The 137,964-nt window shown below is 37.6% G+C and overlaps 5 protein-coding genes and 3 pseudogenes across 5 annotated transcripts; 5 read left to right on the top strand and 3 right to left on the bottom strand.

The window, feature by feature from the left end:
* Positions 1 to 1,423: 1,423 nt before the first annotated feature.
* LOC120572439 lies at positions 1,424 to 7,947 on the bottom strand (annotated as a pseudogene).
* An 11,605-nt stretch (positions 7,948 to 19,552) lies between these two features.
* LOC120572555 lies at positions 19,553 to 21,251 on the top strand. Its single transcript, XM_039821882.1, has 4 exons — positions 19,553 to 19,729; positions 19,810 to 19,971; positions 20,065 to 20,157; positions 20,922 to 21,251. The coding sequence occupies exons 1-4, from the start codon at positions 19,553 to 19,555 to the stop codon at positions 21,249 to 21,251; spliced, it is 762 nt and encodes a 253-aa protein (XP_039677816.1).
* A 28,375-nt stretch (positions 21,252 to 49,626) lies between these two features.
* LOC120572334 (Fc receptor-like protein 5) lies at positions 49,627 to 59,022 on the top strand. Its single transcript, XM_039821610.1, has 6 exons — positions 49,627 to 49,684; positions 49,942 to 50,199; positions 50,620 to 50,865; positions 55,906 to 56,082; positions 56,887 to 56,922; positions 58,973 to 59,022. Exons 1-6 carry the CDS (start codon positions 49,627 to 49,629, stop codon positions 59,020 to 59,022), a joined length of 825 nt encoding a protein of 274 aa, XP_039677544.1.
* Positions 59,023 to 65,138: 6,116 nt separating this feature from the next.
* On the top strand, positions 65,139 to 66,367 carry LOC120572554 (low affinity immunoglobulin gamma Fc region receptor II-a-like). The gene is given in 5 exon segments (XM_039821880.1): positions 65,139 to 65,213; positions 65,215 to 65,392; positions 65,699 to 65,764; positions 65,767 to 65,946; positions 66,348 to 66,367. Coding segments are annotated over 5 exon segments (519 nt in total).
* A 9,041-nt stretch (positions 66,368 to 75,408) lies between these two features.
* On the bottom strand, positions 75,409 to 83,517 carry LOC120572553 (butyrophilin subfamily 1 member A1-like). The gene is made up of 4 exons (XM_039821879.1): positions 83,343 to 83,517; positions 79,994 to 80,116; positions 76,250 to 76,522; positions 75,409 to 75,515 (listed from the first exon to the last, which is right to left on the bottom strand). The coding sequence occupies exons 1-4, from the start codon at positions 83,515 to 83,517 to the stop codon at positions 75,409 to 75,411; spliced, it is 678 nt and encodes a 225-aa protein (XP_039677813.1).
* Positions 83,518 to 95,571: 12,054 nt separating this feature from the next.
* Positions 95,572 to 104,065, top strand: LOC120572552 (annotated as a pseudogene).
* A 14,615-nt stretch (positions 104,066 to 118,680) lies between these two features.
* On the bottom strand, positions 118,681 to 121,104 carry LOC120572550 (putative selection and upkeep of intraepithelial T-cells protein 1 homolog; the record flags this gene model as incomplete). Its single annotated transcript, XM_039821878.1, has 3 exons — positions 118,681 to 118,802; positions 118,880 to 119,132; positions 120,892 to 121,104. Coding segments are annotated over 3 exons (588 nt in total), but the record flags the coding sequence as incomplete, so codon positions are not given.
* Positions 121,105 to 124,747: 3,643 nt separating this feature from the next.
* LOC120572549 lies at positions 124,748 to 127,133 on the top strand (annotated as a pseudogene).
* Positions 127,134 to 137,964: the final 10,831 nt, after the last annotated feature.

The raw sequence follows: 137,964 nt of genomic DNA, 5'->3' as shown, positions 1-137,964 counted from the left end.
GATTCCCTTGATCTTTAATCAGCTAACGATCGTAGCACCTGCTGGTAATATGTCACCTGTGCATACCTGCAGCTATTCGAGAGACACTGAAGGCGAGCTATCAAATAAAAGGAGCTGCCGCCCATTAAGCAGTATCAGTCAAATGGCTTATGTCAGTGACCACCACAAGGCCTTTGTGAACGTATTGATATAGCATTTATGGATGGCTTTTAAAATCGTGGGGATATCAGCAATTTATCATTAGTTTTACTCTGCGTTTAGTTGGGAAATGTGGAGGATGTTTAACATGGAAGCGAATGGAGGAAGATTTTAACTGTTGTCATTTGGAGCTGCAGGCCATGTCATATTATTGCATAAATGAGGACTGGTGAGAGAATAATAGCTCCTGAATACCTACATTTTGATGGAATAAATTGTGTATGAGAATGAGTAAAAATTGTGAATTGTAAGAGCAATTTATAGAGAAGGGACCGATAATTTTTAAGGCTCCAGCACTTCAGTTGATGATATCACCCGCAAGTCGTTTCACAATACACACCCATTATAAAAGCAAAAAAATCCTAGAATGATCACTAAGCTTAAACAGCTTTTTCATAAAACTGTAAACATATCAAAACATACATAGTAGACCCTGAATACCTGAAATTTTCTTAAATGGTTTAAAGTTTGAATCACATCTATGCATTGTTGAAAGAGAATGTAGGTAAAAGCGAAGAGGATTTGAAGGATTTGAAACTATGCTCTCCATTGACTTTAATGTTAAAATAGAAATGTTTTAAAAGCAATATTTAAAAGTATAAATAGTAGGAAAAAAGTTTAGAAGTCCATCATCTGCCAGAAAGAATAGAAGATTTTTGATAGCTGAATGGTTTTAATAGCTGAGCATTAATACATGACGTTAGGACGGACGACTTGACTGTCTGGGAATAATAAAGGAGCAAATAACAATGGTTGGGATGTTGCTGAATCAGCATTTACACTAGGGGTCGAACAGACAGTCAGTATTACAAGTTTCTCAAGTGGCTTGCACAACCCAGATCAGTTTAGTGAGTGACTCAGAATAGCAGATCATAGAGGATCGAGTTTGCCAGGCCTGAATCTCATCTAAGGTCTGTTAGACAGGTGAAACACTCATAGATTTAGCTCAACATTTTCTCCACCATTACTTTCATTTCCTTCATCGAGGTCCGATTTCCATGAATATAACTTTCCAGCAACTATAGTCCCATGACAGATGGACTTCAAGAGTGAGAGAAAAGACCTGTTACTATGTATAATTTAAAAACATGTTACATCACCATAAAGCATAAAAGTAAAGCTTTTCCAGATCATTAGAATGCCTCTTCTAAGATTTTGTATATATACACGATATGTTTGGCCACATATGTAAGTTGGAATAAGACTGAGCATTTTCACTTAAAACTTACTTTCCAGGCAACGAGCCGTCATTGAGTTTGTAATACTTTCGTCCGAAAAGCCCTCATACCATGCACCATAAAGCCCAGTGAGCCTTGTGCAAATGGATCATTAATGGAATAACATTGAAGTCCATCAAACTTTACATTGTCAAACTGGGGAATCCACCGTTAGGTCAGCCTTGATCTGGGTCCAGCAGGGTTGCGCCCTGGATAGGGGAAGGAGGAGGTGAACACCCATCACTTCATTAGAAGCTGTTGTTTTCTGGAACAACCAGTATTTTCTCTTCATATTTCTTTGGCTCTTTCTATGAAATGACTGTATGTAGCTGGCATGTTATTTGATCAGCAGCTGCTGAGATCAAGCATTCCAAACAGACAGAACACACCCAAAATGGTTTGAATACTTCCATCTCCTGGGCCCATTTTTTTCAAAAAGTAATCAGTTTGGGATTATGGATTGGATCAAATCTTGGAAATAGGTTTTCAAAAAGCAAAAAGAGGAAATTCGAACTAAAAGATTGAATCCTTAATCCAATCTGCATTTGATCTGGATCAAAATACTGCCCTTTAGGTTTTTTCAAAAAACTAGACTCAGTTTTGGAATTTATTTGGAACTTATTTGATCCAAAAACAGGATTATCCTGATCCATCAGAAGGTGGATTCAATTAGCTGATTTTTGAACCAAAATAAAATCAAGCGTTTTTTAGTAAATTATACAAAATCCCAATGTTTACTGATGATATATAAATTTCTTCATATTTGAAGCATATATGAAGCATATGCTATAGATAATTGGCCTAAAGGTTAGAGAAGCGAGCTTGTGACGGGGAGGGTTGTCAGTTCAATCCCAGACCGATAAAAATCTAGGAAAGGAAAATGAAAGAGTAGCGCTTGTCCCTCCTCAGTACCACCACTTTAGAATGCCCTTAGGCAAGGTCCCTTAACTGCTCCAGATGGGGCGGCTGCTCAGAGGCCAACAGATCAGACTGTGGTTGTAGGCAGCTTCCAGGTATGAATGTAACTGTGAATGTGATCGGTGTTCCTGCAGAAAGAGGAGGCTGCCTCTCAGTGGAAAAAAAAAAAAAAAAAAAAAAGTTTTTCTGTTTCTTAAAATTAAAACAAACAATGGCTATTTGTGACTGGTATTTTGCCTACATATTTGTTCTTTGCTAAACCAGTAGAGCTACACTGTTGGTTCATTTAAGGCTCTAGTAAGCAGGTTTTGAAAGTGATACAGAAATTTGATCTATTTTGGATCACAGTGATCTGATGTTTCCTTTTTAAAAAAGAAACTGGCATAAAGAGTTAAGATAGATCAGGTGATCCTGGATGACAAAAACCTGAGATTTCTAAATCCTTTCTAAAATGTAATCTGGATCAGATTAGGCTGGATTTAAAATCCCATGTTTTGCCATCTAGGATCACCTGGAAAAAAGAAATAAGGAATGTAAAAAGTTTCTATTTATTACAGTGTTTTCTGTTTCTTCAAATTTTATAACTTATACAATGGCTATTTGTGGCCACTCTGGTATTTCGTTTTACATGTTGTTCTTTATTCTTTGCTGAGCCAGTAAGGCCACACTGTTGGTTTCCATTTAAGGATTTGGTAATCCTAAGGCCTGGTGTTTGGATCAAGTGATCCAATCCAATATTCCTTTAAAAAACTGGCATAAAAAGTAAGATGGATCAGGTGATCCTGATAGCAAAAAACATGGGATTTCCAATTAAAATTACTTTTTTTAACTGGGCCCTGTGCATTAAGTTTCATTTGCAAACACAAACCCAAGGGAACATTAGTGCAGCATTTGGAAGGTGGAGGGAGCTTCAGACTGAAAAATGTTGAACTTTTGATTCAGAGATCTAGTTAATGTTACCAAATTTTTAGACTGTTTTGTTTTGGCTAATGCGCAATTTTGCAAAGTCGAAAGCTTGCCAAACTTCTTCTTAATACTGCACTACATACAAATGAGCTTTTCGTGACTAGAAGTCCCCAGGCAGCACTCACCCCTACCCCTCGTTACCACCACTGTGCAAGGACCCTTTAACACCCTCATTGCCTATGTAAGGCATGCCAGTACACCCGACTGTGGTTGTCTGTGCTTGGACTGGACTGTTCCAAATGCGTAAATAGGGCGTTCCTAAAAAGTTATTGTTAGCAAAACGTATTGTGGATTTAATCAAGGGCTAAGATGTGAGGCAGGCCAACTTAGGCATCAGGCTCACCAGAGTCCCAGTTTGCAACTTGGTGGTGATACAGGCACCTTCCCCTGCATAACATTTGATAACTGTAAATATTTCACCAATGCTGGTGGTAAGCTTGAGAACTTTAAGTGTAATCTCATTACAATTTTAATTTGAAAACGGAGGGCTGTTCAGAAAGACACGAGTTAGCACAGCTGCCACCGATCTCTAACGTTCATGAGCTTCTACTTATAAGCACCTTTGATGTGGAATCAATTATTACATAAGTGCAAGCAGTGAAAAATGGTATACATAAAACCAGGTATAAAAGATTCATTGTTGCCTCATTCTTACCACAGCTCATGGACTTCCCGGTGTGTGCATCCAGGATGGCCACCACGTCCGCAGCAGCAGCCCTCAAGCCAGACGCCTGGCGTGAGGAACCGGCCATATATGACTTACATTGTTCCTCACCCTTATGATAGCGAGACTTGGGTTCTCCTGGCGATGGACAACTTCATCGTACAAGTCAAGGTCACCCTTCGGTTTCCTAAATTGACAGAAAATGGGGCATTTTAAAATCTTTGATTAGGGTGTGACAGGATGTTGTTTTTACCATAGAAAGTTTAGACAGGGCAGAGACACCAGTTTACATACCACAATTACCCAGAGTGCAAAGATACACTTACAATTACAACAGTTGTGATTGTAGACGTGCCTCACATGCTCGGAAACTACAGGATGCAATTGAAATAAAATTTAAAACATTAAAGTTGATGTTGTGACAGTATCAATTTTGAAGTATTTACTGGAATTGTTGGGTCTTTTTAAATTTGTGTGGGTCAAGACCTACTCTATCTATAAGTGTCTTGAGATAACTCTTGTTATGATTTGATACTATAAATAAAATTAAATTGAAGTTGTAGTTAGTGATGATGATGTACTGATTAAAAAGGTGTTTCTAATGCATGTATGTTAGATGGACAAGAATGAGAAACACCATTATATATTGCAATCCAGTGCCACTCCACCACTAATTACAGTCTTGAAATGACTAAATGCTGTTACATCATACAGAAGGGGTTTATGTGCTCTTAAAAAAGGAAGTGAAATGCTTCCTTGCCTTTTGTTGTTGAGAATTAGATAAGAAGATCGGCACCACTATCATGTCTGTCTGTAAGAAATATAAGGCTACAGCCAGCACTTGGTTAGCTTAGCATAAAGATGTGGAACAAAGGAAAACCGCTAGCTTGGCTCTGTCCAAAGCTCACAAAGTACCTTACCGAAACTCTAAAGCTCACTAATAAACACATACAGTATAGTTATTTGTTAAATGTGTACAACAACTGTGGTATAAAAAATATATGGTTTTCCTTGGGGTTATGTGCTGGAGCTTTACCATCCTAAATTTTTGTTGTTACCATATCTATGGCATACAAAACTAATTGTTTTTATACTTTTGAACAGATTAAACAAACACTGTGTAACATATTAATCCAGTGAGCTTTAAACACAGTACTAGTAGGCAGATTGTTTTTTGTTTTTTTCTAACTTTGGACAAAGCCAGGCTAGCTGTTTCCAGTCTTTATGCTAAGCTAAGCAGCTTCTGACTGTAGCATAATATTTTACCATACAGATATGATAGTGATATCAACCATGGAATGCCATCTAACTCTTGGCAAGAAAGTTTATTTATTTATTTCAGGTTTATTTAACAGGGACAATGCACACTAATAATACATATAACAAATGTACAGTGTGCCAGAATTAGCCAAAAGGCTATTTTACATCTGCTGTCCCTGGACAGATCTCAAATGTCACACCTAAAAAGATTATAATAGTACATATAAGTTTAGTCCTATACAAGTAAAATTGACTATAAAATGTAAAAAGAAATGATCAAGCATATAAACAAAAACAGTTGGTCGATATCAACACCAACACCAACAAACATACACACACAAGCCACACTGTCAGTCCAACAACCTCATAGGCATAACACAAGTGACACAAACAGGCAGGACAGGAAAGACAAGATAGCAGCAAGACTTTGTAACTCCATGAAATGTTTGACAGTCCTGATTACCTGTTAGCCACTCCTTTAAGTCAAATTTAAAAGAAACATAAGTTTTTGAGTGAAAAGTGAATACCGGTACACGCTTTCCAAAATGTCCCAATTCCCCAAACTATTACTTTAAAGCCAAAAGTTCATGTGACAAAATGCATTTTAGGAGATTTTTACAAGACTGCTTAAAAAAGTAGAAACGTTCATCACAGAATAACACCCATAACATAGATTAGAGCCTAACAGTAAAAACAAAAACAAAGTTAAAATATGAGCAGCAGTGGCATTGCGCAACAATGAAACGTGATTTCAGCCTGTCGCGGTCTCGCGAGTATGACAGTAGCCTATACATAATGGATCAACCTGTTTATGACACGCTTTGCACAATCTCCATTTGCACTCAACTTACCTTCAGAGCTATTGTCATCCACCAATATGATCTCCCTTCAGCAGGTGTTTAGGGGTGCGGTCACTGATGCTGGCGCTATAGCCTTTGATAATAGACAGGGCCTCATTCAAGTAGATCAACACTACTCCAATATTTGGTAAGTCTTCTGGGTAACTCTTTTCAGACACCTATTCAGAAACAGAAGGATTTCTAAAACCACCATCTTTCCATGAAGTAAGCTGTGTAAATGCTTTATCTAAAGACAAACCATGTGAACAGAGAGGTGAAGGATAATCAGCAAACAATGAACTGGATGGGAGGGACCATTTCTTTAACTTTATCTGTATATGAATTGAAATGACAGCTCTTGGCATCATAAGAAATTGTTGTAGCCTTACCTTGGATCCCCCCTGGTATCTGGAAGAGCTCGATCTAGAGGAAGGCGATCGCTGAGAAAAACGCTTGTATCCATACCTTGACATACAAAGCCTGTGCCTCTCTTTGGTCATCCTCCGAGATTCTCCCCCAACTCACAAACAGGGCAGATTTAGGGAAACAGTTTCTTAGACTTTTTCTCTTGAGGAGTCTCCTTTGGTCCGGGATTTTGCTTCCAGGTTTCCTCTTTCTGCTCTGGCTGTGTTTTGACAGTTGGCTGTTCGACCTCTGCAGCTTTCCTCCATCTGAGTCTGTCCTCTTCGAGCATTTTCTGCATTGTGTCCTGCTTTTCTCAAAAGCTCTGACGACATTGTCTTGACAAAAGGATGACAGGGAGAGAGTCAAATGAGCAGCATGATTACTGATGACTACATGTTTCTCTTATTTTAAATAAAGCATTTTGGTAACACTTTACTTGAAGGTATCTACAAAAGTGACATAACACTGTCATGAACACATGAACCCTAACTCTAACCCTAACTATAACTTGTCATGAAAAAACCGAATGACTTACTAAATGAAGTGTTATGTCATAAACGCTTATAGACTTGTTTATAATGTTTATGACAAGTTCAATAATTTTTTTCAAGACTATTTTTTGGTGGCTTTTTCCTTTTATTACATAGTGACAGTGGATAAACATGAAAGGGGACAGAGTTGTGGGATGACACGCAGCAAAGGGAAGCAGGTCGGATAATGAACCCGCCCCACTGGTCTGGAACTGGGGAGCTAGAAACCATTCATCTAATGTTTGACTCCACATCTGCAAGTATTCTTTGGTGACACGTGATATTTTAATGCAATATCATTTTGTCAGATGATTGAAAGCATAAAATACTTTTGAGTAACTACTTGTGTAGGAACAGACATTTAATCCTTCTGCTTACCTTTCTAACACTGGAATGAATGAGGTTAATGTCAAGGAAGTTAAATTTCATTTTTTTATTTCAAACAAAAATAAATATAAATATATAGCTATAGAACTATAAAATAAAATATAAAATACAAAAAGCGTAGTAACACACCAACAAGAACAATATCTATACAGTGTTACAAATAATATTTAAAATACTATTACAATTAATATTTTCAAAAAACTGTCCTAGAAAGGAGCAGGATGAAGCCGAAGCTTGTGATATTTCCCACCCTCATTCAACTTCAACTCATTCCTTTATACATCATATATATTTTACAACAGGATAACCAAACGTACCAAACCCTTTTATTTATTTACGTGAACTCCACTTTCCGTAATCCACCACACCCCGTAACAAATCATACAGAACCCGACTTCTTTCCATTTCCCCATCTCCATTGCCTCAACTCACAAAAATTGTTGATGCTTGTCTCCAGATGTTTGTCAGGCTCTTGTCCACCCTTTAGAAACATGCCCACATAGACGCGGGAGCCCGATCCCCCCCAGTATGATGATTGACCGCTTGAACCACACTGCTCTCATAGTGATAGCGACAGACTGAACCCCCAGCAAGGGAATGGAAAACCTTGAAAGACGCCAGGCTGACTACTGACTACAAAGGTGCAGGCGGAGCAATGAGGTGAGACCCGTTTCTTCCTGGATTACTTGCCCATATGAAGCTGAGAAGTCAAACAACATTTAGCACCTCAACTGTGTCGTAACTGCAGCTGAAGGAAAATGTATTACAATAAGTTCTTACAACACATTGACGATAAAGAAAAAACTCCTTTAGGGGAAACTGTGAGAAGGTAGAGAGGGCAGTTAAGCTTCTTTTTTCCCTTCTTTTTATATATAGCTTGCTGGATTCCTTTTCTTTCATGTGTTGGGTGCAGTCAGGAGCAATACAGGCAGTGGTGGAATGTAATCAGTACATTTACTCAAGTACTGTACTTTAAGCACAAATTTGAGGTAACTTGTACTTTACTTGAGTCTCTTTCTTTTCATCCCACTTTCTACTTCTACTCCGGCTGCATCCCAGAGGGAGGTTCAGGTGCACCAATCAGGGCCAGGGGTGGGTCAATCACTTCATGCACACACATTCATTCTTCTTGTGTGGGGAGGGTGTGTTTAGGAGAAGTTTTGGGCTTTAGCAGAAAGGGGGAGGGACTGAGAAGTTGTCGATGTTCAAACTCCTTGGCCTAGTCCTGATCTTCACAATCCTACCTACAACACCTTTAAGTAAAGGATCTGGATACGTCTTCCACCACTGAATATAGGCTATATTTATATATATGCAACAAGTCAATGTAATATTTGTGACATTAACAACACAGTATATAGTAAATGAATGCTCAAATGTTAAAGGTCTTAAAACATAAATAAGCCGTCTCTGTGAGGCTAGGCACAGCTGGCTTTGAGCTAAATTCTAACGTCAGCATGCTAACATGCTAATATTTAAGAGGTCATTTTTACCATGGTAACCCTTGTGCATCCCTTAAGAAGTTGCTTAGATGTCCTTTGGAGGACAAAAATGTCCGCATAACAAAACTGCCATACAATTATGTACAGTATTAATCAGAGATGGCAAAAGTACTCACTCCCCGTACTTAAGTAGAAGTACAGATACTTGTGTTAAAAAATACTCTGGTAAAAGTAGAAGTACTGATTTAACTTCTTTACTTAAGTAAAAGTAACAAATTACAGGCTTTGAAATGTACTTAAAGTATAAAAGTAAAAGTAGCCTTGCGAATGACAACCACTTTTATGCAAAGCTACCTGGACCACACACACGTTACTAGAGTAAGATGAGAAACTTCAGTGGACATAAAAACCAGGCTCTTTATATGCCATTGTCTACATTTTAAATGGATGTCTGCCAATCATCACATATATGATTATTGTGACAGAGACTGGGACTCCAGCTTAATAATGATTCTGACTGAGTAGCAAGATATGAATTCATTTGTGATTCTGTGAGAATTCACAGATCCAGTTTCTCTTTTTAATCGTCCCCTTAACATTTAAAGGAATCTACATGTATGTGTGCTCAAATATAGAAAGAAAATAAAGGATACAATATGAATTACTAAACATAGATTAATTAAGAAGTTCCCCATACTTTTAGAGTTACACAGCACATTGGCCAGGAGTCATACTTGATGCCTAGCCTATCTCAAACATCTCTCTCAGATAAGGCCAGGGATGATTGGGAATGTCTTGCTGCTTGTCTGCCTAATCTCTGGGATCTCTGTTTTCTTCATTTTCAATCATGTCGCCGTCCATACTATAGTGCTAACGCTACCACCATCAAGCTGCAATTATTTGCCGCAAATGAATGCAGAATGCGGCCAAATCTGTCGAAGTCGCCTTGTAGTGGTGCGTACATACAACGTAGCCTACAGTATATTCCCATCCAATTAGATTGAATTCGGTATTGATCAACGGAAAAATAACGGTAACTCCAGTGAAATTATACCGTGGTAAAGTTGGTTTTATATTGGACGTTGGATATTCGACATTCGAAAAATCTATTATGCAGCTTACGCTTTCAACCTATTCATGTCAAACCACTTGTGATGAACTCAGCTAACCACCCTACACATTGCACAAAAACTTTTTTCAAAAAACTCATCCTTTTAATTTTTTAAATATTTTTTTATGTAAAAGAATGCTTTAAATCTATTATGCAGCCTGTCCTTTTGACCTATTCACGTCAAACCACTTGTGATGAACTCAGCTAACCACCCTACACATTGCACAAAGCTTATTTTTTCAAAAACCCATCCTTTAATTTTTAAATATTTGTTTATGTAAAAGAATGCTTTAAATCTATTATGCGCCTGTCCTTTTGACCTATTCAGGTCAAACCACTTGTGATGAACTCCAGCTAACCAACCCTACACATTGCACAAAGCTTATATTTTAAAAAAACATCCTTTAATTTTCTTTATATTTTTTATGTAAAAAATGCTTTAAGTCTATTATGCGCCTGTCCTTTTGACCTATTCAGGTCAAACCACTTGTGATGAACTCAGCTAACCACCCTACACATTGCACAAAGCTTCTTTTTTAAAAACCCATCCTTTAATTTTTAAATATTTTTTAATGTAAATAAATGCCATAAATCTATTATGTGGCTCGACCTTTGACCTATTCACGTCAAACACACTTGTGATGAACTCAAATAACCCCTACACATTGCACAAAGCTATATTTTTAAAAACCCCATCCTTTAATTCTTTAAATATTTTTAATGTAAATAAATGCCATAAATCTATTATGTGGCCTGACCTTTGACCTATTCACGTCAAACAACTTGTGATGAACTCAACTAACCCCCTACACATTGCACAAAGCTTTTTTCAAAAATCATCCCTTTTAATTTTTAAATATTTTTTATGTAAAAAATGCCAGAAATCTATTATCGCCTGACCTTTTGACCTATTCAGGTCAAACCACTTGTGATGAAACTCAACTAACCACCCTACACATTGCACAAAGCTTATTTTTTCAAAACCCATCCTTTAATTTTGTTTTGTTTTGTCTTTGTGCAATGTGTAGGATGGTTAGCTGAGTTCATCACAAGTGGGTTTGACGAGGAATAGCGCAAAGGGAGGCCAGCCATAATAGATTTATGACATTTTTAATATTAAAAAATATTTAAAAATATTAAAGGATGGGTTTTTTTTTAAATAAGCTTTGTGCAATGTGTAGGTGGTTAGCTGAGTTCATCTACAATTGGTTTGACCTGAATAGGTCAAAAGGTCAGGCCGCATAATAGATTCAAAGCATTTATTTACATAAAAAATATTTAAAAAAATAAATTTGGGGTTTTTTGAAAACGAAGCTTTGTGCAATGTAGGAGGTGGTTAGCTGAGTTCATCACAAGTGGTTTGACATGAATAGGTTGGAAAGGGCAAGCTGCATAATAAATTTTTCGAATGTGTCAATATCCAACGTCCAATATAAAACCAACTTTACCACGGTTGAAATTATTTGAAACTTTGCTAGTGAGGACTAGATTAGGACCGTATTTTAAAGCTGATGCTGGTTTCAAACTTTTCCCGTAGTGTCTGTAAAACACGGACAACCCCTCTTCTCTTTTGATGCTTGGGAATGACGCTATGCAGCAACAACGTGAAGACCTAGCTAACAGGTGAAGAACACAAACAACTAAATCACTAGCTAACCTACTTTAACTGTGCAGGAACTATAGACCAATACAACAACAGGGTAAAATGAACTGACAACATAAGTTATACCGACTTACAGTTCCCAAGGACGACACACACCATCTCAACTGATTATCCTCCGACAGCAGTCTCTTTTTTTCTCACTTTTTTTTCTGTGGCGTGTCCGCTATTCTTCGACATTACAACCTCTTTGTATACAAAACTAAAGTAACGAGCCAATTTTTAAAAGTAGTGAGTAGAAAGTACCGATATTCGTGTTAAAATGTAAATGGAGTAAAGTAAAAAGTCGCCACAAAAAAATAGTAAAGTAAAGTAGAAATATCCGAAAAATTCTATTTCGATACAGTAACAGTATTTGTACTTCGTTACTTCCCATCTCTGGTATTAATATTATTATCCCACTTTTAACTGAGTGATCCTAACTACCAAATATTCATTCTTTTTTTTATTATTTTATTTTAACCCTTTGCCAATTTGTTTACATAATGCCAATGTTGTGGTTTTATGATTTTTTTTTGTGATTACTAAATGCTAGGGTATTTTGTTTTTACAGTCTGGGATATGTCCATTTTAGCAGTGTAACGGTAGTTACTGTTAGCGTTAACTATTAACTCGTTGTTATTAAATATATGTACTTTTGGGCCGTAGGTAGAGTAAGAGCACGGAGACAGCTTCGACTGTATAACTTGGTCCACTGTAATGAGACTCCTTCAATCGTAGGACAACTCAAGACTCATAACAAAACGTGCTTCATCATCTCAACATCATATATCTCCGCCAACATAACTGTTACTAAATTACAGGCAGGGTATAACATGTTAGAAAGCTTTTCCTTGTTAACTCAAGGAACAGAATACACTATGAAGCTACAATTAATGGAAATAATGTGGCTTATTTCATAACTACAACTGTTAACTCCCAAATAGTCACAAAATAAATCTACTATTACAGCAAGGAACATGGCAGTCCTCCATAATAGAGCAGCGATACCCTGAGTGGAAACCAGGAACATATGTATTTGCCCAATAGAGGAAACATGAGAAAATGGGGGCGCACCTCTAGTTCACCAACTTAGTGGGAATGTGCCCCCCCGTGGGCTGATGTCTTCCGGGCGGGTCTGGTTTGGGTCCGCCTGAGGCCCTTTGCGCGCGGTCCTCCCCGTCTCTCTCCGCCTTTCCTGTTTATCCACTGTCTCTCACCTTGGAAATAAAGGAAAAAAGCCCCCCAAAAAATATTTTTTAAACATGAGAAAATACCTCAATCTTGTGAAAAAATAGCACAAATTACAATTCTGAAGGCTCTAGATTGAAAGCCTGATATAATAGAATGCATGATTTGTTTTACTGTAATGGCGGCGTGTGATATCAAATTGTGCTTTTAATGAATTTTATGGGACATTTTTGTTATAAAGAGGCTGAGGACTGAGGTTGAACCTCCAAAATAAAAATAAACAAATGCACACATGAAAAGCCAAATAAAATGTACCTAGTGATCCCTATAGAGGAGAAGTGAGGGGATCATCAGGAATCATCCTCTGGGAACCACAAATATTTAAACCAAATGTCATGCCAATCCATCCAATGGTTGTTGAAACATTTCACCAAAAAAAAAAAATGAAGCACCTGTTGACCTTTTGTATGTCATGTTACAAAAAGGACACAAAACAAACTCAACAGTCCGGCAGGTTCAATTTTCATTAAGTATTAATCAGTAAAAATGTAAATAAGATCCAGTTTGAGATTATCCTTCATTAATACATTATTAGAACAGTGCCTGTAGAAAGCTGTTTGGAATGGGATGATTGCTTGGCCTCTTGTATTGCTGCTTGTAGCTTTCTCCAGAACCATTGTATCCCGAAATCATTTACAGAAGGACCCCAAAGCACCTAATATGCAACTCTACTCTGTACACTGACCATTAGAAGCCATTCATCTAATGTTTGACTCCACATCTGCAAGTATTTTTTTGGTGACATATTGTTTTAATGCAATATAATTTTGTCCATGATTAAAAGCATAACATTCATTTGAGTAACTACCTAGTGGGTGTAACGAAGTAACCTTCTGCTTCCCTTTCTTACAGTCAATAATTAACCCCCACAAAGAAAACACAAAAACCCCCCCCCTTTCCTTTCCCCCCCCCCCCTCTTTTTAAACCCGCGGACATATTAATCCCTTTTTTTTTTTTTTTTAAAAAATTTAACACACAAAAATAAAAAAAACCTTTTTTTTTTTTTTTCCCTTTTTTTTTTTAAAAATTTTTAAAATATTTTTACACATCCAAAAAAAAAAATATTCTTCCCTACTCCTCCTTAAAAAAAAACCCTCCCCCACCACGGAGATGTGATGTTTGTCTTCCATTCCAGAAAACCCCCTTTTACTTCTCTGTTGGCCCCCCTTTTGGCCCTTTTCCTCTTAAAAAAGATCTGATGAATAAGTTATAGTAACTGTTTTCTATAATTTACCTCCACTTACCATAATGAGTTATGAAATTTCGACTTCATTTCATGAGTTATTACTATTTCAACTCAAGTTTGTAAGCCATTTCAATGACATGTAAATTTCAATGTGTCAACTTAATTTAACAATGTGAGTTGTTAAATGGAAACCGGATCTCGCAGAAAGTGACCATGATCCCTGGTGTGGCGGCAATATCAATGCGCGGTGCAAATAGTCCCAGAAATGGTGTCTTGATCTAATGTGATTAACAACTATGATATCATTATTTAACACTTAATGATACACTCCACCCGATTGCAATTCTCAAAACGAGGAAACCAACCAACTGAGCAGAATGACAATGGTCAAAAGAGAAGCAGCGGATGACTACGTTTTTTTTTAGCCACATCTGACAGTTGGTAGCTACCGGTAAGCGGGCCTTCGATTTAGGAGAAGGCGAAACAAGGTGAGTGGTTGCATGCATTAATCCAATGTATTTTGTTAATTAGTTATAAAGAAATTAATGGCTGTTACGTTTTTAAACACAAGATAGTTTAGCGCAGCTTGTTAATGCAAGTGGTGGAGTTGAACCAAACTTCACATTAGCTATCTAGCTAAGTGTTTAATATCGTTATCTAGCTAGTCCTACTTTTTACTTTCATGAAGAAGAAACACTTGAGCAGTTATATAGCTAGTATTTTCTAACATTCACGCAAAACAGAAGCACATTCATTGCGCCTGGCAAAAACTTTGCATGGCAGCGGTGGAGTTTTACAAGTAACGTTAACGTTAGTTTGCATTGTGTGTGGAGTGACCGTAATTAGCCGTGGCCCGTGCTTTTGTATGTTGGGGGGCGCGGCGTCGTCGTCGTCGTCGTGTCAGCAATTAGCCTTGGCCGCGCAGAATTGTTACTTCGCTGCTTCAACACAATCCTTAGGGTATGCTTAACATTATAAGGTGAAGTTTGTCGACTTTGTTCTTTAAAGTAATGTTATTCACGTACACTTGTAACGTTATTTCTATTCAGCTCCAATTTAACCTGCCACGTTAACGTTAGCCTCCTGGCGCCATCTTCGCTGTTTCTTTCGTTGGCCTAAACTGTGGGATTTGCAGTGAAATTATGAGCCGATATGCTCCGACGGTAGTGTATTACTATAATGCCTCGGTCTGTGAGCAGAGACGCTGCTGTTAAACAATGGAGCAAGTAACGTTAAAGATAACAACATTAATCGAGTTGACTCAGACATTATTCTAAGAGTGCAATTAAACTAAACTTGAACAAACTTTCACTTCATGTTAAATTAATTTATGCACTATACACTCTTAGTTATTCCTTTAATTTATCCCATTTATGCAGTATGTGTTAATAGCTCTGACTAGTATTTAATGTTGCTTTTTTTTCACTGATTCTTGTATGCTCTTCCTCAAATGTAATTAATTAAATGTATAAAAGCACCTGCCAAATGAGTAAATGTAATGTATTTTCTGTGTTTCAGGTGCAGATGGTCCATTCATTTCAGCTAGGCTGCAACTGTGGATGAAGTGGAGTTGTAAGTTTTGCAATTTTGCCACTTATAATGAAAAAACAATAGTAAGCCATTACAAAGACAGTCATGGACGTGGAAGACGGGGCTTGAGCTGCATTTATCCAAACTGTCTGACAGTCCTCCAATCGCATGTGGATTTTGCAAAACATATAAAGGACCACAAAAAAGGATTAAATCCACTTGCTAAAATACGCTGTGAACTTTGTACGTTTTCAGCACCAACCAACATCAGTCAATATTTTCTTCATCTGAAGAGACATTTGAGAAAGCGAGAGACTGTGAAGTGCCCATTTGTGGCATGCTCTTTTAAGTCTAGGGTTTTCTCAACTTTTACTGCCCATAAAAGTCGGTCTCATCATGCTGCTACATTTGTCGATTTCAGACCTGACCTTGTTGTGAAATGTCATGGTCAGGCCTTTGTAAATGATGAAGATGATAATTTAGTGTCACCAGATTTATTCTTTCCAGAACCTGAATTTCAGCCTGTACATAAGCCCATTCAGCGGCGGCTTGCATCCCTTTTACTTAGGCTGCAAGCAGTCCTTCATGTGTCAAAGTCAGCAATTCAAGAAATTGTGGATGACTTATTTGATATTGGTGAATGTTCCGGACAAATAACTAGGCAGACGATTGAAAATATTTTGGCGGTGCATAATTGCACATCTGAGGAATTGGTATCGTCATTGACTGAAGCATTACAGAGTTCAAACCCACTCACTTTGCTTTCAAGAGAGGGACCTCTAGGCACAGAATATAAAAGGCAATCATATTATAGACAAAACTTTTCTGTTATTGAACCTGTCGAATATGTTTTAAGTACACATAAAAGGTCTCATACTGTTGTTTATGTCCCTATTCTAAAATTACTTTGTGAACTTCTCAAAAGAGATGAAGTACTACATGTATTGAGAGTAAACAAACCAGTTCAACAGTCTGGCCACTACAGGTCATGTCTGGATGGTGACTACTTTAAAAGAAATCCAATACTCTCAGGTCAAGATGTTAGTTTATGCATAACCTTGTACATCGACGATTTCGAAATTTGTAATCCATTGGGCACCTCCAGAAAAAAACATAAAGTCTGTGGTGTGTATTGGACTCTTGCAAATTTGCCAAAAATATACAAGTCATCACTGTCATCAATCTACCTAGCCTTACTGTGCAAGACTGAACATATCAAGATTTATGGGTATAGTAGAGTTTTGGAGCCACTGATAAAAGATATTGAATATCTAGAAACAGTTGGTGTGTATGTTGAGAAACTTGCTTGTAATGTTAAAGGGACCATCTTGTATGTTGCTGCAGATAATTTGGCTGCACACTCCTTAGGTGGATTCCAAGAGTCCTTTAATGTGGACAAGTTTTGTAGGTTTTGTCTGGTTAATCGTGAAGAAATACAGGCTTGTGATGTCAGAAGTGGTAACTTTGTTTTACGATCACCAGAGTTGTATGATAGAGCTGTAAATGTGTTGAAGCAGAGTGAAGTTGTGTCTGTTGATGGTGTGAAACGAGACTGTCCTCTTAACAGATTGAAAGGTTTTCATGCATGCCAAGGCTTTCCACCTGATTTTTTACATGATGTGCTGGAAGGCATTATACCCATAGAGCTAAGTCTGTGCCTTGCAGATTTTATTTCTAAGAAGTATTTCACATTGGACGAGCTTAATAAGGAAATAGAAGGCTTTCCTTTTAAGTTCTCTGACAAGACAAACCGCCCTCAGAAAGTTTCATCAACTTTCCAACGGAACAAGACTCTAGGTGGTAATGGACATGAAAATTGGAGTCTTGTGCGTTTCCTTCCCCTCATCATCGGTCACCGTATTCCAGAAGGTGATCAAACATGGGAATTAGTTTTAGAGCTCAAAGACTTGGTGGAGTTATTGGCGACCCCATATTTCACTCCAGATTCACTTTGTTATTTACAATCTAAAATATCAGACCACAGACAATTGTTGCTGACAGTTTTCCCAAATAACAAGTTGCGTCCCAAACATCACTTTATTGAGCATTACCCATATTTCATTCAGAAGTTTGGACCTCCAGTTGAGTGTTGGACAATCAGGTTTGAGGCCAAACATTCTTTCTTTAAAAAGGTTGTGCGTGATGCCAACAATTTCAAAAACATTCTGCTTACCCTGGCTTCAAGACATCAACTTATGTTGGCACATTATCTTGAAATGCCAAGCCTTTTCAAGCCTGAGACTGAGACTGCAAAGGTGTCTGATGTGTGCCTGGATGTCTTAGACACTGCTGTCAGACAAGCTATCTGGAATAGATTTGGTGATGTTGGCACAGTTGGACTGACTCCTAACATCTTTCTGAATGGAACAAAGTATTCAAAGGGAATGATTCTGTCTGCAGGGAGCACAAGTGGACTACCAGACTTTGGAAGGATTTTGGAAATATGCATTGTGTTGGCTAATCACGTTTGCTTCATTATTGAACCTTTTACAACTCACTATATGGAGCATCTGCGGAGTTACCATCTTGTGAGGAAAAATCCTACTGGATGTCAGTTGGTGAAACCAGATGATCTCAATGACTACATTCCACTGGTGTCATACTTCATTCAGGGCTGCCTTTTGGTCACCCAAAGACATTCTTGCTGAAATAAATCTGCTGTAAGTAATTGTACATTTTTACGAAGGCTGTGCAATTTTGAAAAACGTCTAATTGTGATCATTTTGACTGATGTTGCAATTAAGATGAATTGGGTTAGAGGGAATGATCATTTTTATATTTTTCATTGAAAAACAGAAATTAATCTTGGTGATATGATTTTTGCAAGGAACTGTAACACTGCAGAATATGATTTTTAGGTCAGGGCATGTTTGAAACATGCCAATCTCTTCAATGTAGAATGGCATTTTCACACATTGTCCTTAACTATTGCACCTTCTGTGATTACAAAATTGTACTGGGATTGTGCTTTTTGTGGAACAATGGCTACTACATGGTGTGTGGATTTGGAGTTGGAACCACAGTGATTGTGATCTAAATGGATTTGCAGAAATAAATTGCAGTCAAAATTTCACGAAAATAAAAGCTACTTTTAACTACAACTGTTAGTGCCTCATGGCAACCATTTTAATTCAGATGACCCATTTCCCTGAGAATGAAATAAGTAATGTAAAATGTATCTGATTGGGGACTGATATGAATAGTTTAGAGTAAACAATACACTTACAACTACATATTTTTCTCTCTCTTCAGGTATAACTGGTCTACAATGCTGCTGCGTATCATCGTATCAGAAAATGACATCAGACGTCTTTCAATTGAAGACGTCCCATCTAGTGTTGAGGAGCTGTACCAGGTGTTGCGAACAAAGCTTGGCCTGAGAGGTGGATTTATTTTGCAATTTGAGGATCCTGATTTCAATAATCAGTTGTGCAACCTAACAGACATCAAAGAACTTCCTCTGGGGAGGGCAACATTAAAAGTGTTGTTTACAGCTGATGACATCTCAGATTCTACACTGGACACATGCAGCCTCCCTTGTCCTAGTAGTGGGGATTCTGTTGACTGGCCTGACCCCTTCCCGATTCCACAGTTCTCACATGATGTTGAACTCCAGCTGAAAGAAGCTAATTGTAGGTATGCTAAGGATGGATCTGTGATGGTGATTTCCAAAGGTTTAAAGACTGATATCCTTGACACACTGGCAGACTGTATGTCAAAGATAAGTGCTTATCCTGAAAGACATCACTATGAGAATGTAGCCAAAGCACTTGTGGAGAAGCATCCCAGTCTGAAGGAGCCAGGGTCTGGAAAGGGATGGTACTCATGGTTTCACAGCCTGAAGTTCAAGCTTGGAAACTATCACGTCAAAGTTAAGTGCAGCAGGATGCCCTGAGGTGGTAATAAACAAAAGAAAAGCAGGGGTTCGAAAGGAAAATGTGTGAAGAAGTCAAAGAAGGGTGAGGTCCACTACTGTCCAGATCCACCTGAAGGACACAGTGCTGAAAACATGGAGGAGAAGCGCAAGATGATGGAGGCTGAAATGCTGAAGAGAGACCTGGATCATCAGCTGATAGAAGACCTGATGGTTGCTACATTTTCTCAGCGCAGAAAAGAGATAATTGGAGATCAGCCACTCATCACAGAAGTCATTTCCAGATGGCCAGCTCTGCTCCATGAGAGACAGGTAATCAGTCTGAGATTTTATGTCAGATACTGTACAGTTTTCTAGTTAGTTAGACTAATAGTTTTTATCTGTGTCCTCAGATTAGGGCAGAGTTCAAGAGAATTGTCACCACAGACCTTGTGGAAACTTTTCTCGATGGACTTGATGGCCTGGTCCCAAGACTGCTGGAGTTGTACAAAGCAGCAACCAAGTCTGGAAAGAAGCAATCACTCAAGGACATTTTGGACTGCCTTCAGAAAGATGTAAGTGGAGGAGCAGATGACCATAAAATTAGGCATAATTTATTATCTTTGATATAACATTTTCATCTTACTGCATGTTTCTTTTTGTTGTAGGACACAAATGAGAGGAGGAGGACTGCTGCTTTGCTTGGACTGCCGCACTACATATCGGGCGAAGATCCATCAGCTGTCATCAGGATGTGTAATGTATGAGACCATTATTATTTTCTCTAATGCAAAACTGGATGTCTATATAAGTGAATCCTCTATTGTGCTACTGTTCTATCCCCAGGGTAGGTTTACAAGAAAATAATACTTTATAGAAAACCAATGATTGGAATGGGTTGAGTTAGATTTTAGTAGATGTGGTGGAGGGGGGAGAATAAGTGTCAGTAATGGCATTTTAATAAAAACGTTTTTCTTGAAAATCTACCATGTGGACTTGATAAAGTCCTGTATTTGAAGAAACAACCACCATCTACATTTGTCTTTCACTTTTGGCTAGGGTGTTTTTCTTTTTTTTTAAAGGTGAATTTCTATATTTCAATCTCCCTCCCCTTGAAGTTCTGAAAACAAATTTGGTGTTAATGATCGGGACTGTTGACTTCCCTGCTCTGTATTTGAGGATTATGATTGAGTTTTGAAATGGCCATGTATAGAGTAGCATCCTGCTTTACCGGAGCCTGCAATTTCAGGACCGTTTTTTAGAACCCTCGTTTTAGCTTGCCAAATTGTCAGTCACTAGGTAACTATGTTATATAACCCCCAATTTTTCTTTCCTTTTCCATAAAATCTGTGCAAGACCCCCTATTTCACTAGGTAGCACTGTCACAAAAAACTAGGGTCCTAGAAATGTGGACCCAGGACTTTGTGGCTCCTGAAAATGCGCCTCGGGGCTGCAGCTATTTAGTAATCGGTAAAGTCTATGTATGTGTAGATGAAACATTCACACACTATCTCTGCTTTTCCAGGCTCATGGAGAGACTCTGGATGAAGCCATGAAGGGGATGCAACTTGGCCTGCTGATAGGCTATGAAGATGCAGAGCGGGATGCCTTTCCAAAGGAGGTCTTCAACATCGCAGTTGTAGTTGAGGAGAAAATTGTACTTCACAACATTAAAGATGTGGCATGGAGCTATGCCATGCTTATGGGTGTCATCTACTGTGTCAATCTCGAGTACCCAGAAGCCATGAAGTATTCTTTTGAGTTTCTTCAGAGAGTGGTGATGAAGATAAAACCAGACCAAGCATCTGCCAGAGTACATGGGCTAAGAAACAGAATCCTGAGGTACAAATTGTAACACCTTCTTTTTTTCCTGAAGTTTCTCATATAGAAAGCGTTTGTTAAAATGCATTGTATTTTATACACTTAAATATTTAGCACTCTTCTGTTAAAAAAAAGTTCATTTTGGACAAGTTAAAAAAAGTAAAAAAAACACTTAACTTTATTTTATTGGACTCAACTGTTCAGCGTTGTGATGTTAAAAGGGGAGAACTTAAGGCACCATAAACCGGCCTCAGGATTTTGTATCCTATTCAATCGAATGGGACTTTAGGAGGAGTTTTGTGCATTGGTTTTTATTCTCGTTATTACTACTTCACAGTGTTGCAGAATTCCAGAATACTTCTGTGCCTGAGTCTTTTTTGTTTTGTACACTAAGTTAACATTAAGCACAGACTCCCAGCATTTAAGGGACTGATATTGGCCCAGTTCATTTTGTTGGACTGATGATGTGATTGTCTCACCTGTTTTCTGCTCAGGCAGACAATTTTTATTCAACATAGACTGCATGTTTACAGCAGTCTCAGGATTTAAAGCACTGTTATAGACCAACTTCATTTTGGACTGATTAGAGCTGATGGTCTCAAATGTGCTGTCCCCAGGCAGATGTTTTTTCTTTATTACGTGCTTTTGAATCTTAAAGTGTCGAACAATCCAGGATTTGTAGAATCTAATTTTGATTGAATGCTTGTGGTAAAAGTTTGTTTGGTCGATTCTCTCTGCTTAGGCAACTGTGTGATGTTAACTTGTTTAATGAGCTTTGATGCACACAGGTCCTTAATGGGATACTCACAGATGTGGAAAAAATGTTGGTACCCTTATGTTAAGAGTAGTGTTTCCTTGAGGATTTTTTTTGTAGCAGTGGGGGCAGGTCTGGGCGGCTGACAGGGCTTGGAGTGGAGCCGCACTTACCGATGGCGTGGTGAGGGTCCCTGCATGTTGGCTGAAAGCATTTTTGTAAGTGTACAGACAGTTTATTGGTGCCGTGGCAGTGGAGGTTTTGCCGTGGAGGGCCACCAGGGTCAGCATAGAGGAAGGTGGAGGTGGCTGCAAGAGGAAAAGTGATAAAAAAATGGCTGAGATTGATTATCCTTACTCTTTGGTTACCATTCGTATTATCAGTCTCTTTGATTTGTCATCAATTTTCCTCTTCTCCCTATGATCAAATTATTTCCAAATTCAGAAGCAATGTCTGATTTTCATCAGTTAAATTTTATTTATTATTACTTTGTCAATTCCAAGTGATTTCAGAGATTGTTGTGGGTTTTTCTCTTAACGGAAGGGTACCAGCAATTTTGTCTATGTCTATGTAATTTTGAATCTGGGCCCTATTTTACCACATAAGACAAGTACAGATAATAATTTCACGAAGTATCTCTTCTAAGATAAATATTTTATTTACATTGACTTTCAGGCTTGTCTCATCATTCATGTACAAGTGTATTTGAAGAAGGCTTTAATGGAGATTTAAATAAATGTTTTTGAATAGCTTTTCATCATTCAGTGTGATCTTTTAGTGAGTTTGCTATTAGTTGAGATACGGTACAAACCTTAGTCTGCTTAATTTGAAAGTATAAGTTCAGTTGCTGCCTTAAAAAAATGAGTACACCTAACTTGAAAAGACATTTGGTATTTATACAGTTAGTTGAAATGGTGTAGAATTGTATGTTTGTTTAACAAGAGGAAGCAAGTCTCCTTGAATATACAATGTAAAATAGATGGTTTTTTTAACTCACACCATCAAGTTCAAAAAATAAATTATCATAAATTAAACATCTTCTCTAACTACCTACCGTGGAGTTCAAATAGTATAGAATTGTATTTTGGCTTGACAAGAGGAAGCAAGTTTCCTTGAGTGGACAATGTAATATTGATAGTTGTTTTAACTCACAGTATCAAGTTCAAATAATAAATGATCATTAATTAAACATATTCTATAACTTAACTTCGTGAGTTAAAACAACACTATTCTTAATGTTGGCTTTACTCGCATTTTTAAGGCAGCAATTGAACTTACATTTTTAAGTAGAACCACCCTGATAATTTTTACAGTGTAGAGGAAACAAGAGCTTTAGAGAGAAGTGCACTGGATGTCAGTCTATAGAGACTGGCTCAGGTTACAGCAGGTGCTGTCCAGCGAGGGAGGAGTCTGCCACAAGACCTTTGTGTCTCTGAGCTTTCAGCACACCAACATAAAAACTTGAACAAATGCCTAAAAGTTTAGAAAAAACAAGAAGTTGCCTTTCAGGCCAGTTCCTGCTGGTACCAGAGAGCTAAAAGTACTTTTGAATTAGGACAATGGGTTTCCTATTGATGGATTGTATAGGAGTTAAATTTAACAGTTACTTTCAATCGGAAGTCAATTATATTTGATCTACTTCTTGCTTTTATTTGAGGGAATTTCCCCAGTGGGGCTAAATGAAATCTTTATGTCATATAGGTGATAAACAAACAGTTGTTTTTGATTTCAAAGACAAATTATGTCATTTTTTAGGAATAACTAATTTGGATTTCAAAGACAAAAAAGTTAGTATCAGAATTTTGACAAATGCTTACAGATGCTATTTGTAATCTGACATATTTGGGTTAAAAAGAATTAGGATTTTTGTACACAAAACATATGTTTATGAAATATGTTTTATTGTCATCAAACCAACCCGACCAATATATAGGCCTACAAGTCCAACTGAAATGATTAGTTGCTAAATCAATTAAGTGATTGACAGAAAAACTGCTTTGATCGTTTCTAGTTTCAAAAATGTTTTTTGTACTTTAAGTACATATTTTTAATGGAATATTGGTGGTAACAGAAAATGTTTACTATAACTATCTGTATGAACCTTGTTTAATTGACTAACCCCATTTAAGCAATATTTTTGAATCAATGATGACATAGATCAAACTTTGAAAAGCAGTGTGTTTAAATGCTCCTTCTTACAGAGGCTCAAAACAGCCAAGAAGGGGACTACAACACACACACACTGACACACACACACCGAAACAATGGTAAAGATTGTTTCCAACGATTTGTCAAGTGCTAGCAACCTCTGACAATAGAAGACATGGACATGGAAGACGCTATTTGCAAAAAATATATGTAATCATTAAAGTAATTTGTGTATTGTGATTAGGTTGTAATCAAAAGGGTGGAATGTAATGGGAAAATTACATTTAAGCACAATTCCTTATATTTTTATGTTTTATTTCTACTTTAATTCTCTCACAAATGCTGAAAGAGTCTATCTCATTCCCACATGCAGATTTTGATTCTAAACTTTGTGAGACATGCAGTCTGGAACATTATGTGAGCACTGTTAGCCTGAACCGATAAAGGTACAAGGTCACCCTAAAACTATCTCATGTTTTCCTCTGCCAGTTTAGCTGTAACTGGGGGGTGAAAGTCGTACAGGGAGGAGGAGGTGAGATGACTCCAAGATGTCTCTTGTATTCCTCTGATTGTCTTCATGTGTATCAGATTGCCTGTCAAAATTGTAGCGTCATAATAATCCAAGTGCGTATGTGCTGTCACTCTGAAGATGCATATAAGCCTGGTGTTCTTGTTCACTCATTTGAGAAACTGACTCCACACTGGGCTGAGGCCTTTTGTGAAATCATGTTGCTCCTATATTTGCAAATATATCTTTTTTAATAAAATACAAAAACCCAACTTGGTTTTAGTCTCAGTCTGTCTTATTTGTTTTCAATTTACTAAACTCTCAAACTCTACCCCCTGCTGCAAAGGAAACTTCCACGACAGGACACACACACACGATTAATGGAGATTCACTCAACAGAAAGGAAATCAATATATTAAATTATGATGAAAAGAACAAACTGGAATAAACGTAACACAATATAAACTGCCAGAACCACCAGTGGTTACAGGCAGGCAGTGCAAAACAAAAGAACAGGAATGCGAAAGATTAATCTAATTATAATTAGAACACAATGAGAACTTCACCAAAGAAATTCAAATGTTTAGGTAGAACACTAAACTCACTAATGAAGAGTAAACCAAACAAAATGTAAATGCAACTTTTAACTAAACTGAAAACAATATAACAAAAGGGAAAAGAAAAAATGTAATCAACCATAATATAATAAAGCCTTTCTGCTACATTCAAACATTTTAAAACACTGGCCCACATAAAACCGGTGGCTCACACATTTGACCTTATGACCGTGACGTAGTTGCCCAGTGGCCGTGAAGGCAGGACGGGCGTGCAGCAATCCTTTGACGTTGCTGGTACAATATTCAGAACATACACTTTAAGGCAAAACAGAAGTTCAGGCAAAACAGCAGAAGTGGTTAAACGCTATTCAGCTGAAGACTATCTCCAGCTGAACCAGCCCGGTTCCGATCAAGCAGTGTTTGTGTCAACCCAAAGGAGGCAGCTCAAAGTGTGCAAACAGCACAGCAACTATCAGTGAGTAACGGCGGGGTGGAGGACTGGCCCGCAAACCGAAGATCTGTAGCGCAGCAGAACGACACACGGAGTGAGCGACCCGGAAGTATGATGCACTTCTGTCACCAACGAGCAAGAGGACAGTCAGGAGGACTACTACCTGTATTTAAAGGGGGCCCTGCGGCAATGATTGGCCAAAAGAGTTAACCAAATACTGCTACACTAACAAGATTTTGTAATCCGTTTCCTCCCTGTGTGACAGATGTGGTATCTCAGAGGGATCACTTTCACACCTATTCTGGCACTGTCCAGTTTGAAGTAACTTCTGGAGTGAAATATTTAACTGTCTTTCCAAACAATCTGGCTATTTTTGGTTGCCCTGACAGTACAGAGGCCCTTCCTCACCATCAAAAGCAAATTATTAGAGCAGGCATGCTTGCAGTGAAAAAAACATTTTTTTTAATTGGGAGTCTCCACTGCCCCCATGTTTTAGAAGATGGCTAGGATGGAACAGATTTGTTTTATCAGGGGGAATTCACAGGGTCGCCCATTTTTGGATTGGCTTGATGAGACCTAGATGGCCGATTGGTGTGTTTGCTGCTGTGCTAAACCCTTGGTCTGAGCAGGTTTGAACTTGTAACTCCGTTGTCATGGCGACTCTCCAACTGTGTTTTTGTTCTGTTGTATTGTTTTTCTTCTGTTTTTCTTTTCTCTCGGTCTGTTTTTGTTCTTTTTTTTCGGTTGCTGTTTTGTCTGATTGGTTGTGTGACTGTGAAAATTTTAAAATAAAGTATAAAAAAAAGAATGCAAGGAAAACATAGGTACATAAAATCAGACCGCCATAAAAGCCCTTTAAGTCAGTTTGCATAGCCAAGTCTTCAACTACTTTCTAAAAGAATCAACAGAGTTTGAACAACGTCCAGAGAGCAGCAGTGCATTCCACAGCCTGGTTTCCGCTGCCTGAAAACCAATCCCCTCTGGTTTTAAAATGAGTGCGGTGGACAACTATCAACATCTGACCTGATAACCTCATACTCCGGGAAGATGTGTGACGCTGTACATTGCAACCCTGTAAATACACTGATCGAGCAAGTCTGTGGGTTGTTAATTACTAATGTATTTCAGATAAACAGTGCTGTATGTTAATTTGCATTTCAGTTTAAAAGATCGACTTAATGTACTGTTAAATAATTACATCTACAGTAGCTCATATTTATAAATCCATTTGTTATGAGTTTAAAACCTTTGATATTGTGGAGTTGCGCACTTACCTAGATGAGTGTTTGTTTCTCATGTTCTCAATTACTAAATATGCTCCAATTTATTTCAGGATAACAAATCATTTTACAATTTACATCAGAAATTCTTATTTATTCACACAGTAATAGTAAAGAGACAAATCATAAAGTTGAAATCATCACTAAGTAACTTTAAGCTTTACTTGATTATAATCGTATAACAAAATCTGACATAACGGATGCTTGATATCTTATAGAGACAACAATCATTTAATTCAGTCAGTAATCTTAAATTAAAGAATTAAAAGATAAGGATTGGAATCTCCTATCGCTTTCATCTAAAAAATTCTAAATCATTGACATTAACATCAATTGTTAGTGACTCAGAATGCTATTGTTGAGTGTTTGAAAAAATATAAATGTGATAGCAGATTCATATGCTTTTGTTTGAACTTTAATTATTTAATTATACTACTGACTGAATTAAATTATAGTTGTCTCTTTCTAACTGTAGTTGGAGTTTCCTTTCAAACCTCAACTTTGTTTCTTCATCTCCTCCACTTACACACATTTATTCCTTGTGGTTCTCCCTTTTTAACCTTATTTGCGCACCAGTTTATCGGTGTCCAGTAAAAGTTGTTCATGTTCCTCTTTTCCTCTTGTGGCGCACTTTAGATTTGAACACCAAAAATGTATCTTTCAGTTGAAAATATGCCTGTGCTTTGTCCCGTTTTGATTCTTTATCCAGTTCCTTAACCTTCATATCAGTTTCATTTAAGTCTTTATCCACGCCGCTTTTTGATGATTAAGTTTTTCTCTCAGTCCCTGTAACGCTTGAAATACTAGTTCATCCTGTTCCTTAATCTGTTTCCTTAGCGCATTAACTTCCACTTGTAAGTCTTTCAGTTCATCTTTCTGCTGTAGCTGTTCATCAAGTTTTGCCGTTTTTCTTTGGTCATAAGCTGCTCTCTATGTCCGGTTGCTTCCGATTTCATCCACTGGGTACCTATTGATCTCTGTAAATATTGAGGCAAAAAGTATGTCAAACTTACACTCAGTTATATTATTTAGGGAAAACATATCAAACTGAACAGATACAGAGGCAAATGTGTATCCTGCAGTAGCTTTACATTTTAGAATACATTCTTGACTTACTGGTTTTGTTTTGTTGCCATTTCCATACAATTACAACAACTGCCAGAGTACATATAAGGACAGCAGCCAAGGTAATGCTGATACGAATCGCAGAACTTGATGAAGCCTCGGAGCATTCATCTGAGATGATAAATCCTAGAACACAATGGCAAATATTTAAAACCTCTAAAAGTAAAAAACGACAAATTGAAATAAAGAAAGAAGAAAATCATACCAATTTCTGTCTCTCTGGTCTGGCTGGTGTTCTTCTGCTGGACTCTACAGGTGAAGCTGTTGCTGTGTCTCTTCTCCACAGTCAATCTGCTGCTGACAGTATAGAGATCATCAGGACCTCTGACTGTCTCTGTAGGTCCAGCAGAGAGGAGGGGTTTCCTCACCGTCCAGCCACAACACCTCAGGCTCTGGACACCATCCTTTAGACTCACATTGTAGAACTGCTGCGTGCTGCTTATGTTAATCCCTGCTATGACAGGTGAGGAGACAGAACCTAGTGACAAAATAAACATGTTTTAAAGAGCCTGACTTCAACATCAGTAACAAAAATTATGACATGTCAATCAGCAGGGGCACTTTAAAGGTGTAGTTCCACTGCAAAAATCAGTTGACAAGATAAAGTAAAAACTCTGATTGCATTACTCACCAACGCATGCTGTCACATTGTTAATTTACCAGTGAACACATTTGCCATTTGAGTTTTTAAAGTAAATCTGATAACTGGAATGCATACTCACCAACAAGAAGTTGCACAGTGGATTCTTTGCTCTGTTTTGGAATGAAGCATCTGTACGTTCCACTATCGGAGAGTCTTACTTTGGACAATGTTAGTGAAAGGTCTCCGCACTTCAGTTTGTCAGTGGACAGCGATGTTCTTCCTTTATAGGATGGGTTTTGGTTAACAAGATGGTTTTGACCTTCATGCCACACGTAAGGAATCTGGGTTGCAGGTCAAGCCTCCCCACTCCAGGATCATTGAAACAGCATCTGCCGGGTTCCAGGTGACATGGCAAGATGATGTCATCACCAACTAATGCCACCATCAGGAAGGTGGACCACCAACCTGAGACTGACCTGAAAGGAAATGGATACATTTTTAAATCCAGATTTCCTCCTTTCTTGGAGCAAAACTTTCTGGTTATTATGTAAGAAAGATATATTTGAATGTATTCTATAAATATATACATTAATAAATACAAAAACAAATATACAGTATTTAGTCTAGTTTATTTAGATAAATTGTAATGCTGCATGTTATTGATATTTCAGACATGCATGACTTTCATTTACGTTAGTATGTATGTTACCTCCACAGGAGTGTGTTAGGAGGATGACGACAATGTGCTGGAAAGCCAAAGCTTTATGAAATGGGTTAATCATCCTGGAGTTCTGAAAATGCATTTTAAGAGTGGAGGAAAAACAGAGGTGATGTTTATATGTTCAAAATTATCATAATGAACCAATCAATACAAATTTCACAACCAAGTGTTATGACCTGGCCTGCCTTAACCTGCCGTTAGGGCCCTGGGGGCTGAGAGGTTTTGTATTGTGTACACATGTACACTTTTAAAAGTGGACACAGTATTGCCCCTAGGCAATCTTTCTTCATGTTGCTGTTAGCAAAATGTTATGAGAAACAAACGTACTGTAATCCATGAATAAATGCAAACTACATGAACGTAAAAGCCAGTGAACTTCAAGACAAATAGCCAAATTCATAAAGGCAAGAGAGTATTGGGCAGTAATGTTGCTAGTGCAGAAACGTAATTTATCAACTATGTAAAATACAAATTGCTTTCATCTAAAACAGGCAATGATGAATTTCTTACAATGAAAAGTTAATGTAAGTGCACATACCTGTTACAGTCTCTGTGTCAGTTTACTTCTGATAAATGGAACAGTATGGCCAAAGTCCTGTAATAAAATCATGTGTACTTCTATCCCAATGATAATAAAACAGGTTGTTCCCTTTGTATGTGTTGGATACCAGCTGTTAGACTGCCTGAACAATATTAAAAGAAAATGTTAAAGTAAGCGTGTATGTTGTGTTAAGGTCGTATTTTCTTGATGCCAATTATTTTTGCAGCAATCCTACAGGTGCGTCATGTAGTGGGCCAGCACCTTCCTTGGCAGTTTTGCCACCATTGGGGTGTGAATGGGTAATGGAGAGGCAAATTGTAAAGCTCTTTGTCCTTTAACGTAGAAAGGCGCTTTATAAATGCAGTATATTTACCATCCAATGAGTGGTTCTTGAACACTTCTAATGGGCACACCGCCCGACAATGGTGCAAGCAGCAACACTTGGAACCAAGCACTTTATAACTGCATTATGTTTGTGACAATTTTACACAATAAAGTTGTGTGTGTATGGCCGGGTGAGGTGGGCCCGTTCCAAACAGACAGCGCTTTCATATGGGTACTGCACTAGTTCATACAATTTTTTTTTTTTTTTATGATTCATATCAATTTAGGAACTAACCTACTTAAATCTAAAGTAACTCCCCTAAAGTTTCAGCTGAGGGAGTCAAATTTACATTTTATTTTTTATACTTGAACCCCAATGAAATAAAACTCCATCCACACAACAGTTTTATTAATTGCCTAGTTTATTTAATAGTAACTGACATTAACATTGATACATACTTTTGGAGGAAAAAAACAATGACAGGTGATAAGTCTGCTTGTTCACTTTAAACAAATTATTCAGAATATAAATTACTTCATATGCATGTGTATCTATACTCAGCAATAAAAGAGGTCCTCTCATTTTCAATTGCTTTTATTTTCAGCCAACTTAACATGCGTAAAACTTTGTATGAACATAAAATAATTCAACTACTAAGAAATAAACTGAACAATGTTACACAGACATGGGACGACCAATAGAAGAAATGTGTCCCTGAAAAAGGATGGTCAAAATCAAAGTCAGTATCTGGTGTGGCCACCAGCTGCATTAAATACTGCAGTGCATCTCCTCCTCGTGGACTGCACTACGTTTGCCAGTTCTTGCTGTGAGATGTTATCCCACTCTTCCACCAAGGCATCTGCAAGTTCCTGGACATTTCTCGGGGTGCATGGTTCTCGCCCTTACCCTCTGATCCAACAGGTCCCAGACATGCTCAATGGGATTGAGATCTAGGCTCTTCACTGGCTATGGCAGAACACTAACTTTTCTGTCTTGCAGGAAATCGCGCACAGAACGAGCGGTATGGCTGGTGGCATAATCATGCTGGAGGGTCATGTCAGGATGAGCCTGCAGGAGGGGTACCCACAAGAGGGAGGAGGATTTCTTCCCGGTAACTTTGATTTTGACCATCCTTTGTTCAGGGACACATTTTCCCATTTCTGTTAGTCACATGTTGGAGAAACACTGTTCAGTTTATTTCATAGTAATTGAATTGTTTTTGTTTGCTGAGTTTATGTAAGAAGAGTACATCATGTTGTTAGATTGTTAGTCCTTTTATTTTTCAATTTGGAAATTAATTCTGTACATGAGGCAATCATCACAAAAGCAAAAACAAGGTGATCGCAAGGTGTTTTTTATAGAAGGCAAACAATGAATAATCAGCTACAAAACAAATTCTACCTCACATGAAAACAAAACGCACACAGTTGTTGAATGCAGTGTACACTAACATATAGATGCCGGAACTGATGTATGGTACGGCGGATGGATGAGTCATTAAGCCTGTCATCTTGACACTGGAAAACACAATTTAGTTTTGTTAAGTTATTTACAGTCTAGTAAAGAAGCGAAGCTTGGGACCAAGAGGTTGCTGGTTGAATCACCAGACAGGCAGGATAAAGTCTGGGTGGGGAAACAATCATACTACAAAACAACTATTAGTGTGTTGAACAATGTTGTAACCTTATGTTATTCACCAAACATTAGCTTGTTATTTCTATGTTTACAAACTTTGCTAAAATCATCAAGGTTTCAATAGCAAGTGCTTTAGTCTTGGAATATGGATATAAAAATGTCAGGCGCATGCTTCATTATTTCAGAAAGACCAATGAAAAGAAAAATGAATTGAGTTACAGAAGCTACTGGAACAGGGGCTATAGGTTTACTAGGAGAATTACTGTAGTTTCATTAGTTGTCCCAAGACTCGATATTCACAGTGCCACTTAAAATTATCACTAGAGTACAAAAATGGCTTTCATTTCATTTAATAAAAAACACTCAAAAAAGCCTATCCTGTGGACAAACGTAAGTCCCCTTTTGTGGGGTTCTGATTTTAAAATATGTCTGCTGAAAATCATTATTAACCATATCATGAAACTAAGGTTGGCCTTGGGGGAGACAGGTTGTTCTATTCCTGTCTTCCACTTGTTTTTTTGTCATTCTACTAGTCAGCTCTTCTGGGATTTGCAGTACTCTTTCTATTTGCAGTTTCTCCAAGTCATCCCTCCACTTCCCCAGTAGCCTTTGACTACTTAGTAGCCTTCCTTTTTCCTTGTACTTCTTTATTGGGATATTAATGTTTAATAGCTCTTCCTCCATTGGTTTGTCAGCTGATAGAAACTGCCCTACAGACTTGTACTCTTTTCTAATTTCCTCCGACAGCTGACTGATTTGATTTTGTAGGGTCTCCAGTTGCTCCTTCAGTTCTGCTGATTTAGTAATTACAAATAACACGTCATCATGTTGGTTTTTTATGTTTAATAGCTCCTCCGCCATTTGTTTGTCAGCTGATAGTAACTGCCCTAAAGACTTGATTTGAAGTCGCATGTCATCTTGTTGTTTTTCATTTTCTGAAATAGAGAAATATCAGATTGAAAAAAACAACTTTTCATTAGACCTCATATTACCACATATGATGAGATAATTAATGAATACAAACGTTGCTATTTACTGTTATTTGCCCAGATAATATAGTAAATATTACCACCAGCAATAACCACAACAATAACCACACCACCAACCGCAATACAAAGAAGTGTGAAGGAAGTATTGCCTGAATCACCTGAAACAAAACATAACAGGAAAACAGAGCATTTAAAGCCAGGGCCAGCTCTAAAGTACATACCCCTGAAAAATAAAAGGACTAACAATCTAACAACATGATATATTTCAACATATATTTCTAAGTAAAATATATGAATATTTGAAGACCCAAATATCAGTTGCCTTAGACATAAATATGGCATCAAATGAATGGTAGTATTCATGTATTTTAACACCAACAGGCTGTCTAAATACTGATACAAATGTTTACATTAAAATAAACAGACACTTTATACAAACCGTAAAAAGAAGCAGAACTGTTACCTCCTTCTGCATGCTGTCTGTTAGTGTCCTGATCTTCATCTGTGTTTGAGGATCTTGTCATTGATCCTGAGGCACATATATTCAGACACATTCAACATTCTGCAATTTGTTTACAGGAAAATATTTAACACTTATAAAATTAAACAATCATCTACTACAATCCCAGGTGTTAACAACAAAATGTCATCAGCTTGATGTGTAAATCTGCACTCACATATCCAGTAGCAGTATGACGTTTTACAGTTCAGCAAAAGCTGCATGTTAAAAGTTTTAGCTGACCACAGATCAGCAGTCATGTGTGTCAATCTATTTCAACCAGTCCTCCAAACCACAGTAGCTTTTTTAGATAGGCATATATTAGTGTTGTTGAAAGTTACTATAGGTGTGACTACATTATTTTTATCATGTGTGAAAGTATGGAAATTGTGTAAGTGTGTGTTTGTGTAGCTGGCTGTGTGTATGTGGCCTTCTGCATGACTATTCTGCAAATATGAGCTACTGTGCGAGAGCTGCGGTTTTTGTGCGTACTATTATGCTACACTCTGCAGGGGTTTAAGTAATTAGCTAAGTTTCCATCCACTTGTCGCATCAAATTATCTGAAGTTCGGTAAAAAACTCATGCATAAAGCTGGTGAAAGTGTTTCCATCAAACAGGTCTAAAGCTAATAAAAACCTGTAATGTAATGACATCACATGCTGTTTTGCGATTAAATTGGTATATCAAATTGATTTGAGACATTTTAAGGTGTTTCCATTCATGTTTACACTGAATCGCAACAAGATTCAAGCGAACTTTGGCGAACAAAGTTTTGCTAGACAAAAGTAGTTGTTAATATTAGAAGCCAAGCTATAAGCTCCAATGGGCCTTTGGCTGAGGATCTGATCCAGCTCATCTAAAAGGTGGAACTTGCCTTATATTTTCCCTCGAGCACCACTGCGAGACAACTCTTTTGAGCCGTGTATCGCTGTTTGAGCGCCTTCCATTTACTCCGGCAGGACGCTCCACGGCTTGTCGCGAAGGGGCATTCTAAAACGCTTAACGTGAAAAACGCAACGGAACGCGTGGTTTAATGTATTTAAATAACGATCAATCATCACCAGATGTATCATGGTCATATCTTGTCATTAACACTTAAGCCTGTCAAAAAACTAAATCGAATCCAACGATTAAGTTATCTCACGTTAATGTGTCAGATATTACCGTTTTAAGTGATTATGATGAGCAATATAGGAGAGGATTTTTGGTGATTATTCATCGTTGTTTAGGTACATTAAACCACGTTAAGCTTTTTCACATTAGGACTTATAAAGCCAATGAGAACCGTCCAGAGTCAACTCCCAGCCCGCTCCGCCGCCCTGCTGTGAAGCAGAAACGCTTTGTGTCAGATAATGTCCATAACAATCGGACTTTGGGTTCGAGTTTTTGACAGTTTTCAGTGGTTATGAGGAGTAAAATGAGAGAGAAATTTGGTAATCATTGATCATTGTTTAGGGTACATTAAACCACGTTAAGCTTTTCCTCGCCATAATAATATTAATAACGGCCACTGAAGAAGAAAATATTAACGTGAGATAACTTCTATAATCGTTTTGATTTAGATTTTAGTTTTTTGGCCGGCTTAAGTGTTCATGACAAGATATGACGATGATACATCTGGTGTTTAGAAACATTAAACCACATTAAGCTTTTTCACATTAAGCGTTTAATGTCCCTGTCGTAACTTGTTAGTCATTTCCTCTGCGAGCTCCTGATAAATGATGGCGTTTCTTAGATTTTTGCAGTTTTTGAAGTTTAAAATACATTACCTGTTTAAAATACATTACCTCCACAACAGAATGTTAGCAGAGCAAATGATAGAAATCCATGTTAAGTAGGATTTCTTTGATTTCCTGTGCATCTTTCGCCACATCCTGGTCTTCTGAAAGCAGAAGGAATGTAATTGTATAATCAAATTAATTAGCATTAGCATTCTGAAAGTGTAATTTTGCAAAACAATCAATCATTGAGAATTAAGTAATACGTGTTGTCATCAAAGATCAAGTATGACAACACTTTGATATAACATACATTTTGAGTATTGATTATAATAGACGTTTTTAATTCTGCAATGAAAATGTGAAATTTTGCTCATGTTTGTCAACATAAAATTGCACATTTAAAATGATTACAGCTACAGCAAGTGATGCATTATAATTAATGTGTCAGAGGTCCAATTCATTTGCATCTCAACAATGTGCAATTATCAGAATCAAAACTGGCAATAGGATGACCAGAAAATACAAATTGTTAATGTGATGTGTGTATTTTATTTCTTCTTTTGAGCTGCAGTAGCACAGGAATTTCCCCAGTGTGGGATTTATAAAGTCTATATTATCTTAAATATACATTCTATGCATATTTCAAACGCAATGTTGAGTGCTGTTAGTCTTACAAATGTACTGTAGAAAAATTGCTTTCTGATGATTCTTCTGAAGGTAGAGCTGCTTTTGTCCCACAATTTGGCTATAATCTTTTCAAGAGAAGTTACAGAAGTTTAGTACAATAGTCGATATATTTTTGATAAAATGTACTACATAATTTTCAGATGCAGACATACCTGCTTAACCTGCAAGGATCATCCCACCTCAGAGTAAATGTAAACTGTAGAGTCAAAGCCTGTTAATAAAATAATTTGCAGAGGACTTTCACCCAGGATTCTGTAATAAAAGGTGTGTTCATTTGTTTTCCTAGTTAGACACGTACAGTACAGGCCAAAAGTTTGGACACACCTTTGTACTTAACAAAAAGTGTAAAATAACTGAAAACATGTCGTTATATTTTAGACGCTTTGCTTTTTTGATAACTCTGCAAACCCTTGGTGTTCTCTCAATGAGCTTCATGAGGTAGTCACCTGAAATGGTTTTACCTTCACAGGTGTGCTTTGTCAGGGTTAATTAGTGGAATTTCTTTCCTTATTAATAAAAAGCAAAGGGTGGCTACTTTGAAGAATCTAAAATATAAGACATGTTTTCAGTTATTTCACACTTTGTTGTTAAGTACATAATTCCATATGTGTTCATTCATAGTTTTGATGCCTTCAGTGAGAATCTACAATGTAAATAGTCATGGAAATAAAAAGGAAACTCATTGAATGAGAAGGTGTGTCCAAGCTTTTGGCCTGTACTGTATGTCTTGAAAATGAATTGAATCTTAAATGAATGAGTTAAATCTTAAGATGGAAATTAATTGAAATGTAAGATGATTATCAGTATTCAAATCGAATATTGATCTATTTTCTACATGTATTAATCCTTTTATAACTTTAAAAAGTTGTATTTTGTAATCAGTTCACCTTGAACTTTGTACCCTGTACCAGCTGCATGACAGCTATCATAAACTTTATGAGTGGAACATTTTCACTGTAACATAGGGTAATCTTTGCCATAATTTGTTTTAAAAGCTGGATGAAACATGTATGCACAGTTTGGTTAAATATTAATTCTATTCTTTGTTCAGCTGTCTCGTTTTTATCTGTATTTCTATTTCTACTGGAAAAGTGTTTAAATGTACATTGAGAGAACTTTCAAACCAAAGTCGAGCAGGGCCAGACTGGGATAATAATTCAGGCTGGAAAACAACCGCAGTCCAGCCAATACCCAGTATTCAAACACACCATTTTAAAATAGGCTAAAATGACCCATTTAAACTGCATGAGAAAAACTGGATGTGATTAGCATAAAATTGGCATGTCTGTAAAGGGGAGACTAAATAGAACCCATTTTCATCCAGATATCTTGATGTCAGAGGTAATCTGACCACTTTAAAAAAAAGGCCTTACCAGTTCTTCACTCGTCAAAATGTAGCCTAATTTTGAAGCATTATTTAGCCCCCTTCCCGACAAGCTAGCATGGCATGGCTGGTACCAATGACTTCTTAGTCAAGTTTCATGTGATACCAATATTTTCATTTTAAAGCCTGCTACAGCCTTTTATAGACAGTAATGATGGCGAAACTGCTGCCTGTCACTGGGTCAATCTGCTAACTAGCCTGCTACCTGGAATTGACCCAGCGCGGGGCACATACACACACACAGTGCCACTTTATATGGACAAAGTAAATGCATATTATTATGTTATACATATTTGTTAAATTATGCCAAAACCAATGAATCTAGGCAAAGTGAAAGAACAAGCAACATTATAAAGAATTTATTAAAAATCTATACTTACATACATATAAAATGTACATTTTATACCATGTTCTTAAGACACTAGATTAGAACATTACATTTTAAATACATACATATTTCCTAAAACAAAAGAATTAGACCAATTAAGGAAGTTTGAAAATGCTAATTATTCTTTATTATCAAATTTACGCTATTTTTCCTATTCATTTTGGGCTGAACTGTTGTAACTGTTGACATGATCTGGGCAATGACCTACTGAGACATGTTGCAGAGCAGAAAAATAAAACATAGTCAAAGCTCAATAAAATGTCAAAATCAAAAGCACAGCCATTACTGATAATCAAAATACCCTTGAAACACTATACTTCATTCTGAGCATCAAACACCAAAGTATAAAGCACTACTCAAAAGGTATACAATGTATTCATTCTCAGTTTGTCTGTAAAATACACTAAGTAACTAGAAAAGTAATAAATTCAAAGAATGGCATATTTTCTCGATCAGTTTCTTACTATCATACTATAAGGGTTTGGGTTTGAAAAATGTTCTGCCAAAGTAGGCAAACAGTTTTGGTTGCATCAAAGCATTTTGACGGGGGGTTTTTTTTTTTTTTCTCTGTTTGAAGTGGGGGGGCTTAGTTTGAAAAAGGTAATCTCAGGTACTTATGAGCACCAATCAGGATGAAGCAATATTTGAATCAAAACCTGAAAACCGGTTGGTGGATTATGTTACAAGATTTTAAATCTCAACTTTCATTTTTGCTTTCTTAGTCATAACTATTCAATGTTTTGGAGACTTACTTGAGATTTCTAATCCTACCTTGCTGTCACTGAATAACAAACAAATGTGAGCTGTCTGCTGCTTTCAGATCATGGCAGTTGAGTAAATTGATGGTTTAAGTTAATGGTAGAGAATTTAAAAAATAAGAAACCAGGACTGCTGAAGTGTTTCCCTCTCTTTCCTTTTCTCCTCCAGTTTTTCATTTAGCTGCTTCCTTTCATTTTTCAATTTCATTTTCCTCCCTTTTAATATAATCAAACGTCCTGCTTCTGTACTCTCCAAAACTTTATCTGTATCCAATTGCAGTTTCTCCAGTTTTTCCTTTCTCTTTTCCAGTTTCCACTGAACAATGAGTGCAGCGTTGCTTTTCTCTTAAATCTTCCTCTTGCTCCGGGGACTGAAGCTTCTCCTTGATGTTCTTCATCTCTGTTTGGTTGTCTTCCATTTGCAGTTTGAATTGCTCACTGGTTCTTTAGTATCTTTAGGGTAATATCGAACCCCAGGTTCATCAACTTAACATCTGCAAGGCTGGTTTCTATGTTGTGTAATCGTTCCTCCAGATTAGCAATGTCTTCTTCCAAAAATTTGATTTTCTTTGCTTAAGAGCAAGTTGAAACATCAAATAAGAGAAAAGAAATCGGTATATGATTAAAAAATGATTTGCTAGAATGGCCCAAATGAAAACTAAGTAAAATTTACATTTCAGTACAACAGTTGTATGATACTCATGACTGTGCTGCTTTGAATTTCTCTTTAACAAAAATAATTTATTTCATAATTCTAATAGTTTCAACTTTCCCATTTAAAAAATACTGTAAAGCTACTGTCAATGAATGTTAACACTTCTTGCAAATGTTTTGCAATACAAGCTTACCAGGAAAGTAAAGGAATTGTGTTTGATGACATGTCTGCCAATGAAATATTGAACTTGTACTGTGGTCAGTGGTCACTAAAGTCTATAGGTATTGAGAAGGAGGCAAATAATAAAGTTAATTCTTAACTTACTGGTTCCTTGATGTTTCCATATCCACGTAGCAGAGATAGTTACTGCAATGATGGTGACACGGTAAGTCACAGGAACAGATTTGGACAGGGACATCATAATATCTGATATGATCAAACAGAACAGAAAAATCGTATTTATTTTTGGATCCCAGTAAGCTTAAAACTATATAGCTCCAAATATCTATCACCCTATACATAGCTTTTGCCTCAATTATTGACACCAAAATAAACTTTTGACCATAACTAACTTAAAATTATGCAAAAAGGGATGAATATGATACATTTAATTTGTGACTCACTGAATATTACATATCCGTATGAACGAGCCAAAAAAGTAAAACAAATTGCAGAAAAGATTTGCAGGACAAAATCATCTGAAATGATAAACAGAACAGAAAAGAAATATAGGTACAGCCTATATGAATGTGAATGAAGCTTTTGAAGTAGAAATAAAGTCCTTGAACAAAAAAATCCCCAAATAAATGCAAAAGATTATATGCAATAATCATTTAAAAAAGATTCCCACATACCTGTAACATGCAACAGAGTGCAGTATTCAACACAGTCCAGTCACAACTCCAGCCAGCTTAGTCATTCATTCTTTCTCTCTTTCCCGCTATTTCAGTCACCTGACCTTAACCCTATCCCCAACCCCTACCTGTTCTCTCTTTACCCTATAAGCCCTGCAGTACATTCAGTGTGTGTGTTCACCGCCATAGCTTTCTAGCCTTTTGCTACGTCTACCAGCCTTAGCCTGCATGATCACCTGCCTGACCTTTGGACTTCCCTTCTGCATAACCCCTTTGGGATATGTTTACAAGTTTGGATCCATCTGCCTTGTTTTTGACCTAACCTGCTTGTCTGAGTCGTTCATTTGGCTTCAAACCAGGGAATTTTTTTACACAAAGTCTTTGAATAAAATAACTTTAACTGTAACTGGGGGTTATCAGATGAGTTCTCGCAACTGTGTGTTGTGTGTGGGCGTCGGGGTCATGGTTCCCCAGCTAAGACCTGTTGTGATCAGTCTTTTGAGTCTGCAGCACCACAACACTCAGTATTGAGAAATGCAATTTACCAATAGTCATAGAACAAACAACCAACTGTTAAGCCTTTCATATGTGGTAAATTAAATAATAATATAATTTACCGAATTATGGAAAAAGGGGTAGGATTAAATAAGTGTATACGTCTTCCTACTTCTTTCTCATGTCTATGTTGGCTAATGTTACATATTGTTTATTGAATGTTTTGCCTATTTAACTTATGAATACATTTCTTTGATGTTTGTTATATATATATATATATATATATATATATATATATATATATATATATATAAAAATGTCTTCATTCATTCATTTTGACGCATTTTGCAGCATGTCTGTGACATACTGTCAGGTAGCACAATCCATGCTATAAGCTCCCTTATTTTTGTTGTAATGTAGTCTTGGTTCATGCTAAAATGTACCTCAAAGACAAAAGTGGTATTGTGATGCTACCAGTTGTCAAGGTTGTGTGTTCGCGTGACAAAGCAACAGTCTCTCACTCCCTACTGCGTAATGTATGACGCATGGTCAAGGACCCTGGCGTCAAGTTTCAACGAAATAGGGGTAACCTTTGACGGTTATTTTTTGACGAAGCGGTCCGTCAGATAGACATTCATGTTATTCCCTCACCGTCGGATATCGACGAAAGAAAAAAAAAATCCCCTGCCCCTTAACTCCGAAATCTGTGAGTTATTATTGGTATTTTTAGCGAATAACCGCTGTTTTAATCAACATTATTCACGAGATATTATCATGGTTTATATGTATTGCTTTTAATGTTATTATTTCGGTCTGTTTTCGCCAGGGAAGCTGGGTTGCTTTTTTGTTGATTTATATTTTAACTATAACTATATGCTACATCTATCAACATTTATTTAGATCTTATCATGGTATTCATTTCTTTATTTTAATAATATTATTTCGGTCTTATTACGGTGAAATATTACAGTATGCTGTAATACAGAACATTACGATATGATCCGAGCAGGACGCATTCAAAGCCGATATCCCCCAATGCAATCGGCCATTCATTTCAAAGAATCGGGGCAGCGATCAGCTGGTCTTTAACGCCAGGATCGCTTCAATATACATATATACAGTCAGTGGTTGTGTCACCAGCAACAACACGTTGCTCAGTTTTGTTCCAGTAAGTTATGTACCATAATAACGTTTTAAACGAATCCGCGGAAAACTCGGGAAGTGACGTAGTAACGTCCCGGTCAGCGGATAACGAAGATAAAAAATATATCATATTTGTAATATTGATGTTTTTTCTAACGTTGTATTTGAGGAGTTAAACAATAAAGATAGTTATAATATTAAAATACAGTTTCATGTATTTGTCTCATATATTATTGTGTCTTAATCGGCCGGCGGGAGCGGTCTCCAATCTGAAATGGAATCAGCCATTTCACGGCGGACAGCAGAAACAGGAGCCGATCGAGTCCCCCCACCCAACCCCGGAAGAACTACAAGTGCTCAAGCTTTCTAACAGCTTCTGTGGCGTTTCTTATGGGAGTTGTAGTTTTAAAGTATATTGGCATATTTCTCATAAGTAGAAGTTGGCAGTGTATAATTTTGGATACACCCTGGGGTTTTTTGGGATGGAGAACACACTGGTGTCATCAGATTTAAAAAATTGCTAATCAGTAGGTGAAAATAGCTTATTACCATATTTTACAGTGCTTACAGTAGGTACAATTTGGTGACCATATCTACATGACAGCTGAGGTCCAGAGCTTTCTATAACAGCTGGTCTTATGTGTGTAGCACCTTCTGTTGCTAAATGACAGGCCTTCATACATGTACTGGGTTCAAGGTTCAGAGGTCAATATTTCAAAGCAGGAGTAATGTATCCTCTTCATACTGACATATGTTACTCTCCAGGTTGAGACCTTTCCAACGATGTGTTTGCTATAGTCCTATGACAACGTTTTCATTTTTAGCAGGAGATACTTTATTGTCCCCAGAGGGATATTTGCCTTGAGTTCAAATGCTTCACAAATAACACTTGACATATTGTTTTATCATACAGCTGACATACTTACAATAAAAAACAACATGAACAAAGTGATATAGGCTAGACTGAAGGACATCACACAGCAACAATCTATTGCTCATCTTTCACAAAAGCAGCGACAAGAGCAACACAACCATGCTTCATATCATGAAGCTATTGCACACCCTAAATCTCAAGCAACATTATTTAAAGTTTTAATTGAGGTAGGTCCAAATTAGGCCTATAGTTTAGAAATGTTAAGTTTACCCATATCTTCTGCCAGAGGATAAGAGCTCATACTTGGCATGGAGAATAAAGATAAATCAGACCATATTCTGTGTGCTTGCCTGGAGAGACTGGTTTCTATTCCTATACACAACCTTCATTACAGTCATAATAAAATGCTCTGTAATGCAGCCTTGTATAACATAAACCATCAGATTCACCGTGGGTGTCTGCTCTAAATGATAACACACACTTTTACAACGGGCCTTCCAGCCAAAGATGCATGTTGTCCATATGAACACCAAGGTGCCTATAGGAGCAGAGCCAATAGATTGGTTCATCATTTATGACCTCTGATATCCTCTGACCCAGCTCTATCTCGAGTGTTACCTCAACTTCAGTTTTTCTTAGACATGAGTACGGGGGGCACCAAAGAAGAAAGGTTGGGAACCACTGGTCTGACCCATGTCATGACCCTTTTCTCAGCTTGTGAAATGGTTGAATGAGATGTGTGAGTTTTGTCTTTGTGCAGTAGGGCTGAGGTAGAAGTGTGCATGCCAAAATGCCAAAACACATGTTGTATATGTACACATACCCAAACAAATCTATATACATCTCACTCTGTGAACAAAAACCTCGGTAACAATCTGCTTGTCCCTTCTTAATTTTGAAAAGGTAGTCTCAGTAAAGGCTACAAAGGTTAGGGAGGCTACAAGCTGTAACCACGCTGATTGATATGAGGATCATCTTCTGAATATAATAATTAATATGTTAGGCCTACCATAAATTGATATTTCAAAAAGTAATTCATTTAAAACAACTAATAATGCAGTGTGATTTTAAATCAAACTAAGTCCCACACATAAATATACTCATGTTTTTCCCCTTTAGTCTTTGCTATTAATATTCATCAACTACAAAATTAGAAAATTGCGTTTTTAAATAACTATGCATGGAAAATAAAATAAAAAATGCTTCTCTTTGTATATAGGGCTAGTTTATTGTTTTTCACAACAGTACAATTCAAAACAAATGCAAATTAGTCAAACAAGCCATTAGGCTGTATTTCTAAACACTCAACTGTAGGTTTTATATAGTATATATAAGGCAAATCAAAGTGCTAAATATAAAACACAATTTTTTCTTATTAGTATTTTATTGTGTAAATTCTCACGTACAACCATTGACATATATATTACAACGTGGAACATTATTTCACAGACGACGTCACTTCCGCGGATTCGTTTAAACGTGACAAATACATGAAACTGTATTTTATTATTATAACTATCTTTATTGTTTAACTCCTCAAATACAACGTTAGAAAAAACATCAATATTACGAATATTATATATTTTTATCTTCGTATCCGCTGAGCGGGACGTACTTCACGTCACTTCAGGATTTTTCCGCGGATTCGTTTAAACCTTATTATGGTACATAACTTACTGGAACAAAACTGAGCAACGTGTTGTTGCTTAGGACACAATCACTGACTGTATATATGTATATTGAAGCGATCCTGGCGTTAAAGACCAGCTGATCGGCGCCGCATTCTGTGAAATGAATGGCCGCATTGCATTGTGGGATATCGGCTTTGAATGCGTCCTGCTCGGATCATATCGTAATGTTCTGTATTACAGCATACTGTAATATTTCACCGGTAATAAGACCGAAATAATATTATTAAAATAAAGAAATGAATACCATGATAACATCTAAATAAATGTTGATAGATGTAGCATTATAGTTTAAAAAATATAAATCAACAAAAAAGCAACCCAGCTTCCCTGGCCGAAATAGACCAAAATAATAACATTAAAAGAAATACATATAAACCATGATAATATTTTGTGAATAATGTTGATTAAAACAGCGGTTATTCGGCTAAAATACCAATAATAACTGTCACAGATTTCGAGTTAAAGGGCAGGGTGGTTTTTTCTTTCGTCGATATCCGACGGTGAGGGAATAACATGAATTTGTCTATCTGACGGACAGCTTCGCGAAAAATAACGTCAAGGATACCCCTATTTCGTTGAAACTTGACGCCAGGGTCCTTGACCATGCGTCCCAACATTTGACAAGTAGGGAGTGAGACTGTGTTGGACAAAGTGTTGCTGTTAGGAGACAAATATTATCAGTGCTGTGGTAAAAGAGTTGATCCTGCAATGTGTGTGTATCAAGTGTTTTGATTGCACTGGTGGATTTAGGATTGATTAACTAATAGATAGAATAACACATTGGACCTTGTGCTATCCTATGGGATCGATGTCACTGATATTGTACTCTCTGATTATCTACTCTCTTCGAGCTCTCTCAACCCATTATCACACCTGTTATGTTGCGGTGCTACTCTCCTCAGTTCAGCACAAACTTTGACTTGTGCTTTACTGATTTATTCTCACATTTACACTTGGATCAACCATTATATGACCTGGATGCAGATCAACATCTTAGCCTCCTTAACTCTGCTTGGCTTAAGGTAGCTAATGTGACTGCTCCGCTCAAGCCTTACAAATCAAAACCAAAATCTGTTCTTTGGCAAAACTCTGACACTTTCGCCACCAAAGACAAATTTGTAGAAAGGCCGAACGTAAAATGGAAACGGGATAGGTTAACTGTCTCCCTTCAAATGTTCAAAGACTCTCTTACCCGTATCAGAATGCTGCTAAGTTAGCTAAAGCTGCATACTTTTCGAATTTAATTCAATCTAATCACTCTAATCCAAAGGTCCTGTTTTCAGTCATTCAGTCTGTTGTAAATCCACCTGTTAAACTGTCTGTTGCCTCAGATGATCTATGTGAAGACTTCCAGAGATTATTTTCTGACAAAATCACTAAATTAAGACTTAGTGTCAGTTCTAGTCTAACTCCTACTAATTTTTTTTCCCCAAAAATGTCCATTGCTGCTGGCGTTTGGGGGGTTTTCCCACCAACCCGAGATACTGATTATTAGACACTGAAGGATGTGAGCATTAAGCTAAAACCTTCATTTTGCCCTAATGATATCATCCAGCCGAGATTTCTCAAATTAATCATGGACTCCGTGGGCCCAGGTTTGGTATCTCTCATGAACAAGTGCCTTAACACAGGCTCTGTTCCAGCCGATTTTACAGTGGCTACGGTCACTCCCCTAATCAAGAAGCCTTCACTGGATCCTCTTGTTTTAAATAATTACCGGCCCATTTCAGTCTTAACTTTCGTTTCTAAACTGTTGGAAAAAATTGTGTTGGACCAACTTCAACGCTTCTTGTCTAACAACTGTATTTATGAGGTTTTTCAATCTGGGTTTAGGACTGCACACAGCACTGAGTCTGCTCTCCTACGAGTGCTAAATGACGTTTACATTTCTACTGATTCTGGAGATACTGTTGTTCTAGTTCTCCTAGATATTTCGGCAGCTTTTGACACCATTGACCACCCTACTCTGTTAGCTAGACTTGAGACCTGGGTCGGCCTCAAAGCCTCAGTTCTGAATTGGTTCCAGTCTTACCTTACAGATAGAAGGTTCTCAGTAAAGATGGGCAACTTCTCCAGCTCTATGGCACCTTTGTCCTGTGGTCTTCCACAGGGCTCCATTCTGCTCCCTCTCTATTTTCTCTTTATATGCCGCCCTTTGGCGCTATTTTAATGAAATATGATGTATCATTTCCTTTTTATGCGGATGACACTCAAATTTACATGCCAATCAGTAGAAATAACCCAGCTGGTTGGCTCAAAATTTTCTCTATTTAAATGACGATAAGCCCGAGGTCATTGTTTTTAGCCCGAGTGAAAGGTCCCAGTGTACAAGCCTAGACTTGGGGAGTCTTTCTGCTTTTAATTCTGCAGGAGTGCGGAACCTGGGTGTTCTTGTGGACCAGTCGTTAAAATTTGACAAACATATTTCATCGGTAATCAGCTCCAGTTTCTTCCAACTTCGCGTATTGTCTAAAATCAAAGGCTTTCTCACCGCGGAACTCTGGAAATGGCGGTTCATGCGTTCATCACGTGCCGGCTAGATTACTGCAATTCACTCTACTGTGGTATATCTAGCTCTCAAATTGCCCGTCTTCAGCTAGTTCAAAATGCTGCAGCCAGACTTATTTTTAACTGTCGGCAAATATGATCATATCACCCCTATCCTCAAATCTCTACACTGGTTGCCCATTCGACAGAGAATAGATTTCCAAAATCCTGCTCTTTGTCTTCAAATCTCTACATAACTTAGCTCCCGTTTACCTATCCGAACTCATTCATCCGTATACCCCAACCAGAAGCTTAACATCACATGACCAGGTTCTGCTGGTGGCCCCTCGTGCCAGACTAAAGCGGAGAAGGGGAAGCGCACTTTCGGGTGGGCGGGGCCTCGTCTGTGGAACAGCCTGCCTCTAGAGATTAGAACGGCCCCCAACCTCGCTATCTTTAAGTCATTGGTAAAAACCTACTAATTTTCATTAGCATATTGATTTCCTATTTGAGTTGTCCTTTTGTATATTTGAATCAGTGATTTAAGGTTGTTCTTAGCCTTGTTGTTTTTACTATGTGTTTTATGCTCTGTCTTGCTGGTTTTATTTTTTTTTTGCTAGCTCTGTAAAGCACTTTGGTCTGTCTAGTGGCTGTTTAAATGTGCTATATAAATGAACTTGAATAACGGTTGTTAATTTTGATAAAAACTGTGCGAACAGTTTTATAACAAGTGAACTTAAATATAGGAAATGTGGGTTACCACTGGTAAAGACAATTGTAAGCAACTGCATTCACTGCACCAAGATATAATAGGTTGAGTAACAGTTTTCTTCCTCTTGGGGCAATTGAGAGGAAGGAAATGTTTCCGTGTAACAGGCAGCTGATTTACTGCAGAGGGCAGAATCGGACTAATTCATCATGCAACTGAATGTTTGTGTGTGTTTCAGTGATTGATTGCAAGTACATACCATACAATACTGCAGCAAATATATGCCGCTTGTGAAAGCAATGTTGCCTTGTAGGTCGACACATCATTTCATAAACATTCAATCATTAACTGTTACTGTTACCCTCCGATCTGCCGTAAGTCTCCGTACAATGGGAGATCAGGCTTTCTGCTCAGCTGCTCCCAGGCTGTGGAATGCTCTCCCTGACCACCTGAGGACACCACAGACTGTGGATGCTTTTCAACCTGGCCCTTAAAACCCAACCTTTTAGGAGAGCTTTTGAGTGAACTTGTGCCATTTTCCTTTTATTTACTTTTTTCATGCTCTCCATGTGTTTTTTATATTTTTAGCACTATCATGTAGCACTTTTGGATTTGCGTAAATATAAAGTGCATTACAAATTAAATGTATTATTATTATTTGGTGTTACATCTTCAGCAGAGCAGACCTTCAGTGATCATTATCTTAAAGTTCACTATCTCTGAAAGTCTATAAATGTGATATTCTGACATGGTTAACTTTTCAAGATATTAGTCTGTCTTTTATTGGTTTATTAAGCTCTTAATAGGCTTAGCCCTAGTTATTTATCAGATTTGCAGTCTGTTTTAGTTGGTTTTATAATTGATTTAATTAGTTGGTTTTATTCTACTTTATGTATTTATCTGTATTTTATGAATTGTTTTTAACATTCTACAGTATTTATATATTTAATCTTTTGCTTTTAAAGCTTCCTGCCTCTGGTGTTTCCTCACTTTGATGGTGTTAGTCAGTTCAGCTCAGTTCATGTTTTTAATCAATTAATTTTTGTTCATTTAGCGGTGGGTGAATGGGGCCAGGGGTGTGTGTGTGAAAAGTTTATAGAATATATCGATTGAGTCTGAGTTAATCAACTTTATTTGTAGAGGTCCTTCTCTGCCCATACAGCAGCTTAGTCAGTAAAATCCTTCGTTGTCTTTTAGATCAATTAGAGAACTCTGTGGAAGATATTGTATGTGCTGTGGTAACTTCTCTAGAAACTTTACAGGAAGGGGAAGGTCTTAGTTTTAGTTGTATGTCGTCCAGACAGTCAGCAGCAAGACAACATGGAGGTCACAGCTCTCTGCTTCAGACTGTGTGAGTAATATAGTTAATACAATACAATAGTTAAAAGTTATATCATGTTATATCTATTACCATATATATTTTCATATTTATGTTAAGTAGCCTAACATGTAAAATAACATAAAATCAAATACAAGTAAGACAAATAGATACATTTAAAATCTGTGTTATATCTATTACCATATATATTCTCATATTTATGTTAAGTAGCCTAACATGTAAAATAACATAAAATCAAATACAAGTAAGACAAATAGATACATTTAAAATCTGAAATATGGTTTTCATGTGTTTTGATATAAGTATAGTCACAGCTTTTAAACTGGCTTACTCACTATAACTTGTAATGTATGTAAATTTCTTTTGTTGTTTCACATTTTTCCTCATGTTCCGTCATGTCTTGTCTTTTCATTGCCTGTCTTGTTGTTTTATTATGTATTTATCTAATGTAAGGTGACCTTGGATGTTTTGAAAGGTGCCTCCACATAAAATGTATTACAGTATTATAACTGCCTTTTATTTATTATTAAAAATTACTAGATATAAAAGCTGTGAAGCAATTCATTTTCTTTATTGGCGAGTAAAAACTGTTGAAGACTATGATCGATATAACATAATAAAGTATTACCATTTTATTAATGAAATTCAATGTTCGACGTAAGAAGAAAATTAAGAAATTTAGAACGGTCCAGAGTCCTATGTAAAAATATTAACTGCTTCAAGTGAAGAATAATAATGTAAAGAGATGGACAACTAAGCAGATACATGTTTATTATTGAACAAGAAAATAGGTTGATATTAGAGAGGTTTGATTTTTAGTTATATCAGAACTTGATATATAGCTATAGATATATTAGTTAAATCAATAAAAATACTAAGTCAATAACTTAACCTGGTGTGATGTTTCAAAACTACCTTAAAGTATAGCTGAACATGACATTTATTTTCATGAGTAATCAAATCACAAGAGTACAGATGTTAGTCATAACAGCACTTAAATAAAAGATGTAATACAACAGTGTTCCTCCAATTATCATGTGTATTTAGATTTTTAAGAAACCTACAATCTCTATCTGGTATGAAGCTCTAATATTTGTATTTCTAGTGATGGATGTGTTGCTGCTACTTGCTGTACAAGTTCATAACTGCAATGCTAAGAAAGATGGTAAGTAGCATTTAGTATGTATGAACTAAATAATTTTTACAATTGTTTAATTTTAATAAGTAATTGCCAACTTCTTTGCTTGTAAATTGCATAATATGATTGCTTCATTTTTTTAAGCAGAAAAATTTGATTAAAAATACCTTTGTTGCCTGCTGTCCATTAGAAGGCATAGTGTATCAACTCATTTTAATCATGAATTCTTATTTAAGTAACAGGTTTGGTAAAGTACCTCTGTTGTAACTTTCTCTCTGTCACAGAAACAGCATTTCCTCATATTACTCCCATCAAACTCCAGTTCTTTGAATATGAATCCATCTCTGTAGATTGTGTGTTGGATTACTCATCTGAATGGAGAGTGATGAGGAAGCTAAAAGAAGTTCAAACTAATACTACCCAATGGGAAACATCAACAGGAATCATTACCATTAAACCTGCCTTTACATCAGACAGTGGAGAATACTGGTGTGAAAATAAAGACGGAGAAAGAAGCAACAGCGTCAACATAACCATCACTGGTATTTATCCACTGCTAAAGAGAGATTTTAAATGCCAAAACACGCCTTTTTATTTTCAGAAAGGTCGGCATCTCAACAATACAAAATATTGGACAAATGAAAGTAAATTCTGTCTGACATAACAGCTGTGGTTGAAGAAAAAGCTAAGTGATGTCTAATGCATACACCTTGATATATTGGCTTCTGAATGTGTTTTCCACATATGACCTTTGAAAAATTGGCATGAACGTTTTCCAGAAACCCATATTTCAAAAGTTCAAGGGGCCAATTCTCCTAAGTTGGTGTTAAACACATACTTACAAACAGCAGAGTTTTTGTTTCCTTCAATGCAGTCACTTTTGGGCAAACTTGTAGTCCAATGATGAAAATTGTAACATAACAGCATAATGCTGCATGAAGAATTATGTTTCTTTTGTTTAGCTGGTGATGTGATCCTGCAGAGTCCTATGGTTCCTGTGATTGAGGGAGAAAGTGTGAGTCTGTCCTGCAGAAACAAGATGGCTGTCTCCAACCTCCCAGCTGATTTCTATAAAGATGGCCTCCTCCGTTCAACTGGATATAAAGGAGACTTACACATCAACACTCTTTCCAAGTCTGATGAAGGACTCTACAAGTGCAGCATCTCTGGAGTTGGAGAATCACCAGAGAGCAGGCTGACTGTCAGAGGTGAGATATTTCAAATTAAACAAAACTTTACAGTTGTTGAAAGACCAAGCTTGTATTCAAAAGTTAGAGTAAATTATAAGTAAATTATCTATATAGCAGAAAATCACACCAGAAGTTCTATTTCATGACACTATTCAAATAGAGGATGTCTGGACTGTACAGCCAACTCATTAATTTACAGAGAACCAAAATTTCCCCCTGAGCAACAGGGCAAGGAAAAAACTCCCACTTAATGGTAGAAACCTTGAACTGAACTTGAAGTGTCCTTGGGCAAGACACTAAACCCCAAAATTTTCCCCTGACACTGCCATTGGTCTGTTAATGTGTATGAATGTTTATCTGATGAGCAACTAGCACCTTGTATGGCAGCCTCGCCACAGTCTTTGAATGTGTCTGAATGTTGCCTTTACCATTTGAAAGTGTTTTGAGTAGTCGTTAAGACTAGAAAAGCGCCAATAGAAATACAGTCAATTTACATTTTACATTTAAGCACTTTAGTGAACCCTTAGCATTTTTCTGGCACCATAATCAGGTCAACATCTCATCAATATCTAGTACTTGGGTTCATGAGTAAATACCTGCAGAGCTAATGACACTCCACTCAGTCTCTACTGTTTTAGTGCTATGTAGCAAATGTCAGCATGCTTAATCACCAAACTAAGATAGTTAGCATGTGTACCATAGCATTTAGCTCAGAGCACCTGCCTTAGTACTGCCCCAATGCTGCTAGTATGGTTATGGCATCCTCAAAGTCTTTTTCCCCTTTAATGGAGAGGAGAGAATATTAGTTGATTTCAATAAAAGTATTCATCTCCTAAGGGAGCATGAATGTGGTCAGAAAATTTCCTAGTAACCAGGGATAAGAGGCTGATTCACGTATGCACACTTCAGGGTTGGTGAGTTATGGAATTTGAAATATGCAAATTCCAGGCCTGGAAAATTTTTGGAAAAACAAAGACCCAGAAAGTTTTGGAAAAATCATGGCATTTTTGTTAACACAGCATAATAATATGTGATTAATAAAAAAAAAAATTTAATAAAAAAAATTATTTCACGTCGTCTTAACGTCCTTACGCGTTATATTCAGGCGGCATAACGTTCAGTTGACTTCCGGTTCACTGTTCGCGTTGCGATGCTGCCTGAAGAGAAGTCGTTGTTGAAGTCCGTGTTGACAGAAATTAAATTGAAATGCCAAGAAAGTGTCGAAACATACAAGACGTGGCTCGAGGAGGTCCAGGACCCGAGGAAAGCAAGATGTGGACTATGTTCTAAGATAATTGACATCTCTAATATGGGAGAATCAGCGCTAGCTAGCGTACTAAAGGCACCAAGCACCAGGCAGTTGTGGCGACGTGAAGGCTTGAGAATGACCATCACTAGCTTCTTTTCTCCTCCCTACGCCGACCAACGTTAGGCCGATTGCAGGCTCTTCCATCGTGAGTCAGACTGAAAGCACAAGACAAGGGACTATCTCCAATGTTACTAGACATGATTCATTAAGGGCCGAGGTATTGTGGGTGGTAAAAGTCGCAAACTCCCACTATTCTTTTAAATCGTCGCGAGGATGTCAAGCGCGCACTTTTCGGCCATGTTTCCTGACAGTCAGCAGCCAAATTTGCGTGTGGGGAACGTAAGGGTGCTTACTTATGTAATTTTGGATTGGCTCCTTATTTTAAACAGCTCGCTTTGAAGACAGTCGCTACACAGATGTCTTATGTACTTTTATTTGATGAGAGCCTGAATCATTACCTACAGACTAAACAGTTAGACGTCCATGTCAGGCTATGGGACGGGCCCGAGGTGAAGACCAAATACATTGGTTCAGAGTTCCTGGGCCATTCACCTGCCAAAGATGTTGTTGAGAAACTCAACAACTTGCTTTCACAGCTTCGGAATCACCAACCTCATCCAAATCTCGATGGATGGACCAAACGTGAATTGGAAAGTGTTTGAAATCCTTCAAAAGCAGGTGCAGATTGACATGGGAAAGTCACTTATCAACATTGGGTCGTGCGGTTTGCATATACTACACAATGCATTTAGAGGCGGATGTAAAGCGACTGGGTGGGACATTGAACATGGACTTTCTTGTCTCTACTGGCTGTTTCATGACTCCCCAGCCCGACATGAGGACTTTGTGACAGCGACTGGATGCAGCGCGAGCATGCTAAAGTTTTGCAAGCACCGTTGGGTCGAGAATGTTAACGTAGGAGAAGAGGATTGCAGCTCTGGCCGCATGTGAAATGATACATGGAGATGGTAGGGAGAGGCGAACTCCCCAACCCAAAGGTGAAATCGTTTGAGGAGGTGAAGAACCGGTGTGCTGATCCTCTCTTCACTGTAAAGATTGGCATATTCATCAGCATTGCGCGAGAAATTGAGCCCTTTCTCACCATGTATCAGACGGACCAACCTATGCTGCCATTCCTTGCTGAGGACATGAATACACTAATCAAAGGTAAGCTTAAACATTAAATCCAATTGCCATATGTTACTTGTTTTCTAAGTTGCATTTATTGAAAGTGTTGGGAAAGTTACTTCCAAAATGTAATTGATTATTAGTACTCTCACTCCACGGACTTTTTTCCCTCTGTGCTGAAATGTTTCGCGGTGTTGGTGAATTCTTTTTTAAAAAAACAACTTCCGTGCAGGACTTCACTGTGAACGAACTGTTTAGAGGCAATGTGACCCGGCACGGTAAACTGCTACTGTAGCAGAGCTGCAAGTAAACGCTGAATTGAGCTGTGTGTTTTCAGTGTTAAACACTGCTGCAGGTGTTCATGCACGACTGTTGTTTGGGATTTCCAGAGGTGGAAGACTTACTCAGATCATGTATTGCAGTAAAAATAGAAAAAACGTGTTGTAGAGTTATAAATTACTTTTCAGTTACAAGTCCTGCATTCAACATCTTCCTTAAGAAATAGTACAAAAGTATTATCAAAATATAGGCTACTTAAAGTACCAAAATTAAAATGCTCATTATGCAGTGTAATATATCTTATCTTATTGGATCATATTATGATCCAATAAATTGTATTAAATATGACTGATAATTTAAATAAAATAAAATAAAAGTAGCTTACTTGTACATAATTATTTTCTAGGCTTTAAAATGTATACAGATGGGACATTTTCCCCTCATACTTCTGTCGGGTAGTCGAAGTTGGCATTGCATTTAATTTGAAATGGTATTAAAAAGGTCTGAAAAAGCCTTGAATTTAAGTTGGAGGATCCCGAGGTACCCTGTTACAGCAAACAGGAATACATTACTGTAATTGTATTTTTTGTAACACGTTAATACCATCACTGTTTATTGAAGTTAAAAACAGGCAACACATTTTAAAATAATTTGTCTAAATAATGATGCACATTATATTGTTTGCTAAAGCATGTACCTTATACAGAACATTATCCATGTCGTTTTAATTATTTTAAAAAAAGATGCACACAATAGAATCAGCGTATGATTCAATTGAAATATACATGTAGTCTTGGTTGAATTGTGCATGGTGGTTGTTTGTATTGTCTTTGTTAATTGTTGAGTAATGCCACTGAACCTTACATACTTCTTATTTTTATTGTTCGCAGGACTCATGGGCCTTTGGCGGTGGACACGCACCTGAAGGAATCATCCACACTCAAGCTCCTGAATGTGCCTTACCAGGACCGTAACCTGCACAAAGATGCTTCCCAAATTGACCTTGGGTTCACTGCAGACTCTACACTAAAGCAACTTCGGTCCACTAAAAAGGTTTCAGAGAAGCAGTCCCTAGAGATAAGATTGGAGAGTAAGACACTTCTGATGACTCTCCTTGAGAAGCTGCTGGCAAAGGCTCCTGTGAAACACAGCTTAGTAAGATGCCTACAATGCTTTGACCCAAGACACATGGCCAAATCTAAGGAGCAGTGTGTTAGGCAAATGATGATAGTACTCACGCACCATTGTGGAGGCTAAACATTTAAACACTGTAGGTGATGAGAGAGTTTGGCTAACTTGCAGACTAAATTCAGGGATTTTGACCCCCAAAGCAGAGCGTGTGGACACACTGCTGTATGAGACATTTGGGACCAACCCCTCTTTTTCCAGACTGTGGAATGTAGTGAAGGTTGTACTTGTCCTGTCTCATGGACACAGGCAAGGTGTAGAGAGGATTCTCAATAAATAAAGAGTTGATTGTGGAGAATCAGAAGGAATTGTCTCTGGTAGCTCAAAGGCTCATTGTTGACCATGTCAGGTCTGTTGGAGGTGTATCAAATGTAGCCATCACCAAAGAGCTGCTCTGCAAATTGATGAAAAGCTTGCAGAAATGAAAAGGTGAAGTGAGTGTGTGTAAAAGGGAAGGGTGTGTCCTCCATATGCATGGTAAACTTAAAGTGGGGTTTAAAAAAAGATTAAATTGTTAGTTGTGCCTTCACTATTCAATTTCCACTACTGCGCCAATTAGTTGTTAATTTGCAGTTGCTGTGTTTTTCGGACACTATGATATACATGTATTTTACCCTGTGTCCTTCAAAGATCTTGCTTTGTCTGTGTAAATAAATGTTTTTTGTATTGAACCACCGTAATATCATCGTCATCCATTGTATTGTTAAAACTCGTGGGAGGGTAAACTTAAACATATTTATTCTTATAATATGCTGACATTTTCAGGAATACAGTCATGGAAATGTGCCAAAAAGTCATGGAAAAGTATTGGTTAAAATGTGTATGAACCCTGACACTTATAAAAGGGAACATTGCTTACAGAATGTGTGTATGCATGGTTTTATAAATCTGATTCATTTTTTTGGGGTACGCTATTTTTATTTTTTTTGGGTATATTTTTAGGTAATGATCTTACGCACAGTTTTATAAATGAGACCACTGCTTATTAAATTGGAACAGTTCTCCCATCTGATGTTGACATTTTGTTCTGAGGTGGGCACTACATGGTGTGTCCAATCCTCTGAGGAACTCCTAGAGTTACAAAATGATGATGTAAAATGTATTACATTTTTACTGTGCTTTTATATATCCACACCATCTTGTCAATGTTACAGATACACATATTACTAAATCATCTAAAGAGATTCAAGAGAGTCCAGCGATTCCAGACACTTCTTCAACCAACGGCTTCCCTGATCTCTCAATCCTTTTATCAGTTGTCTTCACCATTTTGTGTGTGGCTGTGCTGCTCTTGGTGATCGGACTATATCACTGTCAGAAACACAGAGGTGAAAATATTTTTTTATGTATATGGAAATAATAACATTGCCCAATTTTCATGAACATACAGGCCTAGTCCATCGCAGCCCTTGAGCCTATAGGGGGCGAAGTCACTCTCCCTCAAAGGACCTCATGGGACCTGAATTCAGGAAAAAATATACATGGTAGACAAATAATCTTTTGATCCCATTTGAATTGAGCCATGGTTTACAAAAATGATTTGCGTTAATTTAAAAAAATAATTCAACAGAACATAGTCTCAGTTCATTGTAGGTTTGTCATATGACCACTTTTTTTTCCACAGTTTTGTGTGAAACTGATCAGTGAACTAAATCTCTGGCGCAATTTAAATCACCTTTCTTGATGCTTAGCTTGCTCCCTAGCTTAGTGCTTTTCCACAACACATGTAACGTTATCTTACCTGATGTGTTTTATCCAGTAAAGTTTTATCAGCAGATAAGCAAAGAACGATTCTCTGCTGGTGTGGGTAACGTTACATCCCGGTACGATACACACAGACATTGTGTCTCTAGAGACGTCCCCCATGCAATTTAAAATTTTGTAGTCTTCCGAATAATTGTTTTTCACAGTCTTCAACAGTTTGACAATAAATCAAGTCTTCTTTAAAACTGACAAACATATGTGTAATTCATTGCTCAATTCAAAGCGATCAACAATTTGTTTTTCCCTTTTACTACCGTTCATATTTTTTCCGATTTAAAGTCCCATGGTAATGTGGGGGGTTTGTTTCCCTATTGTTCTAACCACTTTTTCCACAATTGTTTGACTCAATTATGTTTCTGTATTGTAGTGGCGCTGCTTTTCTTCAGAAATGCCAGGAACAGACCCAAGTGAGTCTACAAAACATGCATTATTATACTATTATACTACTATTCTAATATACTGACTTGGCACAATAAATATACAAGTATATTTGTTTTGTTTTTAATTTTAGTCTCTGTGGAGGCGAGTGTTGCTGATCGGAAAACGTGACATATGCTGTTGTTACAAAAGACCGGAAGAAAAGAGGTAAAATACATTATTTGTTAAATTAGTGTAAAAAATAGGTCTGTAATCATCTACAACTTACTAAATATAATACAATCAGAGCTATAAATGATGATGGTGCTGTAAAAATAGTACAGAAAACAAAACAGGCCCGAGAACTGAGCCCTGTGGCACCCGACATGTCAGGCGTGTGAAAAGTGACTAGGGGCAGGGGTGGCAAAGTTCTGTTGTTTAAAATGGGCAAACCAAGCCACCTAGGTTTATTAACCTCAAACTGATTTAAAAAGGAAATGTTTATTTTGAAAACTAGGATAAATATAAAGCATTATAACAGACTCAGGTGAGTCTACAAAACATGCATTGTTATTCTATTATACTATTATATTAATATACTGATTTGGCAGACACTTGCAGAAAAATTTACAAGTATACCTTTGTTTTGTTTTTATTTTAGTCTCTGTGGAGGCGAGTGTTGCTGATCGAGAAAACGTGACATATGCTGTTGTTACAAAAGACCGGAAGAAAAGAGGTAAAATACATTATTTGTTAAATTAGTGTAAAAAAAATAGGTCTGTAATCATCTACAACTTACTAAATATAATACAATCAGAGCTATAAATGATGATGGTGCTGTAAAAATAGTACAGAAAACAAAACAGTTTCGAGAACTGAGCCCTGTGGCACCGACATGTCAGACGTGTGAAAAGTGACTAGGGGCAGGGGTGGCAAAGTTCTGTTGTTTAAAATGGGCAAACCAAGCCACCTAGGTTTATTAACCTCAAACTGATTTAAAAAGGAAATGTTTATTTTGAAAACTAGGATAAATATAAAGCATTATAACAGACTCAGGTGAGTCTACAAAACATGCATTGTTATTCTATTATACTATTATATTAATATACTGATTTGGCAGGCACTTGCAGAAAAATTTACAAGTATACCTTTGTTTTGTTTTTATTTTAGTCTCTGTGGAGGCGAGTGTTGCTGATCGAGAAAACGTGACATATGCTTTTGTTACAAAAGACCGAAAGAAAAGAGGTAAAATATTTATTATGCAGTAATATTATATTATATCTTATGTTTACTTCCTTTTGGGCACAAGAATGTTGCAAGATGGTGAAGCAACAGCCTACGCATTTTAAAAGTAATTATGGTCAGCATTTTGAGAATCACATAACACAATGTCTTTATTTAGGTGAAAAAGTAAATACATTATTTGTTAAATTAGTGTAAAAAAATAAGTCTGTAATCATCTATAACTTACTAAATATAATACAATCAGAGCTATAAATGATGATGGTGCTGTAGAAATAGTACAGAAAACAAAACCGCCCGAGAACTGAGCCCTGTGGCAACCGACATGTCAGACGTATGAAAAGTGACTAGGGGCATGGGTGGCAAAGTTCTGTTTTTTAAAATGGGCCGACCAAGCCACCTAGGTTTATTACCTCAAACTGATTTAAAATAGTAAAGACAGTCGGAACACATTTAAAACAAATCCATATTTATTAAAACAATGCAGCAACAAGTGAAATGACAAGGCTAAAAGGGGTTTTGGTGCTTTTTGGCTGGCCTCCTCTGCTTAGGAGCGTTGCTCTTCTCTGGCAAAGCTTGCAGTAGAAAAAACTCAGGGCCAGTCAACCGTCCTTTTTAACTTACACTTTGCATAAGTTAGCATGTAACTACACAGCACAAACACCGGTGGTCATAGAGACTTACTCGGAAGGGAGAGGTTTTAACCTCCCAATTTTTGCCACTAGCGGTCGGTGAGGTCTGTTCTTTTGGCTTTGCTTTACAGTGCCTTGTGTTGGTACTGATGCTGTTGCCTCTACTGCTTCTACTTTTGCTGCTTGTGTCTCTCTGCTGCGGGCTGCTTGTGTTCTCTCTGTTCAGTCACGCCCTGGATGATGGGCCGCTGGCGTGAGGGAGGACGGTTCTGCTAGGAACTGGGGAAGGTTGTACGGCCTGCATTACTCCAGGATGTATGCTCAACTGAGCCTCACTATCCCAGTTCCATATGGATTCCGTCACCCCCAAGGTGTTCCATGGGAGGTAGACTCATGCCACCGTCTCTGCAACTCTCTCTGTTGCCGTCCTCTCCTGTTTTCCTGCTTCTCTTGCTCTGATTGCCACCTAAATGGTCTGTTCACTTAGCCACAGGTGGCTCACAACAGTGCTAATTTGGCATCAGGAGTGAGACAAGGTCAAGTTTACCGTCAAACTACAATTACATAAAAACACAAAAAATATAAAGTCGAAATAAAAGCATGCAAAAGCCCAAATCATCACAATAAAACAAACCATGCAAAAAGGATAGCTACAAAACAAGACTTGCAAACAAGTAAATACATAAGGCCGCTGCAAAATACAGTTAAAGACATACAAAAACAAAATAATTCTCACTTTACCTGCTCACATATGCATGAGATAAAATGGAATGACAATAAAACGTATTTATCTCATAGAGCTAATCTTTAGATTTTGTTCTCAACTTTGTATCCAAAGCAGAAAAAGAAGTAGCCAGTTACTCGCGCACGACAAACCTTGTCAGCAGGTTCCAATCCTAATTCAACAGACGACAACGTTGTCTATTCTACAATCCAGTAAAGGTGAGTGTAATTGTGGATGCTAACTACCCAGCACCAAATGGTAGGAAGACAAAATTAAGCGATTATCTGGTGAAGTACATTTAGTTGCTAAAGTTGGTAGAGACCAAACCAAAGCTACAAGGAGAATTAATATATTGGACTGTTGAATGTTTTATTGCATTTATCTATTTTATTGTTTTTAGTATTTCAATTTTATCATTTATACTTATTATGTGCATTAATATCCAATTTTTTGTACTGGCTTATTACTGAATTGTATCTGCTTGAAAGTTACTATACACATAATCCTTTTCTGTCTCACAGGTGACTGAGAACAAAAACACCTTCCTAGGGAGAGGCTTAAAACTGGTACTTTACTTTTGCTATTTTACATGTGTAAGGAGAAAAAGTATGTTACAATTTCCAGGACTGGTGTAGTACATTAGTGGAACTATAATAATATCTATAATAATATCCAGTATCCAAAATTCACTTTGCAAACCAATTGATGTTTGACAATCAAGCACAGAGAAGTCAGCCAAAGAAGAGGAAACACAAAGACCACATTTTTAGCATCTACAATGTTTTTGAGTGTCAAATGGAGTGACTGCTCAATGGAAGATTATAACCATGAACAAACCATGAGACATCTTTCAATAGACTCACTGACTGACTGAATGCAACAAAGTCAGAATGAGTGTATTGACAAAATGTGGTACTCATTTAGCTCTGGTGATTTTGTGTCAGCCATGGACATTCCTTGGTTAATTAAGAGAATATGTTCTATTATTATTACTTTTAGAACAGGATTAGAGACAGTGACAGTGTGATGTTAGGGTTATGAGATGAAAATATGGAATGTAGAAAACATAGTTAAGCACAGTACAGTTTATGTTGTATATTGAAACTCAGTAAAGAAAGCATAGCTTAATAACAGCTAAAGCAACATTGCAACTGGAATTCATTATTCTTTATTCAATAATACAGCTGGGGGGTACAAGATTAATTGGGTAGGTGAATGGGTCCCCAAAGAAGCTAGAAAAGCTTATAGGTGGGGGCCCATGATTCAATAAAAAGTAGTGGTACAAACTATAGAATACACAATTACCACAAACAATGATGGCTAGTTGTACGCCAAGGCGCCAGTACATACATTACATACACATACAATCATACATATACATCCCAGTAGTCCATGAAAAAAAAAAAAAGTTTTATATTAGATGTAGGTTAATAAGAAATATTTTTTTAGTTGTCTTTTAAAGTATTGGAATTATTATTTATTTATGTCTGGCTATTGGCAGTTTTAAGTATCTGGACTGACATTTGTATCTTTATTATCAACCTTCATCTAAGGGCTTCTGCTAATGTGCAGCATCAGGGTCTATTTTTAGAGTGAGGGGTTTATCAGTGTGTGACAGTTAAACCACATTGTTCCATATGTCATGTTCACACATCTGAAGATGCCGTTTTTCAGAACAGAGCTACTGTGGTCAACAATCAACATGATGCTGTTATATTAGTTTGACCTGGAGCGGACACACTGTGTGACAGATCTATTTATGCATGCGCGCCACATTCATGTCATATTAAAGGTGCATCAATTAACCTTTTCTGACTTTTAAATAGTGTTCATGTCAACATCAAAGTCATATACAAATAGAAACTCATTAAAATTAGCTAAAGTCCTTTGTCTCAGGCCATTAAACTGAAATGTAATGAGTTAAACAATTAGGTGATTGCTATCAACCCTTACCATCCCTCTCACATGATTTGAATGTGGTGTTACGCAATCCTCTTAAGTTTGGAAAGTCTGGAAATATCAGTATCAATAGATCTGTCATTTCTTGTGACCACTGTATATATCACGAGATGAAGTTTCTCAGGGGTGAATACAGGTCGATATTTTTAGGTTGTTTAAACCACACCATTTCTTTAATTCTATTTATCTGAGTGTTGAACCATGACAAGCCCTGTGCAGAATAACCACACTGTCTCTACAGCTCAGTAAAAAAGGCAGTGGGTTTGTTTTAGAAACAGCAGCCACCCGCTTCGAATGTTATCATTGGATTGAATGGGTGTTATCAGTGGTTATCCAGCAGCTCATTCAGAGAAATTAGGTCACGTACCTTGGTTTTTGATGCTACCAACTGTTGAATCTTTGATCTCTTAAATATAGCTAAGCTGTACAGACCTGCTAAACTTCTTGCAGAAAAGACAGACAATTAAACTGTAAATGGTAACTTTAATAATGAGATTAATACCCTGCTATGTGTGATGTTATTTCCACTAATGTAGAATAAAGAAAGAGCTCTGGAGTGAAAGAGTTTCAAGTTTATTCTGTTTCTGGACATTCAGCATGACAAATAGTTCTTTTTTTTCATCTGTCCGGTCTAAATATTCACACCCAGAAATAAGACAAAATGTTAATGCATACAATATGTTTAATAAATTAAAAGCAGGCAAACAGTTTCATATTTTATGTTTTGCACATTCAGGAAGTGCCATGTGCTCAGTGCTCGTAGTTTTATGTATCCAGTTTATTTAGTGTTAGAGCACTGCAGAATGTTTTGTTTTTGAAGCTTAAAAAGCTATGAATTTAATATCCTACATGGCTTTAATAGAAAAATGTATTTGACGTCGTGATGCATCAAGATATCGAATTGAATCGCTAACGTGATAATCGTAACAAATCGGCAGATCAGTGAAGATTCACTCCTCTAACACACACACTCCTTTGGCCACAATATTTAAGTTTTTTTTTAAATCACAATATTACAGTACATTCAAGAAGGCAACATCAAGTTGTCATTAAAAAATACACAAATATTCACAAACTAATTGCTTTAATCAAAAAGCCTGACAATTTTAATAATTTGCATTCATAACGTTGACACCTAACATGTGCCAATGTTTTACTCATGTTTGTCTCATTACTGGTGAAAAAAAAAAGATATATATATATATATACTGTATCTTTATCAGCACCAGAATCTAAATCTAAATGGCTAAATAGACTGTGTCGTCACTTGTCATGAAGTTTTTGATCTCCTTGTTGTGGTACTGGCCACTTTCTGCCATCTTCACCACTGACTGCAGCTTGTTCTCAATATCTTTAATGTTTTTCTTAGTCCTCCTTTTGATGGTCAAGTTGATCTCTCTGGTTTTGCAGTTCCTCTCTTTGTTCCATCAGTGTTTTAACCAGCTGTTTCCAAGCTTTCTCCTTTCGCTTTCAGCCTCATGTTACATCTTTGTGAGTATAACAATTTTGTTGAATTTTCTTTGCAGGTATGCGGTGTTGCATGATGTAAAGAATGTGTGAAATTGAGCACAGACAGGATTGAAAATCTTAAAATGGTTTATACACTTTGCACTGCATAGGGAACATTCTACCAGTAAACATTATCTGCAATGCAGATCAAGGCTGTAAATGCCATGTTGGTGGATAAAAGTGGTGTTAGATGCCCTCTCCTGGTTTTAAAAAGGAACCTGCTGTTGAAAAGCTGACAATACAGTCCCCCTACTTTATTTGAATGTTTTATTCATAATTTGCCAGACAAATGTTTACTTATCCATGCTTTTTAATACATGTTGAATTAATAAATTACAAACACATCAAACTCAACTTGATCAAAATCACAAAACAATAAAAAAGGTATGAGAGGGTGGATTGGTGTTGGGTAAATCTTATTCCATTCTTTTTTAATGATCTCTGATTGTAAAGGTACATTTTTTCATGTACAAAATGTATTCTATTTTTAATCGCCATGAATTTAGTTTTTGTTGGATTTGGCTGTTTCCATGTCCCTGTCAGCGGCTTCATGGCCATCACAAGCAATAAAGAAAATCATATCAGCCAATTTTATCTTCACAAGTAAATTAATACCCACAATATTTTCTATTCTTGGAGGTTATTTTAAGTGAAAATAGATACTTAAGGGGTTTTTAACCTCATCCCAAAATGGTCACACATTTTATCCTTCTTTCCTAATGACATCACTATGACCTCATCAGGGGTATCTTCTCAGACTTGACAGTGCTCCTCCAGAGCCAGAAGAGACAGTATATGTGTGTTTTCATATGTGGAGTTGGTCTAAGCATGAGTAAACTAATCTTAAAATGCTCATAATATGCTTGTTGGCATTATCCCTTAACTTTATTGTGTTATATATCTTTTTTGTGCATGTAATAAGCTTCCAAAGTGAAAAAGCCCAAAGTCCACCCCAAAGGGACTTACCATCTCCAACATAAAACACTGTTAAACCAAAACCCCCAAACAGCTCTATTGTAGTCCAGCCTTTACTTCAGAGATGAACATGCATAACACATTATAATGCCGGTCTAGCTGCTAGCATGGCACACCCTCATACTCTGCTTCTGACTGGCTAGTACTCATTACCTAGCTACAGGCATGTGCAACTCCCAACAAAGATGGAATAAAAGTGTGATGCCTCACACTGTAGCTACAACAGAGAGCTCAACACACAGGGTGAAAACAGGCGCTGCAGCAATGTGCAGTACAACAAAATATATAGTGTTTTTGAAAATTAAATGTATTCTGATAACCTCTAAATACAAGTATGAACCTGAAAATGAGCATAATATGAGCACTTTAATAAGTTACTGTAAACTGGTGTGCCCCTTTAAAATTATTTGTTATACTGAATACCAATATATAATTCCCATGCATTTACCAGATTTGGTGGTTTACATTTTTAAACACTAGCTCTGACAGTTGACCAGCTGAATTAAAAATATGTTTAACCCCCAGAGTTACTGAGACCTTACAGATGGTTATAATGCTATAAAAGGATGTAGCCTCTAATCTGCACAGGAAAAGGAAGTACTACAACTTTACCTTAGTTCATATTTAGCTAGGTGTTAGTCTGATGATCTGACAGTCAGCAGCGAGGGAACATGGAGGTCACAGCATTCTGCATCAGACTGTGTGAGTACTGAGACTGGCTCCAGTTTTACTCTTAAATCAATTCAAACTAATAACTGTATTTCTGGGCTCTATGGTTGTGTAGTCTATCTGAATAATACATATTACTGTTAGGATTATTGTCCTATTTTTAAGACTCTTCTTTTTTAATTAATTTTAATTAACTGTCAACACATGTTTCTGTCATGTTTTGACAGTAGCTCAGAATTATTGTACCTCAAGAGATGTATTTCTAATACACTGCTCTCTTCTTTTGTCCAAACAGTGGTGAATGAACTGTTGCTGCTCACTGCTCAAGCTCAGAGCAGTTACTATATTCAGAAAGCTGGTGAGTTGAGGTTTGGTATAAAAATAAACATACATTTGTATAATCTTTGAACATGTTATTTGCATAATTTTTGTCTTTCTGGCACTTCAAATGTGAGATATATTGTATTTTACAGCTTTACATTACTGCACTGTGAGTATATATTATATTTGGGAAGATATCTCTTACTTTATTCTTTCCTTTTTTTCTCTGTCAAAGATGCAGATTTCCCTTCGTATTGATCCAAACAGACTACAGTTCTTTGAATATGAATCCATCTCATTTTATTGTGAGGGGTTTCCGCGGTACAACGGAATGGAGAGTGATGAAAAAGATTCTCTCGAATACTACTCGATGGGCTACATCGAAAGGGTTCTTGAACATTAAAGTAGCCTTTGAATCACACAGTGGAGAATACTGGTGTGAAAATGGAGAGGGAGAGAGAAGCAACAGCGTTAACATCACGGTTACTGGTATGTTTAGCAGACACTAACTTGAGCAATATTTATATTGTTCAAAAAATGGCAAAATGTGGCTAAAAGCTCCAAAAAATATAGAAAGTGGAGCATTAGTTAAGAATGTATTTCTCAAAGTTCATTTTAGATACGTTGATGCACTTTGTAGCCCAGTGCAAATAGGAACTTTAAGCATACTTACAGAAAGATACGGGGTCACCTGGCTGCCAAGCAGAAATGTCTCATTAAGTGGACCCTCATCAGTGTACACTTACCTTACTGCACTTACTGCATGATTGATAACAGTGATTTTGTGTTGTTCAGCTGGTGATGTGATCCTGAAGAGTCCTGCTATCCCTGTGATGGAACAACAGACTATCACTCTGCGCTGTAGAAAAAGGTGACATCCGACAGCCTCGCAGCCGATTTCTACAAAGATGGCCACTTCAGTGAGACTGGATACACAAGCCAGATGACCATTCACAATGTTTCCAAGTCCAATGAAGGACTTTACAAGTGCAAAATCAGCGGATTTCGAAGAGCATCACCAGAGAGTAGGCTGGCCGTCACAGGTGAGACATAACAGTAAATATATTATAAATATAAACTATAAATATCATCAGTAAGAAAAAGATCCAACTTATACTACATTAATTTTAATATTCTTGGTATGTATGATATATAACAAATAAGAATTGCAGAGCTTAAAAGTTGCAAGTTAATTCGCGAGGTTGCAATTCCCATTACAGCGCATAATACCCAACGAGATATCAATAATGTTTCGTAGTAATCCATCTGATAGTCAATTTATTTCGGTGTTGACCAAAGACTAACATTGTCATCCCAAAGTTAGATTGCAGTCACCAGTACCTGTCGCTTAGAGAGAAAAAAATGTTTTAGACACACAAAAAATCAGTACTACTACTTTCATATCTTGACAAATTTTGACCTAGTATTGTTTTTCTCTTTGTAGGCACAATTCTGATGAACTGAAACATTATACATGTACTCACAGACTGCTATCTTTTGTCATGGTGTTACAGCACGTGTTACTCCCACACCCGTAGAGACAACACCTCAAGGTGGACAAGAGTCTTCTCCACATCCTCTATACCCTGGCTCCATTCAGCTCTCAATCCTTTTACCGGTTATCTCCTCTTTTTGTGTGTGGCAGTGTTGCTGTCGGTGGTGGGACTACTTTGCTGTCGGGAACATAGAGGTACAGAATTTTTTTTTCTGTGGAACAAAATAGAAAGTATTCTTTGTGTCATATAGAATGGCTTACTAAAGAAGAAAACAGAAGACAGCCTAAAAGTACAGAAAACATAGTGTACTAGTAGCCTAAATGTAACCATACCCTCCCTTACCCAAAGGTTTTAGTTCTGTGCCACTATATTTAACTTGCCATAAACAGTCTTTCATTAATGCAGATACTGATAATTTAAAAAAAAAAATGTTGTAACTGCACATTATCAAGAATTGTCCAATATTGACATTAGAGAGTCGCTAATAGGTTCGGTTAAATGTTACACAAATCTACAGCTGTAACCGTGAAAACGGTATGTGTAGGTGACAAATGCGTATCCCTGCCAATTTACAATGAATTGGAGAAAATCTCCAGTCAGCTGATTTTTTTACAATTTCCAACAATGACAATGCACAAAAAAAATTGTATTCACAAAGCTTCCTTGGAGGTCATTGAACGTGTAATGATGAAAAAGCAGATGTACAACTTTACTATTAGTTCTCAGATTTTGTCTATTTCTCCATTTTCCCTTTTCCATGTAGTTCGCGTGTTTTTCCTCTGAGATGCCAACAACAGGATCAGACTCAGGTAAGGATCAAACATTAGAGGAACACAAAGCATTTATATAGCATATTACTGTGATAGAAATATATTTAGGAAATAAGTAATAGGTTAGTATAGTAATAAGCCTATTATCTTGACTACCTTTCTTCTTATACTAATGTAATCTCAGTCAGTATTGTAGTATCTCCAACTGAGGCTATCACTCGAGAAAACGGGTTAATTAAATCACTTAATCTGTAAAGAATATTATTTTTAAGTTTAAATGTATACATATGTTTTAACAACTACTACTAACTACTTATGTGTAAATATAAATTTATAATTGTAATTTTTAATTTGTTCCATTTTGTGAACATGCCAATGTAGCTGAACCACACTGGCAAATATATGCTAATATCCGAGAACACAGGGGCCGAAGGTACTTCTTTGACTTGATCTTATTTTGATTTCATAATACTTGATTTGTGTGATTTGTTAATTCATGTTGCGCATAAAGCTGCTTACAGATCAGCGGTTAAACCTTGGAAGTAGGTCCCAGTGCATATCGCAGAGACTTTATCCATGCCAAAAGTGCGCTTCCTCCAAGATGTCTCCATGGCACAGCCAGTACAGAGCAGTTTTACGAGCTGATCTTTTTGGGCAGCTAAAGTCGTTCTTAGCTTTAAGTTAACCACCGCTGCAGTTATGTCTGCAACTGTGGTTGGTTAGGGTTTGTGACATAATTGGCTTTTTTGTTACAAAAAACAAATAAAGTACAGATATCACATGTGAAATGTTTTCACATGGGTCTTTTATTAGAATAGTACGATTTCTTAGAAAGTGTTATGCAATAGTGGAAGTTTGGGATATTCAGAGAAAACTCACTTCCTTACTGGGGAAAAGAAAAGATTACCCTTGTTATGACTGGGGACTGAAGTTCTTTCATAAGCAAGATTGTATATAATATTGGGACTAACAGAAATATCAAAATGGCTATCATCAGCAAAACATCTTTAAAAATAAAAAAATAAATCTATAGATATTTATCACCTGTCTCAACCAGTAAACATTATCTACCTACCTACTTAATAATTTCTAGTTCATAGTGTTTTAATATTAATATTTAATTACGTTGGGAGAGGAACATTTAAGCCATTTAAGATTTATCAAACCCTTAATTCCAGCCATTACATAAAGCAAACATGCTTGCGTACAATGATACAAAGTACATTCAACATAAACAAAATACTAACAAGGACAAAAAATAACATACACAGAAGTTAGGATAATGTGTTGTGTCATAGCAACATTTTATCTTGTTGTCTTTGTATATTCTGGGTCTCTTCAGGTCGCGAGAGCCGAAACACTGAATATTGACTGAAGGATGGAGGAGAGACTCTGTTAAAGCTCGGTTGTGTGTGCAGGATGGCCTAACATTGTAAGAAAAAATCAAATCCTCAATTATTTACAGGCTGTGGAAACAGTATTAACAACATGTGCTATCTAGTGCAACACCAAATCCAAAAGCTTTCAGCCAATAGCTCAATCTTGTTGAGTCATTCTTCATCAATCAGTGGATAAATGCAGCATGGACCAATCTATTTTGCTTTGATACACTAAAATACATGAAATAAAAATAAATGCTTTATTTAAATTCTCACAATGGAAAACCCAACATGCATGTCCACTGCTATGACAATATATTTTAAGACATTTTGAGTTGCAATAACACTCTGAAGATGCTAAAATAAAATCAGTAACTCCAGAGCATTGACATGGGGAGGCTTTGTAACACTGGTAAAAATAGAAATGAGTATATAAGTATATAACAGGAGTACAACATTATTACTCATTCACTCAGAAAATATATTTCTGACACATGATGACACATTGTGTTCAGTGAAGAAATTCTCACCAAAGACTTAAAAACATAATCACAATTATACAACACATTGTAAAAAAAATAATTATATTACCGCAAAATATTTCATTAAAAATTATCTGTGTGTTTGTTTCTGGGCATGGTGTCTGAAGTGGATTCCACAAATTAACCCCTACAGTTATAAACCCCGATACTTCACTCAGTTTCGCCAGATTGTCCGTTCACCTATGTCCTATTGTCTTGCTTTGCTGTCAAATTACCTTACTGATATCTAGTTTCTTGGCCGCCGGTTTGCCACTCTGATGAGAGGAGACTCAGCTCACTTGCTTTGTGCAGTGTTTTTGGACCAGTATTTGCCAAAGTCCCTCAACCTGTCCACCCCCTTCTACAGGACCAAATCCTTGCACATGCTTTCTTAACTGATAAATAAACCTCTTGTCCTAATTCCTAACAACTGCCTATGTGTCTGCTTCTGGATCTAAGTATCACTGACCTTAACAGAATTATAATTGGCTATATTGCACTGAAGAAACACTAACTTGCTGAGGGGGTTACAGTAATATGCCAAAATATTAACTTACAAATATTATCTACATGTATTGTACTTTTAAATCGCGGTAATGTTAGCTCACATGCACAAAACTAAGCTGTAGGTGCCATTGCATGTTTTTCTTGGTTATAGTTTAATATGACATAATCATTAATATCACTCTAAATTTGAATACATTTTAACTCAGCCTTCATTAGATGGACTAGAAAAGGTTTCACAGTTCTGTTACCACTTGGTGTGGTTATTATCAGACTGTCAAAAGCAGAAAACGTTCATACAGTAACCACAGATGAACGGCTTGACTATTTTCAAAAGGCCTGCTTTGTATCTTGTTCTATGTTTAATTTTAGATACTACTGATGCTGGTGATAATTTAAGCTTCTTAGACACAAACCACAAAAGAAAGAAAGCTTGTAGAAGCGCTGTTCTCATAAACCATTCATACTTATAGCTACAAAATGTAAGCACCACATAGGGGGAAGGTCGGGGTGGATGTTTGGGTGATAAAAAACAGGGCTTTAAGGCATGGAAAGTGGCGTTCATGTCCGGAAGATGTTAAGGGGAAAAACAAAAAGCTTCACCCAGTAACAAGAAACAGTGTTCCTGGTCGGAGTACTACTTAAGAGGACCATTTTTAAACCAAAGCACAATCTTTTTTCTAATCTTAATTAGTCGTTTGGTGCCTAAACATAACTCTTTTTGCTGCATGACAGTCACCTTTTATCGACTAAACTTAACTGCAACGGTTCACATTGCTCCATACCACGTTTAAAATTGTATATTAATTCTCAGCTAAATTTAATTGTAAAGACCGCTAGATTTAACTGTCATGTGACCGGTGGTCACTTTAATTTCATATAATATCATAGAAATTGTTGTGCAAAAGTCTTCGTATGGTATCATGAGTTAGGGTTGAGTTTTGTTTTACAAGATGTCTCCCACATATACATTAAGCCAAGAAAAACAACTCAAAGAGAGAGGACTGTTCTAGCCATTTTATTCCTAATGTGGGTTTTTTATTTGAGATTTTGCTGTTGTGTGTTGCCTTCTTCCAATTTCCTGCCTACCAGCCGGCCTCTTGACTTTCTCTGTTCTAAGATTTTTCTTTATTTAATCACAAAGATCATCCTGCTGCTCATCCATTCATTCATTCTGGAACCTGGGTTCAAACTAGCCTGGGAAAACCCTGACAGACTTCCGGCAAATTTGAGATTTTCAAGTCAGTCCAAGAGCCCATTCAAGCCCCATTTCAATTTTTCCAATTCAAGGCACCAATCACAACAAGCAAGCAGCTTTTTTTTTACATTCAACATTATGGCTACCGGCGCAGCAACCCATTGATAATGGTCTCAGACCATGCTACGTCACCCGGGTCGCTGGTCTGATTGGTTGTTAAATTGCCCAGAGACATTTGAGCGGCATCCGTTGGTGGCGCCCTTTGAAATTAGCTGTGATGAATCTTCCCCAGACCCACTCTCAGTTACAACTGAGAAGGGTCTGGTGTCAACTCCAGGCTAGGTTGGTAGTATAGTATAGTATCCTGGATACTATGCATCCTGATAAAGAGATCATAGAGAGATAGATTGATAGATTTGCCTCATTTCTCTAGCTCCAAACTTAGTATCACCTTCCCCAACCACACTTTTCAGCCTGACTCAAAGCATCTGATCTCCAGTTTTGTAACTGCTTTTACGACATTGGTAGAAGCCGGTCATCTCAAGGAGGCCTGGGCCACAGAATCCGGGTGCTCCGCTGTCAGATGACCTGTTGAAGGAAGGTTTGTCCACTATACAGGGCTGTTCCAATAGCTCTAGATACAGATTTATTTAAAGTCTTACACAGACTACATTACTCCAAAACCAAACTTAACAAGATTTTTGAATCAGTTTTCCCTGTGGCGAATGTGGTATCTCCAGTGGCGGTTCTACATTGAATTACACCCTGGGCGAGCCCCCTTGAGCGCCCGTGCCAAAAACCGTTATTCATAGGAGGGTTACATAAACATGCTTACACGCCTTACGCAAATGTGTCATTACACATTTTATTGATCTAGCTTTTAGGGAGGAACCATTGCGCTGCTTGGTTACTGCCTCAAATTCTATGCACACTTTTAGTTATGACTTGTTAAACTATTGTCAGGAAATAGAGTTGTAGCAAATAGCAAATGTTTGTCTTTGAAACCTACAGATTTGAAAATTGAAAATTTTGAGCATCAAAGACTTCATTTCCTGCATTCTGACACACTTTATGCACCAATTTAATGTGGAAATACCTTTAACTAGCCTATGCGCAGAAGAAAAACATGATAATTCAAAATAATAATGCAAAGTATGTTGTCGCTCCCCCTCCCATTTCCCCTTCTACACAGCACTGTGCACGGCATCTCCTCAGCAAGCCGGGCGCCTGCAGCTGCAGGGGTGCCAATTTGCCAATTCCCCACACAGTGAAATGATAGATAATAGAAAACTGCTGCTGTGCAGAGGATATATCTATATCCTCTGCCTGCTTCCAAACGCTTTTGGGGGTTTTAGGGGGGCACTTTTTACACGTATTCTGGCACTGTCCAGTATTAAGTAAGTTCTGGAGTGTAATATTTAACTGTCTTTCCAAATAATCTGGCTATTTTTGGTTGCTCTGACAGTATAGAGGCCCTTCCTCTCCATCAAAAGCAAATTAATAGAGCAGGCATGCTTGCAGCAAAAAAAAAAAAAAATCACTTAATTGGAAGTCTCCACTGTCCCCATGTTAGAAGATGGCCAGGATGGAACAGATTTGTTTGTAGCAGGGGGAATTCACAGGGTCACCCATTTTGAATTTGCTTGATGAGACCTAGATGGCTGATTGGTGTGTTTGCTGCTGTGCTAAACCCTTGATCTGAGCAGGTTTTGAACTTGTACTCCGTTGTCCTGGCAGCTCTCCAATTGACCGTTCGCAAACCCCGCCCTTGAATGGTCCTCGTCCAATCCTAGCTCAGCAACTGTAACTAAGGAGAAGGACCCCGTCAAAGATTGCCATTTCAGCAAGATGGTGAAACGATGCGCCTATGGCACCTGCAAGTCTGACACAAGTTACCCCAAAAGTTTAGAGGGAGAGGTTGTTTTTTTGCCTTTCCAAAGCCCAAGACCCAAGCGGAAAGATGGCGACAATGGATTAAGCAGTGTGGGAGACCTCACTCACAGCTAAATGCCTAGAAGATTAATAAGCATAGCTACATATGTCTGCTCGAAGGTAAGTAAAGCTAGCGAGCTAACTTATATCAATTATCAATAAGTAGTTTAAGTAGCTAAGTACATAAGAAAGTAGTAAAGTTAGAACATTAGATACTTTATTATTCCGTAGGAAATTCAGGCAGCCTGATAGCTGTTAGCCTGTCAAGCACATGTTGTTATCGATATCGCACAGATAATTTAGCAAGAGGTTGACGGTCATTGAACATATCCCTCCACTGCATATTGCAGCCCTTTCTGTCGTGCCCTGGAGGATATGTCTGCTGCATTACTCCAAAACCAATCACTTATACCAATAGGTATGGAGCTCAACCCAGCCATGGCTATGTGTCCATGCTATGTGGTTCTCAATTGTTTGACGGTTAGTAACAATAACTATGGGGCGTGGCTTTTGGCGAACGGTCAATTTGTTTTTGTTCTGTTGTATTGTTTTTGTTCTGTTTTTGGTTGCTGTTTTGTCTGATTGGTTGTGTGACTGTGAAAAATTGTAAATAAAGTATAAAAAAAAGAATACAAGCAAAACATAGGTACATAAAATCAGACAGCCATAAAAGCCCTTCTCTAACTAAAAGCCTGTTTGCATAGCCAAGTCTTCAACTACTTTCTAAAAGAATAAACAGAGTTTGAACAGCGTAAAAAGAGAGCGGCAGTGCATTCCACAACCTTGTTGCCACTGTTCGAAAAGATCAATCCCCACTGGTTTTAAAATGAGTGCAGGGGACCACTAACACCATCTGACCTGATAACCTCAGACTCCGGGAAGATGTGTGACGCTGTATCAGGTCAGACATATAAGGAGGCGCTTGTTTGTGCAAGGATCTAAAAGTAAGGACCAGAATTTTAAAATGAACCAGTGAAGTGATGCTAAAACAGGTGTGATGTGCACTCTTTTGCTTGTGTGAGTTAAAAGCCTCGCGACGGAGTTCTGAACAACATGCAGATGCAAAAGCTCTTTCTTGTTCAAACATATAAAAAGACTGTTATAATAATCTAAATGAGACGAGATAAAAGCCTAGATGATAATTTCCAATTCAACCTTCCACATCAAAGTTCAGCACCAATTTTTTTGCTTGATCAGCGGGACGCTACTTTCAGGGGCAACCATTTCTGTCTTATCTGGGTTCAGCAGCAAAAGTTGTCACTTAACCACTGCTTGATGCTAGTTAAGCAGTTTATCAAGGACAACAGTTTATAGAGCTCAGTAACCTTAAAGGATCAGTACAGCTGAATGTCAGCATAAAAATGATAAGATACAGTATGTCACTGAACATCATTATCTGTCCCAGAGAGGGAATATATACAAAAGGAACAGAATCAGAATCCCTCAGGAACCCCACATGACAACACTGTAGTGTCTGACATGATCTGGTTTCCAAAATCACTGAAAGTTCTGCCACAAAGGTAAGAAGTAAACTATTTTAAAACTGATCCAGACATTCCAACCGGATAGTGAAGTCTGTTGATCATAATGTTTCAGTGTTTAAAGTAGTGCATATGGAAGCATACCTAGCTGTGTTCAATACACTGATCGAGCAAGTCTGTGGGTTGTTAATTACTAATGTATTTCAGATAAACAGTGCTGTGTGTTCATTTGCATTTCAGTTTAAAAGATCGACTTGATGTACTGTTAAATTGTACTACAGTAGCTCATATCTATAAATCAGTTTGCTATGAATTTAAAACCTTTGTTATTGATATTGTGGTATTGCGCACTGATCTAGATGGGTGTTTGTTTCTCATGTTCTTAATTTTTTAAAAACTGCTCCAATTTATTTCAGGATAACCTTCTTATCCTTTTACAATTTACATCAGAAATTCTCATTTATTCACACAGTTATAGTAAAGAGACAAATCATAACGTTGAAATCATCACTAACTTCTCTTGGTGCTTGCTTGATTATAATCATATAACAAAACCTGACATACAGAACTAGATGCTTGATATTTTACAGAGACAGTGATCATTTAATTCAGTCAGTAATCTTAAATTAAAGAATTAAAAGATAAGGATGGGAATCTATCACTTTCATCTAAAAAAATCTAAATAATTGACATTAACATCAAATGTTAATGACTTAACATGTTATTGAGTGTTTGAAAAGATAAATGTGATAGCAGATTTATATTCTTTTGTTTGAACTTTAATTATACTACTGACTGAATTAAATGATAATTGTCTCTTTCTAACTGAAGTTGGAGTTTCCTTTCAAACCTCAACTTTGTTTCTTCATCTCCTCCACTTACACACATATTTATTCCTTTTGGGTGGTTCTCCCATTTTTAACCTTATTTGCCGCAGCAGTTTATCGGTGTCCAGAAAGAGTTGTACATGTTCCTCTTTTCTGTTGCGCACTTTAGATTTCAACCCTAAAAAGATTTCTTTCAGTTGACAATATGCCGGTGCTTTGTCCTGTTTTGATTCTCTATGCAGTTCCTTAACCTTCATATCAGTTTCATTTAGGTCTTTATCCACGTCAAGCTTTTGACGATTAAGTTTATCTCTCAGTTCCTGTAACGCTTGAAATAGCAGTTCATCTTGTTCCTTAATCTGTTTCTTTAACACATTAACTTCCACTTGTAAGTCTTTCAGTTCTCCTTTCTTCTGTAGTTCTTTATCAAGTTTTTTGCTTTGGTCATAAGCTGCTGTCTATATCCGGTTGCTTCGGTGTCATCCACTGGGTACCTATTGATCTCTGTGTTAATATAGAGGCAAAAAGTATATAAAACTTAAACTCAGTTATGTTATTTATGGAAAACATGTCAAACTGAACAGATACAGAGGCAAATGTGTATCCTACAGTATCTTTACATTTTAGAATACATTTCTGACTTACTGGTTTTGTTTTGTTGCCATTTCCATACAATTAAAACAACTGCCAGAGTAGAGCTGGGCAATATATCGAATATCCTATCGATATCGTGATATGAGACTAGATATTGTCTTAGATTTTGGATATCGTTATATCGTAATGTGGCATAAGTGTTGTCTTTTCCTGGTTTTAAAGGCTGCATTACAGTAAAGTGAAGTCATTTTCTCAACTTACCAGACTGTTGTAACTGTTATATTATTTGCCTTTCCCCACTTAGTTATTAGATCTCCATTACTGCTGATTATTTATCAAAAATCTCATTGGGTAAATATTTTGTGAAAGCACCAATAGTCAACACTACAATATCGTTGTGGTATCGATATCGAGGTATTTGGTCCAAAATATCGGGATATTTGATTTTCTCCATATCGCCCAGCCCTATGCCAGAGTACATATAAGGACAGCAGCCAAGGTAATGCTGATACGAATCGCAGAACTTGATGAAGCGCCTCGGAGCATTCATCTGAGATGAAAAATCCTAGAACACAATGGCAAATATTTAAAACCTCTAAAAGTAAACAACGACCAATTGAAATAAAGAAAGAAGAAAATCACACCAATTTCTGTCTCTCTGGTCTGGTTGGTGTTCTTCTGCTGGACTCTACAGGTGAAGCTGTTGCTGTGTCTCTTCTCCACAGTCACTCTGCTGCTGACAGTATAGAGATCATCAGGACCTCTGACTGTCTCTGAAGGTCCAGCAGAGAGGAGGTTTCCCTCACCGTCCAGCCACAACACCTCAGGCTCTGGATACCAGCCTTCAGACTCACACTGTAGAACCGCTGCAATGCTGCTTATGTTAATCCCTGCTATGACAGGTGAGGAGACAGAACCTGGTGACAAAATAAACCTATATTAAAGAGTCGGACTTCAACATCACTAACAAAATGACATTTCAACCAACAGGGGCACTTTAGAGGTTTAGTTCCACTGCAAAAATCAGTTGACAAGATAAAGTAAAAAGCAACTCTGATTACATTACTCACCAACCAACACAGTCTCACTCCCTACTTGTCAAATGTATGACGCTTGGCCAAGGACCCCTGGCATTAAGTTTCAATGAAATAGGGGTACCCCGTTACGTTATTTTTCGTCTGGGTGGGTCCGTCAGATAGAAATTAATGTTAATCCCTCACCATCGGGGGAATCGGGCAGCAATCAGTGGGTCTTTAATGCCAATATCGCTTCAGTATACATATAAACAGTCAGTGGTTTTGTCACCAGCAACAACACGTTGCTCAGCTTTGTTCCAGTAAGTTATGTACCGTAATAACGCTCGAACCGGAAGACTCCGGAAGTGACATAGTACGTCCCACTCAGTGGATAAGAAGATAAAAATCCATAATATTCGTAATATTGATGTTTTGTCTAACGTATTTGAGGATTTAAACAATAAAGATAACAATTATAATAAAATACAGTTTCATGTATTTGTCTCATATATTGTGTGCTTCCGGCCGGCCCGCGCCAGCAATCTGAAATGGAATGAAGCCCACTCACGGCCAAGAGCAGAAACACAGGAGGCGATCAAGTCCCCCACCCACCCCGGAAGAACTACAAGTGCACAAGCTTTGTAACTGGTTCTTGTGCGCGTCTCTTATGGGAGTTGTAGTTTTAAAGTATATTGGTATATTTCTCATAATTAGAAGTTGGCAGTGTATAATTTTGGATACACCCTGGGGCTTTTGGGATGGGGGACACATACGGTGTCATCAGATTTTAAAAATTGAATCGTTAAATAGGTGAAAATAGCTTATTACCATATTGAACAGTGCTTACACTGGGTAAACTTTGGTTATCATATCTACATGACAGCTGAGGTGTAGAGCTTTTTAGAACGGCTGGTCTTATTTGTGTAGCACCTTCTATAACAGCTGGTCCTATATGTGTGGCACCTTCTTTCGCTAAATGACAAGCCTTCAAAGATGTACTGAATTTAAGGTTCAGAGGTAAATATTTCAAAGCAGGAGTGATGTATTCTTATCAGACTGACATTTGTTACCTTCCAGATTGAGATCTTTCCAACGATGTTTGCTATAGTCCTACAACAACGTTTACATTTTTACACATTATGGGGACCACTTTGCAGGAGATACTTTATTTTCCCCAGAGGGATATCTATCTTTAGTTCAAATGCTTCACACATAACACTTGACATATTCTATTATACAGCTGACATATACTTACAAAAAAAAAACAACATCAACAAAGTGATATGTAGTCTGACTGAAGCACATCACACAGCAACAATCTATTGCTCATCTTTGAAAAACTGACAAAAGCAACACACAACCATATGCATCATATCATGAAGCTATTGCACAAAACCTGCAGCCTCAAGCACCATTATTTAAAGTCTTAATTGAGGTACAGTAGGTCCAAATTTTCCCATAGTTTGGAAATGTTAAGTTTACCCATATCTTCTGCCAGAGGATAAGACCTTATACTTGGCATGGAGAATAAAGATAGAGCAGACCATATTCTCTGTGCTTGCCTGGAGAGACTGGTTTCTATTCCTCTCTACAACCTTCATGACAGTCATATTAATATGCTCTGTAAGGCAGCTTTGTAAAAACATAAACCATCTGATTCACAATGGGTGTGTGCTCTAAATGATAACACACACTTTTGAACATGGGCCTTCCAGCCAAAGGTGTTGTCCCTATGAACACCAAGGTGCCTGTAGGAGCAGAGCCGATTGATTGGTTCATCCTTTATGACCTCTGATATCCTCTGACCCATGTCCGCCCCCTTTTCTCAGCATGTGAAATGGTTGAATGAGATATGAGTTTTGTCTGTGTGCAGTATATATTCTGAGGTAGAAGTGTGCCAAAAATGCCAAAACATATGTTGTATATGTACACATACCCATACAAAGCTATTTACATCTTACTCTGTGAACAAAAACCTCAGCAACAATCTGCTTATCCTTTTAATTTCCTGAAATTGCTTCTTAAAACTAGTCCCTTCTTAATTTTGAAAAGGTAGTCTCAGTAAAGTTCACAAAGGTTAGGATGGCTACAAGCTGTAACCACGTGATGGATATGAGGATCATCTTCAGAATATAATAATTAATATGTTAGGCCTACCATAAATTGATATTTCAAAACAGTCATTTATTTAAAACAACTAATAATGCAGTGTGATTTTAAATCAAACTAAGTCCCACACATAAATATGCTCAGTTTTTTTTTCCCTTTAGTCTTTGCTATTAATAGTCATTAACTGAAAAAATTTGAAAATTGCATTTTTAAATAACTATGTATGGAAAATGAAATAAAAAAAATGCTTCTCTTTGTATATAGTTTTTTAGTTTTTCACAACAGTACAAGTCAAAACAAATGCAAATTAGTCAAACAAGCCGTTGCGCTGTATTAGTAAACACTCAACTGTAGGTTTTATATAGTATATATAAAGCAAATCAAAGTGCTAAGCATAAAAACTGTTTTTTCATTATTAGTATTTTATTGTGTAAATTCTCACGTACAATGTGCAACATTCTTTCACAGACGAGGAGGGGTAATTATTACCTCACTTCCTCCGGATTCGTTTGAATGTTATTACGTTGCACAAACTTACTGGAACAAAACTGAGCAACGTGTTTTTGCTGGTGACAAAACCACTGAGTATAAATATGCATACTGAAGCAATACTGGCATTAAAGACCCTCTGATCGCTGCCAAATTCTTTGAAATGAATGGCCACATTGCATTGGGAGATTTCAGCTTTGAATGCATCTAGCTCGGATCATATCGTAATGTTCTGTATTACAACATAGTGTAATATTTCACTGGTAATCAGACCGAAATATTATTAAAATAAAGAAATGAATACCATGATAACATCTAAATAAATGTTGATAGATCTAGCGTTATAGTTTAAAAAAACAGCTTCCCTGGCCCAAATAGAGCAAAATAATAACATTAAACGAAATACATAAAAACCATGATAATATCTTGTGTATGATGTTGATAAAAACAGCGGTTATTGGACAAAAAATACCAATAATAAAACTGTCACAGATTTCGAAGTTAAGGGGGTGTGTTTTTCTTTCGTCGATATCCAACGGTGAGGGATTAACATGAATGTCTATCTGACGGACCCCCTTAAAAAAATAAGGCAATGGGTACCCCTATTTGGTTGAAACTTGACGACACGGGTCCTTGGCCATGCGTCATACATTTGATGAGTAGGGAGTTAGACTGTGTTGCACCAACGCATGCTGTCTAATTGTTAATTTATCAGTGAACACATTTGCCGTTTGAGTTTTAAAAGTAAATCCCATAACTGGAATGCATACTCACCAACAATAAGTTGCACAGTGGATTCTTTGCTCTGTTTTGGAATGAAGCATCTGTATGTTCCACTATCGGAGAGTCTTACTTTGGACAATTTTAGTGAAAGGTCATTGGACAGCAATGTTCTTCCTTTATAGGTTGGGTTTTTGTTAACAAGATGGTTTTGACCTCGATGCCACACATGTACAAATCTGGGTTTTACAGTCAGGTCTCCCACACTCCAGGATCATTGACACAGCATCTGCTGCCGGTTCAGGTGACATGGCAAGATGATGTCATCACCAGCTAATGCCACTATTAGGGAAGGTGGACCAGCAACCTGAGACTGACCTGAATGGAAATGGGTACATTTTTTAATCTAGATTTCCTCCTTTCTTGGAGCAAAACTTTCTGGTTATTATGTACAATCCTATATGGAAAAATCAATTAACCTAATTAAATAAGAAAGATATCTTAGAATGTATTCTATAAATATATGCATTCATAAATACAAACATATATATTTAGTCTAGTTTATTTAGATACAGTGTAATGCTGCATGTTAGTGATAATTCAGACATGAATGGCTTTCCTTTATGTTAGTATGTATGTTACCTCACCAGGAGGGTGTTAGGAGGATCACCACAATGTTCTGGAAAGCCAAAGCTTTGTGAAATGGGTTAATCATCCTGGAGTTCTGAAATGGATTTTAAGAGTAGGGAAAAACAGAGGTGATGTTTATATGATCAAAATCATCAACTTAAGGAACCAATCAATACAAATTTCACAACGTTTTATGACCTGGCTTCGACTTAACCTGCCGTTAGGCCCTGGAGCTACGGCATAAATACATGAAGCATGCACACATTGGCGACACTTCTGCCGCAACGTGCACAGCAGAGCACCTCCATTATAATCAACAGAAGCTGCTACACTGACTAAAGAAGCTGCGCTGCTTGTGTATTTTTCCACAGGAGACACTGAGTGACGGACAGGTCTGTCAGAGCTGTGTGTGTTTGTGCCTGAACCATATAAACAAGCCTGAACACGACCAGAAGATGGGGCAATGGGCAGCGCACAACTTTGGAGGTGGGCTTAAGGCTGCCCACCCAGAAACGGTTATTTTTCTATTGGCTAAACACATTTTCTTAATTTGTGATTGGGCGGGCTGAACCCATTCTTGCCCTTGCTAGTGATGGACAGAAAATTTGACAAATTATAAATCAATGAGTTTTTTTTTTACTGGCTCATGTTAGACCCCTTGTCTTCATAGGCCTCCGGGCTTAAGCCCCGGTAAGCCCATGCATTAAGGCATCCTTTTTAAAATAAAATAAAGAGAATTTAAAAAACAGAAGAAAACGTGTATTCATTCATATAAACCAAACTTTATAAACAACAAAGAAGCAAGATTTACGCGAGCATTTTTGCAATTTTGTCCTTTCCAGTGTCTCAGATGTATTTGACAATGAACATAATCAACACAAATATGTAATCAGAGACCTACTCATCGGCAATTGTATCAGTTACTTCAATTTTATATCTGTCTTTATGAATCCAAAATGGCTGGGGTAACATTTCAAAGATTACACTTTAAAGATTACAGTTTAAAAAAAAATCTCTCTGTGAGTACTCTTCGTTGGGTAATAACATTACATTAATTCATACTAACATTCTAATTTCAACCTTTTGCTTGGTGCTTTCCAGTATACATTATTGTTACATTTACACAATATTGTTCCTAGGAAATCTTTCTTCGTGTTGCGGTTAGCAAAATGTTATGAGAAACAAACATACTGTAAACCATGAATGAATACAAACTACATGAGCATAAAAACAGTTAACTTCAAGACAAATAGCCAAACTCATAAAGGCAAGACTATTAGGAAGTAATGTTGCTAGTGCAAAAACATAATTCATCAACTATGTAAAATACAAATTGCTTTCATCTAAAACAGGGAATGATGAATTTCTTAAAATGAAAAGTTAATGTCAGTGCACATACCTGTTACAGTCTCCGTGTCAGTTTACTTTGATAAATGGAACAGTCCGGCTAAAGTCCTGTAATAAAATAATGTGTACTTTGATCCCAATGATAATAAAATGGGTTGTTCCCTTTGTATGTGTTGGATACCAGCCGTTATTTTGCATGAACAATATTAAAAGAAAACATTAAAGTAGGCATGTATGCTGGGTTTGTGATTGACCTAAAGAATTGCAATCGTCTTGGGCGCTAAGCTCCGGACACAGCAACGGTGACTCTGCAAAATAATGTCGGAAGGAACTTGTTTTGGTGGAACTTTGCACACAACATACAATATTAAAGGTCCAATGTGTAGGAATTTCTCCCATCTAGCGTTGAGATCATATATCACAATCAACTCTCGCACCACGCAGTTCAAAGTACGTATTACAGCTACGGTAGCCTTCATGCTTCAAAAAGCTGGTCCCTTGCTCTTTTCAATATTATGGGCGAAGAAGAAGACTCCTGTTCCTGAAATGTGGGTTTTGAATACATGTAGTCCTCCATGTTTCCTTCTTCCTTCTGATTCTGATATCAAACTTGCCCGGGGCCCTGGGCGAACGATACCCATTAGCAGCATTAGCTTTGAGTTTATATCGTGTGTATTTTGTCCGTAGCAAATTCCTGATAATCCGTTCAAAAACATCCCTGTTACAGTAAATCCCAATAACCCAAGCAAGCCTGCCTTGTTGCACAATCCAAATTTTCTTTAATATTTCCCATTTTCAGCATATAGCTTGCTAGCTCAAAATTTGTCATTTCCCGAAGAGAATAGTTAAACAACGGCAACACACATTGCCACACATCCTGGAAATGAACTTTAGCCGATCCAGACTACACGTGGCACGCTGTTGTATGAGCCTCTGTACAGCACCATCGGGCTGGCAGTGTTGCCAACTTAGCGACTTTATCTTAGCGACTTTAAGATATAGCAATTTTCTGTAAAAGAGACTGCAGTTTTGTCCATCGATCGCAAGGTCTTTCTCTGCGCGGCCACAGTCGGACTTTGGGGGAATACTGGGAACCAAGAAAACGGCTTGTTCGTAACAGGCATCGTGCTTCATACCGGGCACTGCCCTAGTTAATCCAATATATTGTTTTTATGATTCATATCTATTTAAAAAATAAACTACTTAAGTCTAAAGCAACTCCCCTAAAGTTTCAGCTGAGGTAGTCAAATGTACAATTGATTTTTCATACTTGAAGCCCAATGAAATAAAACATCCATCCACACAACAGTTTTATTAATTTGCTAGTTTATTTAACCATGTTGTTGTCCGCCTCAACTACTTTTCATGTTTCCTGGATCAAACCCCTTCAAGATCAGCCCACCCCTGCCTCCCCTCCTGCACCTACTCCTTCTCGGATGATTGATGACCATCCTGCTTACACGGTCTGTCGGATACTCCGATTCCCCGCTCCGCGGGGTAGAGGTGTTCAGTATCTCATTGACTGGGAGGGTTACGGTCCTGTGGAGAGGAGCTTGATACCAAGACGACAGATACTTGATGCTACTCTGAGGAATTTCCATTGATCCCATCCAGAAAAGCCTGGTGGAGCGCCAGGAGGCGTCCGGGCCGGAGGCGGGTACTGTCACGCGCCTCGCTTGCCGTGACTTCGCACGGTGACAGTCTGTGTGTGTGTGTGTGTGTGTGTGTGTGTGTGTGTGTGTGTGTGTATGTGTATATGTGTTTTGTTTCATTTCTTCATTTTGTTATGCCTGTCCTGTGTTTGGTGTGTTTTGGTTTTCTGTCTGTCTGTTTCCACCTCATGTTCCACAGTGTGGACACGCCCGCCCCCGCTGACTCTCCTCACACCTGGCACTAATCCCAATCAGCGCACCTACTACTCATCCTACTCCATCAACTGCCTTCATATACCAGCCTGACTTTCCTCTCCCTGCTGGATTTTTGCTCACCACAGAGAATGCCTTTAACCAGCTTTTTGTTAATGGTATCCAATTAACAAAAAAGCTTTTTTGCTTACCTGTTTGCTCTGTTACTAACTGGAAGATTTCTGTCCTAGTAGAAATACTAGAATTATCCACCTTCAGAATCCACCTCTGCCAGCCCAGCCTTCTTCGGACCCAGTACCCCCTTCTGCTGCTGTCAGTGGACAACTGACCTGTGTCGACCCGGTGTGGTAGTTCACTGGAGGTGCATGTCGCTTCGCTGTGGCCGAGCCAACCCCTTTTATTGCCTTCCCCTCAGCAAACCCCGGCCCTACTGTGCCCTCTTTTGCCGTACGGACGAACGCCAGTTGCCCCTCAGCGGGGAGGATGTTTTGACCTATACTAAAAAGGAGTTGCTTTTGACGCTTCCCTGATTAATTTAGTTTATAGAGACACACGCTCTCCGTCTAAGGAGAAGCCCTCGCCCGAATCAGGGAACCCGGAGGCGTGACAAGAGTTTAGATACACACTACACCAGACGTTCCCCAAAAACACGGGCTCTTATCCCCCTGTATATGACAAGCACTGCCCGAGGGATCTTTAAAACCAATGATTTTTTCTTAGTACACACTGGCGTTAGCCGTCCTCCCAGGATCACGGAGGTCCCTTCCTTCTCAAGGACCGCCTCTGCCCTTCTTGGTCGCCCGAGCCCTCCCGCTTGACAGCCGGGCGAGACGATCCCAGAGAAAATAAAGAACTGGCAAAGAATGGCTCCCCTAGTCCAAAGTCGGACCAGGTGATTTTTATTATTTTGTGACAAAAGCAGAAATTGAAAGCAAGTGGTCCTCAACAAAATAAAACTAAAAATAAAGATAAACCCTCCGCTCTAACAGAGGTATTTAAAGCTGCTTCTCTTTTCCTTCTGGCTCTGTGTCTCCCACACTCATAAAAGTGCAGGTAATCTCCTCTCTAGTGTCAAAGAGGGCAAATAAATCTTCCCCAAAATGCAGCGAAGAGAGCGTCTGGGCAAGCTAAGAGAGAAGAGCACTTTTGGCCTCTGTATAACAGAGGTATTCGAAGCCGCTTCTCAGAGATAGTCTTTTTTCTTTTCCTTTCCTCCCTTACACTCAGCGAAGCAAGGGAACCCCTCTCCGGCTGGGAGAGGCATAATGAATCTTCCCCAATGCAACAGAAAGTGCAAGGGTAGATGGAGAAGGCTTCATGGCATCCCGATGCCACGTAAAGCACTCGGGTAAAAGAGCCCGAAGGAAGCCCAAAAGGGCCCCAAAAGGGAAAAAGGGGCCAAAAGGCACCCAAAAAGGGGCTGCTACTCGGCAAAACACTCATATTTATACACAAAAAACATTTTACTCCTCCCAAAGTTATCAAAAGGGACGTACTATATGTACTTCCCTATCCTTGTAAGGTAATGTAGGAAACACTTCACAAATTACGTTACAGTAATGAACCTCATGAACTCTTCAGCTCGTGTGCTGTGTATGGCCACACATGTGCCTTCAAGACGCACACACACACAGCTGCATGCACTTGTCAAGGCCGCAGCTCCTGCCTGTGCTCCTCTTATCTGTCTAGGTGCTTACCTACACTCTTCACATTTTCTCAATGAGAGCACTTTCTGTCATAAAATGCAAAAACAGATCAGTATGTAAGCAAAAGACAGAATAATATATGAGCAAAATATATGTTATTTTTTGGGGGGGTTTCAACACACACACTCTAAGCAATGATATAGTTTGCTTTTCAAAACACATCTATCTAAGTGATTATATGGTTATTCTGTTATACTGACAACGTTATATATGTTGTAAAGCAAGAAATTACATAGATTCTGCCATTTCTTTGTTTTGGGTTTTCGCGCGGACAACACCTGGAAGAAAGGATGGTGGAGATGTGGCAACCATACAAGTGCCTTTTTAATGTCTCAGCTAAAGAATACCATAATCGGAATGAGAAAGAAAAGAGCTGGGGAGAGATCGCTAAAGATTTGGACCTACCGGGTGAGTGTACAAAGTTGCTAGCGCACTAGCTAGCAAATGTAAACATTAGATCTAGGTCAATGATCATCTGCTACATTCAGGTCTAACAAAAGATGCATTGCACATAGTTTGTTTGAATAATATTACTAATATTTAATGATATTAGTGCAGCTGAATTTAGAGAGGAAACAGTGTATGTCAGTGTATATTTTTCAGTGGAGGAGGTGAAAACAAGAGCAACAACGTTACGGACACAATACACCAAGCTTCTCAAACCCAAACCAAGTGGGAGTGGGGAGAAAGGGCTCACTCATAAGCAGGCTTGGCTGTTGAGGAATTTGGAGTTCCTCAAAAACATGTTGCCCAACGCCCCAGTGAGACCAGTGTAAGCAGAGCAGTATTACAGACAGGCATATTGTAGTAATGTAGATATTTGCATCGTGTATAATTATTTGGGACAATACAGTGTGTGTGTGTATATATATATATATATATATATATATATATATATATATATATATATATATATGTGTGTGTGTGTGATTGACACATTTGATTGACGGGCAGGACATGGATGACCCCACCAGCGATGAGGACATTATAAATACATCCGAGGCACCAGGTAAAATAACAATTGTAGATGTAAAGACTAATTAAATGCTGAAAAACTGTTGACAGATTAGTTGTTTAGTCGTCCAGTGTGCCAGGTGTCCTATTTTCAAGTTTGCACAAAACAGATCAAGCAGTGACATTTTCCTAACTTGTGTGTCCAAAAATGGTCAATGTTTATAAAAATGTCTTTATTCAAATTATTGATTTTATTAATTATTCTTTACATATTATTCTTTTACATGTTCTGGAGATATCTCTTACTTTAATTTTTATCTCATTAACCACAGCACCACATCCCTCTACCCAACAAAGGGGTGAAGAACTCACCACCTCTCTTCCCACTCACAAATCGGATCGAAACTTCTCGGAGATTCTGTTGGAGCGACAGAAACTTAATTTGTTACAGCAAGTCACTTCAGTTCTTGCCACTCCAGATCCTTACAGTTCCTTTGGAAATCAAGTTGCTGTCGAACTTAAATTAAGAAAAAATGTAAGCATACAGACCAAGGCAAAGAAAAAAAAATTAATATTTTGTTTGAGGCACAGGAGGCTGACCAGTCCACTCCATCACCATCTTCACACATTCCACCAGCTACATACACACATGCTCTCCTCAACCCCTTCATACACACAGCCACAACATCAACACTAACATCAGCTCCTGCCTCCTCAGGGTCCTGCTCAGCCTTGAAACTATTTCAGGTTATTAGAAGATATGGATGAGTAGTTGCAGATAAAATATGCAGTATGATATACACAAAGTGCATCACACATGCACACAACTTCAATATGTACATTTGAAGTTACAAAAAAAAATGTGTAATTAAAAATAATAAAAAAAATGTATAAAAAATAAAAATAAAAAGAAAAATTAAAAAAAAGAAAAGGTTTAAAGTTACTGTAAGAGATGTGCATGAAGATAATGTAAGATATGTGTATTTGAAGTTAATGTAAGATATGTGTATTTCAAAGTGAAAGCTTTTGACAGTTGTATGAATTAATTAATATTTTAAAATGTTGAGTTGGCAGTTTAATACTTTTGTATGCTGAAAATAATTGAATAAAGAACTAAAATGTGATCAGGAATACTGTCTTTATTTTAATAATAGCAAATAGACATGCTGTGTTTAAATTATAATTTGTTTTTAAATAACATTTTAAATTTCATAAATATATGGGAGCAGAATCAAATAAAGCATTTTTCAGCAGAACAAACAAATACCATAAAAATATTAAAATTATGTAATCTTCTAACTATGTACATTGCTGTGCTACACCTATCTAACGCTTATGTTTATCACTTTTCTAAACGTAGTCTTCTTGCCATGGCACCTGGCCAGCAGGTGACGTAAAATAATCCTTCAGGACATCACATTGCTGCTTAGCAGTGAGGGTGGGGTTTCGTGCCCTTCCAGCTGCGCATTCTGCATGGCCCCCAGGCCATCTCTCCTCCATGCTCCTTTGTTGACTCTGTGGTCTGCATCCTCCCAGTCTGCCAGTGCTGGTGGCATGTAGGCCTCAGAACGGCATTCACAAAGGAAGTTGTGGAGGCATGCTGAAGCCAGGGTGATCTTTGTAACACTGTCTGGGTGAAGGAGAATTGTGGAGCGGAAAACTCGAAACCTATTGGCGAGAATGCCAAAGGCATTTTCTACAACTCTGCGTGCCCGTGACAGCCGGTAGTTGTAGACCCTTTGGTTGTGGTCCAGCTGCCTGAAAGGCTAGGGCTTCATCAGATCTGTTCTTAGTGGGTAAGCCTCATCCCCCACAAACATATAGGGCAGAAAAACATCTGACCTAGGGAGCTCTTCTGGAGGAGGAACATTTAGGAGCCCCATGTCCAGCGCTTTCCTCAGGTCAGAATTGGCAAAGAGACCAGCATCTGAGACCCTGCCCTGTGTGCCAACACTGATATAAATAAACGTATAATTTGCATAAACAGCTGCCATCATAAGAACAGAAAATCTGTTCTTATAATTGTGCCACATGCTCCCACTGTGGGCTGGGGGCTGAATGTAGATGTGCTCGCCCTTACCCATTTTTCCACAAAGTTCTTGGCAATTGCTCGCCATTCGTCCTCTGATTTTGGTGTCTGCAAAATAAGAGCAGAATGATATTTATTTACAAGGTGAGAGATTTATTTACAAGGTGAGAGATTTCTGAGAATAGATTAACTATTGAATCTCAACCCCACCTATACTGAATTTCTAAATCCAATGAAGTTAAACCTTATGCCCACCACATCTATACATTCTGTTATGTTTGTATTTTCTCCTCTTTCAGTTTGTAATTTTTGAACTATGTTGGTTGTCTTCATATTTGTAAATACTGTATGTCATAATGTTTGTTATTGTGATACTAATAATAAAATATTAGGGAATTCTAACCTTTAGAAAATCATCTTTCAAGACCTGATGTAGTGCTGCACATGTGTCCTTCACTATATCAGATACAGTATTGGCACCAATTCGTTACTGGAAACTCAATGATTTGTAGGTTTCACCTCCAACAGAAACAAAAATATTATTTAATTAAAATATAGTGCAATTCATTTCATAAATAAATCCGATATTTGAAAATATCACAGGTTTAAAATGGTAAATGTAAGTAGACTATTTAAAGTATTTGTATGTTTTCCTGTTTTTGTCATTAAGTTAATCTCACTCCATGACAACACCATTTGAGCTATCCAATATCCAAGCACAATTTAGCATCCTCAATGTTTATTGACATCATGTGTGCTGTTTTGGTGGCCAATGCAGTTCAACGCGGAGCGCTTTCAGCTTGGGCCCTAATTACTGTAAACTGAAAACACAAGAGACAACCTGTACATTTGTTATAAATACAAACCTGTTGCCAAGAATCTGAGGGTCAAGGAGAGCCTCTCCGGCGGGCAATTGTCCGCGTCATCTTGGTATCCTGCCTGGTGATCAGTGGTTCTACTCCTCCCTAGCAGGATTTCAAATTAATCTGATGTCACCGCAACAGCTCTTTGAAGCCTGATCTGTCCTCCAACTATACAAAAAAATAAAAATCACATTAAACAAGCTTAACCCTTAATGAGTATAAATATATATGTTCCACATTTGAGTAACACTAGAGCAAAAAAAAACCTCTAAACAAAACATCTATATCATGGATAACTAGCACTACACTTGCTGTGAACCATCATTAATTAATTTGAATCTTAATCTTAATCTTAATCTTCTATCATTAAACAGCAGACAGTTTGCTTTGGTTCCTATTCACATTGTTAACAATCTGTTTGTATAATCATTTTTAGCCTATTCAATTTCATTCAGTATGGTTAATGCTCTGTAATTAATGTTAATGTTAGCTTTTCACAGTTTAACGGTTAAGATTCCTTTAAACATGTACAGTGTCATGTATAGAGTCCATAATATCAACTGATAAAAAAAAAAATCAATAGGATACAGTAACAATCTGAGAGAAATTGAGAATTGAGAGCACAAACCAACTGATTTAATGTTAGGTAGGCAACGGGTCGCGTTATGTACATTTCACCATTCAGTGAATTTGCCAAATTACCGTTTGCTGATCACCACTGTTACACATTCCTGGTGGCCAGACCTGTTGCATAAGGTTGCTACATTTCATGCTACTATGTTGGAGTACAATAACACCTATTTGATTTAAATTTAACTAAAACAGTTCTACGCTGTATCAGTGTACGGTACGTTAAGCGCTATAAACAAGTGCTAACATGTTGCCAAACAACTGTAAACAGCTAGCCCTTGCTACGCACTACGTTAATACAAAACAGTTAAAAAAAGTATACCTCTAGTTCTTGCTGAAGAACAGACAATCCATGGTGACCCCGTCTCCCCAACCATTTTCGTCCACGTTCGTTTTCTTTACTTTCGTTTTTATTGGTACAAAGAAGTAACTACAGCAAGTTGCCGTGACACAGCATCCATGTTTGTTTACATGCTCTTCCCCATGAGAACACGTCACGTGAGGTGCTAAATCTGGTAAGATAATCTTAAGAATATCTTGTAGTGTGTGATGCCCCACTATTTTCAAATCTTGTAGTGTGAACATGTTTAAGATTTGAGGGAAGAAAATCTGCAAAGATTCTCCTCAAATTGTGTGCTGCAACCAGATTTCAAAATCGGTTAGGATTTAAAACTCCTGTAGTGTGAGCCAGGCTTAAGACCAAGAAAGAGAATCACATCACTCCAGTACTGAAGTCTCTACACTGGCTTCCAGTGCCTCAAAGAATCGATTTCAAAATAATATTTTTCTGGTTTATAAATCACTAACGGTTCAGGGCCAAAATACATTTCTGATCTGCTACTACACTATGACCCACCCAGACCTCTCAGGTCGTCTTGGGCAGGTCTATTTCTTGTCGTCAGAGTCAGAACTAAACAGGGGAAAGCGTTCAGTTTTTATGCTCCACATATCTGGAACAAACTCCCAGAAAACTGCAGGTCCCCACAAAAACCCCTTTTTTTAAAAAAAAAAAAAAAATTATTTTTTAAGACACTTTTTAATTTTTTTTACCTTTCTTTAGTTGCCTTTAAATAACTGTTCATTTGTTATACTGAAGTTGCATTGATGACACTCGATAACTGCTCTTTAATGTTTAATTTCTTATACTGCACTAGAACTTTTCTCTCAGTTATTATACTGCACTTATTATACAACAATTGTATTATTCTTTTTTTTTTTGGTAGTGGTATTTTTGAACAGATAATGGTCATATTTCTGAGAATTTCTCCAACGTGAGTGTGACATAGATTAGAACTCAAAAACACGGGTGTGACAATAGATTATCCATACAAGGACCACGTCTGTGAACTGGTCAGATTTAGTCTGTGAACTAGGTCAATAAGAAGGACAACGTCGGGTGAACTTGCCAGATATTTCTGTGAACTTATGAAGAGACAGACTGTGAACTGTCCCGGATTTAGCAAGGTTTACCGAGATTAAACTAAGCTTTGTAGTGACGGCTACATCGTGAGTGAAAAGTAGAACTACTGCAATCTTGTAATGGGTAACGAAAACACCAAGTCACTTTGAGCCAAAAGGACCTGTGGTCAGAGAAATTATGGAGAAATATGGACCGGCAGATAACAGACATATGTCTATTATTACCTCTCCAACACAGGTGTGACAATAGATTATCCATACAAGGACCACGTCGGTGAGCTGGTCAGATTTAGTCAGTGAACTAGGTTAATAAGAACTGTGAACTGTCCCGGATTTAGCAAGGTACTGAGATTAAACTAAGCTTTATAGTGACGGCTACATCGTAGTGAAAAGTAGAACTACTGCAATCTTGTAATGGGTAACGAAAACACCAAGTCTTAATTTTTTTTTTTGTGTTTTTAATGTTTTTAAATTGTTTTTAATTGTTTTCTAACTGCTCTTTAATGTTTTTTGTAAAGCACTTTGAATTGCCCTGTTGCTGAAATGTGCTATACAAATAAAGCTGCCTTGCCTTGCCGCCCAGCCATCTTTGGACAAAGTACCCCTTCTGCCAGTCCAGTCATCTTCGGACCCCAGCCACCCCCACTAGCAAAAAAATAAGATTATTTAACACCTACTCCATTCGGAGTTCTGCCCCCTGTCCATGACATTGAGAAATGCGATTTACCAATAGTAAAAAACAAAACAACAAACTGTAAAGTTTTTTTAAGCATATTGCAGCATTACTGATTCATTTCCATGGCATACTGTAATGTAGCACAATCCATGCAATAAGTGCCCTTATTTTTGTTGTAATCTAGTCTTGGTTCATGCTAAAATGCTAAAATGTTAGCCTCGTGAGACCGTCCTGATCTCGCGAGCTCCCAGGTTTCCACCCTCGCGCAGATCAGTCTGGCATCTTAAGGTAGAGAAATTTGGAGCCGTTAGCCAACCGACCAGGCCAATCAGCATTGGTTTTGAGGCGGATTAGGTGGTGATAGACAGATGGTTTATCCAATCAGCTAACCAGTATTTTCAGACAGCGGTAGCCCTAATTCTGTTAGCGCCCGCTAATGCTTTTTTCTCTTGGATCCTTCTTCTGGAATATGGTCCGGAGAACCTGAAATGGTGCCTTTTATTCCTAAATTCTCGTTACACAAACGGCAAATATCCTTTACCAACATGTTGCTTGCATGCTGAGCTAACGAGCTATGCTTTGCCTGCAGCAGCAGGGGCGGGCTTGTGGTTGTATTTTCATACGCTTCGTGGATCTGATTGGTTGATTTGGCCCGTCTATCACCAACATAGGTGGTGATAGACAGATGGTTTATCCAATCAGCTAACCAGAATTTCCGCCCTTCCCAAAAGTTCTCCAACGGAAAGTTCCCGGATGGATATGCCGAGCAATTGCAAAGCAGTCAGGTTACTAAAATGTACCTCAAACACAAAAGTTATATTGTGATGCTGCCGGTTATTACAAAAGCGTTTTGTGTGTTTGTGTGTTTGCCGTGACAAAGTGTTACTGTTAGGAGAAAAATATCAGTGCTGTGGTAAAAGAGTTGCTCCTGCAATGTAATGTGTGTTATCAAGTGTTTTGGTTGCACTGGTGGATTTAGGATTGATTAATCAATAGATAGAATAATGGTTGTTAATTTCGATAAAAACTGTGCAGTTTTTAAGAAGTGACCTTAGGAAATGTGGGTTACCACTGGCAAAGAAAATTGTGATCAACTACATTCACTGCACCAAGATATTATCGACTGAGTAACATTTTTCTTCATCTTGGGGCAATTGAGAGGAAGGAAATGTTTCACATGTGTGACAGGGAGCTGATTTAATGCAGAGGGCAGAATCAGACTAATTCATCATTCTCTTGAAGAACTGACTGTATATGTGTTTCAATCATTGATTGCAAGTACATACCATACAACACTGCAGCAACTATGTCGCTTGTGAAAGCAATGTTGCCTTGTAGGTCGACACATCATTTCATAAACATTCACAGTCATTCATTGTTACTGAGTGATGTTAGTTCTTCAGCAGAGCAGATCTTCAGGGATCATTACCTTAAAGCTCACTATCTGCAAGTCTATAGATGTGATATTCTGACATGGTTAACATTTCAGGATATTAATCTGTTAGATTGTAAGGTCCTTTTATTGGTTTATTAAGCTCTTAATAGTCTTAGCCATAGTTATTTATCAGATTTGCAGTCTGTTTGTTTTAGTTGGTTTTATAATTGATTTAATTAGTTGTTTTTATTCTACTTTATTTATCTGTATCTAAGCTAACCTGCCTTTCTTAGTTATGCTATTATAATTCTAGACACTGCGGGAAGTTCCTTCCTTCCAATGACACACGAGCTGCTCTCTCATCTCTGTTTTCACTTGTTTCCTTTGTGTATGCATCCTGTCCCAGAACTGCTTGTTGGTAACCTAGCTCTGGGGAGTTTACTCCCCGAAATCCTTATGTTTGTTCTTTCCCTGCAATGCCGGCTCCGTCCTGCTCGCCCGCCGCGCATCCACACATGCCTCCTGCAGTGCCCGTTACATCCACGCAACACCCTGCTGTGATGTTCATACGCACAGAGTAGTCAGGATCGCGTCGGAGACTGCACTACTCAGTATGGACACGATGTGCCCTGCTATGACTTGAACTTCCATGACTACCTTGAAGTCACTGTTCCATTATCTTTAATGTGACATTATTTGCCACTCTTCATCACCCCTAACCGGCCCCGTCCGGGCACACCGCCACCAGTAGTCTGGGTCTGCCGAGAAAAATGTCTCGAGATAACTCTATTATGATGTGATACTATAAATAAAATTGAATTGTATTTTATGTGTGGGTGTGTGTGTTTGAGTATGTAAGAAAAAGTTTATAATATATAAAAGTATAGTCTGATTGATTGAGTCTGACTTAATCAACTTTTTTTTGTATGTCCTTCTCTGCCCATACAGCAACGTTGTCAATAATATCCTCTGTTGTCTTTTAGATCAATTAGAGAACTCTCTGAAAGACATTGTATGTGCTGTGGAAACTTTTCTAGAAGCTCAACAGGAATGGGAGGGTCTTAGCTACATACCTTTTTAGTTGTATTCTGTCTAGATACTCAGACAGTCAGCAGCAAGACATCATGGAGGTTACAGCTCTCTACTTCAGACAGTGTGAGTAATATAATATAATAGTTACATGTTATATCCTGTTATAGTTATTATCATATATATTTTCATATTTATGTTAAGTTGCCAAACACGTAAAATAACATGAAATTAAATACATGTAAGACAAATATATTTAAAATCTAAAATATATTTTATGTTGTTCTGATATATTATGCATATCAAAGCTTTTAATCTGGCTTACTCACAATAACTTATAATGTGTGTAAATTTCTTAACTTGTGTCACACTTTTTCTCATGCTCCGTCATGTCTTTTCTTTGTCATTGCCTGTCTTGTTGTTTTATTGTGTATTTATCTAATGTAAGATGACCTTGGGTGTTTTGAAGCCTCCAAATAAAATGTATTATTATTACAGTAATATAATTGCATTTTATTTATCATGGAAAATTACTAAATATAAAAGCTGTGGCGAGTAAAAACTAATTGAACAATATGATCATGTAATATAATAAAGTATTACATACATGCCTATTTTATTAATGATATTCAATGTTGGACATAAGGAGAGAAAATTAGGAAATTTAGAACCGAAACAAATTCCTACGTAAAAATATTACCTTCTTCAAGTGAAGACTAATCATGTAAAGAGATGGACAGCAAAGCAGGTACATGTTTATTATTGAACAAAAAAAATTGCTTGATATTAGAGAGGTTTGATTTTAGTTATATCTGAACTTGATATATAGCTATAGATATATTAGTCAATTCAATCAATCAATAAAAATACTAATAAGTCAATCCTTTAACAACCGGTGTGTTTGTTTTAAAACTACCTTAAAAGTATAGCTGAATATGACATTTATTTTCAAGAGTAAAGAAATCACAAGAGTACATATGTTAGGCATCACAGCACTTCGATGAAGGATGTAATACAACAGTGTTCCTCCAATCATGTGTATTTAGCTTTTCAAGAAACATACATACATCTGTATCTGGTATAAAGCTCTAATATTTGTATTTCTAGTGATGGATGTGTTGCTGCTACTTGCTGTACAAGTTCAGAACTGCAATGCTAAGAAAGCTGGTAAGTAGCAATTAGCATGTATAAACAAAATCATTTTTACAATTGTTTAATTTAATTAATTAATTACCAATTTATTTGCCTGTAAATTGCATAATAGGATTGCTTCATTCTTTATGTAAGCAGTAATTTGATCAAATAATACATTTGTCACCTGCTGTCAGTTAGAATGCATAAGTGTATCAACTAATTTTAATTATGAAGTACAGTATTAATAATTTTGTATGCATGTTCATTTTTTTAAGTAACAGGTTTGGTAAAATGCCTCTTCTGTAACTCCCTTTCTCTCTGTCACAGATGCAGCTTTTCCTCATATTACTCCCAACAAACTGCAGTTTTTGAATATGAATCCATCTCTGTGGGGTGTAGTGGGGAGTTGGATTACCCATCTGAATGGAGAGTGATGAGGAAGCTGAAAGAAGTTCCAACAAATACTACCCAATGGGAAACAACAGGAACCATTACCATTGAAATTGCCTTTACATCAGACAGTGGAGAATACTGGTGTGAAAATAAAGAGGGCGAAAACAAGCGCTCAACATTACCATCACTGGTATTTATCCACTACTAAAGAGAGATTTTAGATGCCAAAACATGCCCCTTTTATTTTTCAGAAAGGTCGGCATCTCAACAATACTACATTTTGAGGATATTTTGGGCATATGCAAGTAAATTCTGTCTGACATAACAGCTGCGGTTTAAAAAGAAGCTAAGTGATAAAGTCTAATGTATACACCTTGAAATATTGGCCTCTGAATGTGTTTTCTACATATGACCTGTGAAAATTGGCAAGAACATCCTCAAGAAACCCAGAAACCCTTGCAATCCAATGAGGAAAATTGTAATGATGTTTCTTTTGTTTAGCTGGTGATGTGATCCTTCAGAGTCCCACGGTTCCTGTGATTGAGGGGAGAAAGTGTGAGTCTGTCCTGCAGAAACAAAATGTCTGTCACCAACCTCCCAGCTGATTTCTATAAAGATGGCCTCCTCAGTTCAACTGGATATAAAGGAGACTTCAACATCAACAATGTTTCCAAGTCTGATGAAGGACTCTACAAGTGCAGCATCTCTGGAGCTGGAGAATCACCAGAGAGCTGGCTGTCTGTCAGAGGTGAGAACCAGTTTTTCAAAAATGTATCCGTTTGTTGAAAGATCAAGCTTGCAAGACCTCAAAATGAAATGATACTGTATATCTCAGTTGATTCCTTTCTGCCATTGATTAACACTCATTTTAGTTGTTCATGGCTGTTTATCTTTAATAACCATGTCATTCAAAATATTTATAATATTAACTGTTTAGGTGGTTCTGTGATGTTGGAGACTCCTGTCCTTCCTGTGATAGAGGAATATGCTGTGACAAGTTTTTTATACATTGTAGCTTTAAAGTTATATAATGGTAGAAGAATGGTGTTCAAATTCAAGAATGCCTATTATGCTTTTTTTGGGGATTATTCCCGTCTTTTAGTGTTTATTTTTTTGTGTATGATTACGATGTATAAAGTATAACGAAAACACATTACACTCCAAATGGAGCTTTCTCTCCCATAGAGCCGGAATTTTTGTCTCAACTGCCTACAAACACCTTGCCCACATTCCAAATTCCTCAATTTGTGATGCCATTTATCCAGAAAGCCAGCCCAGTGTTTCATTTTGTTGCCCATTGGTGGTCTATAAGTGTTTTTAAGAAGTGATTTAAAAGAAGTCACGGATTCAACAAGCATCTCTATATGATTCTATATAAATGAATTTGCCTCACCTTATGTATCCTATCAAGCACATAATGCATTGAAACACCTGTTTTCTCTGTCTTTGCAGCTTCACAGAGAGACTCATCCCTCCTCACATTGCTCCTGTCATATTTACCTCATCTTAAGGACTGTTTTCACCATTTTAATGGTGGCTCTGCTACTGCTGCTGCGGTGGGACTGCTGCACTCTGGGAAACTCAGTCACACAAAAGCAACTGATTCCCTCTAACTGTAAATGTGAAAGTAACTGCCAGATGGAACAAAGAGTAAACGACAGAGAATACCGCAGTACAGAGTTTAATGAATGACCTTGGTCAATAAGATAAAGTATTTTATGTACCATCATACTTCAATCTCTCCATCCTGTATGTGAGTAGATTAGAAGAGTACAATTAAGAAAAAAGTCATCTTATGTGCTTTTATGCTGTTTGTTTCTGCACAGTTTAGCTGCAAAAGTTTAGTACAGCTTTGAGCAACACAAACAAATGTGGCAGCCTTATTTAGATTGACTAGAAAAGGTTTCACAGTTCTGTTACCACTTGGTGTGGTTATTATCAGACTGACAAAGCAGAAAACGTTCATACAGCAACCACAGATGAACGCTTACTACTTTTCAAAAGGCCTGCTTTATATCTCGCTATAATTTTAAACATTACTGATGCTGGTGATAATTTAAGCTTCTTAGACACCCAAACACAAAAAAAAAGCTTGTAGAAAGCTGTTCTCACGAACCATGTACACATAAGCTATAAACTGGTTGGATGTTTGGGAATAAAAAACAAGGCTAAATGTAATTGTAAAGACCGCTAAACTTAAGTGTCATGTGACCCGTCCTTCCCCTGTGCCTTTGTTGGCGTGTCTCGAATTGGATGTCATATAAAGTATAAGTAAGTAAAGTTTATTTCTATAGCACATTTAAAAACAGCCCGTGCTGACCAAAGTGCGTATAGCACATTACCCACAATCTATCAAATTTCATGAATTGTGGGCATTTAGCTGGGATGCCCTTTTCCTCTGGTAACATTTTCATCACAGCTCAGCTGAGTCCAGCAAACACCATCATCTTCCAGGATGAATTGATTCATTTTGCAACATTTTTCAGGGCCGCGTCTACAGTTTACTGTATTTTACGGTTTGTTTTTAAAATAAAGAAATGACAATGGTAGCTATGATGCCTCGAAGAAAGGTTTATATTCTGCACAGCATTCACAATAAAAGGTTTATTCATTCATTTCTTTACAAAATATGGTTTATTTATTACCGCACACATACAACATTTTCAGTCAGGGTCTCAGTAAAAACATGACATTGACTGATTAATAAAAAGATTAAAATCACAAAATACAAAATTTAACCCAAGAGGCAAAAGTTATTTATCAAAACATCACAAAACTTAAAAGGCGACATGTTGAGCTATTATAAAAAGACAAAACCAATGTATATCAACTGTATATCAACAAAACCAATCTGTATATCAACAACATATTTCAATTGCATATTTCAGCTAAAAAACAACAACTGAAACTGTAATGATTTTATTATCCGTTGACTTGGAAGTGTTGGGAGGAAACCCTGCTGACCCCTACAACACTAGTCACTACACTTTGCATTAACCTACATCCTGGACTATACACCATTGCACATACTAGATATATATTTTGCACAGTATGCACTCAATCCATTCAGCCTCTATTTTCTTTCTTTTTCTAAACAGCTAATTTGTATATATGTATTTCTGTATTTGTTGTTTATTTCATCTCAATGTGCAATATGTTTGTTTATTAAGCACCAACCAACAAGGCAAATTCCTTGTGTTAATTACTTTTCCTTTTCTGTTTCTGAGTGAAGTGATTATGTGGGAGATTTTACAACCAAAATGTGTTATTTACTCTAATCTAAAGGACACAGAACAACTCAGTAAATACTGATATAATATATCATAAATTGTTGAGGATTATTTATTCACACATGCTGCACTTAGTCAGTTAAAGACGGCCTCTAATGAAATAAAATTGTCTGATATTTGCTTGGTCAGGACCCTTGGCATCACATTTTAACACTCTGGTTCCGGAACCCCTTTGTGTCATTTACGAACATGCAGGTTGAAACCACTTAATAAAATATCGTGGGTGAGGTTAAAATATGGACATTTAATTGACACCCGGGGGCACAAACCCGGTCTCATGGGTGAATTAACCTGTACAGCAGTGTTTTAGTAGCAGCAGGACAAGACGGGATGAGAAACCAAAAAACTGTAGGTACAGAGTCACAGTTTTGGGCATTTTTCATCCTTTAGGTCAGGGGTCTAAAACGTTTTTAAGCCAAGGACCCCTTAACTGGAAGAAAGATGGGGCAGGGACCCTCTACAACATATATTGTATAAAATGCTGCATATTAAACTGGGCCTACAATAAGCGCGTTGGGTGGCCCCTATACCTTTATACATACATTTTTGCATAGAATACTAAGCTATTAAAATAGTTGTTGGAATGATATTATAAATCTTACATAGACAAAGCATACATGTAGCACTGTGAATCCTTATGATTAACTATCGGTAGATGGCCTTTCTTCTGTTCTTTCTTCTGTTGCATCACTACTGAATAAATACAACTAAATAAATCACATCACAGCTCCCTGTTCTTTCTCATTTTCTTGTAACATTTCCTCATCCAAATTATTGATTTTTGGACTGACTGCGCACGAGCTGATCCATTTCTCCAGTTCCAAGTTGAGTTTCATAATCAACGTGCATGTTATCTGTGTATAAACAGGAGGGAAACTGTTTTAAAAAAAAGTTTAGAGACAGTACAAGGCAAAGGCCATGTCCTTTATAGAACCTACTCATTCATTATTTTATTCAAATGTTAGTTACTGATTACTTACTAAGTAAATCCAATTTCCAACATACAGCCTTTGTGCATTTGTTTCCAAAGAAGGAAAACTGCAGATATACAACAATGATACCAACAGCAAAACAAGACGGGGCCATAAATAAAACGCCTCTGACTGTTTTCTCTTTTGTACTAAAGTGTTAGTCTGCTTTTTGTCAAAGAAGTCAATGCCAAGATGTCACTCAGGTAAAACCGAAACGGGGTGAAGAACACAAACCATGTATATATTGGTAGATTATTTTCATTATAGAAATTGTTTTAGCAAAAGACAGACAAAGATAATTTTTGTTTACCACATTTCATCTATTCTTAAAATCGTTCTATTCTCAAACGGAATAGTTAAAAGGTTTGCGTTACCTGTACTTTGTGTTTGCGTCAAGTTTTATGGCTCAACATTTCCCCCCTCAGTGCACAGTACTGTACTGCAACTCATCTCCTCCATGGTGAAACTAAAGTAGCAACCACTGAGTTCAAATTAGGTGAAAGAATACATAAAATAGTGTGCCTATATCAAATCACTTGTTTCCAAAGCAGTAACAGGAGTATCCAGCTTTTCAGTGACTATAGTCATCGACGTACAACAGATACATATGCCTTCTATTGTACGATGGATTAGGTAAGAATCAGTAACATTGAAAGGGAGCAGAGAAGTCTACAGTAAACGCACAATAATTATTTTGTATGAACCCAAATAGATTTTAAGTGAGTGTAGTATATTTCATTGTGCAATATTTTTTATTATGTTTGTGTATATATCCCCAGGTCACTAGGAGCAGAGTCTGACTGGGACACAGTTACTCTGGTTTAAGTCCGTAATATTTTGACTTAAATGTCATATGGATGTATTATGTGTGGACTTTGTTTTAAATGTTATATTGTGTATTCTCATAATAAAATATAAAATATCCATAACTGTGTATACAATGATTGATTTTGAAATGAGTACAGCTGTATGATTGTTCAAAGTATTTCCAAAAAAATGAACAGATGTGGTTCTAAGCTCTCTCGCAGCATCAGCGTCTATTTTTATGAGCCTGACAGTTAAACCACATTTTTCTATCTTCCCTTTCTGTCCCTCACATCTGAAGTGGTTGTTTATAAGAACAGAACTGCTGTGGTTAAATACTGAAGCAGCTTGTAAAAATGTCACATATACGTATTAAATCATTAATATAATTAGAATTCACAAGCTACTGACCTGTATTATGGCATGTAAAAACCTTTGCTGCGTGTCTCCCACTTTCCTGTCTATCTGATAAAATAAAATAAAGCCCCAAAGATTTAATTTGGTCTGAAACAATTACAATATATAATTTAAACCCGCTTAACATCCTAAAATCACAGTACTGTAACTGTTAATGGGGTACTCAGTGATTTAGTATTTCTCTTCCTTAAAGAGACAGATGGTCGAAGTCAATACAGTAGAGGCCAAGCTATCCTGATTTTTAGTCCCGAGCGGCCTGTGTCGCTTCAAAAATGTTGCAGCGCCTACATTTATTATTGTTGTCTTTAGTTTAGTATGCTCCACTGTGTAATTTTATTTTTCTTATTATGCTAATATTGCAATACCTTGTCCCCCCAGATTGAACCCTGTGGCTTAGTATGTATAAAGATGTGCACTTATCTTATGAAACCAGAAGTAGTGGTTTGAACGTATTGCGCTGACTTTAGGCAGAACGATGAATAAGCAGCAGCGGTCCGCATTTTTTAAGACCGCACACTAGGTGTTGTTAGACATCTCACATGCCATATCTAAGAATAGCTTTAACTTGTCAGGGTTAAAAGGCAAGGTGAAGCCAACTGTATAAAATGTGGTGGTTTAAGATACTCTTTGGTCAGACTCTGAACCACTGTCCAGGGGGTACAGAGGGTTGTGGCTAAAAGAGATTAAGCTCTAGCATTTAGCCATGAAAACCAACAACAGCTCCAAACTGATTAGTTAAGTTTAGGAAAAAGATTGTGGTTTTGGATTAAAACACCCCCAAGGAACAAACAAATACGCATTTCCTGGATGAAAGTATTAAATTATGATATTGTATAACATTTTTACAGTCTGTGGTTTGACCCTTTTAAAACTCTTGTGCCCAAATGAGAGAAAATCCCTGCAGCCAGATTCCACATCTTGTAATATGTATGTACAGAAAGAAAATATAAAACACTTTACAGCAATACCATGTGTTATGGCCAGAAGAGGGTTTTTGATAACAGGGAGTTAAGAGCAGATATTAAAACATGGCCACTCTAGGTTCAGCAGTAGCTTACTTCTGTGTCAAGAGCATCCATTGGCCACACAGGAAGGGGAGGTTCTCACCTACATTACTTGTCAGCTGTTTTCAGTCTGATGTTCAGACAGTCAGCAGGAAGACAGCATGGATGCGCACGCTCTCTGCATCAGACTGTGTGATTACTAAGTACATCATTTGAAATTTAGCAACAATACAAGTTTAAAGGCTGTATTATTTATTACTTAAAGAGTTTGAATTACGTTGAGATATATATATATGAATAATTGTTTTACATACTTACAGACATCAAAATTCCAAATATAGACATCTCTGTCTGATACTCAGTTCTCTTTTTCGTCCCTCCAGTGATGCTTCTGGTTGCACAAGTTGACCTTAATTATTCTCAGGGAAGTGGTAAGGTGCAGTCAGTCAATCTATACTGACACAAAAATATGCCTTTTAATGTATTATAACATGGCCCTCTGGCTTAATTTCCAAGCAAAGTTTAGTCTTTCAACTTTATTATTTTAACAATATTTTTTATGCCGAGGGTGAGAATATCTTGCCAAAATATTATTAGAGTATTATGAGTTAATATAATCCATCCTCTGTATCTCTGTCTTAGAAGCTGTGATTGTTCGAACCAAACTGCAGTTCTTTGAATACAGCTCCATCTCTATTAACTGTGAGGGTTTTAACACCACGACTGGGTGGACTGTCATGAGAATGATCAAGGGAACGGGAAAGGTCAGCGAGTGTGTCAGTACCTGGGTGACAACACCAGCATCCGTCTGCGCCATCAAACCCGTTTATTCAACAGACAGTGGAGAGTACTGGTGTGAGACTGGAGAAGAGAGAAGCAACACTGTCAATATCACTATCACCGGTAATGGACATATTTATTTAAAAAAATAAAAATTGTTGATAACCCATTAACACCAAAATACGTGTATTTCATTTTGTAAAATTTCTGAGATGCAGTAAAGTTGAATTAAAAGTTTGTGAAAATAAATTCCATTGTTGTTATGTTGCGGAAGATTAGAAGTATACATAGTTTGTAGTAAATAATAATAGTGCCTTTCAGGAACATGACATACTGAAGCCTGTCTCGGGTTTTGCTGGGACAAGACCAAGAAAGGGCTCCATTGCACTTCAAACAGGAGGTGATAAAAGCATGAATTAGAGTTTTTTTAACTTTACTAAAAGTAAAGGGCGCCAAACAACCAAAACCTCCCAAAAAATGAAATTAAAATAATAAAACATGCAGTAGAAATTACAAAAAAACCTATGATTTGGGTGTGCGTAAATAACATGACTTATTCTTTTTAAAAACACTTTGGTTTCTTTACTTATTGTAGCTCTTGTTACTGTAAAGCATCTGCTAATGGTGTGTTTGAAATACTTTATTAACATTTTTTACACAGTTTATTCCTGTGCAAACATCCACACAGCACCTTAAAGCAACACTAGAGAACTTTTCTCCTGCGGGCCCCCTACAGGTATTTATTTTGTTATTTAATCCTTTTTTTTTCTAGCTGGGGGTGTGATCCTGGAGAGTCCTGTTCTCCGGTGATGGAGGAAAGCTGTGACTCTGCACTGTAGAGCGCAGAGTCACAGAAGATGTCCTCCTCGGTCCTCTTCGCAGAGTTCTATAAAGATGACCTCCCCATCGGCACCAGCTCCACAGGAGAGATGACCATCCGTGCTGTTTCTAAATTTAACGAAGGACTTTACAAGTGCAGCATCTCTGAGTTTGGAGAGTCACTGCGGAGCTGGCTGGCTGTCAGAGGTGAGAAATAACAGGGGTTAACATAACTCGTCAGTTAGTTGTGTCCAGTGTTAAATCCAAGTGTGGTGAAAAGGGTTTTAGCCATTATGCGCCCCACTAATGGGATCTGCTCCTCTTGAAACTAAGACATGACCCAACTGTAGCCGGTTTAAAAACTAAGTTAGTGTCAGTGTGTAGTTTATGGGTATTTTATTTGTTTGTTAAACTTCTCTGCACCGTTATAAAATGCTTTACTTGTATTTATCTCATTGTATCCTTTTGTGTGTTGGTGTTTTGCATGTGAAACACTTTAAATGGCCTCTGTGTATGATGATAGTATTAATAATAATACATTCATTTATATAGCACCTTTAAAAACAATAGTTCACAAAGTGCTTTTACAGAGGAAACAAAATCACATACAAATCACTACCCAAATGTACACATCATTTTAATAGTGAAAAAGGAAAGATGGGGCAGCTTTAAAGGACAGAAAAAAATGATAAAATGAAATTAACAGGTGAAATGGAAAAAAAAATGACGATAAAAGCATGACATCACACAAAAGCAAGTCTATAAAAGTGTGTTTTTAAGAAGTGATTTAAAAGAAGTCACTGATTCAGCAAGCATTTCTATAAGATGCTATATAAATGAATTTGCCCCACCTTATGTACTTTAACAAGCACATCATGCATTGAAACTCCTGTTTTCTCTGTCTTTGCAGCGCTTCACAGAGAGACTCATCCCTCCTCACATTGCTCCTGTCATATTTACCTCATCTTAAGGACTATTTTCACCATTTTAATGGTGGCTCTGCTGCTGCTGGGACTGCTGCACTCTGGGAAACTCAGTCACACAAAAGCAACTGATTCCCTCTAACTGTAAATGTGAAGGTTAACTGCCAGACAGAACAAACAAAGAGTAAACAACAGAGAATACTGAGTACAGAGTTTAATGAATGAGTTTGGTCAATAAGATAAAGTATTACATGTACCATCATACTTCAATCAATTATCTCCATCCTATGTGAGGAGATTTGAAAAGTACAATTAAGAATCATATCATCATGTGCTTTTTTAGGCTGTTTGTTGAACAGATTAGCTGCAAACATTTTAGTAAAACTTTCAGCAACACAAACAAATGTGGCAGCCTTCATTGGATGGACTAGGAAAAGGTTTCACAGTTCTGTTACCAGTTGGTGTGGTTATTAGCCGACTATCAGACTATCAAAAGAAAACGTTCAGTAACCACAGATGAACGCTTGACTATTTTTGAAAGGCCTGTGTTATATCTTATTCTACATTTAATTTTAGATACTACTGATGCTGGTGATAATTTAAGCTTCTTAGACACAAACCACACAAAAGAGACAGCATGTAGAAAGCTGTTCTCATGAACCATTGATACATATAGCTACAAAATGTAAGCTCCACATAGGGGAAAGTCGGGTGGATGTTGGGCCCAATGGTAAGCACAGCAAGAAGGTTCTGGGTTGGAATCCAGGTCTTTCGGGGCCTTTCTGTGTGGAGTTTGTCTGTTCTTCCCATGTTTGAGTGGGTTTCCTCCGGGTGCTCTGGTTTCCCCACCATCAAAAAACATAGACTAGGTTCTCCAGTCAGTGCCCTTGATCAAGGCACTGGCTCAGATCTGGAGTTGGTCCCCGGCGCTGTAAATGGCTACCCACTGCGCCCTTGAGGGATGGGTTAAATGCAGAGAGATGTATTCTGCTACATGTATGTGTATGTGACAATAAAGTACCTTTAATAAAACACAGGGCTTTAAGGCATGGAAGTGGCGTTCATCTCCCGGAAGACGTTTAGCCGGAAAAACAACAATAACATTCACCCAGGAAACCAGTGTTCCTGTACTAGTTAAGAGGACTGTTTTTTAAACCAAAGCACAATCTTTTTCCTAATGTTAACTAGTCATTTGCGTGCCTAAACATAACTGTTTTTGCTGTATGACAGTCACCTTTTGTCGACTAAACAGTTCACGCTGCTCCGCACTCAGGTTTTAAAATCGTTCTTTTTCTCAGCTAAGTTTAGATTTTTTCATAATAATGGAAATAATGGTGTTGCAGCAGCATTATTATATCAGACACACGCCACAGAGTATTAATTTAATTTAATAAAATTAATGGTAAATGTAATGGTAAAGACCACTAAACTTAACTGTCATGTGACCAGTCATTGTGCAAAAGTTTTCGTACCATATCATGAGTTAGGCTTCAGTTTTGTTTTTCAAGACGTCTCCCACTCATACATGACCCTCCCTAGTCTTTTGGTCTATGGTGGCTGGTTTTTTTTCTGACATATTAAAGTTTCTTTCAGTACAATAGCTTTCTCAATTTGCCTCTTTGTGTATCGACACATACACTATTTGTCCTACCTATGCCTATATAAATTTCTGCATGTATTTAATTTTTCGGGTTTGCTGTGTTTGTATTCCTGCCATTCTATCAAATTGTATGAATTGTGGGCATTTAGCTGGGATGCCCTTTTCCTCTGGTAACATTTTCATCACAGCTCAGCTGAGTCCAGCAAACACCATCATCTTCCAGGATGAATTGATTCATTTTGCAACATGTTTCAGGGTCTGCAGTTTACTGGATTTAACTGGGTTTTTTAATCAAGAAACGACATTGGTAGCTGCGATGCCTTGAAGAAAGGTTTATGTTCTGCGCAGTATACAAAAAAGGTTTATTCATTCATTTCTTCACAAAATATGGTTTATTTTTAATTGCCATACAACATACAACATATTCAGTCAGGGTCTCAGTAAAACATGACATTGACTGATGAATAAAAGATGAAACACAAAATACAAAATTTAACCCAAGAGGCAAAAGTTATTTATCAAAACATCAAAAAGCGCAACATATTAAACTAAAGAAAAAAAACCAATCTGTATTCAAGTATATCAATAAAAAACAAAAAAACAACTGTATATCAACAACATATCATCTCAATTGCATTTTTCAGCTAAAAACATAAACGCAACTGAATCTGTAATGATTTTATTTTCCGTTCATTTGGAAGTATTGGGAGGAAGCTCTGCTGACCCCTACACCCCTAGTCACTACACCTTGCATTAACCTACATCCTGGACTATACACCTGCCCATTTCACATACTAGATATATTTTTTTGCACAGTATGCACTCAATCCATTCAGCCTATATTTTCTTTCTTTTTCTAAACCGCTATTTTGTATACATTCGTTTCTGTATTTATTGTTTATTTTTATCAATCAATATGTTTGTTTATTAAGCACCAACCACCAAGGCACATTCCATGTTACTGACGTTTCTTATTCTGACTCTGATCGAGTGATTATGTGGCAGATCAGTCAGTAGCTTTTCTCCCTATTTAATCTTTGAGCATATTTTACCACTAAAAGGTGTTATTTACTCTAATCTGAAGGAAACAGAACAACTCAGTAAATACTGATATAATATACCATAAATTGTTCAGGATTATTTATTCACACTTACGCACGTAGTCAGTTAAAGACAGCCTCACATGAAATAAAATTGTCAAATATTTGCTTGGTCAGGACCCTTGGAGTCACATTTTGACACTCTGGTTCCAGAACCCCTTGGTGTCATTTATGAACATGCAGGGTAAAACCACTTAGGGGTTGGAAAATATCGTGGGGGGGTTAAAAGATGGACATTTGCGTACATACATGGGGGCACAAACCCGGTGTCCTGGGTGAAGTTACCTGTACGGTGTGTTAGTGTTGCAGCAGGGCAAGAGTGGAATGGGAAACCAAAACATTGTAGATACAGACTAGAGGCGGATCGGGCCGCATTTTTCTGTTCACCCCCGCCCCGTTCAACAGTGCAGTAACCGACCCCAAGCCCGACAGGCATTAAGATATTTCTGTCCGGCCCTACACAATTAAAATCAAATTTTTTTCTCATACTAATGACACGTACGCTTTTGTTTGTGTGGAAAGCCCCGCTTTATTAAGCAAATGTAGGAAGGCATTCGGAAATGTCAAAAGATGCAACAAGCGCACGTTAATTAGCTGTTGAAATGTTCAATGTGTTAACCTTTTGCTGCTTGCTTCGTTTCCGACCGTGGTCAGAAAACCAGGGGAGACTATTTACTCCAGGGCCTACGTTTTAAAATTAATAATATCAGGGTTAAAAATCTCGCTTTAACAGCAAATTCCATAGTGTAAAATATGCAGTGTCAAAGTACATGGACTCTTACAGAGTTATTACAACAACAGCTGGAGTAAGATACCGCCCAGTGTTGGTGAAAAGTACGTAGTTAAAAGACGCAGTGTCAGACGTATCTGGAAAGCTCCGCACCACCTACAACTCTTCTCAAACGGACCACACATTTTCACGGCGCCATTTTTCTTCATGTGGAACGACTGCAGGTAAGTTTCTCCTAAGTGACTATACACACATTATTTGGCATTTCCTACAGAAGCAGCATTTAAGAATTACTTTATGTCTTCAAATGTCGAATTTTAAAAAGGCTAGCGTTAACATGTGTTAAGTTGTGACCGACTCGTGTCCAGTCCATGTGCCAGCAGTATTAAGCTAATGTTAATTAACATTAACTGGCGAACATAACGTTCAAACTAGACAATGTCAGCCAGATTTATTGTAAATTATGTTAATACAATGCGGAAGGGGATTACTTCTCTTAAACTGTTTAAAATTGATATACTGGAATATTCCTAAAATGATAGGACATTTTAAGTTCTCAGGTTTTTTGAACTGGTCCATTTTAGTATGTCTAAATTTCTTCTGTGATGCCCTTTGTAACTACACTTTAATTGTGGATGCATTGCTTAATATATAGTTACGATGCCACAAAAAGCCATTTTAATCACTTAATAGTGTTTGTTTAAAACCTATTTTATAGGGTAAGGTAGTTGTACACTGTGAAATTATTATATAAATAATGATTTACTTTTGTTTATACAAGCTTTTATCCCTGTTTTTTCTAGCATTTGCAAAGTTTGGTGTCCCAGCTGTAACAGAAGGTGTGAAAGTTGTTGACAGTTCAGGGACTGAATTGGATGATGATGTTTTTGAGGATATTATAAAGGATCCCTCAACTGGGGTGCTAACAATCAACTATGACTCAGGTTTGTTTCAGTTAATTAATTAATGGATAAGTTATTTCTTTGTTTTATGGAGGTCATGGTGTCTATTAAATAAGTGTCTTAGATTATGAGGGAACTATATATATATTTTTTCTTCTTTCTGCTTCTCAAATCATGGTTAGAATCTGTCTCCATGGTGGCCTCTTCTGAGCAGTTCCAACCATCATCCCTTGACACCTTGGACTCTGAGGATACAGTCATCATTTCAGATAGCCCCTCCAGAAAACGCCAGAGGCTGGATACAGAAGCCAAGCAAGTAAGACAATTATGACATTTTAAATTCTGTTTTTGAATCAGTGAATGAGAAGTTGTTCTCAAACAGTTTACCTGGATAAATAAAGGTTAAATAAATAAAAAGTTCTCAGAATTAAAATTACATTAATATACATTGTAAATTACATGTTTTCAGTCATGATTAGGGATGTCCCGATCAAGTTTTTTTACAACCCTATCCGATTAATTTTATAAGTATCTGCTGATATCGAGTCCTGAGCAGATACTTTTATTTATTTATTGATAATATAGTGCACACTGAGTACATTAAAGTTATTGTCGCTGTCTGGAGGAGTTTCTTACCATTATTGGCTTTATCATTGGACTTTTGTAGCACTTGCAATCTTTGAGATTGGATCGGGACATCCTTTGACATCATATTAGTTTATTTCCAGTGGATATAACATGCTGAATTGTTATGCATTTTGTTTTAAGTTGGTGGAATCAGCTCTTACCAACAAAACTGGTGGGGAACGTATAATAAATGAATACAAACGAACCAAGTCCTTGACGGATGAAACGAGACGTAAAATGGTGAACATGCTGGCAGCTGACATGACAGAAAAAGAATGGGTAATTTGATAAAATAGTCCTTGTGTTCTCAATATGTAAATCTAAATCTGAATCTAAGTGAATATGACTGCACAATCCTTTCTTCATCAATTTTGCAGTACATCTCCACCCAGACAGGTGAAAGAAATGTATGCCAAAGGAATAGTGACCTTATTCCCGTACCTCGGGTGAGTTGCACACAATAATAGTTGTAATGTTAAATGCTATTGGAAGTTTTTGAATCCTACCAGACCATGTTGTTTTCAATGAAGTATCCATTTTTGTTATCCTTTCATCCTTCAAGGAGCATTATTATGATGGCAAGAGTGGAACTGGGTAATTTGGCCTGGGGGATTAAAACTATTCAGAGAGGCACCACTAAAGAGAGGCGATCATCATTTTGGAGGTAATACCGGAAAATATATGGAATAAAACAGTTGCTAGCTCAATAATTGCATTTGTTGCACAATGTTTCTTAGTCAGATAATATAATGTGAAATCTTCCTTCAGTTCTGCTAGCTCCCTCCTTCTTAGCAATTAAAAAAAAAAAATGCATCAGAGACCTACAAAACGACTGTGACTTTAAGGGTGTTGCCATGACACTGACTGGTGGAGTGATAAACTGGCCTTGCAAACCTTAGGGTGATTTAAAGCAGTATATGGCATTTTGATACATTTTCAACCCACAAACTGCAGATTTTCATAAATTGTGAAGAAATAATGTCAATGGTGTACAGTGGTTTACCTCCTTTAAAAGTTAGCCAGGCACTAAAACGTTTGAAATGATTGAAATTGTCCTGTGTTGTGTAGAATCAGCCAAAGGATCATCTGGTGAAGACATGTCTGGAGGACCAACTGTCAGATCAGAATCCCAGTTTGTTCCAGAGACTGCCCTGACTGAAGATGAGTGCAATGAAGCAATCTCACTGATGAAACATTCTGCTGATGCAGACATAATCAAGAAGAAAATGAAACTGACGTTTGTGTATCGCCGCAACATGATCCTCGACCCCCAGCAGTCAAGCAACATACTGTCTGAGTTTCCACGTTTTAAAGACGTCAAAAGCTTGGTAATTATGTTATTTTGAAAATGCTATGACAAGTGAATTGTTTTGTAAGACATTGTAGTGATACCCAATAACTAGCACCCAATACATTTTGATTGGCTGTCAAATAACTGAAATTGTCACCAACACCACCCAACTCCAGGTTGAACAGGATTTTGTTCTAATGGTCAGAGAGGATACCTCAAGCAAGCTTCTGGAAAGGGGCCGGTCGCCGTTCAAGAAAAAGATCATCAAACAATGCAGAAAGCTTCCATCCACAAGTGAGCTTGAAGAACTCTTGCTGGCAGCTGATCCTCCTGAGGATGGCACTGAATTGGATGTTGACTTTGGTAAACTGCTTGTGTGCCTACCTTGTGTTTTGTATTGCAATAAATATATCAACATTATGTGTAAATATTTACATATCAACATAATACTACAGAAGCTAGCTCTGTGAAAGATTTACGAGGACGTTCTGTAGCAGTATATTGAACAAAACGTTTGAGGTTTGACTCAGCCCTGTGGATGTTTTAGTTGTAGAACATCTTGTGATATAGAACTGCTGTCTGTCTGGGGGGTCATATGGAAAGAAAACAACATAACTGAAGTGTGTTAACATTGAACTTGTGTTGTTACAGGTTGGGACAGTGATGATCTGTCATCGGTTTTACTGCTGCTTCACCTGATTCCACCCTCTGCTCAGGGTCGGAAGAGACCAGGAAAGGTTTCCACATCCCAAGCAGAGAAACATCTTGTGGTATTCAAGAAGGTTTGTATTTTTTCTGATTTCTGGTATGAACACCTAATATTAGGGTACAAGTATTCATTCAATATTCATATTCAATACTAGTAGTGTATTGGCTCTTTCTGCATATTCTACAACTACTTGGCCATTAACTAGAGTTTTCCCTCATTTGTCTTCGCAGACTGGAACAAACATTCAAGAGCATCTCAATGCCATCACTACTAGCACTCAGCCCTATCTCCTGGCTGTTAGAGTTAAGAAGAATGCAATCCACCAGTTCTTCATCATTCTCGACAAGAATGCCATACCTTGCAGGTCAACCTCTTCTCTTGCTTTTGACGATCTATTTAAGGCACATTTTGTGTTTGGCACATGCTACGACACCATGCTCCACAACATGTACACTTTCGTTCAAACCACGTGTACAACATCGATGCTGGCAAGGTCAAGGAGAGTCCTTGTGTTGCTGAAGTCAGGGCGAGGTTACTTCATTAGTGCTTGAAGTTTCTCCTTTGAACATGAAGTGTTTTGTTTGTCAGGCTGAGTTATCTAGTTCAAATATGCTTGTTAGGCATTTACGATTAGTTCACGGTTACTTACCTGGAAAAAATCTCAGCTTTAAATGTGCTCAGACTGGATGTGGCTGTGTGTTTGACACATTTTCTGGTTTAAGGAAACATTTAAACACAAAACACACTGAGTATATTGACCAACAGGTTGACCCTGATATTTATTTAAGCAGAATTGAGAGGCAGTGACCACTAATGTAGAGCGACAGCTACAATGTCCCGGACAGTTAATGAACAACATGAGGTAGCCATATCTAATCTGTTGGAAAAGTCCAACAGGAGCACTCTAGATATGTGTGCTTCTGCTGCTGCACAACTAAAAGCAGCTGGATTAAGTCAATCTACTGTAAATAGTTTTGTTTCCTCCATGAAAGAAGTGTTTTTGAGATTCATAGTCAAGTTAAAGATGCAGCTTTGCAGTGCTTATCTCCACCAGACACAGAAAATAAGAACAGAATAGAACAATCTTTGGAAAAGTTGGAAAACCCCTTCACACCCTTAAATTTGGAAGCTAAACGAAATAAACACTTCAAAGAGAAATGGGGAATCGTAGAACCTGTTGAAAAGGTGCTTGGCACAAGATTTAACAGCAGAAGAAACAAAACAACTGGGACATACGGATCAGGTCGTTGTAACTGACACATTTGCATATATTCCTATTTTAGAAACACTAAAGGCAATTTTTCAAAACCCAGAACTTGCAGACATGTTCAAGCCCAGGCACATGCCCAAGAAAGGTGTGTATGCAGACTTGAGAGATGCCGCCTATTTTAAAAAAGTCCCTTATTCTTTATAGAAAAAGATGCATTACAGATACAGCTATTTTATGACGACTTTGAAACAGCAAACCCCTTGGGGTCTAAAAGTATACACAAATTAGGTGCTATATATTTTACATTAAGGAATTTTCCCCCAATCTTTAATTCATCATTGATAAATATTCATTTGTGTGCTCTTTTCCATGCACAGGACATCAAGCATTATGGTTTTAATTTGATACTTGAGCCACTTGTCAGTGATCTTAAAGTACTTGAGACAGAGGGACTTAAAGTTTCCCAGATTGAAAGATTTGATTCACGGTACCATAGTTCAGGTCAATGGTGATAATCTTGGGTTGCATGGTTTGTTTGGGGGACGGGTATTGTTGTCATTTCTGTCTCCTTGAGACAGTTTTCAAACTGTTCTGTGAAGATGATCCAGAAGTTGTAACTACGAACTATCGAGATGCACAAACTGCACTTTCAAACTTTACAAACAGATCCTACACTACCTCATATATATGGTGTCAAGTGCATTTGTCTGTTGAATTCACTACAGTATTTTAATACAGCCAACAATTTTTCTGTAGATATAATGCACGATATTTTAGAAGGAGTTTCTCAGTTTGAAGTCAAACTTGTCCTGCAGTACATTAAGGAAAACTAAATGCTGAACAACTGACAAGTAGAATACATGCTTTTGACTATGGTTACAATCAGCAGCGAAACCGTCCACCTAGAGTAAAGTTGATTGATGGAAGTAATGATTTGGGGTTGAATGCTATACAGTCTTGGTGCTTATTAACGTAATATGCCTTTGCTATTTGGTGATTTAATACAGTCAGATGACCAGCACTGGCATCTTCTACTTTTGCTTCTACACAGGGCTAGATTTACTAACCCTAGCGCAGTTTGCGCTTGGCCCGTTCGTTGCGTAGTTCGGTAATAGCGCCGCTATGCTTCCACATTTTGCGTAGTATTTATCAACCCTGACACCCATCAGGCAATCAGCGCGTCTTTCTCCGCCCACTATACCGTAGAATTGCGCTGTAGCAAAGCGTACTTGTGCTATGATATGGCTGAGTGCAGACTGCGATATTCCCACTGCTGATGCAATGGCTGTTTGAAATGATCCTGATGCCAATATTTGTAATGTAGGGAGGAGTTTAACAACTGCTGGAATGGGATGTGAACGCTGAGTGGGAGATTCAATTTCATCTTTGATTTCTTCCAGTAACTCTAATATTGCATGGCTGCTTGATCCGTAACGCTAAATGATGTTGTGTTCACTGACAAAGTGTGATTCTTGTGTTTAAAATATTTTCAGCCTCGCCTATGTCTTCGTCTTGCTCAAATTACTGTTGCCATTTCACCAGCGGCATAAAGGTCTACGAGGAAACTCGATTACGGCTGGTTTAGACCTGCTTTTAAGAGGCGGAGAATTTCCCCGCAGAATAGAGGCACGCTCTTACTGACAATCTTTGTAAATACCCACGAATATATAATTAAGGTGCACTTTCGCTTATCCTCCCACCTTTTGGGTGGAACTCCCACTTTCCCCACGACCCTCCCACAAACGCATATTGAAAGCGCAACTTGTCTCTTCTCGCTCATGTGGCAGACAATCTGCGATTTTTACCAAGTCGCCCTGTTTGTAAATAGCCCGCGCCGGTTACGTCCGTCTTTTGCGACCATTTAGCGCCTGGAAACAGGCGTAAACGGCATGATAAATCTAGCCCACATTGTTAACATTGTATTTTCACCAGTCCTTACAGAAGGCATGACCATTTACCTCAAACATTTAATCATTGATCATCATCAACTCTTCAAGCAGTTGTTTCCTGCAATCAATCTCTTACCAAAACATCACTTGATGATTCATTACCCTCGTAATATAAAAACATCGGCCCAGTTCTGCGCATGTGGTGCATGCGTTATGGAGCTAAACAGACTTTTTCAAGAAGCAATTAAAAAGCTTTAAAAATGTAACAAAAACATTAGCAAAAAGCACCAAAGTTGTATGGCAATGTATCGAGAGTCCTTTAGTAAGGAAAGATTAACTTTAGGTTCAGGGAAGATGGTGCACGCTTTAGTGAGCTCAAAGAAGGTCCCGAATTGCTTTCAAATTTGGGGGCTTTATTGTCTACCAGTGTGTTTTCTGCGAAGTGGATAAAACATCATGGTACAGAGTACAGCCGTGACTTCATTATCTGTACTGAGGTAGCATTTGAGATGCCTGTATTTTGTAAAATCAAAATTATTGCTGTGAAAGATGACTGTGTATTGCTCTGTGGAAAACTGATGGAAACAATGTGTTTTGATCACCATTACTATGCCTTTAAGGTCAGGATGCATCCAGACAGGGTTCAAAAGGTGATCAACATTAAAGAACTGTGTTACTTTAAACCTTTTGATGTTCAAATGAAGTATGGAACAACAGATTCCTCCTTGTATGTTGTTCACTATTGCCATTTTATGGAGACCTAAGGTCAATGTTTTTAAAAAGGGATTTGTGTTAATAAAAATGTGAAATGCATTATTTTGTGGTAAGTTGTGATTTTTACTCACTTAATAGTGTATTTGGTATAATTTGACACTAAAGAAGTGTAATATGTATACTGCTGAGATTTATTTCCGTGACACTATGCAGTGTTAGAATTTGACTCTATTTGAGCTTGTTTTTCACTGCAAGATAGTCAATTATCAACATAATAGTGTGTAACATCAACACTTATCAGAGTTATTTTACCCTTGAGTGTCAACTTTAAATAACTCCATGCAGTGTTAAACTGGACTGGAATCAAACTCAATCAGAGTTGATTTGTTATTGTAGAAGAGTAAATGATTAACTTCAAGGGTAATATGTACACTCTCCAGTGTTATTTAACCTTTAGTGTAAAATTAAAATAACACTATTCAGTGTAAAAGAGTGTTAAATCTTTACTCTATTTAGAGTTAATTTAATTATAAAATTTTAACACTATGAAAAGAGTCACTTTAACACTAATTCAGGGTGGGACCAAATACACTCAGGAATAGTGTTAAATTTAACTTCTTAAGTGTTACTTTAACTCTTCAAAATTTACTGTGTAGTGAGCAAAGGGAATGAACTTGGCTTTCAGTCTGGGGTTTATTTCGGACACCCGCACACTGTGTACAAAACTTAAACTTATTCCACCAACTGTGCTCCGGTTGCATCTACACGTCTGCTTCCTTTTTCTCTATTACTCTTCTGCCCACTTTCCCACACACACACACACACACACACATGCACTGACCTCTCTTAAAGCCGCAGCACCATTTTAAAACCAACGCCTTATCGCTGATATGAAGGAACCCCGCCCAAACCCGAACATCATTTCTAAATAGCTGTCCGAACCAGGCCCGGCCCAGGTACAATTTGAGACATGGTTTTTTGGCAAATGTTGCATTTTCACACCAGTGAGTAACATTTTTCAGCTTCTTTTTACTAAAACATTAAACATTTGATATTTTTATCCATCTTGTGTGAGTACATTAATAACAATTAAGAGACAATCATTGCTGCAATATTAATGTATCCCCTCCTGCAATGTCATCCATCTAATTTTGATGTTTTTTAACTTTGTATTACTTCAGATAAAGGACCAAATCTCTGTTGACGTGTCTTCTGCTTGTTGCAGAGTTTTATCTGCAATAACAATTCAGTACAGCTTTGAGCAACACAAACAAATGTGACAGCCTTCATTAGATGGACTAGAAAATGTTCATTTATTTCTTTTAAGAAAAGGGTCAGTACAGTTATCAAAAAACATCTGTATTTCTAGGCTATGAAACATCAATGACTGCAAAAAAAAATACTTTCTGGTTTTAGGAGTGTTAGGAGAAACTGCTGTTGGGCTGATTGTGGGATGACTGTTAATGTCTAATCTGAAGTAAACACAATAGAACAATCAGTACATTGGGACAAAAGATCAAATCTGGGTGAAATTAAATTAAAATATGCCTACTATAAATTTGTATTTAAACTTTAACCATTAATAAAACAATTGGTGATGCTGATATAATCTATCATACATTTTCAGGATTATGTAATCACACATTTTGTACAAAGTATTATTTATGTCAGTGAAGTACAACCTAACATGAATTTTACAGCAAATACAGCTAAAGAATATTATAGTACAATCTATTAAAAATGCAACATTATGCAAGACAATGAGAAAAAATAATTTCTATAAAACAAAGACACAAAGTGAAATTCAAGTTAATGCAGCAACCTGCTACATTCATTTTCATGATGTCAAATTCTTTAGTGACTTGACCTGGAGGAAGTGAGCAAAGAATAAACTGACCAAAGTTCAATGTGGTCACATCTGGTTTTGGAATGATCCGGTAGATGACAACACTGTGGATCTAATATGAATACATCATTTTTCATTTATCATCATCATTTGAGGATGGATTATTTTTCCTCTTCTCTCTCTTGCTGCTCTAACTGAATTTTGGTCTCTTCTCTCTCCATCTCTTTCAGGTGTTCATTTATTTTCTTCTTATCTCTCTCTTGTTTCTCTTTCCTTTCTGTCATTATAGTAATCATCTGCTCTGCTGTCTCCTGTAACTTTCCTGTGTTCCTTAACAGTTCATCATGTTTTATCTTTCTCCTGTCCAGATCCTCTCCTGGTCTTTACCGCTTTTCCATTTTTTTACCTGTGTCTGTTTTGGGGAGCTTCTTCAGCTTCTTGTTGTTGTTCTCTATCTGTGTCTTGTCCTCATCCAGTAGTGAGTTGAGTTTCTCTCTCTGGTTCATCAATATTGTAATCACCTGTTGTACATGTTTCAAATCGCCCTCATTCTTCTGTGATTCCTCATGAAGTTTTCCTCTTTCATGTCCAACTGAATCATTTTATCTCCTTCCATCAGATGCTGAAGTTCTGTGCTGCTGTTTGTGGTTTCTATGTTAACAGAAGAGATGGGTGTTTAGTTTGATGTTTAAACCTCTCTTGCAGAATTATCTAGCATTTAATTCCCAAATGTGACAAACATTTGGTGGAAAATCTAGTCAAATTACATGTTTTTCTTAATTAATGTATACATTTTCTATTGCTCATTACACCATGACCAGTTATATTTCTAGACTCTGATTGGCGGGAAAAGTATGGAAAAATTTTAGAGTATGGTATGAGTGGGATAACAGCCAACAAGTTGGATGTTCCATGATTGCAATGGATGACACTATGGCTAAGATCCCGTCGGGTGGTTCTCAGCCCTTCTTATCTGTTCACTCTAAATGTAATTAATGTAAAAATAGCCATCAACGAAATGTGAGCGTAACTTCAGATTTGTAAAAAGAAAAATGAAGTTTTAACTTACTGATTTGGTGTTGTCCACATTTCCCACGAAACAAAGACTGCCATGACAGACATGAAGCAGGCTGCCAAGCAGATGGTGATGCGAACAGCAGAATTACACTGGTCCATGAAGAAATCATCTAAAATTAACACAATAGATGTGTAAATACAACAATACTGTCTCTGACAAAGTAATAGCATCAATGTGTTTTTCTACCTGGAAGATGGATAGTTGTCTCTTTGGTCTGGTTGGTGTCCTTCTGCTGGACTCTGCAGGTGAAGCTGTTGCTGTGTCTCTTCTCCACAGTCACTACGCTGCTGACAGTATAGAGATCATCAGGACCTCTGACTGTCTCTGGAGGTCCAGCAGAGAGGAGGTTTCCCTCACTGTCCAGCCACAACACCTCAGGCTCTGGATACCAGCCTTCAGACGAACATTGTAGAACCACTCCATTGGTGACTTTGGATATCTTCATGTCAGGTGAGGAGACAGAACCTAAAAAAGTAGAAATAGTTTGTATATAAAGTTGTCACAGCTGATTAGTAATGCCTAATGTTTCCCTAAAGTAACAGCCCAAGTGCTCTACAATGACACCCTAACTCTTTGCTCAGCCCAAATGCCCTTTTGGTAGTCCAAAAGCCTTTTTATCATGTTATGTGTCTCAAGTGTGCCTTTCATCATCCCAAGCAATCTTCTTGTCAGTTCAATTGCCAGTACTGTCAATCCAAATGTCCTTCTGTACACCTCTGTTTGTCTTTGTGCGCCTTTGGTCAGCCTAAATGCCATTCTGCCCAGCTCAAATGTCCCTGGTTGGCCTAAATGCTGTCCCATGGTCATTCCAAGTGCCCATGTGTTTGTCCCAAGTACCTCTGTTTTAGTCCATCCATCCGTCAACCCAAATCTCCCTGTGGGTGCCCTTCTGGTCAGCCCATGAACAGTACCAAAATATCTGCCAGCATCAGATTTAGTGTGTGTTTACTGATCCAGCAGGTCTGCCAACTAATGTCTGAGAGCTTAAAAACATCAAGATTACCCATTTCCTGTTCTTGTCCTCATTCCTCTTCAGGTAGATAAGAGTAAGTAGCCCAAATGTTCTTACATTAGTTTCTCATATTTAGTATCTGACTGTTATGACTGTCACTTATGACTAATGCATTTAGGCTTTACATTCCAGAATGATATTAGATTTTTAAAGTTGCTATATGTAACTTTTAAATGTTGCTGAAAACACGTCATTTTTCATCTGATGATCATAAGTGACCTGTAACAGCAAACAAGACTAACAGTGAAAAGGGCGCTTTTGATTCTATCAATGCATTTGCCCAGTCCGATTTTTCCAGAAATCACACAAAAAATGTTAGCAGGTAGACGCCGGCTACAGAGCACACATTCTGACGGGTCACAGATTTCAGGGTAACACCACAAAAGCCTGTGTTATTGTATCCAGCCAGGTAAAAGGTAGCAGGAGATGTCTTTATTTAGGCCTAATTGTATTTTATTTTTATTTTAGAAGTTATCTGGTGTAGTTATAGCTGGAAACTGGGACAGGACCATCACAGAAAAGAAGGAAATTAATCTAAGAACAACTAATAGCTAAAAGGGAAAGTGACAGACAACGGGCGATAACATGAATCACAGTTGGTCGGGATTTTAACAGATGGAGACACTTATGGGATTGTCAATGATCCAAAAACATTCACGAATTGACCTTCGAGTGCAGTACTATGTTTCTTTCATTTATAAAAAATAACTTTGTAATCCGCAATGTGGTTGTACGCTAGCAGCCTGGATTAAATTACGTCCCTCTTCCATTTAGTGCCCGGTTGTGTTTGTGGTTGTGGTTGGCCTGAAATTTTCTTTTCACTTTCCCCTTTACTTGTGTAAAGTGTCTGTGGGTTTTTATGAAATGCGCTATATTAATCTAAGATATTATATACATTGTTTGCTACAACAAATTCTTAATGCTTTGGCTTGTAACACATTGACAGTGATACCCAGTTTAGCTAAGGATGCATCCAGGCTGAGTTACTGTACATTCTTGTTCATTGACACATTCTGTTATTGTAAATGAATGATTTTCTGAGCAAAACATTCATATTCTCTATGACCCCCAGTAACGCGTAACTCAGGAATACTGTTGGCAATAACACTACCGCTTTTGTGCAAAGCGACCACTTTAAGTGCACAATGGATTCATGCCAACTTACCTACAATAAGTTCGACAACACATTCTGTTCCAGTTTTTGGAACAAGGCATTTTTGTAGGTTCCTGTATCAGAGAGTTTTACTTTGGAGAGTTTAAGGGAAATGTCTCCACACTTTAGTTTGTTGGTGGACAGTGATGTTCTCCCCATGTACAATGGATGCTCCTCAAGCTGAAGCTCCACGCCGTCTCGTCTCAAATAGACAAATCTGGGCGCTAGGTCAGGTCTCCCACTCCACAGTCAGGTCAGTAGCATCCACAGCAGTTTTCCGGGCGTGGCAAAGTTATGTCATCACCAACCCTTTGCCACTATTGCCTGAGATGTACCCATCACCTGAGACTGACCTGAGGAAAAAAATCTGTTCATTATCCAACTCCTACATATCATTCATTGCATACCCATGACAGGTTTGTATGATATTGTACAAAAATGTATGTTTACCCATTTGTAAGATATCCTACAAAATTAGTAGCTGTACCAGCTGGTCAGGTGACCACGAGCTTAGCTGTCTCTACAGTTAAATTTAGCCGGCAAAATGTGACTGTGAGGTCATTTCAGCGGACATTACAGTTAAATTAAGCTGACAACAAGTGAGCCGTCTTGCGGCAGAGATTTAATTTTAGGCTTCAAAATGACTATTTAAGGTTAGGAAAAAAGATGGTGGTTTGGATTAAAACACTTTCCTGGGTTAAAATTGTATACTTATACTATAGGACATGACCTTCTCCCCCCAGGTTGAAAGCCTGTGGTTTATGACCCAGCCATTGTATGGCTATTTCCTGTAGGTATCACGACCATTTGTTTCTGGTCATTTCAAACCAAGTGAGGCTATGGCAGTAAAACCACTAAGTGCATTGGTGTTTCACTGGGTTGTAAAATGTATTGTATAGTGTGTTATTTGTAGTTGCCTAGCCTTTAATGACCATTATGTTACGGTATGTTTTTGATATATCTAAAGTCTAATCATGATTTACCATATGTTTGTGCTTAATTTACCTCCACCAGAGTGTATTAGGAGAAGGACCAATGCTATGAAGACACTGAGCGAAGGTTTCAAGAGGAGTCTGTCCTTCATGGGAATCATTCTGCAGTTCTGAAAATTAAAATAAGTCAACTGTTAAGTATGTCAGACCAATTATATCTAAAATATCTCTCAAAACACTCTGAATCACTCCGAGAAGTCTGATATAACTGTAGGCAGTGTAATCGCTCAAATGTTTCAGATTTTAAGTGAACACAATGGTGGTTTTAAACTGAAGATTGTGATTAAACACGTTATCATTGACTCAAATAAAACAAAGTTGATCATTGTAGTTAATAATAATAGGAAAGTTAGGACCAAATTGATTTTCAGGAGATTAACTATGTGGAAGCACAAGGTACATTGCTGTGATTGGACCCAGATTAAACCTTAGCCACTTGCTAACAGATGTTCCATGTTCTGTTTTTGATACATTTTATTTTATTCTCATGTAAATTCTGGCTCATTGTATTCATTATACAGTCATGCATTATTTTGTTTTTTCATAAATCACATTTTCTGTTCCATATGCGGGATCATAATATTAACAAGAACAGAGGTCAACCTCATTTCTTGTTATAAGCAACTGATCAGTGCTACAAAAGATAGATAGAGATATATGAAAAAGATTGCAGGAGAAGATAGCAATTTGACTTTCAATCTAAAACTGGCAATACTGTAATTACATTAATGGTATGATGACAAATTAAGCCAAGAATAAGTCTTTAATCTAAAACGTCCTACCTTTGGCAAGTGTGTTGGAGTCACTGCATGGTCAAAGTCTGGAATAAAATAGCCTGATAAAACCATGTGTACTTTCACCCCACCCCCGTCTGTAAATAAATGACATGTGTCATGGCTTTATAGTTCCTTTCCAATAAACTCAAATGAATGTGTGGCTTTTAGAGGTTTAGACTGCATGCACCATGTTTACATCTGCATGTCTATTTGCTTTAAGCCTAAAACACTGTTCAATGAATTTATTGAGATCTTGTATTGATAGAAACTGTAAATGTTGAACAGAATATTACAAATTAATACAAGATCACATTTCTAGAAAAATTTAGAAAAAAAACAAAGTTTACTTTAACCGGTCACATTTAATGTCAGTGTTTGCATACTATCAACTAAGTATTAAGTAAAATCAAGCCATTCTTCAAATCACATAAGAGATACTAACTGATATCAAATGTCAGGCGTGGTCCAATATATTGATAACATATGTGTGTGTGTGTGTCCATGTGTTATACTTTAGTTTTCTTACAGTCTGATTCTGCTTGACCTGTTTTTACAGTTGAAACTGAACTTTGAACCTGCTATCTTCTGTAGTTGGTAGTTGTATAAAATACTACAGTAACAAGTCAACCAGTGGGTGGAACAAGGAAGTTGTGTCAGTAGACACAATGTTTTTGTCAAAGCGGCTATCTGGTTCAAATAAACATGTATATGGTTGCTGATTTGCTGCAAAGGGCAGATAGAGACTTGATTAACTCTACTGTATTAACATTAGAAAAAATAGCCGGCTACCTGAGCGAAGTTGTGTCACTTTCTAAAGTGTAATATATAAAAACATGAGATGATAAGAGATGAACGTTTAACCACAGTAAACCTACAGTGGTCGCTAGAGTCAAATTCTTGAATAAAAAATTGGTTGAAAAATAAAATATATGGAAATTTTATCTATTACGTTTGTCAGCTGACCATTCATGCAGTTAACAAAACCTTCCACTAGATGGAGGTCTTGGCTGGAGTCTAAGCTGAAGCATACATACTATATCTACAGTATAACACAGAGATGCCATTCAGGACAATACGTCCTCATTAAACTTTATGCTCAAGAGAGCGTTTTTAAATCTCCATTTAAATTATAAGTGTGAAAATTAAAATTCTCAGGGAGGGAAAGAGCATATTGCCCTTTAGTCAAAAAGTTGACTAGATCATGATCAATGTGTGGGTGTGCGAGAGAGACAAAGAGAGAGAGAGAAAGACAAAGAGTGTAAAAGTGGGTACAGAAAGTAAAGGTGCTGGGGAAAAGGTAAATGAGAGGAGAGAAAATATATTAGCTTCATACAATATGCTTTTTTTTCTTTTTAAATTAAAGTATCCTCAAACATGAAAGTGTCCAAATAGACTAAACCAATTCAAATGAGAATATCTAATAATGATGGTAATTATTATTATGGCTTATTGGTAGTATCTATTAGTATGATTTTTTTTTTTTTTACTACAGGCCTAAAAATAACAAGATGTCCAATAAAATGTCCTGCTAGTGTTTGTAGGTGGTGACGCTTAAAAAGTCAGCTCATCACAAAAATAATTTAAAATTAATATTTTTCTGTTCACCAGTTATAAGCTCTAAAATCAGGTTCCATTGGGTCATCTGTTGAAGTTGTACTTTTTTTCTTGTTTAAAACTGAGAGCAGCTCTGTCTGTCAGAAACCTCAAACCTGCTGTTTCCTCACCAGAAGAGAACCAGGCAGGAAGAGGAGGGTCTGACTTACATGATATTTATAATTCAGTGTGACTGACTGAACATCAGACTGCAACAGCAAGACAACATGGAGGTTACATCTCTCTGCATCAGACTGTGTGAGTACTGAGACTGTGTTATGTCCACAGAAATATATTGAGACAATCATTGTCAAATAACATTAGTCTTTTTAAGGGAAGATGTATATGAATCATCCAAAATACAGTGATATATTTAAAATTTAAGATGGCACATTTTAGCATAGGTAATTTAGAGATTTCTAATCAGCTCACTGATAATTGAGCAAATATTACATTACCAAGTAATACTTGTGTTATATATGTTCAACATACAACTAATACAGTAATGTCTCTCTGGTCTCTGCAGTGATGACCATGTTGTTGCTGCTGGTCGCACAAGTTAACTTCAATTATTCTCAAAAAGCTGGTAAGTAGCAGTTTATCAATTAAACTTTAATATGTGTATTTGCTGTAGTTTTAAGAACATCCCAAATAGGATTTAAATATCTCATATTCTGTATCCCAAGTGATAATACCTTAAAACTTTTATACATTCAAATAACATACCGTAATAAACCAGTACAAACATACATTTATTCTGTTATGTTGTACTTCATGAGCCAAGATTTGCATTTGAGGATGACTTCCAAAACATTTGAAGAGTCATAGGGCTTTTGTGACGTGTTGACGCTGTTGACTTGAATTTCAAATTATTTTGTTGAATGAGGACACATTTCATTGAAAAATGTTTTCTTTAATAATCTCATTCTTTGTGTCTCTGTCTTAGATTCATCTTTTCCTCAGGTTGTTCCAAACAGACAGCAGCACTTTGAATATGAGTCCATAGATGTCAGCTGTGAGGGACTGGAGGGACTGACAGGATGGAGAGTGATGAGGAAGATTAAAAGAGTTATTAAAACATGTTCTTCTACCTGGTCGACATCGACAGGACCCTGCACAATTAATAATGCCTTTCCACGCGTCTGACAGTGGAGAATACTGGTGTGAAATGGCAGTAAAGAAAAGCAACATCACAGTCACTGGTATGCAAATACTAAGCAGTAGTAAATACTAAGTACACAAAGTCATCACATTTTAATCCGTGCACATCTCAGTTCTCTGCTCAATATATTTTGAAGTTGTAATAACCAGGAAACATCTGCTATATTGGCCATCTTTGTTCCATGCATAGACTTACAAACAGTGTAATTAGCATATTTTTGTTTAGCTGGCTCTGTGATCCTGGAGAGTCCTGTCCTTCCTGTGATGGAGGGGGAAGCTGTGACTCTGAGCTGCAGACAGAAGCAGACGTCCACCAATCTCACCACTCAATTCTTTAAAGATGGTCACCTCATGGAGAAGAGTTCTACAGGAATCATGACCATCCATAATGTTTCCAAGTCTGATGAAGGACTCTACAAGTGCAGAATCTCTGGAGTTGGAGAATCACCAGAGAGCTGGCTGGCTGTCAATGGTGATATATTCATGCTTAAAGTTAGAATACATAACTTTAGAATAGATTGATTATCTGCAGGGCTATCAATTGTTCACTTTGTTAAGCACCCGCTTAAAATAGATGTTTTCCTCTTGTTTATTGGCTGTGTCAGTTTCAGATTTTTTTTTTTAAATGTGTTTCTACCTTTTGTTGGCGCTGACCACGGGTGGCGCCCTGATGCAGTTTTTGTGGTCAAAGATCAAAGTTCACTGTGACCTCACAAAACAAGTGTTGGACCATAATTCAAGAATTCATACACTTATGACAACATTTAACACAGATGTTTAACAGGATAAAAGGTGAAGCCATGACATTTCATATCCAAAAGGTCAAAGGTCTGGGACAACATCTTAACTCAGGAACAGAAGGTGGAGACATTTGTGTCGAATATTGATTTGGTGACATTAATCATGCCGCTGCTGGTGGGAAACTCAGAGTCACACAGAAATAACTGATACTCATGTATTAACATAACTGATGAACGTCCCATACAGACTTTCCTGGAAATTAGTAACATTAATAATTGCAATGTAAGATAGCCAGATATCAATATAAGGAATCAGTATTGGCTGTAAGACTTTCTCACACATAAACTGTTAAAAACAACAGAGGGAATGATGCATGGAGTATTTCTAAAAGGCCAGATGTGGGTTTTCACAGTATGTGGTCTGTGTTTATTTTAGACTCGACAGATGCTGCTGATAATATCAGCTCCTCAGACACAAACCACATGAGATAATGTATTCAGTGTATTTCATTACATTCCCAGAAAAAGCTATCAAACCTTTGTTTTCCAGCGGGTTCAGTGATCCTGGAGAGTCCTGTCCTCCCTGTGAAAGAAAACAAGAATGTGACTCTGAGCTGCAGAAAGAAGACGGCTACTTCCAACCTTACAGCTGATTTCTATAAAGATGGCCGCCTCATCAGGAGCAGCTCTACAGGAGAGATGACCATCCACAGTGTTTCCAAGTCTGATGAAGGACTCTACAAGTGCAGCATCTCTGGAGCTGGAGAATCACCAGAGAGCTGGCTGGCTGTCAGAGGTAAAACTAAAATATCTAAATTACCATGCCTGCAGTGTGACGATTATCATGTTCTCTTGTGTTTGCAGCACCTCACAGAGAGACCTGTCCCTTCTCGGATCACTTCATTTATGTCCTCCTCATCTTAAGGACTGTGTTCACCATAGTGATGGTGGCTCTGCTGCTGCTGCTGGTGGGACTGCTGCACTCTGGGAAACTTCGAGTCAAACACAAATAACTGATACTCCATGTGTAAAGGTAAACGGTAGTTTGGACATCAACGTAATGGAGCCGAGAACATCCCATCCTCTGAGTCTAGGAAATCCACTAACTCAGGAAAGATGACTTTAAAAAGCATCACCAAGATTTCTTTTACATTTCATTTTCATCTGTTCTTTGTTTAGGTTGGGTTTAAGGTGTCAAACTCTCTTGTTTACATGTTCATATTTGCAGAGACTTTCTCACACAGAAAAGGTTACAAACCTCAGAGGTTCTGCTGCACAGAGTATTTTGAAAAGGCGGGCTGTCTGTTTTCTCAGTATATGTTGGTCTGTGTTTTATTTGGACTGTACATATGCTGCTGATAATTTGAGCTTCTTAGACACAAACCACATGAGAACCTGTATGTATGTAGAAGAGGCGTTCAGGAGCCTTTGTAAAAACAACAAACAGCAGTGCAAAGGGCAAACTGTGTCTTGTATATTGGGATGTATAAGGACAGAATTGAATCAGTCTGAATATTCACATTGGCTTCGGTTAAACCATCTGCTGTTACTGCATCACCTGCCTTTTTGTTTAGTCTTTTGTTTAGTTCTCCCAGTTGTTGGTTCAGCAGGAGGGAAATTGAGGGAGGATGAGAGAAGAGAGAGTTACAAAATAATGTTGCATTAAAATCGATTATGTTTATACATTTTTGTATGTGATTTCTTCATCTGAAGACAAGAGAAATGGATTCTGGGGTAAACAGCAAGGGTCTCATTTATAAATCTGTGCGTGTACATACGCCCAAAAACCAAAAATGGCGTATGCCAAAAATGCATGTTAAAATGTTAAAAATCAGATTTTTAAATCGCGTACGCCATTTTTAAGTAATGTTACCTTTATAAATCACAGCAGATATACCGACAAGTGCGTACGGAACCGCCTCTTATCACCAAATAGTCAATGCAAAGCACCTCATGAATGCTGACCAGTATGTTAATGGCTTGGCAGTTGTTCTTTATGCTGAATCATGACGACTGGCGGGGAAAAGGCAAAAAACTTCTCAGATGCTCGGAAATTGCTGCAAATTGAATTATAATTTCGGCCTGTTCTCGCACAGTGTAGGTAGACCTGGTGTATAGACTACCTATATTAATAATACCTTTCAAATCGGCAGGCATTACCGCACTTGGGGACAACTTCGATATACTAGACCTATATAATAAGATTTAACAGAACTATATATTATATCCAAACAAGCCGTAGTGATAAAGTTGAAGATTATATATGATATTTATATAAAACTATTAACTGTCTGACATTTCCCTCTGGAAACAGCCGGTTTCACCCAGAGTGGAGAGGACCTGTATTTGGACCGGAATGGCCGGTTCGGTCGCGTTGCCGTCTCTACTGGACCCAATTCAGTACATACAGTAGATCCAAGAGCTCAGCTTTAGTGAATCTAAATCAGCATATTAGCCAGTCATCTTCATGGTCCCTGAAGTTTCTCTCCTTATTCTTCCATTGGGGTTAGTCCTCCTGCAGGGCCAGCAGTGCCATCATGCAGCATTACACACGGGGGTACCCGCAGTATTTATATGTTTACAGCAATTTGTGATTGTTAACACCTTGCCAAAATCACAGCATCAACTAGTGGTATCCCCCACCCTGAGATACAATTTGAAGACGAAAGTCTAATAGGCAAAGACACTTTTCTTCATGCAGGTTTTGTCACGAACAGTATTAAAGTTTGGACAGATAACGAAGACATTAATAAGTGTAATGATTGTGAAAGCTTAACGGCTGTATTTCCAGACTTTGACATTTGGTGATATATGCACAGTATTAAAGACAGGTTTGTTATCTTTACCCTCCTGCTGGTCATCTTTTATGCTTATGCAGAGTGACAAATCGGTACATTTGATTTTGCTTACAATTTGAAACATGGCTTTTTGGCAAATGTTGCACTTTTAAACCAGTGAGTAAAATATTTCAACTTCCTTTCACTCACAGATTTCACACCATTCTCTTTACAACAACACTGTATTATTGTTCAATGGCTTAAATCAAACTTAAGGAAGCAGTGCACCCTTAGATTCCACTCTTTCGCCGCTTTCATTTTACATTCAAGAGGCAATCATTTATTTATTTTAGTTTAGTTTTGATAAACTTTCATTAAAATAATAACTGTATTTATAAAAGCTTGGACACCTGTAAAGCAGTAAATAAATCATCATGCCTTGCAGTGTTTGGCATCCTCGAATAAGGTACTTTAGCAGGGAGCATAAGCAATTGTAAACATCAGATACTTTTATCCATCTTGTGTGATTACATAAATTACAATTAAGAAACAGTCATTACTCGCGGTATTATTTTAATCACCTCCTGCAATGTCATCCATCTAATTTTTTAACTTGTTTTAAAATTTTTTTTTCCTTCAGATAAAAGACCAAATCTCTGTCAACGTGTCTTCTGGTTGTTGCAGAGTTTTATCTGCAATAACATTTCAGTACAGCTTTGAGCAACACAAACAAATGTGACAGCCTTCATTAGGTGGACTAGAAAATGTTCATTTATTTGTCATGTACAGTTGTTATCAAAAACACATCTGTATTTCTCAGCTATAAAACATCAGTGACTACAAGAAAAACAATGTTCTGGTTTTAGGAATGTTAGGAGAAACTGCTGTTGGGCTGATTGTGGGATGACTGTTACTGTGTAACCTGAAGTAAACACAACAGAACAATCAGTAAATTGGGACAAAAGATCAAATCTGGGTGAAATTAAAATAAAATATGCCTACTATAAATTTGTATTTAAAATGTAACCATTAAATAAAAAATAATTGGTGAAGCTGATATAATCTAGGGTGAGGCTATTTGCACCCTTGGTACAATTAGCAGTGTATGCTATTTGCACCCTGGTACAATTAGCAGTATGCTATTTGCACCCTGGTACAATTAGAAGTGTATGCTATTTGCACCCCTGGTACAATTAGCAGTGTATACTATTTGCACCCCTGGTACAAATATCAATGTATGCTATTTGCACCCCTGTGCATTTACAGTACCAGTTATCCATACTACTCATGTATTACACCTTTTTGGAATATTATTGCCCTGACATTCTTACCCTAACCATAACCATCCCACTCCTCTTGCCTAAACCTAACCAACCCAACCAGAGCAGGCATATTCATGAGTCTTCCCCTACCACCCTGCAAAAAAAATATGCGTTCGCGGGTCCTGACTTGCGCAATTGCATGCAAATTATCCAATCCAAATTTTTAAAAATAAGATCACCACACAGGGGAATCAAACTCCAAACTCCCATACCAAAGGCAAGTGCACTAATCACTCACCTAGCAGTTCTTTCAGGAAGTTGAACAACTTTTAACCACTTGCTTTCTTCAAGCCTCGGTTGCCAGGTAACCATACTGTATACAAAAAATAGGTACTAACTAACGGTTGTATGCTTTCACTGAAGACAGAAAGCGCAACTGTAGTATCCATTTTCCGCTAGAAATTCAATTGTTATAAACTTTAGAGACAAAACTTCCCTAAAATGCCAGTTTCTCTATCATGGAAGATGAACGTCCGCCATGATTTCGGTGCACGTGAGCAACGTTTTTTGTTGTTACGTCACAGGGTGTAAATAGCTCAGCTGTGTGGCCGAGGCTATTCGTACCGGGGTGTACATAGACACTCCGTATAATCTATCATACATTTTCAGGATTATTTAATCACACATTCTGTACAAAGTATTATTTATGTCAGTGAAGTACAGCTTAACATGAATTTTACAGCTAAATAATATTACAGTACAATCTATTCAAAAATGCAACATTATGCAAGACAATGATGAGAAAAAATAATTTATATAAAACAAAGACACTAGAAGTGAAATTCAAGTTAATGCAGCAACCTGCTACGTTCATTTTCATGATGTCAAATGTGACTGGTTCTTTGGTTACTTGACCTGGAGGAAGTGAGCAAAGAATAAACTGACCAAAGTTCACTGTGGTCACATCTGGTTTGGAATGATCCGGTAGATGACAACACTGTGGATCTAATATGAATACATCATTTTTCATTTATCATCACTGGAGGATGGATTATTTTTTCCTCTTCTCTCTCTTGCTGCTCTAACTGAAGTTTGGTCTCTTCTCTCTGTCTCTCCATCTCTTTCAGGTGTTTGTTTATTTTCTTATCTCTCTCTAGTTTCTCTTTCCTTTCTGTCATTATAGTAATCATATGCTCTGCTGTCTCCTGTAACTTTCCTGTGCTCCATAACAGTTCATCATGTTTTATCTTTCTCCTGTCCAGATCCTTTCTGGTCTTTATGCACTTTTAATTTTTTACCTTTGTCTGTTTTTGGGATCTTCTTCAGCTTCTTGTTGTTCTCCTCCATCCGTGTCCTGTCCTCATCCAGTAGTGAGTTGAGTTTGTCTCTCTGGTTCTCCAGATCTTTCTTCTGGTTCATCAATATTGTAATCACCTGTTGTACATGTTTCAAATTGCCCTCATTCTTCTGTAACTCCTCATCAAGTTTTTCCTCTTTCATGTCGAACTGAATCATTTTATCTCCTTCCGTGAGATGCTGAAGTTCTGTGCTGCCGTTTGTTGTTTCTATGTGAACAGAAGCGATGGGTGTTTAGTTTGACGTTTAAACCTCTCTTGCAGAATTATTTAGCATTTAATTCCCAAATGTGACACAGACATTTGGTGGAAAATCTAGTTAAATGACATGTTTTTATATTACTTAATGAATGTATATATTTTCAATTGATCATCATACCGTGACCAGTTACATTTCTAGACTCTGATTGGCAGAAAAGTGTGGAAAAACGTTTTAATAAAATTATAGTATGGTATGAGTGGGATAACCGCCAACAAGTTGGATGTTCCATGATTGCAATGGATGACGCTTATGGCTAAGATCCTGTCGGGTGGTTTTCAGCCCTTTTTAGCAGTTCACTCTAAATTTAATTAATGTAAAAATAGCCATCAGAGAAATGTGAGAGTAACTTCAGATTTGTAAATTAGAAAAATGAAGTTTTAACTTACTGATTTGGTGATGTCCACATTTCCACAAAACAAAGACTGCCATGACAGACATGAAGCAGACAGCCAAGCAGATGGTGATGCAAACAGCAGAATTACACTGGTCCATGAAGAAATCATCTAAAATGAACACAATAGATGTGTAAATACAACAATACTGTCTCTGACAAAGTAATAGCATCAATGTGTTTTTCTACCTGGAAGATGGATAGTTGTCTCTCTGGTCTGGTTGGTGTCCTTCTGCTGGACTCTGCAGGTGAAGCTGTTGCTGTGTCTCTTCTCCACAGTCACTCTGCTGCTGACAGTATAGAGATCATCAGGACCTCTGACTGTCTCTGGAGGTCCAGCAGAGAGGAGGTTTCCCTCACTGTCCAGCCACAACAGCTCAGGCTCTGGATACCAGCCTTTAGACTCACACTGTAGAACCACTCCATTGCTGGCTTTGGATATTTTTATGTCAGGTGAGGAGACAGAACCTAAAAAAGTAGAAATAATTTGAATATAAAGTTGCCACAGCTGATTAGTAGCAGGCCAGTATTAAGACAATGTGGTGCCCCTGGGCACTATACCTCAAAGCCCCCTCCGTCCACCACGCCGTCTCCTTTACTTTGACTGCTGTCCTCCTTGCAAAAATATCAGACATAATCAACGGGATTTCTCAAATGTAATTTACTAACTTGTCCAACTACATACATGTAGGCATATGAGCAGTGAGCACTATATTCAAATGTCTCAATTAAAAATGTCTATCAATTTTCAAAAGCCAAAATCAATACTATATATATTGCAGCATTGTGGGTCGTTCAAATGTGTATTTTTCCAAACTTATTTCATGGACCATGAAAGCAACTCCCCTGATTGTTCAAAAACTTTCAAAAGCATCATGGGAAAGCCAAAACTGCTTTAGCATCACAGCTAACGACAATAACATGACATAAAATGAATAAGATATGGACAAAAGACTATCAATATTAGATCAAAGAGAGAAGGGTAGGGTGCAATCAAGTTTCACCCAGAGGTGTGGGGGGGGTTGTGTGAAAATTTTTTTTTTGCTTGCCATTTACATTGAATCAAGAAAGCCAACCACTTATCATTTTTTATAACAGTTAATATTTTACATTCATTTTACAGGTCATTTAATATTGATTTATTTATAATTTATTATTATTATTGTGAAATTAGTGTTCATAAACGAGTAATGTATGGTCTTTCAACAATTTTAAGTGAATAATATAACAATTTACGGAAAGTATTGTTAAAGCTTGTGTCATGTGGTGCCCCCCAATGGTTGTGAATGGTTTGTGCCCCGGGCACTGGCCCAAGTGTCCTTATGGATAATCCGTTCCTGATTAGTAATGCCTAATTTTTCCCTAAAGTAACAGCCCAAGTCCTCTTCAATGACGCCTTAACTCTTTGGTGAGCCAAAATGCCCTTCTGGTGGTCCAACATGCCTTTTTTATCATGTTGCGTGTCTCAACTGTGCCTTTAGTCATCCCAAGCAATCTTTTTGTCAGTTCAATTACCAGTACTGGTAATTGAACTGACAAAAAGATTGCTTTATCAATCAAAATGTCCTTCTGGTCATCTTTGGTTGCCTTTGTGCACCTAAATGCCATTCTGCTCAGCTCAAATGTCTCCTGGCTGGCCTAAATGCCATCCCATGGTCATTCCAAGTGCCCATGTGTTTGGCCCACGTACCTCTGTTTTAGTCCATCCCTTCTGGTCAGCCCATGAACAGTACCAAAATGTCTGACAGCATTAGATTTAGTGGCCCTCATTTATGAAACGTGCGTACGACCTAAAACAGGCGTAGGACGGGCGTACGCCGATTCCTACGCAAAGCTCGGCATTTATCAATTTGAACATGAGCGTAGGCTGCGATAAAATCTCACGTCTGGTCTGAACTCATGTATGCAAGTTTCCGAGTCAGCGTGGCCTTGCGGTGCAGCATATACTCAGTTTAACAGGAGAAGGAGAAGTCATCAGTTGATCACTTATCAGCAATGGCAGATCTGGCTCTTTTAGAAGACCTCTATGCGCCGTTACAACAGTGCACACGTACGTGCACGTGCCACGGTGGAGCGCTCCATCGCATTGTTTAAGGGCAGATGGCTCGCATCAGCGGGGGGGGGAACCCTATACACGGCAGAAAAAGTCTGCAACATTGTTTTAGCCTGTGGTGTTCTGCGCAACATCTCGCAGGAAAACAGGGTGCCATAAATGTAGTGATGGAGCCAGATGACCCGATGCCCAGAGAGCAGTGTCCTGCACAGCCCCAACTGGGGGGGATACCAAGGAGACAGGATATCATTATTCCTCGCTTTTAAAAGGTAGCCTATAGTGTAATGTTTGGCAATGATATTCAATATAGGAAACATGACGATGCGCAACATTTGTATTTATTATTCAAGTTTTCATTTCTCTGTCGTGAACGATTTATTTCTGGCATTGACCGAGTTATTTCGGCTTGTTTTCCCAGCCCCTCTGCTGTCAGGAGACAGGGTCGAGGTGGTGGTCCAGCACGGGGAGCGGACACGCACTCCCTCAGCTGTTGCCTCGTTCAGACTCATGATAAAAACTACTGTGTGTTTATTTAAATATAGGTACACCATGTAGGCCTAAGAGATTACAATAGAAGCCTTTATATTACTATTAGGACTATAGAAAATGTGTCAAGGATGTATAAATTAAATAGGCTAAACTTCAGCTGGAGTCCGATTTACCACGGCGACACTGTTGACCGCATCAGTGATCTCTTTTCATCCGGCATTCTTTCTCCAGCCTTTAATACCAGTTTTCAGGCTGCCAAATAGGCTAGTACACACGTTAGTGCAAATGAACCTGCGATATCAGGGTTTCAATCTCCACCTCTGAAAAGTGCTGCTTCTCAGCCGGATTACGTCTCGCCATGTCGTAAATTGTAGGGCGAGGCCTCAAACCGGAATATATTGGTGCGTTATTTTAAATTACGATCCGTTTCCAGCCGCTGCATTTATCAATGAACGCACCATTCTTACGCTCTGATTGGTGTGATACGAAAGTTTCATGAATCACACGTGAAGCCTGTCGAAGACATTTCTGCTTTATTCTGCGCTTGGTTTCTACGTTAGGTTGATAAATAAGGGCCAGTGTGTGTTTACTGATCCAGCAGGTCTGCCAACTAATGTGGGAGAGCTTAAAAACATCAAGATTACCCATTTCCTGTTCTTGTCCTCATTCCTCTTTAGGTAGATAAGAAAAGTAGCCCAAATGTGCTTACATTTGTTTTTCATATTTAGTATCTGACTGTTATGGCTGTCATTTTATTCATTTTATTCATTTTACGGTCAGCTATACATTTCAGGATGATTTTAGACTTTTAAAGTGGCTATATGTGACTTTTAAATGTTTCTGAAACTGTAAGTTTTTATCCGATGATCATAAATGACCTCTAACAGCAAACAAGACTAACAGTGAAAAGGACCCTTTTCGATTTTTCCCGAGAAGTCACACAAAAACATTTCGGCAGGTAGACGACGCTGCAGAGCACACATTCTGACGGGTCACAGATTTCAGGGTAACACCGCAAAAGCCTGTGTTATTGTATCCAGCCAGGTAAAAGGCAACACGTGAAATGCAACGATGCATCTGTAACATATTGTCTTATTTTAAATGAATGATTTTCTGTCTGAGCAAAATATTCATATTCTCTATGACCAGTGTTGGGAAAGTTCATTTTCTACATGAACTAGTTCAAAGTTCAGTTCACAAATTTTAAAATTAACTAGTTCAGTTCATAGTTCATACTTAAAAATTTTGAACTAAGTTCACAGTTCCAAAAATGACCTATTTCATAGTCATTTTTTTCGTATGTTATTATATATTTGCAGAGACTTTCTCACACAGAAAAGGTTACAAACCACAGAGGTTGTGATGCACGGAGTATTTTTAAAAGGCGAGCTGTCAGTTTTCTCAGTATGTGTTGGTCTGTTTATTTTAGACTGTACAGATGCTGCTGATAATTTGAGCTTCTCAGACACAAACCACATGAGAACCTGTATGTCTGTAGAAGAGGCGTTCAGGAGCCTTTGTAAAAACAACAAACAGCAGTGCAAAGGGCAAACTGTCTTGTATATTGGGAAGTATAAGGACAGAATTGAATCAGTCTGAATATTCACATTGGCTTCTGTTAAACCATCTGCTGTGTTACTGCATCCCCTGCCTTTTTGTTTAGTCTTTTGTTTAGTTCTCCCAGTTTTTGGTTCTGCAGGAGGGAAATTGAGGGAGGATGAGAGAAGAGAGAGTTACAAAATAATGTTACATGAAAATCGATTGTGTTTATACATTTTTGTATATAATTTCTTCATCTGAAAACAAGAGAAATGGATTCTGGGGTAAACAGCAGGGGTCTCATTTATAAAACTGTGCATAGGATCCTTACTGAAAGTGTACGTACACCCAAAAAACAAAAATGGCGTACGGCAAAAAAAAAAAAAGATCTGATATATAAAACCGTGCGTACGCACATCTATTAGCAATGTTCCCTTTATAAATCAAAGATTACCTACAAGTGTGCGTACGTGAATCCGCCTCTTATCACCAAATAGTCAATGCACAGCACCTCATGAATGCTGACCAGCATGTTAATGGCTTGGCAGTTGTTCTTTATGCTGAATCATGACGAGTAGGCGGGAAAAAGCAAAAACTTCTCAGATGCTCGGAAATTGCTGCAAATTGAATTATAATTTTGGCCTTTTCTCGCACAGTGTAGGTAGACCCGGTGTATAGACTACCTATATTAATAATACCTTTCAAATCGGCAGGCATTACGGCACTTGGGGACAACTTCGATATACTAGACCTATATAATAAGATTTAACAGAACTATATATTATATCCAAACAAGCCTTAGTGATAAGGTCGAAGATTATATATGATATTTATAAAAAACACTTAACTGTCTGACATTTCCCTCTGGAAACAGCCGGTTCCAGCGTGTTGCCATCTCTACTCGACCCAATTCAGTACATAGATCCAAGAGCTCAGCTTTAGTGAATCTAACCTAAGCAACCTTAGATCCCACTCTTTTACCCCTTTAATTTTACATTCAAGAGGCAATCATTTCTTTATTTTAGTTTAGTTTTGATAAACTTTCATTAAAATAGTAACTGTATTTATAAAAGCTTGATACCTGTAAAGTAGTAAATAAATGATCATGCCTTGCAGTGTTTGGCATCACTCCAATAAGGTACTTTAGCAGGGAGCATAAGCAATTGTAAACATCAGATACTTTTATCCATCTTGTGTGAGTACATGAATTACAATTAAGAAACATCTTTGCTGCAGTATTAATTCATCTACTCCTGCAATGTCATCCATCTAATTTTGATGTTTTTTAACTTTGTATTACTTCAGATAAAAGACCAAATCACTGTGGACGTGTCTTCTGGTTGTTGCAGTTTTATCTGCAATAACATTTCAGTACAGCTTTGAGCAACACAAACAAATGTGACAGCCTTCATTAGGTGGACTAGAAAATGTTCATTTATTTCTTTTAAGAAAGGGGTCATGTACAGTTGTTATCAAAAACACATCTGTGTTTCCCAGCTATAAAACATCAGTGACTGCAAGAAAAAAAAACTTGGGCTTTAGGAGTGTTAGGAGAAACTGCTGTTGGGCTGATTGTGAGATGACTGTTACTGTCTAACCTGAAGTAAACACAACAGAACAATCAATAAATTGGGACAAAAGATCAAATCTGGGTGAAATTAAATAAAAATATGCCTACTATAAATATGTATTTACAATGAAATCATTAATAAAATA

This window comes from Perca fluviatilis, chromosome 14 (assembly GCF_010015445.1).
Source record: "Perca fluviatilis chromosome 14, GENO_Pfluv_1.0, whole genome shotgun sequence".
NCBI lineage: Eukaryota > Metazoa > Chordata > Actinopteri > Perciformes > Percidae > Perca > Perca fluviatilis.
The sequence above is the reverse complement of the archived record's forward strand: the minus strand, read 5'-3'. Positions and strand labels throughout refer to the sequence as shown.

Coding starts and splice junctions, on each gene's coding strand:
- LOC120572555 (XM_039821882.1), top strand. CDS start 19,553: ATGGAGGAGAAGCGCAAGATGATGGAGGCTGAAATGCTGAAGAGAGAC. Junction 19,972..20,064: donor TGGACTGCCTTCAGAAAGAT/GTAAGTGGAGGA, acceptor TTTTTGTTGTAG/GACACAAATGAGAGGAGGAG. Junction 20,158..20,921: donor CTGTCATCAGGATGTGTAAT/GTATGAGACCAT, acceptor CTGCTTTTCCAG/GCTCATGGAGAGACTCTGGA.
- LOC120572334 (XM_039821610.1), top strand. CDS start 49,627: ATGGATGTGTTGCTGCTACTTGCTGTACAAGTTCATAACTGCAATGCT. Junction 49,685..49,941: donor CTGCAATGCTAAGAAAGATG/GTAAGTAGCATT, acceptor TCTCTGTCACAG/AAACAGCATTTCCTCATATT. Junction 56,083..56,886: donor CTGTCAGAAACACAGAGGTG/AAAATATTTTTT, acceptor TATTGTAGTGGC/GCTGCTTTTCTTCAGAAATG.
- LOC120572553 (XM_039821879.1), bottom strand. CDS start 83,517: ATGGAAATTCCTCAGAGTAGCATCAAGTATCTGTCGTCTTGGTATCAA. Junction 80,117..83,342: donor CATCAATCATCCGAGAAGGA/GTAGGTGCAGGA, acceptor CAACCTATAAAG/GAAGAACATTGCTGTCCAAT. Junction 76,523..79,993: donor CACTGTGCAACTTATTGTTG/GTGAGTATGCAT, acceptor TTTTGTCACCAG/GTTCTGTCTCCTCACCTGTC.